At 40.4% G+C, this 144,179-nt stretch overlaps 4 protein-coding genes across 7 annotated transcripts; 2 read left to right on the forward strand and 2 right to left on the reverse strand.

Moving 5' to 3' along the window:
• Positions 1-17,748: 17,748 nt before the first annotated feature.
• LOC118774330 (G protein-activated inward rectifier potassium channel 4-like) lies at positions 17,749-27,916 on the reverse strand. The gene is made up of 4 exons (XM_036523628.1): positions 27,862-27,916; positions 22,902-22,984; positions 21,498-22,371; positions 17,749-18,098 (listed from the first exon to the last, which is right to left on the reverse strand). The coding sequence occupies exons 2-4, from the start codon at positions 22,965-22,967 to the stop codon at positions 17,749-17,751; spliced, it is 1,290 nt and encodes a 429-aa protein (XP_036379521.1). The 5' UTR covers positions 22,968-22,984; positions 27,862-27,916.
• A 9,791-nt stretch (positions 27,917-37,707) lies between these two features.
• On the forward strand, positions 37,708-39,732 carry kcnj1b (potassium inwardly rectifying channel subfamily J member 1b). Its single transcript, XM_036523411.1, has 2 exons — positions 37,708-37,730; positions 38,592-39,732. Exon 2 carries the CDS (start codon positions 38,599-38,601, stop codon positions 39,730-39,732), a length of 1,134 nt encoding a protein of 377 aa, XP_036379304.1. The 5' UTR covers positions 37,708-37,730; positions 38,592-38,598.
• A 3,751-nt stretch (positions 39,733-43,483) lies between these two features.
• On the reverse strand, positions 43,484-73,309 carry LOC118774230 (Friend leukemia integration 1 transcription factor-like). 3 transcript variants are annotated; one of them, XM_036523407.1, is made up of 10 exons: positions 72,760-73,309; positions 70,606-70,686; positions 59,950-60,167; positions 59,360-59,511; positions 57,274-57,477; positions 53,184-53,252; positions 46,511-46,570; positions 46,171-46,230; positions 46,028-46,075; positions 43,484-45,796 (listed from the first exon to the last, which is right to left on the reverse strand). In XM_036523407.1, the coding sequence occupies exons 2-10, from the start codon at positions 70,642-70,644 to the stop codon at positions 45,267-45,269; spliced, it is 1,380 nt and encodes a 459-aa protein (XP_036379300.1). In that variant the 5' UTR covers positions 70,645-70,686; positions 72,760-73,309; the 3' UTR covers positions 43,484-45,266. The 3 variants fall into 3 exon arrangements, with proteins under 3 accessions (XP_036379300.1, XP_036379301.1, XP_036379302.1); XM_036523408.1 differs by lacking the exons at positions 70,606-70,686; positions 72,760-73,309 and adding exons at positions 64,182-64,415; positions 64,970-65,203; XM_036523409.1 differs by lacking the exons at positions 70,606-70,686; positions 72,760-73,309 and adding an exon at positions 64,182-64,472.
• A 20,956-nt stretch (positions 73,310-94,265) lies between these two features.
• LOC118774768 (protein C-ets-1-like) lies at positions 94,266-120,234 on the forward strand. 2 transcript variants are annotated; one of them, XM_036524248.1, is made up of 8 exons: positions 94,266-94,728; positions 108,280-108,399; positions 109,124-109,324; positions 109,574-109,651; positions 109,889-110,134; positions 111,815-112,075; positions 116,509-116,627; positions 116,960-120,234. In XM_036524248.1, the coding sequence occupies exons 1-8, from the start codon at positions 94,668-94,670 to the stop codon at positions 117,173-117,175; spliced, it is 1,302 nt and encodes a 433-aa protein (XP_036380141.1). In that variant the 5' UTR covers positions 94,266-94,667; the 3' UTR covers positions 117,176-120,234. The 2 variants fall into 2 exon arrangements, with proteins under 2 accessions (XP_036380141.1, XP_036380142.1); XM_036524249.1 differs by having other exon boundaries at positions 109,577-109,651.
• Positions 120,235-144,179: the final 23,945 nt, after the last annotated feature.

Genomic DNA, 144,179 nt, shown 5'->3' on the forward strand with positions numbered 1-144,179 from the left:
GTACCTCTGTCGGTTGACATTGAAGGCTTTAAGTGTTTGTGTGTTTGACTAAATCTCTGCAACACTGATGTGATTGGTTTGCTTCTTTTCACTTGTTTTCTACACGCTTCTCTGGATCATGGTGCTTTTACCTCATGGCATGTATAATTTAGATTAATGCATTGCTGATTTGATTAGAGCCGTGTGTGCCAAAGTGGCTAGAGAATTTGTTGGTGTATTATGCATCACAAAACGACACTGTCTGTCACATTTAGCGTCATTCTAGACATATATGCGTGTACACCGTGAATATACACTACCTTGTATTCATTTAAACGTGTAAATTATTATGAAACCGGTTGTTTCATAATTCTGAAATATCTCAGTAACTTTGATATGTTTCTGTACTGAGTTGCATTTTTTTTTGCATTGTTATGCTCTTGCATGGCTGCACCCCAAATGAGGCCTGTCGCTACAGTAGATAATAGTGCACAAACCAGAAAAATACAATTTTTGTAACCAAGCTGTTACAACAAGTGCTGATAAAACTCTTGATCTTCCCCTTGGCTGTCAGCATTATTTGGACAGAGTTTAAATCCAAAATCAGCTTTTTATGTGTTGATTTCCCATAGGTATCCCCTCCTCGTCCTTTGAGACCTGGCCTCAAAGCCTTGCTATTTAAGCACTAAATGAAACATGATAAAACTGCAGAGAGTAGAAAAAGGTGGTTCGTGCAACGAGTATTGGAGATCGTCACTGTCCTGGGACATGGAGTAACCAGCACAATGGGTGACAGGGGAAACCTAGCTTCTTAAATTCCATTTCTTAAGTCTGTTTAGGCTGGCGTTTTTACTGAGCTGAGTTATCGATATGTGCCATGTGCTAGATGAATAAATATTCAATGAAACGCCAAGTGGGCGTCCTTGAGAGAAGATCACTTGGCACTGTACGTTTTGACACCTGTGTGGGCAGCTGTGCTATCGTGTGTAATTTACAGTGGATGTCCACCGATTTGATAATTTATGTGATTACCAACATGCGTATTGTCTGTTAAAACTTAGTTCATTATTTCTTGCCTTAAATATATGAGTTTATTTCAAAGGATCATTTATTTGACCTGGACAACTAAACACATGACTTTGTTCAAAGTTTATTTTTCCAATCACTTTTTAGTGTCTGTGTGTATAGAATGCTTACATTTGTAGCCAGTGCAGCTTGCTTCCATTCCGGGGTTCTTGTAAATAAGTTGAATTATACACTAGATAATGGTCTTTCCCACATTTAACTGTCAATATCCCAATTTAACTGTCATTTACAGGTGTAGTTGGGTGGGATTTATGTCTCTGAATAAGTCTGAAGTTTGTTTGTTAATGAGAAATGAAACAATTCAAATGTGGAAAGAAGAGTTACGGTTTGGGTTCAACAAAAAATGTTAATCTTCACTTCCATATACTGTGTTTGATATACCGATGTGATTTTCAACATTTCAACATTTTTTTCAGGGAGTATATTGGTATTTGTGCCTTTACAGTTCACCCTGTGTACTTACAATTTGTGTAACAAAATAAATTGAAACTGAACTGTGCTTGAACTGAAAAGTGCTTACAAGCATATACACAGAGAGAACATAACTGTTACATAAATGTGCAGTTGTCAAATATTTTATTATATTTTTGTTGTATGGCAGTATCAGAAATGTAAGAGTTAATTACCTGAAATAAAATGGTCAGAGGACATTCTACTTCTGTTCTACCTCTGACAACTGAATAATAGATTCATTCCTAGTTTTGAGTTGCAGTAACAGCCAGGCCTGGGACAAGGGGTACTGATACAAATATCAAATATTTGACAGCTGGACGCAAACCTCAAATATTGAATTCAGATGTGTTGCCTTTTGCTATTTTCCAAGGACACAGTCAGAAGGAATTTAATGTGGGCTTTTGTGTGAGGTCCCTGGGGTGTTTAGGGACATGGGAGCAGCTGGAAGCAGGCCTCCCTCAGCTCCTGTCCTAAATTACAAGCGAACACGGGACACGCAGTGACCCTGGAGACGGTGTGACGTGTGAGAGCCAGAGTGCAGCCCCTGTCGTCACTGGACCTCCCTGCTGGGTAACCATACTCTTGGGATAAGATAATGTTCTTGTGATGCTCTTCTAATATCTAAGGTGACCGTGTGTACAAGGGAAAGGCCTCTGAGAAACATATTACAATTGATAATTAGTCATTTGTTTTCAGATGAGTTACAGTGTAGAACAGAATCATTTCGCCTTCAGTCTGCATTGTGCGGTCTCAATTTTCAGTTTCCGCTCTGTCGACCCCAAAAGGAATTCCAGTTCATTAGACCCTGGAAGTACAGCTCAGTGGACGATCCATAATTTCTGCAGTTTCCGGTCATTTATTCTGCACATTTGACTGACGCACTGTTGGTTCTTAAGTTGGGAGAGTTTCTCAAATGGAATAGACGTGTGTAAATGGGGTGGTGTGGCCTCTGTGGGAGGTGATGTCCCTAGGTGTGGTCGCAAGACCTGGGATGACTTCCCCCTGTAGGAGGAGAACAGGTGTGGCTTTGGCCAGTGCAGCCTCTTCGTTCAGCTGCCACTGCCACTGCCACTGCCTCTGCCAGGTCTCTACCTGAATTACTGCAGGCACCATTGCTTGCATCTGCCTTCCAAGTCAAGCACTGTTGGTGCTTAAACCACAACTCTTCTGGCTCTCTTGTTCTTCCACTGTCAGGCTTCATTTGCCCTTTAGATTAATGATCTGTTGCTGCTGACAAGGCTGAAAGCCCAATGATATGGAAATAAAAAATGAATCCTCAATAAGGCCTGATACAGTTTCAGTTTCTCATTGGGAATAACTGTTCCTTTTGTTCTCTGTTACTCCCTTCTGGAATGGTTTATAGCTGAGATGAGAGATAAATTTAAGCGGAGGTCATATTTAATAGATACCTATGCTTTGCTAGTATAATCCATATTTCCTGTCATTGACATCCTTGTTCCTGTCAATCACAGACTTTATAGCCCCATCTTTGTTCTTTCCCACAAGATCCTAGAGGGGATCTTAAATCTCTGACCTTCCTACACCCCTCCCTCCCAGTCCCCCATGGATGTAAACACTGTTTGGAGTTCAAATCAGAAATCAACTTTTGATTCATCACTTTCCCCAAGGTTGCGCCTACCTTTTGCTTTGAAGCCCGCCCTCAAAGCCTTGATATTTAACAGCTAAATGAATAGCTCTCAGAATCGGTGATGAAACTGTAGGTGGCTAAAAAGCCTCTTCTGCACGGTCTTGCAGTGTAGAAGTCTCAGCTGAAAAAGAAAAGATGAACAATGTGCAAACAGTGGATCAGACAATGTTCGCTAGATAATTATTGCCTTTCCAGCTCTAACCAAGTTACTGCCAAAGAGGAACTGATGTGAACTGCTGATAAAAGAATTTAATTTCACATTTGGGTGCTATTATAGCCGTTGTAGCCCTGCCCCCGCCCCATGTTCCTTTCCCTTCTTTATATTCTAGTCTGTTCTCTGCATACAAATCTCAGTTACAGACTGTGGTAGACTGAGCGCTAGGGCCGTGTTGGACTTGCTTTCGCATCAGCTTATTTGCGTGTATATTATGGACAAGCTTCTGAAATGTCGTTTTGTTGTCCTGTCTTAAGCTGAATTAAAATAGTTACCCAGTGGAGGTACAGCAGCTTCAAACAGAGCAAAGCAGAACACCATCACAGATAATCATTTGTCATTTGAAATAGCTTGTGCAGTGAAGTACATCCTATAATTTTTTTTTTTTGTATTTATCATTTTATGAAGACAGTCAAATTAAACCAGGCTGATTATGGGTGCTCATCATTTCAACAGACTTCATTGCACACTGGTATTTGCAAAAAGTGGTATGAGAGAATTTTTGTAGTAGTTAATGTCACTACAAGTATTACATCTAACAGAAATACAGGGTCAGCTGTTTGTTTATTGATCAAATGGTAATGCAGTTCTTAAAAAAACAAAAAAACAAATAAACAGTAGTTTATGACACTTAAACTGCTCTCATTCCACTTCATATTACTGCTTATTTATTCTTTGTGTCCATGCAATGATCCACATATACACACACATCTACCACATTATTATGTTTTTGGCCTGAGCTGTACTGTAAAATGCAGCCTAGTCAGAAATAAATATAAAGGCATATGGCCAAGCAGGGAAAGATGGATGAGCATTTGTGTAAACAATGAAGTCTAGAATTCAAAAGAATGGCTGTAAATCATGGAGTGCTGGGCTTTTGCATCTAATCCAGAGGGCAGGAGCTTGACTATTCAGAGGTGATTACTGTACCCCAGAAACTCTTCATCACTAATGATGGGTAGCAGGCCATGTGAAGTTGACTAAACGGAACAAGTGATATCCAGTGAGGTCAAGTCAGTCCATTCACTTTGCTCCGACAGATGTATGCAAAGCCTAACCCTCTGTGTGTAGGGTTGGCAGAGTTCAAAGATGTTAACAGACCTGACCAAGACAGGCTCCGTTAGGACTATTGCGTGCTATGGGCACTGTGTGCCATGCCTACACAACTGTGACACACGTCTTTCAATTCAATGCCTTGTATAAGGTACTTGTCAGAGAGTGAGGTGACATTTTTACTTGAATTGTAACTAGATCATGAATAAATCCATTATTTTTTGAAATAATGAAATAATAGAATAGTAATGTGGAATATTTCCCTTGGCACATACTGTTAGTGAATTAGGAGGGTTGTAAAGCTGGACGTCTGATAAAGCAAATGGCAGATTAAAGGCTTCTGTCCAGGGAGCTGAAAAAAGTGGAAATGACATGGCACTGAGGTCACCACATGGTTGCCCTGGAGACCCACTCAGCTGGTTAAGCGTCTCTGACGAAGATGGTTCAGCGGAACAGAATCCAAGTACAGAGCAGTGATATCGATTCATGACAGGAAATGTGTTTTTGTAAAGTAAAATGGCAGCAGTGCGTCAATACGTGACTAAAGAATAAAGATTGTCTATCGCTCGCCGAGATTTCCTTGAGACTTCCTCACTGTACACATAGCTTCCTGCCAAAATGGAAAGTAGGTTTGTTGCATGCTGGGAAATAATGTTTACTTTAAAACATGTTACTGAATGTCACTGAATACCTCTCTTAGTATCTCTAATATGGTTTGTATTTTATTTTTGTAAGGTTCTGTGTGTCACAGCAACATTATAGCATGCAAGCAGGTTAGATAAACACAAATCCAACATCCAATATACTTAAATGATGAAAGTTTCACAGTTTATACATTTTTATACAAGTTTATACAGTTTATACAAGATTTCAAACAAATCAAACACAAATATTGTTGTAATTCAGGGAATAACATTGCTAAAAAGGGTACTTTTCCAGTCTGTGAGAAAATGACCCTTTCTTATCTTTCATGCACACATGAGCAATGCAGCGTGTTCATACATCACCATTTATAATGAATTAATGTTTTTCATCGTGACGTTATGCCACAATGATTTGAAATCAAAACAGGCTAGGGTGCATTTGAAACATTTCTCATTACGTAACTGAGAGATGTATAGAACTGTCATCATTTTTAGGAGAATTATTAAAGATGACAGACATTATTTAAGTTTCCTGCTGTCAGACTCTGTTTTCCTATAGGAGACACTAACATGCAACATGTTCATTCAACCATCCCTAATGCTACCAATGTCTCAGGAGATGCAGACTTCCAAATAATGTAAATGTAGAGATGGAACTGTATACAGATTCAAGTGAATCTCTTTTAATCCATCTCTTTCATTTAGAAATTGTAATTTCATTTGTGAAAAAAATGATCATTTTTTAGTGACAAGAATACAAGGGAACAAGGGTAAAATATTGACATAAATGTTAAAAGTTGCATTAAAACGACTGAGGTGTACTGTACAGTATACACTGATGAGCCAAAACATTACCTTCCTAATATGCTATTGGTCCTCCGTGTGCTGCCAAAACAGCGCCGACCCGCTGAGGCATGGACTCCACAACATCCCTGAAGGTGTCCTGTGGTATCTGGCACCAAACATTGGCAGCAGATCCTTCAAGTCCTGTAAGTTGTGAGGTGCAGCCACCATGGATTGGACTTGTCGGTCCAGCACATCCCACAGATGCTCAATCGGATTGAGATCCAGAGAATTTGGAGGCCAGGGCAACACCTTGAACACTTCGTCATGTTCCTCAAACCATTCCTGAACAATGTGTGCAGTGTGGCAGGGCGCATTATCCTGCTGAAAGAGGCCACTGCCATCAGGGAATACCATTGACATGAAGGGGTGTATCTGGTCTACAACAATGTTTAGGTAGGAGGCACGTGTCAAATTGACGTCCACATGAATGGCCGGACCCAGGATTTCCCAGCAGAACATTGCCCAGAGCATCACACTCCCTCCACCGGCTTGTCGTCTTCCCACAGTGCATCCTGGTGCCATCAGTTCTTCAGGTAAACAGCGCACATGTGCACAGCCATCCACGTGATCGAAAAGAAAATGGGACTCATCGGACCAGGCAACCTTCTTCCACTGCTCCAAGGTCCAGTTCCGACGCTCACGTGCCCATTGTAGGCGCTTTCAACGGTGGACGGGGTCATCATGGGCACTCTGGCTGGTCTGCGGCTATGCATCCCCATATGCAGCAGGGTCCGATGCAGTGTGTGTTGTGACACATTCCTCCCGTGACCATCATTAAAATTTTCTACTTGTGCCACAGTAGACCTTCTCTCAGTTTGGACCAGACGGGATAGCCTCCGTTACCCTTGCGCATCGATGAGCCTTGGGCGCCCAACACCCTGTCGCCAGTTTGTGGTTTGTCCCTCCTCAGATCACTGTCGGTAGGTACTCACCACTGCTGACCGGGAGCACCCCACAAGCCTTGCCGTTTCAGAAATGCTGTGACCCAGTTGTCTGGCCATAACGATTTGGCCCTTGTCAAAGTTGCTCAGGTCTTTACTCTTGCCCATTTCTCCTGCATCCAACACGTTGACTACGACAACTGATTAATCGCTTAACATCTAATCTACCCAGACCTTGACATGTGCCCTTGTTTGAAGATGATCAACGTTATTTGGTTCACCTGTGAGTGGTCATAATGTTTTGACTCATCAGTGTATATTGCAACTCTTGGCTCATGTCCTGAAGTATAATGCATAATGTATTGAGAACTTGAACTATTGCTGCAAATGTTTAATAATGTATTAGAATTCATCAAGTTTTTTTTAGTTTTGGATTAAGTCTTGCATATCACATATGTATGAACATTGATGTTTTTCAGAAAATTTAAACGAATATGCATATTTTGAGTATTTTAATATTGTAATCACAGTCATTATTCAGAGTGAGCACTGAAAGCAACGCATGGGGTGTTTTTGAAAGAATGTATTCCTGGCACAGAAACTATTGTTAAAGTGAATGTATTCATAGAGCAAGGTACTCATTACCATAACTAATACCGTCATTGACTCTTAATGCACTTCTTGTACAGCTTACTGCAGAGCCCATCACGTAATCCTTGCACTGCACAATTAGAGATGCACACTCTTATTTTGAATTAATCTTTGAATTATTGAAGCACTACTTTAGCTTCTTCCAGGTAATTCGGGATGCCATTTGAAACTGATGTAGTGATTACAGTTCTGTAGATATTGACTCTCCTTGTGTGTGGACTTGTTCATCCATTATACCCTACTGGCGTGTTACCTGTCCCTGACTGAAGTCCTCATGGTTTCAGCCAACCAGATTGAGTGGTGATTTATAAAATGGGAGGAGTCCACAGGTAATGCTAGCAAAAGAGACATTAAAAATTATACTGAGACAAATCATCATTGTGAACTCAACATAGAGCTCCTGTAAGCACATCAATCACTTCACACAGTGAGGGGATGTTTAGAACTTTCATATGTGTGCTTGTTTGGGATGCAGAAAAATGACTCAACATGGAGAAGTGTGGTTTACTCATCCAGCAGGGAGAGCATATTGTTTTTAAACCAGGTTTTGCCCTGTAGGAGGATGTGGGTTGAACAGAACTCTGGATTCCTGTGTAGTGAAGTGTTTTTAGCTCAAAGCCTACTGATGTGAGCTCCTTTCAAGGGCAAACACAACATGTATTTGGGTACCCCAGATTAGAAACAAGAGGTTAACTGCTAAATGTCCACATAGAGCCAGAGGCCTCTACAGATGTTCACCACAAATGTGAAACATTTATGGGATAACTTCCAACTGCTCACTTGAGTGGAGCAGACCCGAGGACACATTGGAAAAAATGAAAACTTTTTCATATCTGGGTAGCAGAATGATGTGGTAATTTGGGGAACTGGGCATATAACCAATGAATTGCAGGTTTGAGTCTTTGGTGTAACACTGCTGTCATCCTGTCTGCCAGCAAAAAACATTTTAAAGTAACATTTTCCAGTTGATGTATGATTGGGCTGGTACATGTAGACAAATTTGTGAAATATCCTTGTTTTCAATTTCAATTCACCTATATTGAATAAAAGCTGACATACTGAAAAACATAAGATATTGAAGTGATGCTTTCCAAATGAACTGCTTTTTTAGATAGTTATTTTATTATGCTGCTCAAGTACAAAAATGTGCTTACAATTTCCCTCCAACAGGAAATAACAATGCCTTAATTTCATGGTAGTTGAGTTTGTTAGCTTGGGGGACTCAAGTAATCTCTGATTATTGACCCAGTGCTGTAGCCTAGGAGAAGATACTTGATGTTATGTGGCATTCAAGTACTTGCAGCTATGCAACTATGCTACACATTTTTTGCTGTCAGGAAAAAGAATCTTGGAAAACACTATTGGTTTCTGATTCAAGTCAGTACATTGCTGGCGTAGCAAGTTTGAAATCCTTGAAACAATGCCCCAAAGTGATTACAACAACAACAAATAACACCATACTTTACATCCATAGCAACTGTATGCTCATGTACTGTAATAGCACAGAGTGGATCAATGTGTGGACACTGGGATCACTGGGAAATATTTTCAGATCCCAATTATTACATCACAATATATTGTATGTTCTACATTCTTTTTCTGTTGATCTGAATAATCAAAGTGGGTAAGTTTGAGAAAGCAGTTTTTATTTCATGCAAATTGCACTTTCCTTATCTCAAAATGACACTCCATACTCCATACTCCAGAACTGTTCAGATATTTCTGGTACATATATGCCAGAGAGAAGGAAATCTGATAACATTTCTGACAGTGCAGGGTTCCATTTACGCAATAAGCAGCGCACCCAGGGATCTCAGATCAACCTCTCCATTAAAATTTCATATTAGTGCAAGTAAAGCACAGGGCTGGCCAGGGGGAAATCTGAAAGGTAGAGTTTTAAAAGCCCTGCTTTCTGGCTGCCTGATCAATTATCATCCCCCAATGCCCACACCAGTAATGCTCCTGTGTATGTGGGGGTGTGTGTGCGTGCGTGTAGCGCTGTGAGATTCTGGAGAATGTTCAATGTTCTGCAGCAGGCCAGAGACTCGGATTAGGGGAAAAGCTTTATTGTGCTTTAACAGGCCGTTAATGAATTCCTCCCACCTCTCCACTTCCGAAGTTGCACATTCGTTCTGAGACAGGATGTTCAGCTCTCGTAACATGTTAGTTAATGGCAAATGTGATTTCCTTCATTTGAGGACCTGCATAATTTAAAGGAGGGGGATATTTCACTGTCGCGACTCTTTCCAGCACAATAAGATGTCCAAGTACCATTCATGTGCTTTAACTAGGTAAAAATATTCATCAGCCTGAAGTTTTTTCTCCTCCCCTTTTATGTTTATTTTATTTTTGTACTGATCGGTTCAACGCAGATGTCTTTTGCCTTAAGTTGAAATTGTAGCTTTAGACGTTTTGAGAGCCCTCGACAAGTTTTAAGTAAAAAACTTTCCCTCATAGCACATATCTGGAGACCCCTGCATACTCCAGCCCTTCAGGCATAAAGGCCAAGAGAGAGCTCATTTTCCAAGACATAGAGATGGAATATATGTATTCGGGCTGCTGGAAGATCTCTTTACCGTGGTGTACACGTCTCTGAACCCCAGAGCCCTACAGCTTTCAAATGCTGGGGGAAAGATATATATAATTCTAATCATTCCTGAAAAAATGAATGTCTTCCAAGAAATTGTCTACATTTCTCCTTGAACTAGATGTTCAATTACTAGCTATTCTATAGTTTTAAATGACAACGCTTTGACTGATTGACTGACTGCCTGTGCCTTCATTAGCACTGTTTGATTTATGCATGCTTCATTTCAATCTGATGAGAGCAGTTTCAGTTTATGTGGCTGATGCATCAGTATTTCTATCAAAAACCCTTTAAATTGATTAAAAACGACACATAATTCTAAGCAAATGATGTGCTTGCACTCATATTAATTTGGATTTCCTGTTAGCTTGGCTTTATTTGCCATGAGAAAAGCAGATCTTTTCTACTTTTTTAATTTACCCTGACAGGAATTTTTAATTTTGTGGGTCTCATAGTCTTAAAAAATAGTCAGTATAACTACAGTAATGTTTATATAATGATTTGGTTGATATTGTATCTGTTATCATTTTCCATTGCTGTATCACTACAGTATGTTATATTGTATATGATAAAATGTGATTGACTGATTGATTGAAATAATGCTTGATTGATTAAATTATTGATTGTCACAATTAAGCAAAACAAAGGGATACTGAGATATTAGCTATACATGGCTGATTATTAAAGGAACTTTCTTTATTATGTGGTAGATACTACAAGTCAGCCATGACCTGAAATTGTAAATGTAATGCTATTATTGCATTGTTCCTCTTATTGCAGAAATGTTTTGGAAATGTTATTAAAGTAAGGTCATGGGTCAGCCAGAGAACCAATATGATCTCAATGATCTAAAACTAAAATGGCCCAATATTGGGTTCCTAAACTAAAGTGCCCCTGCTTTATGGAGCTAGCTAACATAAATTGAAGCACTGAGTAAATAGTATGGGTCATGGTACGTCCCTCTGTCCATTTAGCTGCAGGGAAAATCAGATGTTTAATGGTACCAAATGACCAGCAGGATTCCTCTTAAAAGCCTCCTGCAGTCACTACTGGACATGCACCACGCTGAGACAGCATGCTGTAATCACAACTAAGACACTCAGATACCTGGTGACCCTAATGGCCGCAGTGTTTGCAATACGATGCGCTTTCCCTCCGTATGTTGTCACTTCTACTATATTATGTAAACAAGTAGCATGAGTCAAATCTCCTCCAGACACTTTCAGATTGAAATAAATGATGAAGTACCATCAATATAATAACGTGTGACTCTAAATAAGAGCTAACACGCATTGACAATAAACCTACAATACACACACAAGGCAGGCCCGGCATAACTCATTCCCTCCCTGATTGTCAGAAAGTGGAGGAGCTGCAGCACCATGGACAACGTCCATTCTACCTGAGCTGCAGTACCATGGAGAGGTTCAAAGCTGGCTCTTCAGAGCAGGCATCACACCTGCAGGTGGTCGCTCATCAGGGATGTATAATGGGCTCTCCCCGAACACGTAACCTTAGGATGTGAATTACAGTTAAGAGACTTTTCTTCTGTCTGTTTAGATGTTGAAATGAATATGAAATGAATTTGATTAGTGTTTGGTTGTTGTCTTCTGTGGAGCTACCTGGTGGTGAGGATTTTTTTTAGTTAACCTGTAGTGAAAATGGAGGGCTTCCATTGGGCTCCTTAGTCCTCAGCACTCAGCATCTATCCAAAACCAATGTTTCACTTATGTAATCAACAGCCTAAGAATGCATGTTTTAACATTTTATGGTGTGGACATACATGCCTTGTTTATACATGTCTTTCAATTTGTATTTTAAGATTCTGAAGTGACATACTTTTGACACTCAACCTTGATGCATGTAATCAAAGAAAATAAACATTTTCTATTACAGCCATTATTCGGTTTTAATATTTAAATTGGTCAAGTTTCTGTAGAAAAAGAGATTTGCAATTCTTATCAGAGCAATGGATGTCTTTACTTATCCAGGGAGACACACACAGCTTACAATTAACATGTAATCCATTTCATACAGTTGAATTGAATTAAATATGATCTGCAACCAATACAGGCCCAGCAGTGCAGTAAATGAAATCCATAAACATACTGCTAAAATTTATTTCTTGTGAAAGAAGAGCAAAATCTTGAAAATATCTATCCATTCTGGGCTACTGGCAAGTAGAGACCATCTAAAGAATAACATTTACAATATTAATATTGCCCTGACTGTACAGAGCTTTGCAGGTGAGAAACAAAGTGTCAAAGAGTTGAGCGTATCTGAAATATTGTCTTTAAAGAAAATGGAGCCTCTTGACTCCCAGACTATCATAAAATATGAAACGGAAATATTAAAAATGAATGATCTTTTATTCTTCATGTTCTGAAAGCTGAGTTGTAAAATGAAAACACATTAGGTGTACACTCAGTACAAATGTAATGTAATTCCTGCAAGTCCTTTCCATTCTATCTCATCTCGTGTAACCTCTCACATTTAAAGTTTTTCATTAGTCTGACTTTCTTATTCCACAAAGTGAAAACCAATGAGGAATTCTTAGAGACCATTTTAAAATGGAACCAATATCCCTAGGTGCGCTTCTCCCTTCATAAGCTCCGCCAGCATCCATATATTTTAATGTTGCCTGGGGTTATGGCAATCCACAAAATCCAGGCAGTCATGCTTTTCTAAAATATAGAAATGGCGACTGAAGTGAACCTAGCTTCTCAAACACTCATCTAATCATTCTTGGATATTCACATTTAGATTACATTTTAAACAGGGAGACAATTTCTGAATAATGATCGCAATCTCCCCTTAATGGTTTCACTGCACTGAAAATACAGTACAAAAAATGCATTACAAATTGAACTGCAGGTGTACAAATGCTTGTAATTAGCTACTCCTGAAAACATCCCCTGCTCCGGTCACTTGCTTTCCTCATTATCACCAGTCAGATTGCATATGGATTGGAATGTCTGTGCTTGCAGCCACCTTGCAAATGCAGCAAAGAACCTTTTCAACAGTGTACACAGTTGAGCCCACTTTTAACTAGAGACCTCTCTGGTACTAGTCACATGGAAACTCATTGGCATTTTGGGCCACTGTCACAGTGAAGATCATTTACAAAGGAAAAGAGGATAATCCAATTTTACAATGTATTTCAAAAGTATCCATCCAAATAACCAACAAACCTCAAATGTTTTGATGTTATGAAGGATACTTTAGAATTGTTAACTCAATTGTTAATTGTTAACTGTAAAGCACAACACACACACACATACACAATTACATTATTGTCATTTAGCAGATGTTCTATCCAGAGTGACTCACATAGGTTACAATTCTATCCCTTTATACAGCTGGATATGTACTGAGGCAATTCTGGGTTGAGCACTTGCCAAAGGGTACAGCAGCAATGCCCCAGCAGGAAATAGAGCCAGCAACCTTTTGGTTATGAACCCTGCTCCTTACCACTATGCTATACTACATTCCAAAAAAGCAAATCTCATGTGTTCTTGATTGGCAACTATTTTGTCCATTGGCAGCAATGCTGTCATAAGATATAATACACAAATAAAACCAATGGACAAGACAAGACACTTCTCCTGAAAACGTGACATTGTTACATCACGTTACACTTTGAAGCATCTTAATTGAGCATCCTAATATTATACCATACCCTCAAGTCTGTTGCACTTCTAACAGAAAAATGCCCATCAGGAAAAAAAAACCTCCTCTACAGTACACTGACCGTGCGCAACCGTAAACAAGCATGCAGTACAATGGAATTCAAGTGGCACTCGAACAAATGAAAGATAATTTGTCTTGCACATACTGACGGTCTTTTACAGTACAAATTTGCTGTTTCACTTTCTGATATTTTTCTAAGTTAATTGAGGAAAATAAAACCATAGATTCCTTTTTAATACCATACCTCGATGAAGTTATAATCACCCTACAGCATATGTGAACTTCCCTGCAGTTGAAATTATCTCATCTTTTTAAAAGTAAAATCAAAACAATCAAGAGAAAAAACACTGACCTCCTTTGCTTGTATCTCTGTGCTTTTACAAGGATGTTATCACTCCAAAAGCAACTCAATAACTTGAAGCTTTCTTTTCTAAAGCCAAATGAACTTGAGAAACATTATTATATATTGTATTAATTTCGTTGTCTAAATCATCAACCTGTTTTTGATCCGATACAAACCAAACTCATGGAGGATGCCCTCTGTGTGATATGCTAGCCCATATTAAGCACCAATGATTCATCTTTACCTTCAGCCTACATCGCTAGATTCCTAAAATTAGTTGTAGTGAAGGCCCTCCTGAAGAAACCAAGTCTAGATCCTTCATTCTAATATCAAATGGCCCTTTCTTATAAAATATTCTGGAGAAAAATATTGTACAATTGCTTATGGCTTTCTGAAATTGAAATTATATCTTTGCCAAGTCAGGATTTCAACAAAAGTGGTGTTTAGTCATGGATCAGACTCTCATTAAGGTTGTTAATGATATACTTTTGTCTTCTAACTGCATTTTGATTTATACTTGTGCTTCTTGACCTAAGTGCTGCTTTTGACATAATAGATCACTAAATCCTTTTGAAGAGACTTGAAAGCACTCTTTGTCTAATGACCATCTTGGTTTAGGCCATGAATATCTGGTAGGTTTTAATATGTTTAATTTAGGGAGGTTTCTTTACCCAGAGTTCAATACAGCTTCCTGCAAGGTTTCATCATAGGGTCTTCACTATCCTAGTTATACATGCTGCAGTATAGAGATGTTATCTATAAACACTAAATTAAGTTTCATTGCTAGGCAGACAATACACAACTCTAGTCAGTTAAATCTGGCAAAGATCTACATATCCCAATACTGGAATCATGCCTTCAAGATATTAAACTTTGGATGACATCTAATTTCCTGCTCCAGAACACAGATAAAACAGATAGCACCAGTACCTAAAAACCTTTGAAGTGCTATGACAAACTTTTTTAGCTCAAACTAGGTGGTTACTTAATACTTATCATAGATCTTGGGGTTACAATTTTTTATATCTCTTTTTATATTTATATCTCTTTTGAAATTCATAGTTAATCATACTATAATTAATTATACTATAATAATTATAGTATCCCCAGACTGAAATTTTCACCTCATCACCAAAATGAGACCTTTCCTTCCTTAAAAGGTGCAGAAGAGTGTTTTACAAAAGAATGTAAAATCTCTGTGGTTTGCACAAAATGCTGCTTCTAGGATCCTGCTCAGAACACCCCACCCCCAACACCTATATTGCACCAGGACCGCTTCCTTGGCTAACAAATGCCTGGTTGATTTCAAACTGCCTAACCTATAAGTGGGCATGTACCTCCTTATCTATTAACTCCCCTGTCCTTAATTATATAATCCCCTTCAACCCCCTTGTATTGTTTCATTCACGACAGGCTGGCGATTTGGCTGTTCCAAAAAGAATTTTAAAAATATGGTGGCTTTTTCCAACAGAGACCCTCTACTATGAAAAAGCCTTCCAAACTAGGTCTGGAAATCTGACACTCAATCGCTTATCTCTTTAAACTTAAATGAAAGCCTATTCATTGTGTTGTATTGTGAATGTGGGTGCTCAGATGAAGGGTAGCTCATGACTACAGAATATTCTAGTGCTAAGAGCCTTGCTGTGGCCTCACTGTGAGTGGGCCTGTCTCACTTCATCTTTTAATCAAGTGGCACTGTCAAATCGCCTTCATGGCCATGTCTTCCTTGCTTTGCACTTGCCTCTTCACCATTGCATATTTGTGGTCTACTGCCTTTCTTTTCTGACTACTACTTCTCTCTTTTCCCCCTTCTCTCCCCCTTTCCTTTTCAGTCTCATGCCATCCAAACAGCAAGTATATCTTCAGCCTAGCCGCCAGCGGTGAAGAGGTTACCACGAACAGCATTCACCCCTCATCACAGTAACACCCTACATCACTGGATTGAAAGCCTGGGCCATGGTTGAATAAAAAGGCCTTCAGATCTCTCCCCTGGACAATTTTGGATAGTTAGACCCTGTAGCCTGCCTCATACCACAGAAGGATTTATCTGACAAGCCGGTGGGTGTTTTCATGCCTCTCTATCATGCTTTTTTTCACATGGTTTTTACAGTGTTTTCTCAGAATGTTTGATGACTGCATTGTGAAATTATTTTACAATTTTATAGTTTTTTCCTAGGTGGCACAGGATTTTATATGGTTGCCCTCTGAAAAACACACTTTTGTGCTTTGTCATAGTAACAATTTCAAAGATGCACTATAACTATTACATTTTGATTGATTGATTTTTAATTAGTAAATAGATTGGCCTTTTAGACAAAGAAAACAGAGAGGAGAATTAACCCCACAGTTCTAGACTGTTATTGTAATGTGACTATAGAAGGAGGTACTTTCTGTGTATTGAAATTCTATATAATACAGTATATTTAAACATTGCAATTATATATATCGAAGGGTAATTGTTAACTTTTAAAAACATATTTACATAGGCTCTGCCATCTAATGAATCAATGTTTTCCAGAGCAACATTTGCAGAAAGCTTCCATTGGTGTGTGCATGCCAAAAATACCCTGAACTGTATATGACAGAATATCAAACCTTCCTTGACAATGGAAACATTTAAAAACAAATCAGTAAAATAAATTCTCTCACAGTTTTAGATAAAGGATATGCTTGACAGTAAACTCAGAAATGACAGTGTCACAAACACTGGGTTGGACATACAATCACAAAATAGGAACTGCAGCTGAGACCCAAGGGAAAACTCGATTATCATGACACGCAGCACCTGGGAGTGAAATGACACCATAACTGCAATGATACAACCACATCAGTATAAGATACACTTTGTGGTGAGAAAAGAAAAGCTTTGACACATGAAAAGTGACAACAAATGTACAAACCTATTTTCTCCAGCAGAGCCGACCCCCCCCCACCTCCATTCAGTAAAAGATGCATCAGCCCCCAGCGCTTGACAGGAGGCATTTTTACAAGCCATTTTCTGCAGCATACAGCTTGCGGTCTGCTGTGAATGCGATGGTGATTTAATTTAAAATAAAATATATCATGACCACATGATTCCCATAACTACCACGTATCTAGTTGAGGTAATCCATGTGAACTCCAAGACGGAATTCAAGTCACACTGGTTTCCTGGTCTCACGAAGGATACACACTGCTATGTGCCTTGAGACCATCGCTTGGGACGGGGTGTTCCTCGCTCATGGTAATCCAGTGTGTGGTACAGGTGTAAACTTAAATTTGGTTTGGGGATAATCCTGTGTAGTATGGGAGCACAGCTACTATGTTACAAATCCTTGAACAAAAAGACCCCTGCACTGGCACACAGGTAGAGAGAGCGCCACTGATGTTATTGGTGACTCTTCAAACCAATTTGATTTAAGTAAACGAGGCTGATGAAGATCCCTGCAACAGTTCAAATGTCTTCTGTTTAGCAGCCTTGCTTCTTCATACACAGTGTTGACAGAATCCATTGGACTCTGGATGGCAAAACAAGCATTCCGGCGGTCTGTTCTGCACCACCCAAACTCAGATTAAGAATGAAACTGTGGCCATACTGCGTGAGGCGTTTTTATCTTTTCCAAGCAATGTGATGGAACTGCTAAACCTGCCAAGCACGCACCAGAGCGTGGCCTGGACTATAGTCTGTGGGGTGTCACGGTTGAGCTGGGAGACTGGCAGCTGAACCATTGGTTCCTCCTTTTTCCCCTCCCTCCTCCCTGTGGACCTCCTCCTGCGGCTGGGGATCAGGGGTGGAAAGCAGGTCCTGGAGGTGGGCTTTGGGGGTCTGGGTGTGGAAGGAGAGCTGGGGGAATAGGAGCTCATCTCGAACCATGGAGGCCAGCTCTTTTGCACTGCAAGAGGGAGTGCTTGTCTCATAGATGTCATGGAAGTTGTTGTAATCCACCTCATAGAAGCCATTCTCCAAGGAGAGCACAGGGGTAAAGCGGTATCCCCACAACACTTCCGTGTCCAAGTAAGAACTCCGAGCCTGGCAGGTCATGCCTTTGCGAGGACGGGGACAAAAAAAGAGAGAGCAGGACACATTGAAACTCTGTTAAAACTGGGAAATGCAAAAATTGGCTCAAATGAATCAAGGTGACAAACATTTGAAAATGAAACAGGAAGTTAGCATGCAAATCTGTTAAGTAATGCCTAAAACATTAAGAATTTAGCAAACTGTACACTGAAGTCTGCATTGTCAAAGTCAGATTCAGTGTTCAGGGCAATTTTAAGGTGTTTATGGCAATCCCTAACAAAATGCCACACTTGGTGTCATACCTACAATATCTAATCTTGAGCTGCCCATTGTGAATCAATGCAATAGTGTGTGTTAGGGGGGATATCTCCGATGTACATGCTGACCAACAGCTCAGGGATACTTTATAATCCTTTGTCTGTTTGCAAGGGCCTGTTATGTCACCAAAAAAAGCTGACACTATGACATCTGAACAAAATATAAATTGATAAAAGACATGGCTATAGGGAATAAAAATGGAGCACTGTAACATTAAGACACACGTTACATTATGTTAAAAGAATGCTTTTTTTGATGTATGCAAAGTCTTATTGACACTTTTATCAATATGGTTTTCCCATGTGTTCTATCCATTTTTAACGACACCTTGAAAAAATGTATTTTATTCCTTTCTTATTAATGATGGGATTATTTTAAAGAAACATTATTGCAAATGTCTACTTGAGGAACACCTGGGCATGCTCAGGTTTGTTCTGTTCAAATCGCCCTTCAGATTAAGCCAAGAGGCTGTTTCAGCAGAAAAAAAAAAAAAAAAAACTTGAACAAAGCCATTTTCACTAATTAATTTTCATGGTCAAGGAAATATCCAAAGAGAAATGGCATGTCCCCTGAAGTCACACTTCTATGAAAGACCAGCTGAGCAAGGATCTCAAGGTGAATTCAAGGTACAATCAATGATATTAAAAACAGCTGCAGAGAACAGTGTTTCCAGTTGTCGGCATGCACATCTCAGCTATCCAAACCAAATTAGCTTTGATGGAATTATGCAGCACAAATTTTTCTTTCTCCTGTGTTTCCAGTATTTTTACTTAATAAATATAATTTTTTTTGGAAGCTGACATCTTTTGGAAGAGGGTAGCTGGCCTCATTGTTGATACAAACATGAACATCTGAGACAACATGAAACATTTCAGGATAACACATGGGAAAAACCCACTCAATCCATATCAGGAAAAAAAAGCTGTCACAGTCACATTCTTCACTTTAATATTAATAAATATAATTGCTTTCTCCACCTCTGCCAGTTGTTTCAGAAGTCTACATAAAAATATACCATGTTATAAACATAAAAAACAATGCATTCATTCTGTGTAAGTGTGTGAGTGTGTGTTCACAAGGGTTTCTATCTCTGGAAATGATATATTAATACTCTTTTTTATATAAATTATGAACAAGAAAGCAACCAATGATATTTATATAATGCTGCACACTTTAGATTGCAGAATAGGCATCTTAGTTATCTATAACCCTCAGTTCCTTATATACCTAACACTGACAAGATGCAATGCTATGCACTGTTAGAGCATGTTTTCTGATGATGCAGGGTGAGTTTTTAGCTCCAGGAGATGACAAGTCAGGTTTTTGTTAATGGGATTCTGATGTTTATGCAGTGAAATGCATGCTGTGGGACACTGAATTCATCTTTCAGCAAGATTTTCCCTGCAGTAATGTATTCCCTGGGAAAGAGAAGCAACGTATGGAAAAATATGAGGGAATACTAGTACAGATGTGACTGCCTGAGTCCTTCAGGATAATTTCTGGGGTAGAGGCCAACACAATTTTAAAAAACAGTAAGTTATATTGAATTTTAAACATTATAAACGGGTTCATTTACTTAGGTGATAGGTTGTGGAAAGTAAAATCCCTTCCTCAATTCAGCTCAGTAACATTTTGACTCCAATGATATATTAAATACCTAGCTTGTTCTTTATTCACACCAATAATCAATACCAGTTGCAAGATGTATTTATATACTTTCACTCTGAAGTAAGGTCATTATTTTATAGATATTTAATATGCAGAAGCTGAAATGAATGATTCCTGTCCTGCACAAGACTGTGCAGGGATTCACAGAAAATGTATTGCAGAAATGTATAGCGTCAGAAACATCCAGAGGCATGAACAAATGTGACAATTCAAAGTAAAGGTCTTAAATATAGATGTCTTTTGAAAGATGTAACCAATAACGTGCAGCCTATTGAAGAGATGTTTCATGCACTGTATTTGAATTAGAACAACCACTGCCACCTGCCCTTGAACAACGACTGATAAATAGCTTAAACTGCACATTGTGGCTGATTATGCTAATGTATCCCTTACTGGGTATCAGAAGCGTGGAATGAAAAAGCAATTAGCAGCTAGGGTTAAGCCAATAAAAATGATCCTGTTCCCTGGGTGCCTCTGTGATAAATAAACAGATTCCAAGATCAATATTTTCCACAAGCCAGCTCTCAAGGAACCTTGGAATCTCATGCAAGTGATCATTTTTTGGATCTGTCAGGCATGCTGGTGGGAACATGGAGGCGTTTCCTGCTTGTTTTTATCATCTTGCTCTTTTTCAGTGACTGAAGATGAGGCATGCAGTCCCCCATGTCTTTTCCTCACTCACAGGCTGTTTCAGGTTTGATGTGTAAATAGAAAATAATAAACCAAAGGCCACGCCGCCGAATTTGCATGTTAATATTTTGCACTAAATAAAAAGCGAATCTGTCGTTCAGGAGTTACAGAAGCTGTTAGCATTAACCCCTCACATGCCTTCTGGTCTTCATCCACAGAAACAACATTGGAAACACATAACTGAACTGCTTTAAATGTATTTTGAGTTAAATGCAGAAACAGTTCTAGGTAGAGTGCTGCTTTGCAGATGTCTCAAAACTAGGAAAAAATAACTGTTGACTTTTAATAGGGCATAAATGAGCTGATTTTGACTTGTATGAGGTGTGAAGTCTTGGCCCACAGGACAGTTTATTGTACTTCACAGTGCTGGCAGCTGCCCGAAGGGTCATTTACTCCATTTCAGAATAGTCACCAGTGGGACCTTAAAATGAACACTGAAATGCCAGTGATGCAACCCCACAGAAAATATAGTCTGGTGTCCAGCTGCATGGATTTGGAAACAATAATAAATAAGAACAAAAGCACTAGTGTAAGCTTGGGGTTGAGTACATATGGACATTGTACTTCCACAGGCATGATGGACATTGTGCATCCACAGTCAAGATAAAACAGCAATGGACAGTGATAGCGTGTGCAGATACATCAAAGTGCAGTGAAAGACTCAGAGTCTGAATATAGGCAAGGTTCCAAAGCACCAGGCTGATATCTTGTGAAATGAAATTGTTCATACTATTGAAAATAAAACTAACCTGTGGCCTCCACCATGCCTTCCAGGATGACCACGATCTCAAACTCCTCCTTCTCCATCTGGGCCTGGCTCCACTCCCAGAAGGGGCTCTTCTCATTGATCTCGTGGGAGATGATGAGCGGGGACACCAGGAAGAGGCGGTCGTCCCCCGTGTCGAAGCCGATGTTGATGTCGGTCTGGTTGAGCGGGATGAACTCGCCCTCCTTGGTCTGCTGGGAGCGGATGAGCTTGGCTCGGATGGAGGCCTCCACGATGTGCGAGTTGCGTAGGTCGCCGACGCGGAACATGAGGCACAGCTTGTCATCGCGCACCGAGATGACGGCCTTGTGGGAGAACATGAGGGTCTCCGCTCGCTTCTTGGGCTGCGAGATCTTGACGAACATGCAGCCCACCATGATGGCGTTGACAATGGAGCCCAGGATGGCCTGCACCAGCAGCAGTATGATGCCCTCCGGGCAGTCGTTGGTAATGACCCGGTACCCATAACCAATGGTAGTCTCTGTCTCAATGGAGAAGAGGAAGGCAGACACAAAACTATTGAGGTTCTCCACACAGGGTGTCCAGTCCTGCTCATCTCCATGGACCAGGTCGCCCCGGAGATAAGCTATGATCCACCAGAGAAGGCCAAAGAACAGCCAGGTAATAACGTAGACCAGGGTAAAGATGAGCAGACTTAAACGCCACTTGAGGTCTACCAGTGTGGTGAAGAGGTCACTGAAATAACGGTAGGTTTCCTGAACGTTGCCGTGGTGGACGTTGCACTTGCCGTCCTTCTGGACATAACGCTGTCTGGGCTTCTTCACTGTCTCTGGAATCAGGCGAGTGCGATCAGTGGTGATTTGGGCCTCTCTGATGTGCTTTGGGAGCTTCTTCATCTAGAAGGATGTAAATATAGCTTGGTGAAAAAATCTTAAGGTCCCCTATTCATGTCTCAACACAATTCTAATTAACCACAAATGAAAGTGCCCAGACATATTGTGTAGAAGCAGCTGTCGTATATTACTCAAAGAAACAAGAAATAAAGAAAACTGAAAGAAATTGCTTGTCTGCATGACAGCATAGCTATGTCTGCAGAAAAAGACAGCATATTAAAGGAAAAAAAAACAGCTATTCTTTTCAATAAATGCTTGCAGAAAATTCAAGGTTGATCACTGTATTTTCTATCTGAATGTTCACTTTTCATTTTCGAGCACATGTTTGTTACGACCCCATTTTTGATTTTCAATATTTACAGTGGAGATCGATTCCAGGGCTTGAAGAAAACCCAGTTCATGGTTTCACCATTTACATGACAACATTAATGAGATTTTGTGTGCATAGATGGCATTCTTGACATACAAACAGATAATTCAAAGGCTCTCCTAAACTATACCTATCCCCTTTCAAAGAAAAAAAAAATGCCAACCTCTCTGGGAATTACTCCTATCTCCATGTCGTGGTCCATGTGGGCTCGAGAATCCCCTGCCATCATCAGCTGGAACTGCAGACCTGGGGGATGGATTCAAGGAAAAGAAGGAGGGAGAGAAAGAGAGCAGAAGGAGAGGGCAGAGGGGAATAATCAGGGGACTGATTTAGAAAATCTGTTCACTTCATGCATGAATGTATTATGAAATAGAATGTGTAATCTAGTACACACAAGCATAACTCGATTCTAGTTAACATAGAAATCTAGATAACAAGAAATACAATGTATTGTACTTTTTCAGGACAACCAGTTAGTATGCAATCAATACTTTTAGCATTGCTTTAGAAACTGCACCTTTGATTTCATGTGTTTACATCCATACATTAAGCCATTTCCTTCCAACTGTGCTGCACCAACAGTACACTAATCTATGGGAGAGAGTCAAGATTCGTACAGGCCACTGTACAGCTGGCTCGTTTGCCGTTCTAACGACTGTCCCCTGCTCTCCCTGACACCTGCGCTCACCTTTTAAATTTCCCCAGGGAAACAAAGCAAGGTCAGTGATGATTCAGCCCTGTTGCAAACTAGAGTATAACCACTCCTATGCAAATCTATCCTGAAATAATTCAGCGGTATGATCACATGAATATCTCTCTTGGAAAATGACAGCAAGCCGCAAGTCTAATAATGCCTTTAAAACATGAATTCCCAATGAATACTACTCCCACCAGCAGTAGAATCATAATGTGTTCCTTTAGCTGTGATCAGATCAAATTGCAGCTACCATTTAGACGTCTTTGTTGCCATAGTATGAGTACATCAGCACTATTCAATAACATGTTTAGCATGGCAGCTGCGATCTTCAGGTGTGTTACTATTATTGTTATTAGTAGTATCCTCATCAACTTGCATAGTTCATGCATTTACATTTACATACTACCCATTTTTTGAGATGAGTATTTTACAATGGCAGTTCCCAACCCAGGAATCAATCCTGAAAACCACACTACACCTCAGTCTAGTAATAATGCTTTGAGAAAAACCTCATGATTTCATGAATAAAACATAGACCCATTGTGAGATGAGTATGTGTTCCTTTACCTACAACACATTAATGCTGTGCCATGCAAGTACCATTTTGATGTGTCTATTTGTTGTTTGCCTCTGCTCTTTTCAGATATATATATATATATATATATATATATATATATATATATATATATATATATATAGATATATATATATATATATATATATATATATATATATATGTATACAGATTTATGTGGTATTTAAATTCAGACAATTGCATTGAGTTAAACTATGCCTCAATGTAATTCAAATGAGGCTCTTGGTCTAAAAAAAATCCCCACAGAGCTTACTAAAAACTTGCTGACTAAAGGGTTTAAGTTGAGAGTGTTTGATGTTAGTTATTAATAGAACACACATTTTACATTGACCACAAATGCATTTAAGGAAATAAAGCACATTTGTCTGCAAAGCTCTTCAATATTGTTTCATTATTAATCATTATTGTACAAAATGCATACATCAATGTCACATAAATCAAAGTCCATTTTACAAATTTTGGAACAGGATAATTTTCAGAAAGATAGCAAAAGGTTAGAATGAGAGGAAAAAAAGCTATGCACACAGGAAGCGTAACACACATTCCTGGCCTTGTTGCTAGAAAATGCAGTAAGCATTTATCTCGCTGCTCTGAGCCAGACAAGGTGTTTTAGTAGTGTTGCATTGAGACACTGATAGCGCTACCAATTTGCTAAGCGCTCGCCTGTCACATTTAAAGCAAGGACATCAACAGCTCACAATCAATATGGTTTCCTACTTAAGCAGGGAACCATATTCCTTTTTCTCAGATGGAAAAGCTTTACAATACAACTATAATGACTTTAAAGAGACAACATAGTTCGCATGCAGCATATCTGTGAACTCTTTCTATCACCACAGTACTCTGCAGATACATAGGGGTCATGATGAGATCTTTAGCTGCCTCAATGTTTGAATCTGTATTTTTAGATCCTGCGACAGCCTCTCTTTTCCTTCTAGAAGGTGCTAAGTTTGAGTCTTGCCAAAAGCATAACTATTGCAAGATGCTATATTGGTATTAAAGTAACACTGTCAGTAGGTCTTCCATCCATATTGCCTTTCAAATCAGTAAAATCAGAAAGAACTATCTACAGCTCAGTTGTATGATATAATCACATTCTTACATCATTTGGCTATTATTGAAAAGTAAAATGTAACAAAATATATAATCATGACATGTAAAATTTATCATACATCAAATGCATCAAAAATACATCAAAACATAATATTCAGTTTAATACTAGAGTGTTGCTGTATTTTGACGTGTGAGCTTGCAGTTTTCAATCAAATATAATGTAATACAGAACATCTGCCATAACAAAACACACAAAACAGAGTCTGAAGCAAAGTCAGCTAGATAACTTGCAGTGTAGCGGTGCCATATATTTCCTCCAGTGTGCCGGCTCTCTGGTGTGGTTGTCCATTCTGCAGTCGGATGGCCGGACACTGCCATTGCTCTTCTCCTCCTACAAGAACAGCTGCCTGTCCCCGAGGTGCTGATCCAGCATGCACTGCAGTACTACGGTTCAGTATTATCTACACCCAAGCTGTGACACTGTCAGGTCATATGGGGCAAACTGCACAAAATTTCCAAAGTGGCCATCAAGACTTGTTAATGGCTCAAGGCTTAATTGCTCCAGCCAGCCTCATCCACACGCTGCTACTCTCAACTCTCAGACTCTCAGAAATTGCTCTCTCCCTGCCACTCTGCTTTTACCAGTCGTGTCCTGTCACCACTAAAGGCAATTAGACTAACGAAATGACAATACCCACGCAACATGGCCGATGCTGAAAACATTGTGCTTGGGTTCCAGTCATTTCTGTGCCATGCGCTGTTTTGTGTGTGTATGTCTGTGTGTGTGTGTGTGTGTGTGTGTATGTCTGTGTGTGTGTGTGTGTGTGTGTGTGTGCGTTTATGTCTGTGTGTGTGTGTGTGTGTGCGCAAGGGTGTACATGGGTCTTTGAAAGCAGCTTTTGCAAATCCCCGAAGGCTGCTGAGGGAGGTTGGAGTGAGGATTGAAGGCCGAGTGACACTCGTTTAATTCAGCTGAATATGTCTGCACGAGAGCACAGGGTTACGGGGAAATGCCTCTACCGCACTCACGGGCGGCGTGTCAGATCCTAATTTCCTAATTTTGATTGATCATTTTGAGTTGAATACATAGCTGGATTTAGAGCCCAAGTCCCATGGCTCCATGCTTGAAGGGGTAACAAAGGGCGCTGTGCGCAGGACGAGTTAATGGGCAAACCGTTCTGATTAGAAACATAATTGTTTACCCGACAAAGTTTACAGAGCCATTGGTGCTGCTGTTGAGCTCCCATGAGGAGCCCAGCAAAATGTGAGTTTCATACCAAAGTGAATGTGGTACAGCAGGAGACCATTAAGTCCACTGTGTTTTCCCTCTTAAAGGTCAGCTCACCTTGGTGTGGCCTGTTCCATCAATTAGGATGAAGCCTCTGAATGCTCACTTATACCCCTTGAGGCAGAAACCTCCAATCACCCTGGGTAGGGAACGCCTACTCCAGTCAGCGAACGCTTCAATAAATGTATACAGCAAGACATGGCAACTGCAATGCACCTAAATGGACCACCATTGTGGCTTTGCAATGAAGTCATCTGTGAAGCTGCCATTCCCTGATTTTTTTTGCTTTTACAGGCATATTTAGACCCTTTCTACAAATGTTTAAGGCTCATGGCATCACATTTGAGGACACTGTGTCTGATGAAAGCAGTAGTGAATGACATTTTTCATTCAGATGGAATGTTAAAGTGAAGAATCATTAATCAAGGAAAAATCACAGCTTAATGAGAAGAACACTTCCCTGGTAATAAACACACATTTATTTTGCAAGCTTGGATGGGTCCCTGACATTGTGACACTACAAAACAAAAAAGGATTGTTTCTATATGCCATCCCCAGAAACCATGCTCCTCCTACATAAATATCTGCAAAAGATTTTCCCTCAGTTGTTATTCATATAGCTGTTTTTTTTTCAATTTCCAAACAATGATTCTCAGCCCAGATCTAAAACATCATAACTCTGTTTAGAAGCATGCAAATACCACAAAAAATTATTTTATTTAAAAATAACTCAATTGCATTACAGAGAGAAACAATCTCACTCTGTGGACAGAACCTATTGTTATTAAATTTGTACTAAATAAATAAATGTAAATGTAAATGTAAAGTAAAATCCTGAAGATGCCTGCCATTGAATATACACAGCCAAGTAGATTTTCATCTGAATCAACTACCAGAGCACAGGAATCATCAGGGGAAATTTGTTGTCACTGTTAGTTTTCTCTAATATGCGGTGATGGAGCTGACATTGCTAGAGTAACTGTTTCCATGTATGAGTGGGATATCTCACTGTTCTGTCTGTCCCAATATCCACGTTGCAGCCTCCGCTTGAAAACTCCTGCATTGCACAAAACAATGTGCACAGACATCTTGTCAGGTTTTACAATGCTTTCCTTACAAACAAATTTTAACCTGGTTACTGAGGCCACTTGAGGAAGGCAAGTGACATGCGAATGTGAGGAGAAATATATCCTAACAATGGCATCACTGGTGATAAATGACTGCATGTGATCTCTTATGGGACAGGGGTTTCTGCACGGGGAACAGATGTCTCACAGTTGTCTTTGTACATGATCCCCCCTCACTACTTTCACCCTGGGATGAACCAATCAGACATACATGTTAATATAATATAAATGATTAATGGTTCATAATGAACACAAGTGACTACTAATCACTAACAGGACAAAAGCTGAAGCACAGAAAACAGAGCAGTTCCACTTTATGCTTTTCCCCTCTGCTGCGGTCTCTCTGAGGTGTGACGGGCTTACCTTCGGTTCCCAGCAAAAGTAGCTTCCAGGCGCCCACCGTGGCATCTCCCGGCTGCTCCCCCTGTGTCTGAGCTCCTTCTCTGGCTCCAAGCAGCGGCCGTTCCACCAATCCTGTGCTGCTCCTCTGCACCCCTGTGCCTGTGTGTGTGTCTGTGTGCGAGTATCAACTCTCTCCCCCTCTCTTGCTCTCTCTCTCGCTCTCTCTCTCTCCCTCTCTCTCCCTCTCTCTCTCTCTCTCTCTCTCTGTACCTCTCCCTCACTCCCACATGGAGGTCTTGTCTCTCAGTGTTTGTGTGTGCGTGTGTGCGTTTCTGCCACATGGCCTGCCTCACTCTGCAGAAAGCGAGGGGGGGGGGGGGTGGAGAGAGAGAGAGAGAGAGAGAGAGAGAGAGAGAGAGAGAGAGAGAGAGAGAGAGAGAGAGAGAGAGAGAGGTGAGTGCAGGGGAGAGGAAAGTCGTGTCTGAGAGGAAGAGAGATACTGAGGAAGCAGTTTTAATCAGCTGCACTAAAACCGCAGCCGGAGAAAAGAACCTTGGGGATGGTGGTGGTGGTGGAGGGGGAGTATAGGGGGAGGCCCAGATGCAGCGGGGGCAAAAAGGATCAGAGGGATGAAATATCGGAGCAAGGTCATTTGTGCAATCAGATTCATCCATCAGAGTCGTCCACCTCCCGAGAGCTCCATTAGGAAGCGAGAACCTGTACTGTGCATATCTTCTCTCCATTTCAACATGAGCACAATTGTTTTGCATAGAGCATTACCATGATTTATGGCCCCCCAGCCTCTTTGTTACAGATCTGATTGCCCCCTGTGCTGTGAGACAGGAGCTTGTGTCAGCTGGCTGGTGGGGTAACTAATTGAAAGTAAAAAAAAAAAAATCCTCCACTGGTACTGCTAAAGAGGTGACCGTAAAGACCCGGGAGGTGGGAGGATGAGGGTATCATAAAATGTCTCTGTTGTAGCGATTCCCTCACCTCCTGGCTGTAATTACGTGCCTGTCACGGCTATTGATCGGATGGCTCGTTAGAGTAAATCCGGCTCAGCCGCGCCACTTTCACACTTTGCGTGGATTAAAAAGCAGGGGGCTGTTAATTATAGTTGAGGCAGTCCTGTTTGCTTAAACAAACCATCACTACAAAATGTGACTGCCTGGGTGTTCAGTGAGCCATGTGCAGTACTTTGCGAACACCAGACCAGGAAATCATAAATGCTCTCTTCCTATTCCATCAGTACCTTTTTTACTCAACAAATTAAATTACCCACTGAGGACGGACTCTGTGCTAAAAGTTTATTCATATGTCATTGGTCCCATTATGTACTGAATTATTTCGCTTTTCAGTTGCGCTTATTGCGGCGGTCTCAAAGTGAGTTAAGGTAATGGCACTGGGATATGGGAAAATATTGTCAGATGGAAAGGAAAAGCCCAGAGTGTGCATGTATGGACTGAATAAAAGGGAATAAATATTCTGAATAATTCATCACGATATGAGTGGTATTGGGTGAGCACACACAGGAACACAGCGCGAGTTGAAGGCAGCCAGCAAACAGAGTGGAATGACTGGTCAGCCACTCCACACCAACCACCCTGTTATCCACCACTTAAAATAAGTCACTGCATTTTAAACTCACCAGCAAATTATAGCAAAACAGATCTAATTCACAGACAGGAAAATATTTACTTAACTGTGTGAATGAGCTACAAACAGAACAGCATGACTGAAATTCAGCTAGCACAAAGAAAATCCTCCCCTTGCTTTCCTTCCCCTCTTAAGAAGTGTCCTTTGCTTAATTGCTGTTTTATCTTCCTAGATTCTACTGAATTGGTTAAAATGAATCCATGTTTATATCAACAGGAGGACTTGTATTTAAAAAAACGTTGTGATTTCATTGTGACATCCTCAGGTCATTGCAGTCGATTTGCCTTTCAGAGTCAAAAGTGGAGTTTGGGGTGGGCTGACAGGTGACAGGGATATTATTGCTTGCAGTGCTTACTTTAGAGGAGTCAGCACTTTATGATAAGCTTAGTGTGCGGCCAGCTTGCTGCAGTGGGTTACCTACAGTTAGCGCTGCAGCCTTAGAGCAGCCATACTATGACCCTAGATGAATAATGTATACCATCCAGCCAATATCAGAAATGAACAATAACACACAGAAAAAAAATAACAATACATACTGAAAAACTGAAAGCTCGCTAGACGAACCCAGGGACGTAAAACACCAATACACCATGCTAAGATTGTTCTTATACCTATTTCAGCGTTACAATAAAACATCTGACTAACGTATGTCCCCTTAGTCTTTCGCTCTCAGTTCGCCTACAGCCCTTTGAGCCTCTGGCTTCATTAGTCCTGATTGATCCTCCTGTCAAAGCCCATGACACCTCAATGAAGTGAACTGTAAGGAGCCCCTGAGGACGAGGACACTAGAAACATGAAAATCAGAGCCTGCCAAGGACTCAAACAGGAGTAAACTGCTGAGAAAGAAATAGAATGCACAAATCATTAGAGTTTTACAATATGCTTCAAAGCCAGCAGCTGTGTGTGAGATTTTGTATATAAGGAACTTTAGATGGGTTGGTCATGAATAAAAAAGAATATATATGTATATGCACGCTTGTGAAAAATTATGAATTAATTATTTAGATATATGAAGTACCAATACTTCATATATCTGCTTAGAACACTAAGAAACATGAAAGAAGGAGTGCCTATTAGCAACTGGAAAATATTTAAATTATAAATCATTTCAAAGTGTAGACTCTTATTTGCACTCCTTACTCATGTATTATTCACATACCAATTCACCATTTATTTAGTACATACTGGATTTAGATCAGTGCACTTATTCATTGTTTTTCTTTATATATATGTATATATATATAAATGTGCATATATATATATATATATATATATATATATATATATATATATATATATATATATGTGTGTGTGTGCAAGGAGTAGATAAAATACTGAAAACACCAAACAATTTATGAATAACTGTTAACTAATAAGGAGTCGAACTGCCTTTTGCTTTCAGAACAACTTAAACCCTTCTTGGAATGCTGTTATACAAGTTTGAATGGTTTCCAGTAGGATATTGGACCACTCTTCTAGAAGGCAACCCTCTAGTTCTTTGAGAAATGAAGGACATAGAAATCTACACTGTACTTTGCATTCCAGAACTTCCCATACAGGTTCAGTGATGTTTAAGTATGGTGATTGCAGAAGCCCTGGAGGGAGTTTGACTACACCCTGCTGTTAATAAACCCACTCCTGAATATTTTTAGCAGTGTGTACAGGGGTATTATTGTCTTTGAAGATTGAAAAATCTTGAGGAAATAGTGTTTGCACCATAGGGTGCACCTAGTTGCCTGAAATTTCTGTGTTTCCCTAATTCTACTGTGCAGAGTAATAATTGGACCCAATGATTCCATGGGAGGATTTCCCATAGCATACCAAATCCATTACCATTTTTAACAGTTAAGGACAGGAAATGTGGGTTGAAATCTTACAAACAACTAGCCTTTGGGTTTTAGCAACTATCATGTCTATCTCTGTCAGTCAGCTTTGAGCTGCAAGTAGTGTTTCAGTGACTGATACCTACAATTCTGGCAACAACCTTTTCAGAAATCTGTTAGATCTCTCATGTTGCTGTAGAAACTCAACTAGTAGAGTGTTGAAATGTCTTGAATATCAGAAATATATTGTCAATCAATGAAACACAATTACTTCAAGATTCATGTCTTTTTTCATTAGATGTTTTGATTATTTTATCTCCTACCCCAGTATACAGTAAGACATGCACGGTCCCTGCTCTATAATTTGACAATCTTCTATGACTACCTGTTTCATGGAAACTAAATTAGTGCCCATGTTGAACTGTCCTACCAGCATGAAATCAGTTGGATGTCTGCCAGGAGACACCAAAATATCTACAGACATCCCACTGTTGGTAAAACCATCTCTTGTTCCTCTTCCTTGCTTTTAAAAGTGAACGAGGTCCAATTAGTGCTGTAACAACATAGACCGTCTTTACCTCAGTGTGGTCTTAGAGCTTTTCTACAAGTTGCCATGGGGCATACTTATATATACACTCAGCTAGCCAACTGATAAAATAAAGGTAGTGACATACAAAATTGGCTCAAACACATAAAGAATAAAAAAGAACGAAAAGACTTCTTGTCTCTTTAATTTGATACATATGGTATCAATAGACCATTCATGTGGTGTGGATAGCTACCAAACAACTAACCTTTGAATAGTATAGTGGAAAGTCATTAGCAAAGCCTTTTTGGCATGGAACCTTCTCAATGACTGAGTGATGACCTAGTCAATGTAAAAGACTTGTCATGTTCATGTCACAGAGGATTGTAGAGAGGAACACGTATAGAGAAAACAGAGGGGAGTTAAGATGTGAAATTAACAGTAAATTAAGGGTGAAATCGAGAGCAAAAGGAACAGGCAGGGGGAAAACTTTACTTGGCAGGGAAAAGTGGTGAGCAAAAGTGACAGCAGGGCTTTCCATCTTCATCTTAAATGATCCACAGTCTAAACATATGAAAAGAAGACAGGAAATAGCGCATCATGTCCATACATCTCAGATACCATACCTAACAATTTGGACTTATTGTACATGAAGGAATACATTCATCATTCCTAAATCCATTTCAACTCATTCAATTCAAAATGTTTTTTTCTTCCTAAGTTTTATTTTTCATACATCATCATAAACCTTAGTTTTTTCTCTGCTAGTCACATTGCCTCATACATTTTCTTTTCGTTTAAGTATTTTAGGTTTGAAATGGTCACCATTTGACTACAATTATAATGATATGCACTGATTAAATGAAACTGGTATGCATCTCATCTACATTTGGAAGGAGTAAACAAGTGGGAGAATAATGAAATTGCTTAAAATGAACTCTGTCAATCTGTTCAGTTCTTTCCCCTGTAGACATACACGAGTTGCATTTCCAAGTAATAGCAGAGTTTTGCTTTCAAACATCTGAAAAGTGAAAAGCGCACATCAGTTTTGACACGATGCGATGTTCTGTAATATCCCCCGCCAACATGCAGATCCCGCTGTTCTGCGAGAGTCCCCGAGATCGAGAGAAGCTGGTCGAGGCGGTTCCATAAACATATCTGATAAACATATGCCCTGTGAGGATTTCTTTAAACCTTTACCGTGACATCACATAGCAAAGTACTCTAGGTCAACCCAGGGCGTGATATAGGACTTACAGATCTTGAATGGCAAGACCACCCTGAGGGATCCCCCCAAGAAAAAATGGAAACAGGTTGCCTGGTTCTTCATACTTGCCACACTGCAGCCATAACCCTCACTAGTTAAGCGTAGCTGCAGACAGACACCCATGTCAAGCTCACAGCCAAAACACGTCTAAGCATGCATTTATGCATGCATCTAAAATACTGATGTATGTTTCAGTCGTTACTAACATAACGATTAACTAAATGGCGCTTAAAAGCAACAGGCAGAACTCTGAACAGCAAGTGGTTCCCCTTGAGCAAGTGTTGGCTTGTTCACGGGAGCTCTCCGGTGCTGAAGCACTCCGTGATATTTCCTCAGGCTTCAAAATAACTAAGTGCATCGGAATTACCAGTGAGTTTACTGACGCTTGTCAGCACACCCACAATACGCAGAAACATTAATTAAAACAAGGTTTGCCGACTGTCGGAGACTCGGAGTTCAACGCTGTGTTGTGAGTGATAACACAATCCCTTTAACAATGAGTTTCTGGCGCTGTGTCGGAAGTTGTTGGCTAGTTTCTGCGATGACAAAAGAGCTGAAAGGAATTTAAAACGGGCTTTCCCCTGCTCAGAATTAAGAGCCGTTTCCGAGGCATGATAACCTTAGAGCACCTTTTACACTTTTACACACGGCTATATTTAATTTGCTGACACTAACCTACTCCCACCCACAGCAGATGTGGTAAACCTCCTGTGATATGCCCTTTAGTCGTGTGCCCTCCATAAACCACTGTGTGCATAGACATATACACGCTTTCTGACCATCTCAACCCTCAGTTTTCGACATGGCCTTCGGGCGCTGGCTTAAGCGTTGCTTGCAGCTTCTCCGACTATTTCCTTTTCGGTTGTTGAAATCTAAAATCTGGAATGTGACTTAGTTTATAACCTGGATCAGGAAGTAAGCACATTTGAAGCACACGTGATATTCAATCAGTGAATGTTTCAGTAATTGTAATAGCTTTGCATGTGCACAGGGCAGTGAGAATAGTGTCAACACTGCAGTGTCTTTAGTAGTTTATATCTAGATTCATCTTAGACGTTGTCTTCTTATTATGTCGAAAACATATTCAGTGGGTTCAAACGTAGAAATGTTTTACAAAGAGAGATCGCAGAAACTTGTTGTCCAAGATTGTACCTTGGAAATGACACGGGATTGCAAAGACAGTAATAACATGTATGGTAGCTCGACATAATGGTAGCCTACTACTGTACAAACACTACGTCAGTTAACTCAAATACATATTTGATATCTCAAATTACATGTCATTTTACCATATGTATGCCACAAACCAGACAGACAATGTAGTTCATACAGTTTCATTGATAACCTAATTATTTTTCAGGAGTATAAAGCATTGTTTTCTAACCCCCTTTCACTGAGTTCACAGACAAAACGAATAAAACGTTTCGTAAAATATCAAAGACAACAAATCGGTATCAGTAGGACAAAAGCGTGTGAATGGGGGAAGGTGTTAATGTAGCTTACTTGCGCAACACATGTAGCGTCTTATTATGTAAATTGATGACATCTTTTCAAGATTGTGGTGAAACATGAATAAGAAAACGTCTCCGCCTTTTCGCGGTCACGCCCAATTGAAAACTACCTGTCAGGGGTCAACGTTTACAATAGTCATACAACAAAACAATCAAATCAAGTTCATTAGAGTTTACTTTTGGATCGCAGAGAACTGTAGTCCCGCGTAAACGTGTAGTTTTTCTTTTTTTCTCAGAGTTCGTTCTTGAATGTCAAGCCTTCGCTGTTATCCTACCTGAACATTTCGTAAATGTAATTCAGATGGAAATGAGGTTTCCAATCCCTCAAACAGACAAAAAAAAAAAAAAATCGCCATCGTTGTAGTCATTATCATCGTAAACATGGTTTTATGTGCACGGCGACAACGAACTATATACGTTAGCTATCTACCGATGTGATTGCAAAGGGTAGACTTTTATAGTTTACCCACCACTTTTATCACTGTGGGGTGTGGTGACAAGACGCAAGGCTCATAACCTAAAGGTTAGATTCTCCTCAGGGACATTGCTGCTGTACCCTTGGGCAACAGGCAAGATGGAAGATGTAATGTAAAGTAATCCAAAAGAGATTCAGTAAACATGCAGTTGTATAAATGTTAAACATGTTAAATTGTAACTTATGCAAGTCACTGGGACAAGAGTGTCTACGAAGCAACTAAATGTAAATGTATTACTACGCCACAGTTAGCAAGAACCGTGTATATTTGTTTGGCTGAAGGCTGAAGGTACCCGATCACTGTGTAATTGTGCTGAGTGTAACGTATATGATAGAGTTAAGGTATAAATTTAACAATCAGACTAAAGCAACAGGTGCCCATGTTTCTCCATAAACAGAGTAGACTTACAAACGCACATGACCTTTCTAACAAAGTATCAACAGTGAACTGCCCTGTGTTTTTCATCTTAACCTATTATTTAGAACTAGGCCACAGATAGAGGATTGAAGCAGACCTGGATGTGGGAGTTCATGGGGGTAAACACCAAGATACTCTATGCCTGTAGGGTGGAGGTTGGCACCCAAACTGGTTTCAGTGAACCCGGGACATCTATAAAAGCAGCAGGTACAGTGGAACATGCCAGAACATTTCCTACAGCTCAAAGGACACACTTGAGAGCATACCCTCTGACACAAGCTAGAGGACAAGGTAAGATTTACATTTGAAAAGTGTTCCTCTTTTTTACAGGATCATTACTACTCAGACATTAAAAAACAACCTATCCTAAAATACGTCTACAGTTAAAAATGGTAATAAATGGTAATATGCATGTTTTAGTACCTTTGCACATCACAAAATTATTACCATTTCATACTTGACTTCACTGAAAGAGATACACAGAATGCTCAGTTCTTAAACAACAACCAAACTGTTAAATTTTATAGTGATTTTTGTCATGAAAAAAGTCTTGTTTTGTCTTTAAAAAATAGGATAGGATACTTTGTCACACAGAGTGTGATGGTTTTACACAATAATTACAAAAAACAAGTAATACTATATCTAGTTCAAGCTGAAACGTAGTGTTCACCACTTACCTTTCATTTAAAAAACCGAAAGTGCATGAGTTTAAAGTACGCAGAGGAAGTGGAACTACCTGTGGTTTTATGTGCTAAATGTTGTGTTTGTGTGAGTTTGTAACATGTTTAACATGGTGCATATTTTCTTACAAAATAATTATTACAAAAGGGCATAGACTCACTTAAGAATGCTAAATTTACTAAAGTATGAATTATCTATACCTCATCAGATGCATGACATTTTCACAAATTGAGTTATTGAGATATTTCTGTTGTCTCTCTGCCTGACTACTACTAGAGTCTGTTTCATTGCTGAGCCATGTCAGTCTGCAGAGCATATATTTGCATCACCAGTTATACAGTCAGTTATACATACTGTGAGGCAAGTGTCCTCCTATCTCTCACTCCCAGACCCGGCAGCTTGGGGTAGAAATAAGGAGAAGCGGTATCATCGTCTAGTTGTGTTATAGGTAGTAGGTTGGACTTCTGGATGGGGTTCAACCAAGTTATTGTTGTATGGCTGTAACATCGATGAGCAAGGAAGGTACAACATTATAGCAGTTCAGTGTTTTCCTCCCACTTTTCCTGCTCTGCTGACCCTAATGTTTCCTGCTACTGATTTCATTCACAGCCTCCCTGATTAGCATACGACTAATGGCATCTGTTCTCCCTGAGGTGGGGCTGTTGAATTATATATAGAGCAGTTTGCACAAGGTTAACAAAGTTAACTTCTCCCTCTTTAAGTTAGAGATGAACCATTTGCACATGCACTGGGAAAACAATGTGAAATGACACAGTATTATATTCATCATAAACACTATACCTTTTATAATATAATACCTTTTATAACCATAATAATGGTTACTAGGGTTCCTTTCTTGTGTTTCCCACACATTATTCTGGTGTGCATGTTTGGTGGGCTAAAGCTGGGGGAGGGGTCGGGTAGGAGCACAAACAAAAAGGGAAATGTGATTGAAGGATTTCTTTGTGCGTCGTAGCGAAATGTCTCAGTGTTCTCTGTGAAAAAAAAAAAACAGCAGGGTGCTGAATTGGTCACGTTGTCCTCTCACACGCTCAATGGGTGCACCACTGGCTGCTCTGTATTGTGCGTTTCCTGGCATACAGAGTAGCTAGAGATTCCAGCATTTTCCATTCCTGTTGCTAATCTCCCTGGTAGTGATATATATCCACCACATGGGCTGAACTGGGATGGCTGAGTCAGAGTGTACCATTGGCAGCATTTAGTGTAGATTCTCTGCGTGGGGGTGGGGTACACAGTTGCCTGGGGTGGGGGTGGGGGGGCTTGGGGGGTGGTGTTTGGTGAGTTTTTGGTTGGGGGCTGATATATCTGGGCCAGGACAGTGACACATTTTGAACAAGGCCTGTCGTTCTATAAGGGGGCAGTGTACACTGCGACATGTGCCTAGGATTAGAACATTGCACTGGGGATTAAAACTTGCAACACATGCAAAGCAACTTGCGGGGAGAGAGGCGTAAGAGAAAACAAAACAAAAAAAAACACCATTCCAGTTTGGCCAGGGGATTCAAACAGCAGGTATGTGAAGTGGTTTATACTCACTGATTATTCATGGCTGACAGATACACGGATCCATTTGTGATTGGATTAAAACCATCCGTTTTTACAAGCAAGAAATTTTCCATGGAAAATGTCTATGAGTTAACCTTTCTCCACCAGGTCAGAAAGAGTGCTGCCTTTTAATTCCATAAAGAGTTTTGCCTCATTAGTTTTACTAGAGGAGCAGTGACCTGTGTTAAACAGTTACTGGTATGTTTTCATTATCATTTAAGTTAATAGTCGTAAAGCTGAAGGACATTTCTTTGAGGATGTTTCGCCTCACTGCATATGTTTAAATGTCAGGGACATTTCATTTGTTTATTCAAAATGTTCACACCTAAATATGTGAAGCTATTTTGGAAACTGGACTCTTCTGTTTGAGGTAAAAAAAGTTTGTTTTCATGCATAGTGGCTTTGGTAGAGTGATGTAATCATGATGAAGTAATTTTTGGAGTATCTGAAAAAAAAAAACAATTTATGCTTGAAATGATCAGTTTGATTCAATTTTTTTAAAATTAGAAATATATCAAAGATAAAAGGAGTTTAATTAAACATTTTCACTTTGTGACCAGAGCTGTCTTACAAAATCAGCTCAAAGCTCGCTAGTGCCTTTCACTGCTATGAGAAGAGGAAAATATTAGCAAGCTGGCAATTTTGCCTGGAATACTGAAGCAACCCACTCAAACCATGAACTTCTGTTTTGCTGGCTTAATATGGATTATATATGACTTTGTGAAACTTGACCTACTTTCCCTACAAATTTATACTTGCCGAGCCTTGCTAGAGCACTGTTAATCGCTAAACAGCCTGACCATGTCTTTCATTCTCGTTACTCCACAGCTAGAGGATGTTCAGGTTCATCCAGAAGCGAATCCACGACCACCTGGCAGAGCGCAGGATCCGGCGGAGTCGGCTGGTAGCCAAGGATGGACGCTGCAACATTGAGTTCGGCAACATTGAGTACCACAACCATTTCGCTTTCCTCAAGGACTTCTGGACGACCTTTGTGGAAATCCGCTGGCGCTTCATGATTTTGCTTTTCATTGCCTCCTTCACGGGGAGCTGGTTCATCTTCGGACTGCTGTGGTACTGGATTGCAAAGAGCAATGGAGACCTGATGGGGGCAAACCTCCCAAAGGGGCACATCCCCTGTGTCGCTAATATCAATGGGCTCACCACTGCATTTCTCTACTCCCTGGAGACCCAGACCACCATAGGGTACGGAGGGCGTGCTGTCACTGGACACTGTGCGGGCGCCGTCGCCCTCATCATCATCCAGTCCCTGATTGGAGCCATCATTAACTGCTTCATGTGCGGGGTCATCCTGGCTAAGATCTCTCTGCCCAAGAAGAGGGCCAAGACCATCACCTTCAGTGAGACAGCCGTCATCTGCCAGAAGAAGGGAAGTCTGTGTCTGCAGATCAGGGTGGCCAACATGCGCAAGACCCTTCTGATCGGGAGCCAGATCTACGGCAAGCTGCTGAGGACCACCATCACCCCCGAGGGAGAGACCATCATCATGGACCAGGTCAACATCGACTTTGTGGTGGACGCCGGCAAAAACAACCTCTTTTTCATCTGCCCCCTCACACTTTGCCACATCATCGACAAGACCAGCCCTTTCTTCGAGATGGCTGCGGACACCCTCCACCAGCAGGAGTTTGAGCTGGTGGTCTTCCTGGATGGCACAGCCGAGTCCACCAGCTCCGCCTGTCAGGTGCGGACCTCCTTCATCCCCCAGGAGATCCAGTGGGGATACAGCTTTCTTCCAATCATCTCTCGCACTAAAGGGGGCAAGTACCGCATTGACTTCTCCAACTTCTCAAAGACCGTGCCAGTGGCTACGCCTCACTGCGCCCTCTGCTTCCACAATGAGGGCCATCATCATCAACACCACCCCCACAATGAGAAGAGAGGCATCGACAACGAGGGCTTTGAGGTGATTGACATTGACGATTCGGCAGATGTCACCATGATGTGAGCCACAGTGAGCTTTAAGCGAGAATGAAGTTACTCAAACAGTGCTTATGATCAGTAATTCAAAACAACTGAGATTGACCTGAGGAGCTCCCGGTCTTGTATAGGTCCTCCAGAGGAATTGAGCGAAGACAAGATTTCAGGCACTGAATAGCACGTGTATTTGAGTCTGTAGGCCACTATGTGGTAGGTTACTGGTAGTGAAAAATGAACAGAACTGGTACCTCTAACTGCATGTATTCCATCAAAATAAATAAGCAGTTTGTGTTGCCTAGCTTGAAATAGATAAGGTGCACAGATGACAACATTGCTTTTCCATGAGAGACATAATGAACTAGCTGGTTTTTCACGCCATAAGGTTAACGATGCTATGGAATGTGTTCGTTATTTTAAAAGGACCATTTTTGGAGTATAGTTGACAAAGACAGATGAAAGATACTTTCAAGTCCTCTGAAAGCACTATCAAAATGACAGGGGCGCGCAGCCTATGGTCATAGGCTGGAAAAAATACCAAAAATGTTTTTGAGCCTGAGAGAATATGAGGACCTTTCAACTTTCAACTTTACAACTTTAACACATATATATATATATATATATATATATATATATATGCCTCTGACTTGAAGGACAGATGGAAATATGGCCCAAGTTGCTGGTCCCTACACCTCAAAGTGACTCTAAGAGTAAAGAGTAAAAAAGAGTAATATGACACCGGTAAAATTAAGCAGACAGAGAGTTTGTTTGCAAATTCATGAATTGAGAGGGGAGGCATGAAGGGTAACTTTGAGTGGATTATGATTTAAGTCCTTTTTAATGAAATATTTAAGAGCTCATGGAGTATCAAAATGGTTGACTCGCAAGTGCTTTAAAAGTACTGTTTTTCCTGTACTGTACTGTGTTTTCTTTGAAGTAATAATGCAATAAGTGGATTAAGTTTAATTTTGTGAGCATGGCAGTCTCCAGCAATAACTACATGTTATGGGTCTGTGTTCATATGAGACTTAGTTTTATATGTCATCTCAGGGGAATACACATTCGTCACAATAAAATTGTTTGGACAAAACATGATGTCACACTTTACATCCATGACACATTTGTCTTTGGAAGTCTGGATTATGGTTTCTAGTATTATGTCTTCATGTTCAGGCAGTGATAGATGATGTTACAATCTCTCATAGACACATGAGGATTTTAAAGTATTTGGGTTTAGGATTTGGGTTTTTGTATATCTTAACTACTGTAACCATTATCTGTTATCTACATAAGTGAGACATGGATGCATAATCGCATAATTTGTGATTGTAGACCAATCATAGGAATTCCTTTTGGTAAATCTAGAATCAGGCAGGTCATACATGACACATAGCCTCAAACCTTGTGATCAGTGTTTCCAGGCTGAGATTAATTAGATCATAAACTCTGTACAAAATACATATGCAGGGAATAAGTAACATAGGTAGCAGGATACTCTAAATTATGAATCAAAAGTGTCATTCAACTCAAAAGACAATGACACATTTCATATAAAACAAAAACACAAAAAAACATCTGAAACTGGCTAAATTTGCACAGTGATTTTGATGGCAATTGTTTCATTATATACATTATAGTTTGTAAATATTTAGGATTTTTATGTTAAATGCTGTTTTCTTGAGAATGTACATTATTGGCTATCTGATATTTCATTTTAGTTGAGTGTACATTAAACAGAGGTAAAGGTAAAGTGAGATATAAGGAATTGTATTAGCAAGTCCATGCAAATATCTAGGTTGAGAAGCCTAACAATTCAGCCTCAGATAGATCTGAATGTAAGGGATTTCAGTAGTTCGACCAAAGCAAAACAGAAAGGAAACTCAACATGTTTTCTTTAAGTGAAGTTTGCATCGAATGAATTAACCTCTTAATGAATTAATGTGATGAGATGGCATAATTAAAGTCAGTTACAAAGGAAAGTCTGCACATGTGTTTGCTTCTGCCAGTTGAACAGTGTAAAATGACTGCAGTTGATTGCAATTTGATTTCAAGCCAAACTAAGTAGACAACATCCTCCAAAAACCACTGGAGGGCAATGTTGACATGCTGATTCTCAAGTACAAAAGTCATCTCCCCTTCTCCCATGAACATCATTGGTGAACATTGTGTTGTTTTTTCTCTTTACCATCACATGCATAAAACGATAATCCTGGATTAACTTTCTGTATCTCAACACATCACTAAAATGTGAAACAGTTTCTTGGGCTCCTCTTATAAAGAAATATCAAAGAGCCCCAAGGAATGGATTATCCTTAGGGGTTAGATGTGGCCACTGGCTGCTATATAGAATGCAGATGCTATTAACAATAACACTTGGAGTAATCTCCAAACAGAGAGGGGTTAGAGTGTAAATCCAGCGATTATGACTCCTGCTTTGGTAAATTATAAAAAGCCACACCCTGTCCCGTGCTGTTTCAAAAATCCATGAGATTCCAAAAGCAGGCCTTAAGATACAAAGGCTATGACAGTATGACACTATGATATTATCCTCCCCAAAGACCACCAGGGATGATAATGCTGTGTAGAATATCACTTTTCCGAGAGCATCCTACCATATTAATATAATTGCCTTTATGGTCTTCATCAATATGTAGACAGCACACTGGTGCTCAGTTTATGTCAAAACAGAAAATGGGAGATTTGTCACACTCAGCTTGCAGATCTGAACCCAAAGCATTATTATAATTACCAATCCACAAATCACCCAAGAACTTCATCAAAGCTGCTGCTGAAATCTCTCACTGAACCACCATTCCACTTTCCACACATCTTGTGATTAGTATTTGAGACAAGGCTCAAAACTTTCATCTGGAAATCTGTTTCCACTCAGCCACCAAACAGGTCCCCCTGGGGGTGGAGGGTGGGGGGTTGGGGCGCATTCAATCTAACCACTGCAGTGCTTTGTTCTTCACTCTGGATTATAATTTCAAACAAATAATATATTCTTCTCTTCCCGTACAATCTGTTTTGCTACTTTCATTGACTGCTGAGCTCATGATGACGCAAAATAGTAGAATGAACACTTGAATAGTATTAGTAGAATAATACTTGTTTAGGTATCTTACGCAAAGAAAGTTCAGGACACGAACACCATAGTGAGTTGATTGAATGCTCCCCAGTGTTTCTGGAAACCACACTCTGAAATTCAGACTTAACTTAGCTGTTGCCAAGGAGGTAGGAGTGGGAGTTATATAATATATGAACCAGTAAACCAAGGACAATTTTAGTCTCCAAAGTCAACTTCCTGGTTTAAAGATTATTGCACATACAGTAGCATGTAAAAGCTTAAGTATGGCATGGTAATCATGAAAACAGTCCTGATATTATGTCCTCTTATAATAATAGTAGTAGTAATAATAATAATAATGATAATAATAATAATATATAAATCACATAAATCAATTAACTACTGTTCATTTTTACAAATCTTATAGGAGGCAAGTACACACTGTTAAACTAAATAAAATTCAATAGCCAAATCTAAGGCAATCTAAGGCAAGTTTTGTACCTAAAGCATTGCATTAACAAAACTCAGAAGAAATATTCTGAGAAAAATCTCAGAAGAAATAGCATGTTTATTATACAGTTATCCCTTTAGCAAAGGAAATATTTAACATGTTGCAGGAACAATAATAACAAACAGATTAACTGCAAAAATATATATATATATATGCGTTATATTCAAAAGTACATTGCATATACAGAGTAACCCAATGGTGGTATGAAGTGAAAGTGGGGTGTATGATTTATTATTACAGCTATCATGCTACATAATATTTCTTTTATTTGAAATTTGTAAAGCAACCAGACATAAACAAGTAAGGATGGGTTTAGAAAACCTGTTTAATTTGATTATTTGATATGTATGTATTATACATCAAATTGAAGACAAATATTGGGTAAGGTCGCCTGCCTATGGGTATCAGAGGTCATAATCTCATAATCGAGAATCCCCTTGATTATGAGAATTGTCTTGACAATAAAGACAAGGCATTTTTGTCCTGGAAAAAGAAGCAATGTGTATAAGACAGTGGGGATTATATAATTGGTTATCATTACAAGGCACTGAGAAGTAAAGTAAAAACTGTTTTCAGTATAAAACAATCAGTAAAATCAATTGCCCAAATGTACAGATACAGATACAATAAAACAATGTACACATTACACATTGGAAACAGATCTGTTCCTCCTTTTTGATAGTTACAAAAATTGCAATTGTGACCGAGGTCAACTCGTATTAATTCTCTGGATCTTTCAATACTGCGTCACGTATGAAAATAAATCTGCATAATTTATACAGTAAGTTTCTTTAATGCCTAGTTGACCACTGTTGAAAGAAACAAACAAGAAAATAGGTCTGACGAACGCGCAGCATTCGTGAATCTGAGGGCTTCTATATTTTTCCCTTATTAATCTTATCTATTCATCTTGGTTTTATTTAGTAACACCTTTACAATAGTTCTTGGCCTAACTGCTGAAGCAGCATATGCCCGGTGGGAATGTAAGAGCTCAAGACTATTCTGCAATTCACCAAAGCATGAGGAAAAATTACATGTATTCACATGGAGTGGAATGTGAGTGTAGATTAAACATGGAAACCTGCTGTTAGCATCAGCAGACTTCCACACAGAAAGAAGAGGAATCATCGCAGGGCAGACAAAGACAAAGGGCTGACAGAGGGAGAGAGAGGGAAAGAGAGAGAGAGAAAGAGAGAGAGAGAGAGCTAGCTGAGTGAGTTTCAATGGTTTCATCAAACACGATGACACAGAATTCCCAGTAGAAGCTCCAGAATAACAGCTGTTTTATGGAAGGTGTGTCACAAGGCTACAGGGCAGTCACATTGATTCTGGTCTGGTCCAGCAGAACAGCTGGATGTGGAGCAGTGTACAGCTTCTATCCAGCAAATACCATTCAAAGATCCTACAAAAAGACAGCTCCAGTTAACTGGTTTCCACACATCCAAAACTAGAAGACATAATAAGTGTGAACAATGTCCAGAGCTGAGCTGCAACATAGCTCCACGATACACTCCAGGATTCAGAAATACCAAACAATACAAAGTCTGGCAGAACACAACGAGACCAAAAAAATAAAAAATAAAAAAAAATAAAGGCAAGTATTTTGTGGAAGAATCATTTGAGACCCAGGGGGCTGGGCCTATGTCTGGTCCAGCAGCAGACAGCCTCTTATTTTCCACAATGCCCGGTTTGGCCTGTACACTGGTGTCCTCCAGGCCATTGTGAGTGGCCCAGGAGTGCAGCTTTAAATGGTACAAATCACATAAACCACAGAGGGAAAAACAGACGCATGAGTAGTATTCCATTAATATGTGGATGCTGAAGTCCAGTATGTTTCCCTTTACGAAAGAATCCTTGATTTCACTCCACCTTTCCGGGTTGGGGCTTCCAGGAAAGAGCTCCTCCACCCACTCTATTTGGTTTCTTCAGAAGTGCCGGATGGCTGGAGTGTGTGGAGAAATGGGGGGTGGGGGGGTGGGAGACAGGATTAATAGTAACTCCCAAGATGGGATGGCACATGCGTGTTGGGATGGCGGGGAACGCTGGGGTTGGGGTAAATGCCCCCTGTTGTTGAGTTCCAATAAGGTGGCGCTGGCCCAAAAAAATTGGAGGAGCTGACTGGCATGGAGGGGGGGTGTGAGGAGACAAAGTTGACCTTCTGCTGGTGGGCGTGGTAGGAAGGCACGTAGGCCAGGTCTGAGGGGTACTTGTACACAGAGGAGTCGGTGGGGTGGGGCTGCAGCGCCTGGGCGATGCCGTGGAAGTCAAACTTGTAGGCGTAGCGCTTGCCGTGCACCTTGGTCATGATGTTCTTGTCGTAGTAGTAGCGCAGGGCACGGCTCAGCTTGTCGTAGTTCATGTTGGGCTTGCTCTTGCGCTCCCCCCAGCGCCTTGCCACCTCGTCCGGGTCTGTCATCTTGAACTCGCCGTTGGTGCCCTCCCAGGTGATGCAGCCGGCGTTGGCGCTGTCTGACAGCAGCTCCAGCAGGAACTGCCACAGCTGGATCTGACCAGAGCCTGGGGGACAAGGAACAGGCACAATGCACGCATGTGCATGTACACACGCACACACACACACACACACACACAGATACATAAACATACACACGTGCATATTAAATTATTACATATCATGAAAATCTATATACCTGTTCTTTACACAGTCCCTTATCTAGATCTGCAGCGGACCTCTAGCAATCACTAAGCAGAAATGAGATAGGTTTGTAATTCGCCATTCAACTCTCTCACCTGGATTGGCCAAACGGCTGCTTGTTGGACCCAAGACCTGGTAAGGATCTAATTGGAGGGAGAGGGAGAGAGACAGTGGATTTGTGTACCGAGTTCCACATGTCTTCATGAGTACTACAGAGGGAGCTGGTTCATTGCTTTACCTGGCTGGGGCCTCTGCTGCTCCGTGGTTTTGGAAACATTCTGCGGGACTGCCGGAGAGCCTGGGAGGGAGAGGTTCGGAAAACTGAGACAGTCGCAGACCACCACAAGTACACTCTCACAGCACCGCCTAACGTTTCCAAAGAAAACATGGCTGAAGCTGGCCGCACCACTAAGTGCTTAATGGAGCTTAAGGTATGTGGAGCTCCAGGGTGGGAGGCTTTTAACCGTTTGAACACCGCTATGTGCATTTAGTGGAATTTGGTGCCTGAAAAATGGACTGTTCAACTCTGGCCCAGTGTTTCTGCCCACCATGGAGCGATTCAGCTGTCTCTCGCTCACCTTTTCCACCGGTCATGTTGTTCGACCACCCTGTCCGACGAACTGCTTCATAAGAGAGATCTGAGAGGGAGACAGATTTGGCAACAGACACATTTAGCAGTAGAATAACTTACACGACTAGTTAAGAAGTTACACACCCTTCCTAAAATGGAAAATTGGACTGTGTGCCAGTTAAAGGCACAGTAACAAAGAAAGGAAGCCTGGCAAGCTAAAATGCTGACTACAGTCTGGGCACTGTTCACGTTCAGGTATGTGAACATGCAATTAAGTAAATATGTGCCTCTTGATTTTGTTTATATGAATAATACAATGCCTTAAACTGAAAAGGAACAGCAGCAACATTAAAAATAAAGTCTCAGTATGCTGCCTGAGGAAGAATGTTCAGATTGGATCCCATTACATGCTTGCTCTCAATCAGTTACATGTTTGCTTTATTCCCTGTGTTTATGAGTATTTACACTTTAGTTTTTATACTGTGATTGATTGTGAGGACTGTACGGTGAAGAATAGAAATACCAGTGCCACCTAGCTGTTGATAAGGCAATTACAACCACAGTTAAATATGAAGTCAACTTGAGACAACTACTTTGAGAAGTTCAGCAGTAGCATGCCAACCGGACTTGCAAACAGGAGGTTCAAATCATGGGTAGAGCACTGCTGTTGAACTTCTGAATAAATAATGTGCATCAGTAAACACTGATACGTCTGAGTAAAAAAAAATATGTAAACATGAATTTATAGTATGCAAAATGTAGGCTATGTATGTTGTTCTAAATAAGGATACCACCCTAAAGGCCACAGTCTGGAAACATCACAGGATTCCACCTTTTGCTAGTAACCCACTGTACCCTCTGCAAATGAATAAACGGACAGATGTCTTCACCATTGAGATACCAAAAGATCTATAGCAAAAGCTGCGCTGCTGACACAAGACACAATGCCACTATGACCACCTAAACCTGAGTTTCCCATCCAAACCTGCGGTCTAAAGGATTGCTATGGTGATAATCATGCTTCCCTACACATGGCCAATGTTTTCCCTCCTGTGCCTGGGCCCCACATGGTGAACAGGACTCTGCTCTGCACATCTGTTCCTTGCAGATGTTTACAACTCTCTCCACGGGACGTCCCCGCGGCTGACAGGGGCACGCCACACATGACTCCCTGCAGTCCGCCCCGCAACAATAGGAACGAGAATGGAGCAGGCTGGACAGCTAAGGTCTGTCTCAATGTGACAAAGCAGAGTTTTGGAACTAGATATATGCTGTCTAGCAAGCCGCACGGCCTAAGGTTCTGGACTCAGTAAAACACAACACACACAGAAAGGCTGAGCTAAAGCAGGAATTAGCACGAATTAGCAGTGAGGACCGTAAGCTTTATGGCCAGCTGCAGAGTAGACAGACAGGTAGCTCTCATGTAAACCTGACCCCAGACTAATGGCCAATAGGTGCATGCACCCATGTGAGGCTGTGTGATTTATGAAATTTAAAGGTCAGTGCAGATAAAGCAAATCAAGTAGGCTTGGCACTGAAAAGAATATTCAGCAGTGGTATCGATGCACTCCTGATCTGAGCGCAGTACAATGCTGCCCCCCTCTGGCACACAGCGATATGACATGATGGAAAAGTTCAATATTAAACATATCAAAGTGTGTTTTTTAATGAGGATTTTAATTTGGGCAATAGCTGAAATGAACTGCCATTACGCACTGCTCTCTCTATATATAAAGCACATAGCTTGAATTAATATTTTACTAGAAATGTCAAAGCAAAGAGCTATTTCAAATTGAAAGTGTTAACTGGTTCCAACTAGCTGAAGCACTGCCACTGAGTAAAGGAAAACACATTATCTTTATTCCTTTAATAAGCCATGCACAAGATCCAAGCAAAACAATATGAGAGAAAAGAAAACAGCACATCTACGCCAAGAATTCCACGGTTTCACTGTGCCTTTGTGGCTGTAACTGATAACAGGCTAACCTAACTGTATCAAAACAATTCACATTTGATTACTTTCATTATTAATATTTATTTATTTGGCAGATCCACTTACCCAGGGCAATGTAAAAAGCATTAGGAAATACAGAGCAGAATACAAATAAGAAATGTCAAAGTGCGACACAAGACATTGCATGCTACCTAAAGTCAACATGGAGCCATCTTGTTCAAGTAAACCAGAAATCCCTATGTGTAACAACACCGTATATAATAACCTGCTGTCTGCTATCATCACAACTAAAAAAGTGAAACTGGAAAAATGACATTCATGAATAGCTCAGGAGGAATGTACTCATTCCTTTGCTTATTTGTGAACTGAGACTTTTCTATTTGCTCTCTTCTTTCCATTTGAAAATGGACCTTTTTAAGTCGTTCTCCATTTCGCTCATTTTAATCTGTCTGTTCTTCATTCCTGTGCTGTCTGAGTCAGACCAGTAGAAAGGAGCCGCCTACCCCTGTCTCTGCGTTGTTTGGGGGAGAGGGTGGAGGGCTGTCCCAGGAGGGAGGAGAGAGGAGTAAGGAGCGGGCGGTCGGAGCACGGCAGAACCTGTCAGCTCCAATCTGGGGTGGGCTGGGGGGACGGCCGTGGAGCAGTGGCTGGCCCAGGTCCTGGGAGAGTTGCGTTTCCTGCCTGCCTTTGCCTGCAGACAGCCCCTCTTTGTTTAACCAGCCCTTTCCCCCTCTTTTTTCCTCCTTAAAAAAACACAGGCGCTGCCTCCTTCCAGGAGAAGGTAAGGGTCACAAACCAAGGGGTAGGGTGAGGGGTGGGGGGCTGGTAGGGCTTCACTTTTAAGGGGGAGGGTAAAAAATCCCCACCAGAAGAAATACAACTTTGGAACACAAAGGGAAAACTACGAGCGATCACGTTCTTGGCTGAAAGAGCAGACAGTTTGTTCCGGATTTGCAAATGGTGATACGCACATGACGAGGGCACATAAGCAGACATATCAGACAAAAAGCTCACCACTAAAGGGAGTATTACTGTTCTTAATTTGATAAGTGTATCCACAAACAGCAGGGATGGATGAGTTAAAGAAAGAGCTGTGTGTCACATCTTAAAACCACTATGAAATAAGACGGGCCGTTAGGAGAGCCAAAAGGGGGGGCTGTCAGGTCAGGGTAAGAAGAGGCCAAAGCAACACAGACACTTTCTGGAACATAGAAGACTCTTTAGCTTTACTCCTCAAGCTGCTACTCGAGCTGTACTCGCCAGATTTCACTGAAGGTCAGTGATGCTGGTTGATGATGCTGGTCGATGAAGTGGCGACAGTGTAGCATAGTGGTTAAGGAGCAGGGCTTGTAACCGAAAGGTTACCCTTGGGCAAGGTGCTTAACCCACAATTGCCTCAGTAAATATCCAGCTGTATAAATAGATAACATTGTAAAATACTGTAAATCATGTAAGTTGCTCTGGATAAGAGCGTCTGCTAAATGACAATAACGTCTGCTAAATGACAATGTAATGTAATGATGCTAACTATCGAGAGAGTCAAATGAATACCTCCAAAGGACAGGAAATGTGGCATGAAGCAATGTGCACATTTGGTCTGAGGGTGCAAGAAGACTGATGTGGAGATCATTTTTGTTTAAGACTCTGTTCCAGCAACCTGATAGTGTTGTTAAATGAAAACAGGTCCTCAGTGATCTAACCTGTACTGAATACATAACACATGCTTGACAGGGGTAAGTCCATTGCATATCATATCTTAACATGAGAGGCCAAGCATGATGCAAAGACCAAGAAATCATTCACAAAATGGTGATACAGCTAACTAAAGTTTAAATCAAGGCCTGGGTCTCAGAACTGTATTTCCATAACAATGTTCAGACCAGGGCTTCCCTGATCCATACCTCCAGGCACTCCATTTGCCAGTCACAAAAATAATATTGTACAGGGGACACCCAACCTGGGTTCTGTGGTTCTGGGCCTCATCTCCAACAATGAGACTGCCTACCTGGACGAGGTGGAGAAGCTGATAACCTGGTGCTAGGCAAACTGTCTCTATCTGAACGTCAGCAAAACCAAGGAGCTGGTTGTGGACTTCAGAAGGTGGCAGCAGCAGCAGACTCACACCTCACTCATGATTGGTGGGACCCAAGTGGAGAGAGTGAGTAGCTTCAGGTAACTTGGAGTACATATCACTGAGGACCTGACCTGGACTAATCACATCCAAGTTCAGGTAAAAAAGGCCAGATAACATAATGTACTACCTAAGACTCCTGAGGAAATTCAGGGTCCCCCCAGTGATTCTGAAAACTTCCTATACCAGGGCTATAGAAAGTATACTGACTCAGTGCATCTCAGTGTGGTACGCAAACTGTTGTGTCCAGGACTGCAAAGCCCTACAGAGAGTAGTGCGCTTAGCTGAGTGCATTTCCAGGACTGCCCTCCCCTCTCTGCAGGACATCCACACCAGGCGATGCAGTACCAGAGCTATCAAAATTATTAAGGACTCCACCCATCCCAGTAACTGCTTGTTCAGCTTGCTGAAATCCGGCAAGTGCTTCCGCAATCTGATGGCCAAAACTAAGAGGCTCAGGGGGAGCTTCTTCCCCCAGGCCATCAGACTCCTCAGTACGGACATGCCCGCCACACTAAACTTTAACACAAACTCTGGACTTCAATGATGTGGTTGTTACTTTCCTGCACTTGGCACTACCTGCATTTGGTACTTTCTAGTTTTTATTCTCATTGCACATATTTTTTCCTTTTATCTATTTTAATCTAATTTATTTTTATCTCTTCTATTTTGCACAGTCTAAGTTGGACCAGTTTAACATTTCACTACAAGTTGTATACTGTTTATAACTGTGTATGTGACAAATAAAGTTCTTGAAATTGAAACTGAAATGGACCTTAACAAAATATTGAAATGACCAAATTAAAGTTCATTAAATTTTGCTGTTTGTGAATGGAAGGAAACTGAATGTTGAATTACTATACACTATGTAGGGAGGGTCTCATAGCCGAATTCTGCTTTACTGAAAACTACTAACAGTGTCGCTATACTTTCACTTCAGTATCATATTAATTCTGTGGAGACTGCTTGAAGAAAACCACAACTTCTTGTGTATTATCTTTTTTTAATCCAATAAGATCAGCCTGCTGCATGGTATATGTTGTTCATCAACACCACTACCACTGATGTTACAGACAGTGCACACAAACAGACCCCACGCCTTAATTAAAACCACAGATTTAAACCGCTGGGTTCGAGAAAGTCGCTGCTGGTTTTAGTGTTTTCAGGTTGTGGGTAAGCTTCCAGCCTGAAATCCCTTTTTAATGATGCAAGCTGTGTTTTTATTAATGAGATCTAGGAGAGGCTGGTTTCAATTAGACAACGTGGCTGAGATATTGAGTTGGACTGCACTCTGAGGACAGACTTGATTCTTTCCTGTGCAAAGGACTGGATATGATGATGATGATTATGATGATGGTGATGATGATGGTAGTGTTTGTGGAACCTGTCTCATAGCTAAGCCTGAGAGTGAGTGAGAAGAAAGCAAAGGTGAGATTAGTTCTGTGGCTAATCACTTTTGTAATCTTGTTCAGTGCTGGCCGTCAGGCAAACTGAGTTAATGCAGCGGGGTTCCAGGGTGCCAGGGCCCTGTGTTGGGATAATAGAAGACTCTTTTTGGCTCTTATCGAGGCAGACTTTCCTTTGGTCCCACCTCGGCAGAGTTGCTCCCACACCCCAGCCTATCATTATTTATGCAGCCCTGCTCCAGATGTGTCAAAGACAAAACACACATGACACATGTGAGTTCCTTGCTCTCTTCTACCCTTGCACATACATACAGAAATAGACAGCCATACAAACACACACAAAAAACGCACACACACACACACACACACACACTCACGAACGCACACACACACAAGCACACACTCCTGTGGGGTCCATCAGAATCATGGCAGGCTGCTTTACGTGTCTCTCTCGCTGTACTCTTATTGGCATTCTGTTACCTCGCCATGTACACCAAATTTATACATGCGCCCTTGTCCTCAAGTGTCATTTTCCACATGTCACTCCAGCTGAACCCTCTGCCAGCATTCATCCTATAAGACAGGGTTTGTCTCTGCACCTGTGTCCCAACAAATTTCACCCCCCTTTCCTCTCTCCTTCAACAACCGAGAGAGAGAGACTTCATCTGCCTTTAGTCTTCTTAATGCCTCAGCTTTGTGGAGAGGCCACAGAGTACTATTGCATTGGTAAGTCGTGCAATGAAACTGGAGTGGTTGCCTCATTCACTCTTACATTGCCTAAATTCATATCTGTGGCTGGCAGCTTCCTAAGGCCTCAAATGATGTGCTTGATTTTGCTAATCTAGAGGCAAGCTTTCATATGTCATCATGTTCCGGTACTGTGTGGGTGTCTGAAATAATGCCTTTTGCAATGAAACGCCCTGTATTGTGTAGCTCTCCTTTTTCATCATTTTGCAGATTTCTATGAAGTTTGTGCTCATTTTCTAATGAAAGTGAAAAAAAAAGTAAATTTTAAATTCACACTTCAGTGTCACTCAGAATTTCGCTGTGTGATTAGACTGAATAAACTCCTGGTGTAGTCATAGAAATTGCCCAAAAGACCACACAACAGACAGATGTCAGAAGAGAATGTGACTATTTAGCAGTCAGGGGCAACATCATTACTGCAAAGATGAAGGGGCTGTCTTACCTTCCTTCACAGCAAGACGAGGAGATTGTTCTGTGTGAGACTGAGTGCTGTATGATAATGATGAACTACCTGCAAAAAAAAAAACAAAAAAAAATATTACGGGTTAGGATCTTGGAAAAACACTGTATTTGTCAAGATATTCAGACAAGTCTGTACAGATTTCCATCTCTTCGACATTGAATGCTGACTGATAAATAAAATTGCTTTTTATATTTATATACATTTCACATATTTGGGATTCTGCTTATTACATTTCATAACAAATACCCATATCAGCCGATTTTTGACTTCAGTGAACTATTCCTCACACTAAAATCACACATATACATACACTTAATATCTTCAAGTTTCTTTAAAACAGCTTAATTTTAATTAAATCATTATTATTTAATTGATACTTATTGGATATGCAGCATTGAACAATGTATAATCTATAATCTATAATTGGAACTGGAATAAGTTCAAAACAAATGAATGAATCTAGTAGGTGGTTTTAAAAGGAATCAATTCAATATAAGGATTAATTAAAACTATCTTCAAATGTTGGAAATCCTAACTTTGATTTTGGTTACAGATGTTGCAATGCAAATGACTGAATTACAAAATGTCTTATTCACAATCCAAATCACCTATGCTATTATTAATCTCAGGGGGTTTCAGGCCTGGGAACAATGTAAAGCTGCTTTGTGACAACTTGTGTTGTAAAAAGCGCTATACAAATAAAAATGAATTGGATTGAATTGAATTATTAATGCACATCACACCAAATAACCCCTTAAGATAGCATGACAAAAATCTTGTTTTTCACACAGCAAATCAGTGTTCATGTGATACTTTAGTGTTCCTTTAAATCTGAAAATTGTCTGTATTGTCTCACTGTCCCAAACTTTTACAATTACAGTGTCGGATTCACACTGATTTTTCTGTGCACAGTCTGACGAGATACACAGTCTCAGGGAATTTAGTGTTACTGAAGATCAAGAGATTAAATAAAGCAGTTGCATCATTCACAGCAATACTTTCTGTGTTCTTCAGCTGCTTTGGGTAGAAATGTGGCCTATTCTAACATTCAAGGTAAGAGCGTGAAAAGTACCCTGCAGATAATCAAGAGAAACGGGGACCAATTCAGAGACTGCAAGATTAAAAACAATTGCAATTTTCTGATTGGTACGCTTGGCTTTTCTGGAATGGGGGAGGGCATGAAACAACATAGGACTCGATGTTATTTAAAGAAAGCAGAACGCCTTTAGCTAATTTGGATGGAGCAGGCTGGTGCCTGCCCTGTGGACTGGTTGTTTGTGTAGGGGGGGGAGGAGGCGCTGTACTCATATTTTTAAAACCCCCCAGAGTTCTGGTCCTCTCCTAGACCTGTAGCAGTCAAACAGGGAAGCCATTGTGTGAGGCGTGGTCCCTCCCTGGCCTTCAAACGCAGCTCCCTGCATGGACTAATTCCACGTTTGCGATGCAAGTGTGTAGACGGGCTGGTCATGCTTCCCAAGAGAGGGGTTAACCCTTCCACAACCGCATTCCAACCACAACGGCTGCCGCGGGCTTGGAGGCACAAGGTCTCCTGCACCGCTGGAAAAGACCACGACTCAACCGCATTTCAAATGCCAAATGCTGAACAGGAAGGTCTGGGAAACACCGGTGCACTGGAGCTTTTGTGAAAAAGACGTTTGGCTGTGGTGGTTGTTTTTGGACTCAGCTCAGTATCCTCCAAGCCCTGATGGATTGAGGGCTGTGGGCTAACGGGAGAAGCCGTGGACCAGCTTTGTCCCCTGACCCCTGGTCTCAGTCCTGTTGTCCCACACTCTTATGGTCCTCCCAAGCTTCCTGTCTATGTCCCATACCCGGCCTCTCTAGAGGGCCGTCCTGGCAGTGTCCAGGGGCAGTCGGCTATTCCACTGTCCCTCCACTCCAGCGTCAAACTGCCAATGCAAACGACTAAAGCAGGGAATTCCATTAGACTGAGTGAGACTGAGAGAGGTCCAGACCCCCCTCCTTCGGCTCATTCAGCACAGATGTTTATGGTCTGCGTAAACCATTGAGGGGCCGAGAATGCCTTCACACAGGGAAAACTGCACTGGGACAGTTATCACCCTCACTGCCCTCCCTCCACCCACCTCCCCAGAAATATACCCAGAAACACTGGTAATAGATAAATACAATGGAAAAATTAGTACCTTAAATGCCACTCATTCAGTGCTATTTTGAAAAATCTTTTAGACCCTGAAATCCCTCACTGTTCACTGTGTTACAACAACATGCTCCATCCTTCCAACAGGTTCACATCCAGCACATGTGGTAACTAAATAATATCTATGTGTGTGATACAGTGAGCGGTCCACACTTCCCCTCAGTAGGCTAATTTTAACAAATGCTCAAATTGAACTCAAACTGAAAGCATATTGGGAGGATGAAGGTGAGCACTCACAAAAATCTGGATAAATGATCAACATTTCAGTGAAAACAATACATGGGCAATCACCCTATTACTGACAACAACTAAATATGTAAAAAGAAGGCAGTGGATGTACATTTGAATGAAGTGAGCCGTGTCTAAACTGCATGCACTGCATTCAGGCAACATCCACTGGCAGACAGTGCAAGGCTTAAAACTGATCCACACTTCCAAGGTCTACTTTCCACTGCCTGGGGCATATGCTCTGCTATTCCACATCTCCAGGTAACCAGAGGTTTTCGCAACATTTCTGTCACCGTATCGAGAATTGTATCAGGCATCCTTCCATTTCTCTGGACCCCCTGCCCAATGGCTACAGGCCCTCCACAGGGCATGGGGCAAATATGTTTTGCAGAGCATTTCTAACAGACTGACATTACTCTATTTGGCACAAAAGGAACATAGACCCCTCGCATGGGACAGACTCCAAAGTGATTTAGAGTGTAGCACGGAGGATTCCCAAATATCTTTTCTTTTTCCAAAACACACATCAGCTAAATCAAAAGCATCGTATGCTTGAACGCTTCACTTCACTGCGTGTAAGCCAGGCTAAGCTCTGCAGCTACCAGTACTAATGAAAAATCGGCTCCCAAAACGAAACAGAGCAGTCAGAAACACAAACCTTCCCATGCAATGCACAACGGACCCATTATGCTCATAGCAGCCGTTTACGACGCTGGCCTTGAACAGCGTTCCCCTTCCACTGCAGGGAGGCCTATCATAATTTTAGGTACACAATCAAAAGGGTTGCCTCCACCTCTGCTGGGACTCCACCCTCTGACAGCCTTTGTCACAATGCTTGGAAATCAAAGACAAAACTATCATTTGCGCTGATGCCTTTCAGATCACATGCAGGCTCTGAGGCATAAGCAACATGAAATAACCATTAAGGAACGCTTCTCGCTTTACCTCATTGTGAGCTGGCCAGTTTCAGCAACCCAGGGGGATGGCTGATACCACAGAAAATCCAATGCAATACCCAGACCACAAAACGGATTTATTCATTTTCAAGTCCAGTGGATTCCAGCCAGTTAACCAGATGACCTGCTATTGGTTTGAATGTTGCATACACAGACTCTAAGGACATTAATACAAGCAGAACTGCTGCTCCCAGTGCTGTCTTGCTACAGACCATTAACTTATGTCTATTGTATATTACGGATAACACCTTAATTTAGAGAACAAAAGGGTGGGACTTAGAGAAGTTGGCTATTTTAAAACTCCTGTCTCTACGGTTTTTGCCTTCTTAAAGGCTATGAGTGAAGCAGTTCTGAAGAGAGTGGGGTTTGATCACTAAGACAGAACAAGCAATAATCTGATTTCCCCTCACATGGCAGTGTGGGACTAACATGATGTCACACTCCACCCTCCCCTTAACATATGATGTGAACACCACATGATGGGTACGTCTTTGGAATTATCTTTTTCTCAAGGTCCAAACACCACTACCAACAACAACAACCGACTGAAAACAAATGGTGCTCTGCACCACCTGGGTCAATTTCTGTAGCTCCTAGAAATGTGATTTTATTATTCCAATGTTACACATGGCGGCTTCACTGAGGATGTGTGAACAGCCTTGAAAGTGGCTCCATGTCAAACACAGGTAAGGAAGAAGCGAGAACTTACTTTCCCTGAGGTAACTGAGATGTGAGAGCAGAACCTCTGCATTGTACAACGAGGTGAGTCTCATGAAGTCCTCCTTGCTCATCTTGCAGAGCTCCTTGCCATCCGTGTTCTGGAAGGCGGACGTGTCCACCTCTAGCAGCCCATACTCCTTGATGGCCCATTCCAGCCACTGCCGCACATGATCCTGGGACCACAGAGAAGGATCTGCAAAGCATGATCTGTGGTCAGTCTATCTGTCTGTGCCAATGTCAGACATGTGTTACATACCTTTTGCAAATGGTCATTTTAATCTCACTCACATTGTTGCAATTTAGATTGCAATTAAAATTTTAAATCATTCTTTTGTTCATTCATTTCACTCCACTTCTTCATTTTGCCATTGAGATCTGCTACCAGCATGTTCCAAACTGCAGTCAGTGAGTTTAATCTGAAAATCAACTGGCTTTTCTCCCATACTATATGTTATAAAAAAAGGTGGATTTTCAAGATTAAGTAATTTAACTGAAGGATTAGGTCAAATAGCAACACAAAAGGATGTTCATTAATAATCCTACAGGATAAATAATAGCTGTCAGAGCTTGTGCACATGAAACACATGCACATGACAAGGCTGAAGATAAACATAAGTGGACAATCATTGGCCAAAAAGACTTATGGGAGTTTTACTTCCCTAGCTGAATTGAGCTTTTGACAGTACTGATGTTCTTTGTGAAGGCCCTGTTGTGATTATAGTCACATTTACACATACCCCATTATTAGTCAAAATGATCAGGAGTTCTGAATATGACCTGTCAATTTAAGCAACTGGACAAAATATTTCATATAAGGCAGCATTACAAGTGTAATAATTCTGTATAAGAGAGGTGGGATATCCCATTAATATTCCTATTAATAGAAAGAAAATATTAGCTATATAATCATATTTGGCATTCATAACTAAATGAATTAATTTAGTATGTGCATGCAGCACATGTGCATTATGATGTTACTGAAAAGGCAGCAACAAATGGGCCTGATAATTTGTCATGCTAAAAATTCAAGCCTCATGTTAAACTCTCCACTTCTGCTGCTCCAAATGAGGAGTAATATCAACAGAACTTGAAACTGTCTGAATGAAATTTGAATCAGAGTCTTCCATATCTGCTCATAGAGCTGATCCCCTAGTGAGTGAGACTACATGTACTCACAGTGTAGTTTATATCCTAAATACCAATATTTTTTATGAAGTGGAGTGCAACCATACTTACACATAAACAGCTTGTTTGGGAAAGTTGTTCAGAATTCACATATTCAGCATTCTGAACAACTGAACATGGTCAATCAATCTGGAGCGAACATGGCAATGATGTACATTTTGTGTGTATGGTGTATTTCAAGGGGTATTAAAATATGTTCCTTATTCTCTGATTTGCAGATTTCAACATATTATACTTTTTCCTAAGTATGGGTTTGCAATTAGCCGCCATGTGCTTACTGTATGAGTCAATAAGCCTTTCTGAATTTCCTCAATGCCCATTTACCAAAAGCAAGTCTTCATTATAGCCTTCTGGCTCAGCAGATGCAAGAATAATGTATGGAACACACATGTATTCAATTATAGTGTAAATTGTGCCCATTTGGAATACAGGATGGATTGTATAATGGAGGACACACTGAGAAAAAAAATCCAACTGAGAGACCAAATGAATAAATGATTGCCTCCGAGCACAAAGCAGAGAAAAATAAACCATCACCTGTGGGATGTGTTTCTGGAATGCTTACAAATGACTCATGTAATACTTACAGCCTGAACAGAAACAATGTTTGCAAAAATTATTTGTAAAATATATGCTGTTGCTCTGTATCATGTTGGCAGCATTAAAATTGTATGTATTTTCATTTATTGGTGCACTTGTAATTCCTTTGTTAACTCACCATTATGCTACAGTATTCACAAACTATGAATAGATTGGGAGATCACTGTGAGCGTATATTGTATACAAACATACACATGAGAATTCTATACTGGAAATGTGTTAATTGAGTAAAAACATCAGGTTGCACAGAAAGGGCAGGCTGAGAATGGTAGGATGTGGCACCCTCTCACCTGCAGGCACTATAACTCTCCTTTCATTGGTGGTCATGTTTGGGGGTGGTCCATTTTTCTCATCCATGTAGCTCCCGTAGCTCATCTGAGATGCCTCCGTCCCACTCACCAGCTTATTGCATTTTCCCTGACTGCAGTCCACTGGGGAGCCCCTGTCACACAAACAGCAGAGTGTCAGTGATAGAATGGGGACAAGCTAGGGGACAGTCAGCACTGGGTCTTACTTTCCAGACAGCATCAGGTGAATCAGGTTTTGACTGGAATTGGAATGAGAGGGCTATTCCAACATTCCATCCAGCCTAAAGGAAGCTGATACCACCTGCTTCTCTCAGGCTAAGGAAAACGAATGGCATTTTCTAATGTTGGTATTTGCCATGTGAATGAAAGTTCACAATAAAAAAGCAGAGGAATGTACTTTTCCACGGCCCTGAGCTCAAATGAGAGTTACAAAGCATTACCCATGGCTGAAAGGAAAGTGTGCTGAGGTAAACAGCAGGCGAAAAGGACAGCAGAAACGGGAGTGATGCATGAATAAAAGAGACGGAGGACTGGCAGCAAAAAGCGAAGACATAAGCCAGTTCTAACTCCACCTTGATCCCCCTCCGTTGATATGGTTGTACTCTCGCTTGACGTTGACCCGAACGGGCTGACTGAGCCAGTCCTGCTGGGGAGGTAAGGGGTTGATTTTGTGAGGTTGCCCAAAGTCCTGTGATCCCGACGGCGTCATGTCTGTCTTGGGCAGAGGCGCTGCTGCAGCGTACGGTGGCTCAAACAGAGACTGGTCCTCACTCACCACAGACAGTGCCTCCTAGGGGCCAAAGGAAGACAAGTTTCGACATGACCCACAATGAATCTCAAAGCTTCACAGGAAAAAAAAAATGTCATTACCCATACATCTTTATGCAACTGCCAATAAACATTTGTAACATTTTCTGTAACACAGACTTTTGTCCAGTCTATTCAATGGTAAACACAGAATGATACCTCAGATATTCATTTTTCATAAGAAAAAATGCCACTTGAGTAATGCGGACCACAACAGACTGCCAAAGCAACAGTTTTGCAGTCAGATTCAAAGTTGTATACATATTAATATTAGCAACACTGAAATTGAACAATACAGACTTTCGTATGCATAACTTTCTCATGACTATTGAACCTACATGCTGAAAATATTACCTGACAGTGGGAGACTAGCAGAATAGTATAATTTCCATCAGGCACAAAAGACAGACTGTTTCTTTAAGGAGCCTTTGAGAGCAATTACGCTTAACAGATTGCCTGCATCAAGAACTGTCCTTAAATTTGTGCATGTCAGTGAGGTTCTCTCTGCTCAGATAGTTGCCTGTGCTCAGCAGAAAGGGGAGTTAGCTCTAACCCTACGTCCGACGGGGTTCAGAGGGAACAATGTAACTTTATTAAAGAAAACAAACGGAGGGTCTACACCAGCTTCCTCTGGAAACTTCTTTGTTGAGTCAGTGTATCCTTCCTGTCAGCTTATCTCCAAACATCAACATATGAACATTTCTTTTGCCACCTGCCCTTAATCCTGTCCTCATCCTGTCAATGTAAAATGCCATCAACCTAAATCAGAGCAAATGTGTAAATGCAAATCTCTGAAGAATTGGGTCCCTAATTCTGATGTTCACAAACAAAGCATTCTTAAAGTACCAGCCTTTTGTGGATAAGTGTGGCTTGTCAATTCAACATCTTAGGATGTTCTTTAACTGCAGTACTAAAGAGACATCCTAGTTGCAGTCATCATCCCAGTAAGATACTGTGGACATTCATGCTAGCTGTTAATTGACTTTGTTCAACACAGAGACAAGCTAAGAATAACTATATAAAAGTACTAGTGGATTCAACAAATTCAGCTTCAACTTCAACGTCTCAATCTAAGAAAAGATTAGCTTCCTCTTATAATCACAGTTTTATGAAAGGGAAACCTTTCAGTAAAGTGAAAATTTACTTGCTACAAGCATGATTTACATTCATGTCACAGCATAATGCAAAGTATGTCTCAGGCATAATTCTGTTTTATTTTAACAGCTCACATGTTTGAGGTTATGAAGTGGAGCTAAGTTTATGGAGAATGCCGGATATTTTCTCAGTTCTACACAGATCTGAATTTCAAACAACTTCTTTAATAACATACTGCTGATGATTATATTTTGTTCAGCTAAATTTTTGTTCAGCCCTTATCCTGTGGATGAAAGCTGAAAAGATACTAGATGTCACTGATAACAAAATATGGGCATACATTTCACTTATTAGTGTAATGTGGGTAATTTGGTTGTCTCTGTAATGACCAAACATTTCTCTGAGGAGACTTACCACTGATTCTGAATTCAATGAACTGTATTGCAAAACAGCAACTGACTGACTGACATTCCCAAGCAGGACTACAATTGACAGTAAACTGTTTAAAACACTTGCCACACACAAGACTTTAGCAACAAACCCATTCTGCCATTGTCAGAGACCTGCAGAGATAAATCTAATGCATAATCGATTTCAGGAACATTTGCCAAGGCATGGTCACCCTTGCACACTATCTGTCCATGCCATGCCAACTGGTTGGCACCTGATAAGTGCTGAACAGTAAATGAATGTGTCAATGTCATTAGATAAGTGTGGCTTAGCCACTGCAACTGTTGCACGTTAGGCTTTTGGACACATATCAGCCCCAACCACATACCATAATTCATGATTGGCAGGCAGACTGTGTGCTGAAGATTGCACTCATTTTTAAAAATAGGGTAGTCTAAATCCACATGTACTCACACACAGGTCATGCAACAGAAAGGCAGTTCACTTCGACAGTACCACAAATCGCTGATGAACAGACAGAATGACAACAGTATGACAACAAACACACTGGAGTCTAACTATCCTCTTGCCCCCCCCCCCCCCCCCTTTACAGTTTTTCTACACCATTTGATGGGCAGGAAAAAAAAGTCAATCAGCTCAATCAGCTCCTGTCTTCCTACATTTATCAGCATATTGTTTTGTAAAGTGCATTAATTGGAAACTATGAATTTCATACCAAAGCCTATATTCAATGTAAGCATAATTCCCTTTGTCCTTAAATTTTAGCAAGTGCTATGTTCTAATCTTGCATTTCAGCCTTTTGTTTGAGGCGGGAGAGGAAGCCTGTCAGGAAACCAGATTGTATAGAGCAGGAAGTCTATCACGGCTTGATTAAACACTCCATCTGATGAGCTGGTTGGGGCACACTTACAAGTCAATCAACAATACAGGACTTTTACAGTTATTTGTATAAAATTTGCAATATGTGCTATGGATGTCTCATTTTTTGTTGTAAAGGTACTAACATTGCACTTACTTTTCACACATATAAATCCAGTATATGTCTTCATAAATTAAGAGGTGCAGACTGTGCTTCATAGTGCCATGTTGAGCTGTAATATAACGTTTTGCTGATATAAACTTATCTAGATGAAAATTACTAATCAAACGACTTTGGTGGACATGATTATGATAATATGAACAATACTAGGGCTTCATGTTTTAGCATTTACTTCATTTTTTTTCAGATGGATGTTCTTCAGGTTTGCTTGTTGGTTACTGCAATCTGCACTGTGAACTTTCCTGAGGGAAATTACTTTATTTTCTCAGACAAATCTACAACAGTATTCTTATAATACCCCAAATCAAAATAATCCAAACACCGATAGTAGTTTAGTATTATATATAATATAATAGTATTTTAGCAACTAAAAACGATTAACCTTGTTTTTGTGTTACGGGATCTGCATTCTGCAAGTTCCAAGCAAATGAATTTGTACAAGCATGTAATTTCGAATTTTCGCACAGTTTATGTGTAAATAATTAATCACCCATTCCTAAATGCAATACTTTCATTAAATGAGGCGGAGCTCGAAAGCAACCAGTTATAGTGCCATCATGACTCATACATGCAAGTGTTCAAACGTTTAACCACATGCTATTTTTTTCCATTGAAATGAATTACTAACGGGAGCTGAAGGGATCTAACTGCCCTACCATTGTCGATAGCGATGAATTATGATGAAATATAGGCACTTATGGTTTTAACATTTACGTCTGAATTGTACACTTCAAGTGACAGTTGAGTCAGGACTGACTCTCCTGATTTAGAAGCAGCGTCGTTAACAAACTATGCATTCGCCTGTGTTTGATATCACATGCGGGTAATAAAATGGGGGAAACACATACAGTATGTTTTCGCTAAAAAGAAACTACATAAAAGACAAGGACTATTCTACTTCGTTTAAAGAAAGTCGTATGAAATTATTCTCTTAGGTGTGGAAATAACCTGCGTTTTAAACCCAGTATGATGATGGTAGGGGCGCTGTGCCACAGCTATTGCAAAGCTACTCTGTCACTTCCAAGAAAAGAAAAGAAAAAAAAACAACTGTGATTACGATAGCAAAAAAAGTGTTTAACCAAATACTACCACAACGGTAGCTGACCAAGAAAAAAAGACATTGCTTTTACAAATAATAAAACCTACATTTCTGTATATTTATCACTACTCCCAGATGTGCGTCTGCCCTGCGCTCTTTCCAACTTCGAAAAAAACATCGTGTTTAAATATTTCGTAACCTAGAGCAGCGCCTATTGACTTTCAACAAAGTTGAGATGCAAAGGAAAAGGAAACTTGGAGGAACAAAGAAGGAAATCTGGCTGCTATGTTTCGAGCAACAGAAACAGCCACTCAACCAGCATCGCGCCCATGCGTAAACAGGCAATTCAATCCTGTCGAAAAGAGTCGCAATTCGAGAGAGCGAACAGGATTAATCCCGTTTACCACACTTACCTTAACGGTTTCGTCCATTCTGGGCAATTTTCAATGTATTCCAATAATATTCCAAACATGACACGCTGCAGATTTAATTCCAGCTCCCGATATGTTGCTGAGAGAAAGGCAGTTAACCGGACGATTTTTTTCTCCCAAAATTTGGGAAGTGAAGTCACTGCGCTTGAGAGGCGAGCTATGTGTGTCACTGCTAGCCCTGCCTTCATTACAACATAGAAGAGCAGGATACTTGTCCTGAGGAGATAAGCAAACGAAAACAATGGAAGTTTTTCTTCTCTATATTTTTTACTCGGAAATGTTTACTGAATCCTTCTTAAGAGCTCGCAAACGATGCAGCCGTGTGTTTTTACAATGGAATGCCAGACAGGCTGTCAGGAAAGGTTGGTCTTAATATTTTTCCATCCCTCTGGAGACTATAAGAAATGTATCTTTGAAACTGATAAAAAGCATTCCTGGACTAAATTAAGAACAGCCACTTAATGTCACCGTAGAAATTGTTTCTAAAGCGTTGTACTTCAGATTGCAGACGTACAGTTTAAATAATTTTATAATACAAATACTGTAAACGAAAACAATAAAGGCTTAAATTCAAAGGGAGATCAATACGGCCATTGTCCATTAGCCGTTAAAATGGTAATTTTCTCGTGGATCTCTCTTGGATCTGTTGCATTCTGACAAGGAGGTAAAATAGAAATAGCTAAAAACATCCGAAAACAGCTGCAGCTCATTAAAATACCAATAAACTGGGCGTAAATCAAACTGAAGAAAATGAAAGCTTAATGTACTACCTGCGACAAGGAATTCAACAATACAGCCTTCGCGATAGTTTTCCAGACCCCAGTAAGTAAACCCCATTAATAAGAATCCAGGCAGGCTGCGCCTCTGCCACTCGATTCCTGAAGTCTGCTCCACATGTGTGCCTTTTCCTATCCAACACTGCAGTTAGTGATGGATTGCGTATCTCTTTAAATGAACGGACGGCATATCTGTTGAGTCTAATAATGAAACCCTTGTTACAAACTGCCCCATTTTCCCCACCAACATTGGACAACTTTTAGATAGACTTTTAGAAACTACAGTCTGGAACATACAGACATCTACAGAACCTGTCTGCAGAGTTGGTTTAAGACATCCATTTAGGTGGTGCAACATGGCACTATTTCAGAACAATGCAGGGCAGTATGAATGTTATGTAGACACCAGACTAGAAGGAGTTGAGTAGTAATATTTGTAGCTGGAAAATCTGAAGGGTCTGTTTATGCCCTGTATTTTGTCAATACAGAGCATAAACAGCAGCCGGGGGTACCATTCAGCCATCCAATTTAAACTGTCCTCCTGAAATTATACTCATCAATTCAGCCACAAATCCGGCACGTATACCAGACGTGGAGCCAGTTGAACGTGACCAGACCAGCAGGGCTCTCCCGCTGGGAGCTGGAGAAACTCAGTGAAACAGAGTCTGCACCACCGTGACTGACAAGAGGTTGGCTGCTCTTGATTTTGATGTCTGTGTGGGGGGAGGCCCCCTTGAGAGTGCCACATCTGGATCCTGCTAGGGTCAAGGCCTGCCCCAGGCTGGGGCCAATTTGGTGAAGTCTAATTAAGGGGGACACTTTATTCCTCAGTACTGGCCCCTCTTCCGCTCCGTTAACGTTGCATTTTTTTGGTCAGAATCATTTGTCGCTTGTTACTTGTTTGAGTGAAACGGTAATGGGTGCATCTGAAAATGTGAAAAGAGGCATAGATGCACTCTTTGTAAATGAATGATGGACACTTGTACATTCTGATGAAAGGATTTGGGGTTTGATTCTCTAACTGGAACAGAAAAAAAGAAGCTGGGTCAGGCAGTTCATTGAAAGCTTGAACAGTTTTCAGTGTTCAGTGATGGAATATTTTGTGTATTTGGTCACTGACTTCAGTATTGTTCAGCTGAGATACTTTACCTTTGGTCTGCACAAAATGATGTCAGAAAATGAAAGTTTGTAAGTTCGGAAGAGTATTATGGTGGATGTACAACCCTTAGGCTCTGGGACAGTTACCCAATATTTAATTTTAATTCATGCAAATGACTTTCTAAATTGGTAGCACTGAGTTTTACCAGGTGTAATACCATAGTGGTCATTGGGAGAAAGTATGGTTTGGGCACTTTCAGCCCTCAGCCACTGATCCTGGATCAGAATCACAATTTTTCTACTAAATCTCCTCAAAGTAAGTTTTCACACTATTACCTTGAGTTGAGTGATGATGAAATATGCTATTCAATACATTTTGCTTTGCAGATGTTTGTACATATATGGGAACATCACGATATCTACTATTGTGGGTGGAAATATGACTGTCCACATTCACAGACTGAGTAGATTTTGGTTAGAATTTGGTTAACACGTTTTTATGGTTCCAAAATGTTTAAGTTGAGTTAGCTTCTTTCCATTTAATTCGTGGAACAGTACAGCATTAGCTAATGTCAAAAATGAGAAAACTACTTTCTGAATAACACAAGATTGGCTGAAAATGTCTTTATGAGAGATCATCACAGTTCCCATTTTGCTCTTTCAATCATAATTGGATTTTTTTTTTTTTTGGTTCAGGAGAGCATTTACATTGCTTCTAGTGTTGTTGTTGGGGATACCAGGGGAACTGGTGAAGGTAGAGTGCGCCTGATTCTTAAATTATTCTGGTACAGTTTTGTTTGACTTTTCATGGTGAATGTTAAAAGAGAGGGAAATCAGCTGGATCAGTGCTCTGTAGGACATCAACAACACATCATTCTACATATGTGCAGAAACTTCTCTGACTTCAATATGTTGATCATTCATGATTAATTAGCATATTAGCACATTGATTTTAGTCATAGCTAGTTGGAGATTTTAACCATATGCTGCTTATCATTAAAAGACAAAGTTATGGGAGAACACATGTCACACCACCTCTGCATTATCTAAACATCATCATGCTCCAGTGTGACTGTTTCCTCACTGCTTGTTCCTCTTCAGCAGGAATACCAGGTCAAAAACATGTTTATTTAAATGAAGATAGTTTTCCTTTTGCATTCAAAATGAGAAGATAAAATTCCTACAATGCATTAAATCAGGAAAAACAGGAAAGTGTTGCGCTTGCTATGCAGCTCTAGCAAACAAATTCAGGAGCATGTAAACAAATAGAAATTGGTTTATACAGGAGACCACAGAACATCTGGATAGGGGATAAAACTAAATATTAAGATTTTGTTTCCCTACAACCAGTTGGAGTAAGGGGGAGGCCCCTCACCATTAGAAAAGACATGAGTGTGGATGGGTGCCATAAGGGGCAGGCTAGATTTAATATGGTTGTTCATGGCCATCTTTGCTCAAGAAACACACACACACATATATATATATATATATATACAAGTAATAATAGTGGTAGCTGCTGGGACAATGACTGCTGCTACAACTTAAATTAATAAGAAAATATACAGAAGCTGCTTCATAACCAACTATGCAATATAATTGTAATATTTATTCTCCAAATGTAACCATGTGGATAAATATGTTATTCAGAAAAGTAACACACTTGTAACAAAAGAATTCATTACATTTAACCTAAACCACAAACAGTTTCAACTGATATGAATCAGCACTTAAAGTTCTACCGTTCAGGTTGCTGGTAAGCCCCTTCCCTCTTGAGTAAAGGGAGAGCCAGTAAAAAAGAAGAAGAAGAAAAAACAACAAAGTTAAAATACCAACGGCAAAACATGCAGACTGCAGCACACAAGCCTGAACTGTCTGGCCCCATGCTTAAGGCCATAATTAATTTGAGATTTATTTTTATTGGAGGGCCTGAGTCTCGCTTGACCTTAACCAAACAAAACTACAGCTAGACAGTGGATTCGCTTGAATGAGGCACTGCATATCTTTAAATTCTGTCCTAAGGCATGCTTCGTTCATAAATATTTCTGATGGGCCATGACCGATATTTTGCCCCATATATGGCACATTTAAGCAAAACCACCATAATGACATGACTTAAGTTTAAGTTAACTTAAAAATAAGTTTCTCTTTAATCTTTCTTAAGATAATTTAAAGTAATAGTAGCAAAATTAGGTGCTAATTTTATGTCATTTGTAATGGGGAAATGTGTGGTGATTGCAGTCGGTGCAAAACATAGATTGTTTATGTACCCCTTTGCCCATCGGTTGAAAAGCAGGAGGACCACCATTAATTGAGGTATCCTCAAAAATTGCCTATGGAACATTTGTACGTATTCTTTCTTTTGACATCATCATGTGTCCCATTTGTCAGATTCTCAATCTGTTGTTTTTGAACAAACTGTCTCAACTCAATTTTTTTTTTTTCTTTTTCAATTTGGAAGACAATCGTGATTGCCTTGAAGCTTCAGCTCTCCATTCAGTGGCTTTCCAGATTTTCTCCCCCGGAGAGAAACCTAAAAAGCTCGCTCTCCCCTCTGGCATCCACCAGCAGTCAAAGCTACTGGAAACAAACCGGGAATTGTTCTCAGGATTCAGGCACACACCCATGTTGAAAACCTTTCTTCGCGCAAGGCAAAACAAACATTATGACTGCAAGAATAAAATCCTCAGTGTCCAGGGCAATAGGTCTTGCTAACATGTCTTGTTTTAGAGAGCCTTCAATATGTGCAAATAATTAATGGTACAACCAGGTACAATGATTCACTTACACAATGCCACGAAGTCCCACTCTTCTTAGTCCTCTAGGGTGCTGATTGCTTAGCTTCTCACTATACATTAACATTTTTGATGTAGTCCTTTATGTAATAAATCATGGAAAATTATATATCATACCTCAAAATATGAAAATGTCAGAGCATAGGCTTTTGCTTGCTTCAGATATATAAAATCAGTAATTACATTTATCGTTTATCATACCATTTTATTCATATAGGTTCATGTTTAGTGTAATAACACCCAAAACCAAAAGTTCATATGTTATAGCTTTGAAATGCTGCATCACCTTGCACCCAAATGAATCTAAATAAATAATATATGTGTGTTTTAAAATGTTTTAATCTGTAGGTTTATTCATACACATGCACATATTACTTATTCATACATTGTTTTATGAATAAGAAGTGGAAAATGTCTGGCCCTGCCCCTATTTTTTCTTTTTTTTCTTTTGGTAAGTAGTTGAAGAACTCTGACGTAGACTGTGGAATGCAAAATTTCTCTGCTGCTGTATCTTCTTTTTTAAAGACTCCAAAGAACGCTCTTCATTGGCAAAAAGAGTTTCCATTTTCCTGCCATGTGGAATGGCATATAGACACTTAGCTGAACTGCACACATTATTTTCCTCAAAACGTTGGATAGCAGTTAGAGCCTAATTAATGACAAATACGGGATTCATTCATTCAAATTCTAAATGATATTTCTTCACTTAGTATGGACACTCCACTAAATTTATTGTTATATTACCTACTGCAAGTCCACTCCAAACGATTGTTAAAATTAGATTGCTTCATTCTTAGAATATTTAAATAGCCTTGTTATTTTATCTGAGTGTCTTGATCACTATATACAATTGATTCTTGCATAATTCTCATAAACGGAGTGTATCAATTAATTAATAAATCAGACTTAATTGAGTAACGTAAAAAAACTGAATATTTGCAATAATGAACTATTTGTTTAGACCTGTTGATTTTCTTTCTGGAGTATTAAAATTGTAAGTAAAAATGTACAATCTCAAAGCATTTTCAAGGTCTAAAAGTTACCAGATGAATTCTCGTTCCATATGGTCTGATGTACAGAGTTTTTCACTGCGTGTATACCAGATGTCTGCTATTTGGTTTGTTTACATTCTTTGAGGCTGTGGTGGAGGGAACGAGAAAAAATAGGCCTACAATGTGATGTCAGATATAGTAACGTGTTAAGTAATCGGGATGGCTTACGGCACAAGGCAAAGGGAATCGCCTCATTTTTACCTGCAACGAGGTAATAACTTAATACGAAAGCTGCACAAAGAGCCAACTGTCTGCAGCAAAGTTAAAATCCTAGCATACTGGGTTAGTTTATCCCTTATCCCCTTGATTAACGAATTTTAACGTTTATACAACATTTACCATCCATTTCAGCTGAAAAATCGTTTTAGAGGAAAATAAAAATGAACACTTGAGTACTGTCTTTATTCCCTGGCTGACTTGAGGCTCCCAGATATCCCGTTTCGCGCACACAATGCCTTTTTTATTTTATTTGGAAATAACTATAAACCAGAGAGGAAAATAATAATATGAAAAATTTGTGGCAAACAGGCAACTTTGTTTCTAAAGGATATATTTCAGTCCCATTTGTTAAATTCTATTTTAATATAATTTACTAGCACATGGTAGTCCCAGATGCTTTCCCCAATATTAACTGGACATGCAACATGCAATGTCCGTTCAATTCAGTCATTCAGTTACGTTGTCTTACCTTTACGTAATGTGAGGTGTCTGGGACCGTTTGAAACATTTTCAATGAGCAGAAAAGCGTCTTGGCCTCGCCCTGCAAGCCCTGTAAAAAGCACAGGTGTGTACATATATAGTGAAAATGAAAATACTACTTTCATTATTCTTCTGTGGTGTGAATCATTGGTTTACAACAGCATACTTTATGAGTAGGTCAGAACTAGCAGCGCGCTTCATTTGCATATTTGGCATAGTGTTTACAGGTTGCACTCTAAAAATGCCCTAAAAAGGCAACAAATACTAGAAAATGATTTCAAACAAATACAGCTGTGTAAAAATTGGTTATTGGTTAATTTGGTTATTATATTGGGCAGCCCATAAATATCCTTCTGTATCAATACAGATCGATTCTACTGTACATACATTCTGTATTGTGATCTCAATGACCTGTCAAAGACAGTCTACCATTATTTTCAGTCTAAAGACAACAGTAGTCATTACAGGTAACTTTTGTCCTGCTTTTACGAGGATAACAAAATGAATTTGGATATTTATGCCACCCACAAACGGTTTAACTGATTTCACATAGAACGAAATAACACTATTATTATCATGATTATTATTATTATTATTACCACTACTACAACCAATAATAATAGCAACAGCATGTATGTTATTCGTTTAAAGTTCGTACTCAAGACAAAATTCTAATTCTTGCTTCACCCTTCACCCACCATTTCGTCTAAAGTACTTGCAACACGTTGAAACACTTTTCTTTTTAATTATCGCATCAAATCACTTGCGAAAGGGAACCTCAAGAAAAGTGGTATTTGAGCAAAACAGCCCAGCTGAGACAAGCAGACCTTTAAAAACTCGGAACAAATCTCTTGACGGCCGGGTATGTTTCCTTGTTGTCTATTTCAGAACAATACTGTGGAAATTATTATTATTATTATTATTATTATTATTATTAGTAGTAGTAGTAGTAGTAGTGGTAGTAGTAGAAGTATTGTGACAAGACGTCCTAAATTAGTTAATCAATGTTAATAATTCCAATGTACTTTGGAATATTCTTTTGAACATTTCATGATATGCATTCTTTCAGGGAAAAATCAGAACATTTATCCAGCATCTGCAAAATGTTATAGTTTATCACTCTAATACATATTCAGTTATTTTCAAAATTGTTTTGTCAAAAAGTAATCTTATAAAAACAACACTTTCAAAACAATTTCAAAACACTTTCAAAACAACAACCTAAATTTAAGAATAAATGGTTATTAGAAAACGATGCAGGGGTTCAGTCGGTGATAGCATTAGTCTACCACGAGGACAAGTTGAGATGAGAAGCAGGGAAATTGATTTTCAGAAACGTGACACCTTTTGGGGTCCTACATGTACCACTGGTTTTATTTCTCTTTACCTGGTCAAGGTCCAGTAGAAATTGGAGAGCTAGGGGCATTGTTATTTATATCAGAGAACCACTAATGTCGCCTTGCTTTTGTAGGCCCCTAGGTTGTAAGGTGAATGTTGGGTTCGCCTCATAAAGTTTCCCAAATGCATCCAATCCTAAACGGTAAAGGGGCATGCAATTCCGCATCTGCACCCAATTACCCGGCTCGGAGAGCAAAAAGGCTGATAAATAACTGCCTCCACTTTCCTCTAGGACAGGCTGTATGTTTAAGAGTCTCTAACAACTGTTGCATTTTTATCATCATACCCGAGACTTTATCCCTCACAAATGAAAACAGCTAAACCACTTGACTTTTTATTTATTTTCTTTCATTTTTTTTTCCACAGTTCGATCTTCGTCACATTCAAAAAGACGTAACACTCTGCTTCGCAGTCAACCCTCACAATTTCATCTAATAAAATCATGAGACTTGGAGCCTGCGAGAACTCTCGCAATTAAACTTTCTAAAATAAATCGAAAACATTGCCGGCACGTGCGGATATTGCAGGCGAATGTCTATTTCCATGCAGTCGAAAGTTGGGATCGAAGCCTAAGGAGTGACGCATTAAATTATGCCGACAGAGTCATGACAGTAGATGGGAAACAGAAAGAAACGTGATACGACTAAACATTAGAACTGTAGGAATATTAATGAATGAACTGAATCTGCTCTCACAACGTAGTCGCAGTTGCAGTTGAAAAAAAAAGTTCGTTTCACCCACTCACCTTTCGATATTTCGATGGCAGTTGGTCAAGCAATTATTCGGATGATCGTCCAGTCAGTGGTTAGTCCTTTTTAGTCGAGTAAGTGTTTACATTATAAGTTATTTCTATAAGGCGAAAAAATGCATGGGGTGCAGGATGTATGAATGGGCATGCTAGTGTGATGCTGGAACCATCAAACGGCAGCCAATGAAAAAAAGAGGGTCAGGCTTCCCCTCGCATCCCACAGAAGGAGGAGGTTCGAGCTGTAAGTCAACTCAACCGTGAAATAAGGGAAATATGGGAACTGTATCGTAAAACCAAAAAAAGCGCGCGGTCGTGTTCTACATCGGGAATCAACTGACCTCCCCAAGCCCCAAAGAATCTTAACACCGGGGAACAAAAACGACAAAGGCGAATTAAATGGCCGTTGCAAAGTGGTCTAATAACAAACGTACTAATGCGTGTCAAAGCACCTGCTGTTTAACTGTGTAACTTTTTATGCGATAACACATGGAACGTACCGTGTGTGTCCTTCTGTACAGTGCAACCCACGTAGATCTACTTTTGGAATTCTGAAGTATTTCTCCATCGAAGACATGTAAGACTTCGATTATTAAACCCATAAACAGTATAAAAGAAATTACAATGAGCGGTGCACCTCATATCCCGAAAGAAATAAGAGGACAATCCTTCCTTAACCATTACACTTCCTGACATAAATGTAAGTGACAGATGAATGTGTTTTACAGCGGTACGCACTTATTCGTCAATTTCATAAAAAAGAGCCCCTCTCATGTGGATCCCAAGCAGATGTTTTTCAAATTACAATTCCAATATCCCTTTTAAACCGACTGCTTTCGTGCCTATGGTGACAGTTAGGTAGCAAGCTGACGGGGGCCGTGGTCTCAGAAGCTTCTCAGAGACAGAGAAAAAAACCTCCTCGTTAAATGGAGCGATTGCTTTGTTTCTGCGTATCTGCAATGCAGTCCAATTTAGTTGCAGGAAACTCGCTACCAGGATCCGCGCTTCATGGCGTCGTGACAGAGACACGCGTCTCCACTACGCCCGCTTTCCTGTTTTATTGACCCTACTGAGTTCACTGACTCCATTTCCTATACAGTTCTTGCATCCCACGCCATGCAAACAGCCTCCATAAAGGGGGGAGTTACCCGAGCAGCCTATGCCAAACATTTCTGCTCCATCATTTGAGGCGGTTTAGCTCTGTGAAATCATTTTGGCAAATATAACCTACCCAGAAGGAAAACAAAAATGTAAATGTATTTCGTTATGCCTGTGCTTCAGAAATACAGTTGTATGTTTTGAGGTGCTCCAAAAATATTAGAAAAGAAAGATATTAGATAGATATTAGAAAATGGTTTTCTGCAAAAAGCACATTCATATAGAACCATAAAAGGGTAACATTACATTATTGTCATGTAGCAGACGCTCTCATCCATAGGTTACAAATTTTACACGCTATCAGTTCATACACCTGGATATTTACAGAGGCAATTCTGAGTTAAGTACCTTGCCCAAGGGTACAGCAGCACTACCTCAGTGAGGAAATTAAACCAGTAACCTTTCAGCTACAAGCCCTGCTCCACACCAGTATGCTACACTGACAACTCTCAGATTACTATATTGTTCAGTAAAGAAATGTGCACCATTGACCACAAACATTCATGACATGACTGCAACAAATGTTCATTTAGTTGTCTTTTGGCAGAAGTATGATGATCTTTTGGATTTTAGATATTTTAGATATTTCATTGACTGTATAAATATATTTAGAATTAAGTGTGTTTTGATCTGGGAAAACTGTGGAGTTCTGTAATATATACAGTACAATTTACAGATCTTGAAGGGTGGCCTTTGAAGCTTTGTTTCAGGGATAATCACAGACAGCAAATTTTGGTTTGTGCTTTATTATACTTTTGACTAAGAAATTTATAATGATGATCCCTTCCACCAGACATTTTTTTTCTTAATATATATAATGCTGTCCAATCCTGCTGTTGTTTTGTTATGTTGCTAGAGTTTGAAACTTCATCAATAACAGAGCTCATGCCAAGCAATTTCATCTAAACCAGTTAACAGTTTAATCACAATAGTTTCATTTTCTGATTGTTAGACCAGCCATTGTTTAATAAGCTTCACTTGCCTGACTGAAGACAGCGTATCTGTGGACTACTGTGTTGGCCAGCTTCTCCACAACACTTTACCAGATATTTTCCTTAACTACACATTTTGGTAAACCTAAAAAGTTCCCTCCCTGAGACATTTATCAACAGTACTTGTTGGAAAGGTGAAAATTCTGCAGCAATTTCTGTTTTTTTTTTTTTTTTTTTACTTTTTCAGAAATGTATTCAGAAATGTGAACAGGTTCACTTTTAGTCTTTGCCGAGGAAGTATTCATAAACAGTATCTTTAAATGATATTTTTTTCATCAGAACAAGGCCTTTATCATGAATTTGTAAAAATGCATGTTGTATGGTACTTACAATAAACAATCCTTTGATCATTGCCATTGCTTTGCATCAGACAAAACTAAAACATTGTCTGTTTTACTCATGATACCTTTCCATTTTGACATTCTAATATTACTGTAATTCTAAAAAAGTTATGAAAAGGTTTTGTGTCCACTTGAACGGGGTAAATCATTTCTGCTTTGACTGTTGGAATGAAAAACATGGAATCATGCTATTGTAAGCACTCAAAATAGAAAATGTTAAATTATTTTAAAATTTGAAAATTATCCATTGACAAATTTGTCTGCTGAATTTTGTCTCATCAAGTGACTGATAATGGTGTATATGGCAGCTAAGCAGCCAAAGGAATGAGAGAGAGGGATGTAAGATGTATCCATTTCCTCAGGTATGATTAATGCGGTATCTTGTTATGGTTGCTAATCATGCCATGAATGCACCGCGTTGTAGATGGGAAAAAGAAGCAAATAAAGCTATGGACCTGTATGTGTTTTTCTTGAAACACTTTAATAGTTTAGGATTCTAAATAGCTTAGTTACCTGTTTCAATTGATAGCTATAGAAATTACAGTCAGGGTTGTCCATATTTTGCTAGCAGTGTCAAGCAAGTTTTAAATGTGTGGTGTTGTCATTGGTACCTACTGACCTGGGAAGTTGAAATCGACATTGCATCAGGCAAGTGCTTTGTTGTACATGTCTATATACAGTATATACAGGGACTAAGGCTAACCCTTGGCCAATTGGGTAAGTGTGGACACCCTGTTCCACTCTAGAGCCTGTGATTACATCAGTGGTTTCCTTAAAGTTTATTGTGTTACCACTATGGGATCATTCATTCTGTTCCCTAACCACTAACCAAGCTTGGAGGGTTTTGTGTTGTTGATATAATTTCAATAATATTGTTTAGATAACATATTAATAAACATAATAAACTTTTAATTTGAAATGCAATTAATCAATAACTCTCCGAGTATTCATTTGTTAAGAGCTTTTTTCTTTTTGAAGGAAATTTGCAAGTAATTGGGGCAGAATTAGGGTGAGCTAGCAAGCTATACAGATAATGACTTAATTGGTCTGAATTCTCTGTATTACAACACGTATAGAGAAATAGTAGGGTTACATATGTGCACTCAAGAGCTAGATTAATTTTAGGCAGATAGCTTGCTAGTTAAGCTACCTGCCATAGCTTGTTGTAATACACTCTGCTTGTTGCTACATTGGCCAGCCTGTAAGCCTTAAACTCCATATATTGTACATAGAAGGAGTTTGAGGTCTTGAGACACCACTTTCACAGGGGTGACTCCTACGATCACATGAAAACCCATCAGTTCATATGCCCTACTCTAATGTTCTGTTATTTATCTGTTGTAGTGTTGTATCTGAAAATAGTTGTATTATGTAAAATGGTTGGGACGATTGAATGCAAAGTTATTTTCACTTGGTTTAAGTGTAAATGCCATATGTTTTTCAGTCAAAATGTTGAAACCATGGTCATAGGACATGATGATGTGCCATAACACCTAGAAGTGAAACAAAGCCAAATTCAATATGTTTGTTGCCTGGCAAGGTCATTTGTGTATTTTCTACTAGGTTAGTTTATCACCAATATACGTTTTTCAATTACAAATCCAAAAACAAAACCAAGTCATCTGGTAATGAGAAGTGAAATGTCACGAATGGCTGAAATGTCAATAACCAAGAACCTTAACTAGCTTAACTTCGACAATGACATACATATTTGGCTTGATTAAGCCTACATGTCCACTTATATAAAATTTAGAGAATGAATCAAAGCTTTTATCTGTGGCTATGAACTTTTAGTCCCAAAAATCATTGTACCTTTTTTGATGATACTAGTGGCATTCTAACTGACACTGATCCAGAGAAGCCACTTCAGTCCTTGATCAAATAGACATATGCAGAGACAAAATAAAATACAGTTAAATCCTGGTAATGCAACAGATGACAACAACACATTCAATAGTATTAAGTATTAGTATTACTAGTAATAGTATTCATGACACAAGAAAAAAAACAAACACAAAAAACATGACAATTAAAATGGGTTAGGTTACTTTGAGGCATATTTTTGAAATGGTACTTTGTAAAAACTGAATTTTAAAAAGAAAAGCCACTCATATTACAGACTTTGTTCCACCCTGTCCACAGTCTGAAGTGTTAGTACAAAATGTTTCACATACTCTCTGGAGATTACATAAAAATCTTGAGAATGTTGTATTTAGAAATTCAGGGTAATGCAGACATCTGTGATTACATCGACAGAAGTAATGAAGCCACTTTTTCTGAAGTATAATCGGTTATTTATTTAGCCGATATAATTGCAAAGATAGGTGGCAGAGATTGAGAGGGCTCATTTTCAGAAGCCTTTTTGAGGACAGAAAGTGGGCATGAGCGTGAGGGAAGTCACGATTGAATGGGGACTCACAGCAACATGGCAGGCAAATAAGATGAAAAACTCACCATGAGTCTGTGAGAGAACTAACTCACTTGTTTCTAACTTTAACTGGCACAGAAACTGCTGACAATAGCATCTCTAGCATCTCAGCAACCTATCAGGAGGTGTTTGAACTAGGTGGTGTCCTATTAGTGAAATCACTGGGGAAGAACATGCTGTTTTTGAATAATAATGTGCCAGTGGTCACCAACAAAGAACTGAAGGCTGTGCACATTGCCATATACCAACCCTAGTTAAAATAGATTCATATAATTGCCACATACCATGGTGTCATTACTGTATATGGTATTCATCTTAATTGAAAATAATGACAGGCTGCAGAACAGTTGGGCAGATAGAATTTGTGTCGATGAGGTTTCACAGTTGAATCTCTGCACAGGCTTTGTTGGTTTTGAGGAGAATGTGGCTGCCATTGAAGCAGGCCTTGCTGGTCGTATGTGGGGTAGGGATTTATACATGTGCACATACTGAACATACTGGACCAGGATTTTAACTTTCCTGTGTGTATATGTGCAAGTGTGTGTGTGTTTTTGTGTGTGTTTGTGGATAAATGTGTGTGGTCTTGCCAGAAAGTGTCATCACTGCCGCCTCCTTTAGACTCCAGGGCCAGAGATGAAGGCCAGAGATTGCGAAAAGTGTCCAACAATCACGTACACACACATGGACATGCACACATCAAGAGACTGAAAATGTGGCAAATGGAAATGCTATGAGACCTTTATTGCTATAAAAAATACATGACATTGAGTGAAAGAGGTAAAACAGCATAAGCTCATAAATCTACTTATCCATTCATCATTCTGAGGCATTGTAAAATTCCCAGAAGAAAAGCACATAATACAATAAATATGCTTCGGCCTTCAGATTCTGCCTGTTCTTTTGTTCAATAAAGTGGTGTTGCCCCCTGGAAGTCACTGCAACTCTTTGGTTTCTCATGCCATGCATTCCCAGACATTTACTTTGAGGCCCATGTCCCCCAGACACATCTGACAGCCTGAGCCTGATGTGGGCTGCTCCGCAGACTGCAGAATTCATTAATCTGTGCCTTCAGACGGTCAAATCTGGATCTTATAAAGCAACTGACTATTGATCCCACCTTCTCATGGGCGCCATTATGCTGTCTGGTCACTAGAGGGCTCTCTACTATAAGATAGCAATGGCCACAAAGGGCAGTCTCTTCTGTATTTGACAACAAATTCAGTTTGCGGATGCATACTTTAGCTTCCTAGAGAGATTAGTAACAGATTTTTTTAAAATACTAACCTTGCTGACAAGTCTGAAAAGCTGACCTAATGTGTACAAGTCAGAGCTTTAAAGCCTGCCTTCCCATTGTCTTATTGACATTATGCAAGAGGCCTTGGTAAAAAAGTGAAGTGTTTGTCTTAGCCAAAGAAATGTTTACATTTAATCACAGCCATTTTACGGAGCTGTGCATATGTTCTTGTGCATATGATCTTCAGGAAGTGTTTTTTTTTTTTTTGGGGGGGGGGGGGGGGGGGGGGCGCTTTTCTTGTGTGAACCCCACCTCCCCCCACTACCCCAAAGCACCCATTCCCTTGGGTGAATGCAAACATGTGAAACGGGAAACAGACTGGTGCGTTACAGATTATAATGGCAGCTAGACGAGAGGACTGTGACGTTGTTCTTCAAAACACTGGAATGAAAGAAAAACAGGCCAAGAAAACAAGATGCATCCATCCAAAATAAAAGGGGGGAAAAAACCCTGAACCACACACAGGCCTCAAAACGAGGGGATGGAGAGCGTCGGTCCGGGCTGTTTTTGTGTTGAGACTGTGAGGGTAGTGCCCCAAATGCCGGGGCGAAACCACAGCATTCTTCCTGCTCTGAAAGCGGCACAGCCTCACTGTGGACGCACATATGTGATCTGGCAGACAGCCCCCAGTCAGCCGTTCTGCTGGTGTCTTAACCCTTTCAGCTGCAAAGAAACCAAAGTAAAACACAGGCTGAGACACAACTCTGAGGATAAAATAAGCTTCAGACTGAGATGCAGACAGTTGTGTACGGTGCTGTAGGTCTTATCCACGATGTTGCAGAGTAGTTGAGAAATAAATACATACAGAATAAATATTAAGAAACGGGCACAGTCATTGTACAGTACAAAAGAATAAAACAAATATCAACATGTTTGCTGAAACTAGGGAATTTTCATTGAAATGCAGTTGCGATACAACTGAAATGTTTTGACATGGTATATATGCTTAGCTGCAACTGAAAAGATTAAAACTCTTTTTTTCAGATGTATGTGCTGTAAGCCTCATTTTCATTGATAGAGGGCACAGTTGAGCCAGGAAACCAACTAGCAACACCCTGTGAAATATGCATGCAGTTAATATCCGCCCTATCTATCATAACTTAAATTAAAAGCAGGACTTAAAGAGAACAAATGACATTACTTTTAACAAATATGGCTAACAGCTGACATAAAAGGATGCTTATAAAAGCACAGCAAGTTTTAATAACACAAATTAAGAAATGTCTGTGGTCTGTTGTTTACCTAATTTCTGCTGGTCTACATAATATTTTGTGGTGACCTGATTGATTTGCCACAACATTCAAATGTATATAAAACATTGTTGGAAAAATCCATACCTATGTAGGTGGTCAACAACCTGAAGCTGAATGTGTCACGGAACATATATGTGTTACTTGTCTGCACGTCATCCATGATTCCACCATCATAGCATAATCTACAGATTTATTGGGTGACTTACACTGATTACACTTCACATCTTACTTTGTTCCCTTTTTTAGCATTAAGAGTAGAATATCCCATTCTTCAGTGAACATTCAGAGTAGTTGTGCACAGTCTTCTCTAAATGTGGAGAGGCTGTAGGCTGGGAGAGAGGCTCCACACAGCTAACAAAATGGGCTAACACCCCTCTGATGAGGGCTTTCTCATTAAGGTCTTAATAAGTAACAAATGAGGAGAGGGGAAAAGCAGGGGTGCTGAAGATAAAGAAAGCTGTCTGCTTCCTCACAGGAATCGTCACACAGGAAAGTCCTAACATCCTTGCAATGTCAGAGAGAAGCTGAAAATATACAAGAGGCTGAGCGATAGGCAGCCGTGTGGGGGGCACGACAGGGGCGCGTGGGCAGGAGGTAGGTGGGGGGGAGGGGGGAGGGGTGGGGCGAGGAAAGGGGACAAAGGCTTTGAGACGATAGCGGTTTGGCGGTGAGAAATGGGGGGGCGGACAGCCACTGTTTACACAGATACGTGATCTCTCCCCTTTAGCAGTGCTACACTCTCAAGAACTGCAGAGCAGCACTGAGGTCCAGCAATTCATTACAGAGATGGCTCTGTAAACATTTCCCTCTGCAGGGCTTGCAGGGGACGAGGGAGCCATTTGGGGTTTCTGGGCTTCTGCTGTTCTCAGGGTCAAAGCAAGCAGGTTTTCTCTCTAGGGAGACAGGGTTCAGAGAGAAGTTTGGGAAAACCCTGCAACCCTGGCTTTAGCGGGGATGAACCAGAGTTTCCTCTTGGCACCCTGCGGTGCCGTCCCAGTAACCTTGTCCCAATAACCAAGGCCTGTTTTGAATGAATGAGAGGAAGGACTGCATCTATGCTTAGCTGCCCAGGTCAAAACTGAAGGCAGTACTCCTGGGCCAGGATATTAACCAGACACAGGTGAGGATCAATCTGTTGCAAACGGGGCGATCCCTCACTCAGCTGTTGAAAAGGAATACATTCCCCCTGGGACTGCAAGGGATAGACTGCTGAACGGAGCTGACAGATTCACATGCTGGCGTACCTCCAGTCCATGGAGCCCCACCATTCTACACAGTCGTGGAGCTGAAGCCCAATATCAGTATCCGCATCATCACAGATGTCAACAGAATTTAGACTGTGCTACTGTCGATGACTGATGCAGGACCCTACAGCAGAACCCAGTCAAAGAATGTGGAGCTGCGCCTGCCTTCCTTAGCCACAGTGAATCGCCTCTGACACTATTCCTCTCCTACCCCTTTTGCTAGTTCTTCTCATTACATTACATTACATGTATTTAGCAGACTTTCTTATCCAGAGCAACATCCAGCACAATAGAACAAAATTGTATCCATTCACGTTAAATGAGCCACTTGTCTGTCCAACTATTGAAACTTGGTCATGCGGCACTTCTAATATTGTTGTCTCTTTGTATGGCGTTTTGCTTCTGTTATACTCGGCCTCACTTGTACGTCGCTTTAGATGAAAGCATCTGCCAAATGAATACATGGAAATGTAACTGTAAATGCAACAGTGTCAGACCAGGCTAACAACACTCCCAGACCAGTGAGTGTGAGCATAACACCATTCGAGCTCTACCACAAGTCAACTTATGCAATCTGACTAGGCAATGGAAGCCAAGCTCATATCATTAATGGGAGTCCACTGTAAGAACTGAGCACGGCCCAGACTCCCCTCCTCATTAGGAGACACACATCTTTCTTTTGGTTGCTAACTACGAGGAATAGAGAGTGCTTGGGATTAACACAGGGTGGAGTGTGGGGGTGCGTAGGACAGGGGTTTATGTTGGCTCAAGATCTGCTGTTTATCAAGGTCATACTGGGACACACACCAAACTGGGATTTTGCCTGTTACTTCTTTCTTTTTCCTGAGTTTCTTTTTTTAGTTACCTCCCGTCCCTGCCCCCGATTCACTCCACTTAACTTTTTGTATTACAGTTTTAACAAGTTGTATTCCCTTTGTGAACCGATCGGTGAATTATTTTGAATTTTTGTTGGTTTTCAGATCACCTGTATTAAAAAATAAAAATGAAATCATTTAACACCACAAAGAAAAATAATGAAAACATAGCCATCAATGTGTGGATTCCTGTGTGCAAAGAAATATCATCCACTTATAAATTTTAGTGATCAGAGCATGGTTTTATCAATGCTCTGCTAAACATTTCAACCTCAGCCTGTTACCAAAGGTGTGTTTTTGCTGCAAGAGAATGTATGCGCAAATATTCAAGTGAGCGAAGCCCTCCAAATATTTCAAATGATTCCGTTGTTTCATATATCATACGTGCCATTCCTGTAGCTTTCCACATTTTCTCTTTGGATTTACAAAAACAATTGAGTTAATTAGTTTATGCTCCATGGCTACATGGCGTTGGGTATTGGTGATGCCTTATTTTAAGAGGGCACTTCAGTCTGTTTGGTTGCCTAGACAAAACAAGTTAATGGAATGACCAATCTGGCTTGCTGCAATCAGTTGCAATCAGACAAATGCTCTTCAGAGTGAGTGGGGCTAAAATTGGGGCTTCGCCAGAAACAGTACACAGTAAGACACCATGTGATCCTTTGGAATTTTCCAGAAAGAGCTGCATTCAAACAGATTACTGTCCCTTTCCGTCATGACACACATTTGACATGAAACATCTGGACCCATTGCATGCTCTGAAACTTTCAAAATCTTGGAGTGGCTGTCCGATTTAACAGGCCTGATTCAAGATGTCTGGGCGGCTTACTGAGGGGATTGGTATCTTGATTAAAGATGACATCAATTTTTAAAGTCTTATGGAGCAACAATGTCTGAACTCTCTGGGCGGAGGAAAGGCTCAGCCATTAGCTTGTGGTGTTGATGCATGCTACACAATGGAGGAAGAGATGTCCTCGCTGTCAGGGAGCAGTCTCTGTGCTTGAGCTCTGTCACTTGGAAAAAAACAGTTTTATATAACATTGTACAATGTTCAATACCTTGCAGAATGCTTTCAAGTTAATTGATTTTGTAGAAACAATGTGGTTGGATTATAACACAGGTTCAATAAAAAACTAATTTTGCTTTGTTTTTGTGTAACCCTCTTCCTTCCTTATACTTGCCTTATGTTTTTAATGTTTTTTTTCATAAAAATTGACTGATCTGAGTTATACAATAAAAATAAAATAAGGACAGAGGTTCTAAAGTACTGGTGAAGGAGGAAAAAAGCTTTCCTTTTCCTTGGTCTAAATCTAGACTGGTGGTAAGATACTGTCATTAAATATTTTACCCCTGTGTTATTCATTAAAGCCGGCCTTTAATCTAAAAATAGCCTAGCAGGAAATAAAACAAAACATTGGCTCAGGGGTGAGGCCACCACCTCTCAAAGCACCTCTGCTTGGAAATGGAGGCCCCAAAATAAGAATTTTCCTCATAAAGACCTCCTTCTTTACAGTCGGTGTACGCTGTAGCAACATCTGTGGTGCAGTTTCTGTGGGGAAAAGAGCCGGGCAACTTATCAAAGAAAATTCAGATCTCCTACACTGAAGAGTGGGAGGAGACCTCCCCTTCCCCCTGCGCAGACAAAGACACAAGCGTAGCAATCGGAGCCATGCAAACGTGAAGATGTGATATTATCACAGATATCTTTTCTAATCACCTGAGGGAGTGATTTTATAAGAACAAAAAAGTTTAAATGAGGATAACAGGACTTTCAGTGCAGCTAGGCACATCAGTTTCGATGGAGTTTCCAACATGTCCAAGATTAAAGAGAGAGACTGATGGATGAACTTGGTAACTAATGAAATGATGAGTATCCTATGCCAATGGCAAATTACTAAAAGGTGCAATTACTTGGATCCTTGTCTGAGAGGTCATGGGAGTCCTTACCAAAGTTTAGGGAGAATTCAAATTTATCTTTAGTGTGTTTTTCCTCTCTCTGTACAAATCCTGTGACAGAGGTGAGACATTTACTTGCAGAACAAAAGAAAACAATGGCAATGTTTTCCCAGATTTGTAATCTCCTGAGTCTGTTGGTTGAATGTAACATTAGATTAGATGGAAACAATGCGTGGGACAAAATGTGACAGGGAAACATGATGAAAAATCAGTCATTGTGAAGGGTCTGCTAAATATCATGTGAACAAGACAAAGCACAAAGATAAAAATAAACCTTTTCTGTAGAATTGCAAGGGACATTAGCAGCCAAACCACATATTTGATATAGTGATAATGTGTGTATTCTCATGACTGAATTCACTCAGCATTTATGGGCAGCCTCAAAAAAAATCTTAAAAAGGGGCAGCTACCAATACAACATGCACAGTCCATCATCCTCACAGTTTGAATCCATTTCATATAGTTGTAAAATTTACCAGACTGAAAACCTCTTAGATCACTGTGGGTTGTACAGAGATTTGCTTATGTTCATTTGACAGCCTTGAATTCTCTTTGATTATGTTTGGTAGCAAAGAGACAAGGATGGAGTTTGGAAAAGGAGCTGTGTAAAGAAAGATAGAACACATTGAATGCATTTTGTACAGTTCTTAATAGCATGGATGCAATAAGAAGGGACATGATCAGGAAGCCAGAACGGAGAAGTGAACAGCATGGTGTAAGGGATGGCAGTCACTGCATTTGAAGCGGTTTTGCACCAAATTCATGCTTTGAACTAACAAGACTCTTGTTATAGCAATACAATGGCATCAAAAAACTGTGGATCACATTTATCTCTTAACTTAATTTGGATTTGGCAAAAGGGAACAACCAGTTCTTCACATGGTAAGAAGTGATCCCCTCTGTTCTGTCCCTGACATGCTGCCTGCATGCACCAAGAATGCCACTAAGAAGGGTACATACAAACATGGGCTCTGTGTGACACTTCAGGGCTAACACAGACTTTAAAATCCTTTCAGATGTACACAGATGGTTATTAAGTTGCCACTTGGTCGATAGATTGACATTATGCTGATACCGGCACAATAGGGATTAGTAAATGTGCAATATGCAATATTCTGGAAGCATCAAAGGTCTTCTGATTTCTAGAGCTGTTTATGCAGTTACCATAGCAGCATCTGTTTGTAAAAGAACTTCTTCCTCAATGGAGAAAGATAGTCAATGAAGGTGTTGACCACTGACTGACTCCCATTCTTTCATTTTTTTTAATGCTACCACTTTATGTATTGTACTATGCACGCACACTTAAGGACAAGATGGATGGCACACAGTCACTGTGGACATCAGTTCCTCTCTTTCCTGACATTTTTTACACGGTCATGTTTATTCTGCTGATGTGTTCTGGGTAGATATGATGTCACAGCTTCATGGACCATTATTTGTTCCTTTTTTATTCATAATGCTGTTGGTATTAATATTGTTGGGTTTGGGGTATGTGTAATTAATATAAATGATCAACTACATGGGTTAATGGCTAGATTTAAATTTATGTCTGTGATTTCTGGAGGAAGCTCACACTATGTTCAAACTGCCAGCATGTCTGATTAAGACAATGAAGAGCTGCAAAACCTGAGGACCTTTAAGTTCACAAATATCAGAAAATATCATTTAAAAACCAACATGAAAAGCATTGCTATGCTGATTTGCTACATTCAGGGTAATAGCACTATGGTGGGTTATTGTATCCAGATGAAATGATCCACACCTGTGCCCGCTCTGCCTCTGTAAACGGGCTTTGATTGATGGGTTCCTGCTCCCACCTGAAAGAGTGTCTGCGCTGTCCCTCTGCCGATCCCAAAATCCGCCATGAGTTACTATGGGGATCCAGTTTCTGTAGCCAGACACACTCCCTCTCCTGCGGTCACCTCGACCTGACGGTAAGACCTGTTGTAAATCACATGCCTCTATTTAGCATCTGTGTGTGGGGGCACTCACACAAAAAGTCATGAATTCAGCAGCACCGTGACTGCTATGAAGGAGTCACAATAGTTGTCTCTCTCCCTCTTTGTGTGTGTGCATGCGTGTGTGTGTGTGTGTGTGCGTGTGTGTGTGCGTGTGCGTGTGTGTGTTTGTGTGAGCATATATCTCTTAATTAGGGTATTTTAGTGGTTGCCATGTTATTATGAATGATGTCATGTATTCCTGATTTGAATGAATGCACGTTCAGACATATACTGCTTTGTGTACTTAAATTGTAAGTAGAAAAAAATTCAATGCAATATGATTTTATTTATCTACATCAGGGCAATTAACAAGGCAATGTTACATGCAAGTCCTCAGCACATAAACAGAGTCATTACCATACACAGATATTGCATTAAACACTCTCCACATATAATACAACTCATACTGTGACAACATGATTGGAAAAGTCTAGGTTTTTTAAAGTGCAAATGCAGAGACAGCATTTAGTTGTGATAGGAACAGACTAAAGTGAAAAGCAACTGAGAGCAATGATTATGTCCAGCTGGGGATTGGTGGACCATTAACATAATGTAACATTAACATATACGAAAGACCTTATTAAAGAATATAGCTTTCCTTCTATTTGTGTTGCTCTTGGGAAAGTGCAACGATCAACCAAATGGGAGGAGTTTGAAAACACTGTTGAGGATATAGGTTTTGTCATCCAATATTAAGTTGGGTTCTTGATAATTTACTGTTCAAACAAGAAGGTCTGTCTTCTCTGTGGTTAACCAAATGATTTTGGAGCAGAAATTGACAGTTTTGAGAAATCGCTTTTTGTCAAGGAAATTTACAAATTTGAACCAGCAAGTGAGGGAGTATGTCATGACAGATTCAATGATGTGCCTTAAAAGGCTGTTAAGACTTTTTTGTTGACATCGAATAAACTCAGGAAATATTGACATTGCTGACATGTCTTGATTATTGTATCTGTGTTCTCCGAAAAAAAGATCTATTGTCAAAGATCATGCCAGGTATATGATTGTCAAACCAGCCACAATCCCACAATCCCTGATTAATCCCTGCTGTGAGAGAAGGCACTGACTGCTGAGCTGTGGAAATCAGATAACGCTCTCCTTATTAACAACTTTCGCTTGTGCTAACAGGTCGTGCAACTGATGATCCATTGATGAAGCCAGCCTCACTTTAATGAGAGACCCCATCAGACAGTCAGCCAATCGCTCAGACGCTGAGCTCCGTGCCTAATGAGGGCTGGAGACAGCTGGCAGCAGGGTAACCAGTCACCCCGCAGGGGTCCTATTAGGAACATCATTGAAATGGAGCTGGCTGGCACAGTCACCAGTACACTGTCACATAAATGTTCCTATTTTCATTCAAACTAAGCACAGGCCTTATCCCTTCAATCGGTTTCACTCTGAAACCTATTTCCTCGATAAACTCACTTCTTGCAACTTTTTCAGGCCTAACTGGATTAGGAAATCTATGTCTATGAGATCTGTGAGGCACTTTGCATATAAAAATGAATAGGATATCAAGTTAGATGCAAATTATTTTGCCATTCTCACCTTCCACCCACAAGTGAGGAAATAAATGCTCTAGCTTTTTGGTATGAGTATGACCTATTACGTTAACATTTCTCACATGCAATTTTAGTCTGTTTTATTGCAGTTTCTGACTGGCCGCTGAGCTGTGTTTGGATTGCTGCACCTCTTGTGTTAAGTGTACAGCCACTATGCTTTTATTACATATTTTAATGTGCTTTCTTTGTTTTTGGTGTTTTACACTAATGTCTTTTAGTGAAAAGCAAAGCTACTGCGATTTTGATGTTCAGATCATAAAACAATATGCTGTGGCTTACAATGAAACAAATGTTAATGAAGCATTCAAAAGATTACATGAGATGGCTGCAATGCATGCCTAAAGGAACACGTCAGATGTTAAATGTGTCTGAATGTCAGAGAACAATTGGCTGCTTTGTCAAAAGCGGACATGTAATTGAACTGAACTGAGTAAAATGAAAGCATCTACTGAATCTGGGAAATCCATCTAATTTATGACACTAGCCAGGAAGACTTAAACTACTAAGCAGCTCTGCTCCAGTAAATAATTTTTGGGCCAGATCTGGTGTGCGTGCAAACAGTCACAAAGAGACAGTCAGCGTTATTAACCATTTCCTGCTGCCTCATCACTCCTCAGTCTATCACCTCTCTATAATACATGCTCCACTTTATTCTGTACAATAATTTCTCTTTAAAATGAATTCTGATTTTTTTTTTCTTTTCTAGACGCCACTTTCTTAGTTGTCACTGCAACTTGAATGTTCTAAACAGTGCAGGGGTGCATTCACAATAGCTTAGGCCTGCCCACAAACTCTCCCATCAACAGAAGTCCATCTCTGAAAACTGGATTCAGCAAACCACTGTGTTGTTTCTATTTTTTCCCAGTGACATTCACAGAGACTTTCAGTACATCAGATTTGATTAATAAATACCTCTGAGATCTACAGGATAAAGAAACTGAAGAATCATGATGATAGACTAAGCAGACATTTGATCTTGGGGAGGACAAAAGAGAAGAGTTTTTAAAATGTTTATCAGAACAGTGTGGGATGGCAGTCACATTGGTTTGATCCAGAGCTGCACCCTTAATGCACAATCTCTCTCATTTGCTGTTGGTGCCATACTGTACATCATGTGCAGCACTGGGAGTTGAACCAACATGAGAACAAGTCTGCAGCACAGTTAGAAACACTGTTCAAGTATGGAGTAATGTGTGCCAGTTCAGATGCCTTGTATTTTCAGTGGGATATCACTGTTCAGGATTTGGATCATATGGTCTGTTGACTGCCATCTGTCCCTCACAACAGGGTCAACCACCCTGGCCCCTCTGCCTTCAAGAGGTGGAGATGCATGAGGTCCTGGCCACTAATGATTTCTCCAACTCAAGCCAGAGACTTAAGAGTGTGACAAGGCTGTCAGTGGGACACACTGAATGTGCTGTGGACATTTCTATGTTTGCCTGTTGATGTAAAAAATAAAAACAGTAAAGCTGTAAAACAAAAAGAAAGCAAATGACACATTGAAGTGGCCCTGTGAGAAAACAGCTTGGAATGCCATAAACCACACAAATGTGGACACTCACACATTAAAGGGGGCACGGTGCTTGTGATGGGCTTATTTTAAAGTGGGACTTTCATGTAAACTTGAGCCGTCTCTGGCCTGTCTCAGGGGTGCAGGTCACAATGATCCCTGAATGCCGGCTTTCATGTTTCCCACCCGAGCAGAGCTTGACGTTTGACTTTTCAGCATATTTTACTTTTTCCGACTATTTTTAACTGGAACATTCCTCGCTTAGCGCCGCCCCTGTTTGACTCTGTCCCCCTTTATTAAAGGGATATTTACACTGGGGAGAGGGACACATGCCACTGCGGAGGGGGCACTCTCCAGGCACCAGCCTTTCACCCCTCTACTCCCAAGCTGCATGCCAGGGCAAGGTCTCTCCAGTCTCTTTCCGAAGCCTCTGTGTCCCAGGGGCCTTGGCCTGCTGTGTATTCTGGGGTGATTTTGGCATATTGGCTGCTGGAGCACTTTAAACAGTCCTTCCAAGAGCATAAAAGAGCAAATAATATGTGCAAAATTAATTTGCTATTCTACATTTTTTATCACAGCTGACATTAGTCATGTAAACCTGCATACACCATGAAGAATGGAGTTTGTTGATACTTGTCCGATAATCTTTAAAATATTTGTAGATTCAATGTTTGCCCGTGAATGAAATGTCTACACTTTCTCACATAATTATAATATGTGAAAAAGCAGAAAATAAATACGATAATATCACTAGGATGCAACATACACACTGGATAGGAAACAACATTTAATAAAAAAATTCTTTTAAACAAGGTATCCAATCATAAATGCAATTACCACCATATCGTCTTGTTATTTCTACTTTTTTTATTTTTTCAGGATTGGTATAATTACATGTTGAAACATTCAATCACATACTACTCACCCTTGTTCCTTTCATTAAATTCCTATCTCTGCCCTATGTACTTTGTATGTGTCTATTTGATGCAGAAAGATAGACAAAGACAAGCATACATACCAAGTCCACATGAAATACCCTCAAGGGTAAAACTAATTTATCCCATGCTGTTAGCACTTGAAAGCTTAAGGTTTTAAAAGGTACTTTCCATTTATGAAACTGAGCAATTAAATACATTAAATACAGAACACTCATTCATTCTAACCTCTGAATGGGTCTTTGTTTTGCAGCCATATAGTCAGTGGAAACATGCCTGGTGATTTATTTGTCAAAAAATAAAACAAATGGATTCAATTCCAGAGCAGGTGAATTCTGAGTAAAACTAGATCTGTGTTAGCTGTCAAACAGACATTTTAAAGAAAATATTCAAGTTTAAATGTATGAAACACTTAGTAACATATTTTGCAATGTAATTTTAAAATCAGCCAGTGGGATGAATGTACCAGTCTTAAACTAACTTGTAGATTGGTCTATGACCATGGGACAAAGTACTGAAATGCCTTTTCCCCAAGCTCAGTTCTAACTCTTAGAATATTAAAAAGTACGGAGGATTACAAGTGGATTTTGTGAATACAATGACTTGACGTTTGTAGAATTCACAGATGGGAGATCCAATAACCACTTTCTAAATAAAAAAATGCACCAGTTGTCAGGTTTACGAGTTGTTAAGGACCAACCAAGCTTCTGATATAGTAGACAGTGATGAGTAAGGGGTTTGCAGTTGGTTATGAATGTCAGAGCTCCATGATAAAGAGTCTTCAACAGATAGAGGGATGAGGTTGATGCAAACATAGATTATTTCAGTATTTGAGTATTGGATGGAAGGTACCATTTTTTCTTGCATTGGATAAAAAACCTCATTTTTTGTCAGCCCCAAAATTTTAATTTTTATTTCTTAACATGTTTATTTATATGCAATTTAAAATACAAATCAGTGTCTGACCACACTTCAAGATATATTTATAATCAGGCACATACACACAAAGAATTCACGCAGTACGTACTATCCACACATGTGTACACATTCACATGACCTATAATCTCACCAACATGTGTACACACACACAAATACACACACACACACACACAAATACACACACACACACACACACACACACACACACACACACACACACACACACACACACACACACACACAAATATTCCACAAACTGTACAAGAGCACACACACATATGCAGCTGTGGTCTGGCTTGTAAAGAAGGATCCCATTGGGCCCTGTTTCATGTGATGTGATTGTGGTTTGCTTTGCAGCTGGATGAAGGGGGGGCGTCGGGTCACAGGGCTATTGTGGGGGGTTTTGCTGGTGACGAGGAGCACGTCCTCGCAAGCACAGGCAGTTTTTTACGTCTGAAAGTAAACAGACCGTCCACTCGGGGCTGGAGGTTATGGGAAAGGAGGAAACAGCGATGCTAATCAGCCCGCTGCACACTTCCTCCAACAATAAAAAAATGTAGGGAGAAAAACGGGAGTTCCACCTCTTTCTGATTGCATGGGCGCTGTCAGACAGGCCTCCTAAAGATAGAAGAGGACCTGTTTTAGAGAGAACAGGAACCTGTCTGCCCATGTAGGTGAGGAGCTTCCCTTGGGCCGGGCCCTTCTCCCAGGAGGCTTGGTATTGTATGAGCCTGTGTGTCCACGTGCAGGCAGTTCAGCATGATTCCACCGGTGTCATAACAGAGAGGCAGAATGCAGGCCTTGACACAGTGCTGGCCACCTGTTGAGCTGCAGGACCAATGCTGGCCCTGTGTTGTATGCCCTGCATTTTTAGCACAAAGGAACCAGATTTGTAGTCAGAGTGAAGGGTGGAGCTGTGTTGAGGTCTAGTGTCTGTTTAATTTGGGTTTTAAGGAAAATGAGGTGAGTCTCAGCCCTGTTTTGATGAAAATAACAACAACCAAGCAACATCAGGGAGGGTTAATTGAATGAGCTCCACCATGGAGTGAGAGGAGCACAGGGTTTCATTAATGGAAGAATGGTCCTTTTTGCGAGGTTAATTGGTTGGAAAAAAACAGGCCTTTGTTTGTCATGCTTCCCCTCCTCTGTTCCCTCTGCAGGGGTTCTGTGATCTTGGCAGGACCTTGTCCAGCCCACTGTTTCCGCAGACGGCTGGAACATTGAGCTGGGCCAGGTCAGCACGGGCCACAAGAGACACATTGTATAGAGCCAAGGAAGGCTGAGTGAGAAAGGAGCCAGTCAGTTGCCTCCCTAAAACCACCTACTCTGAATGAGATGACCCACTGAAACATCCTTCTGTGTGTCTGTCTGTGCCCTGGGTATTGCCTGTATGGAGATTCTGAAATGTTAAGGCCAACGTACAAGTGAGCGTCACTGCATCTGACCTGAATTAAGCGGTAGATTTACAGATGGAGGCACTGCTTATCGAATGAGACCTTGCTGTTTATTGTTATATGGTGTAATGGAACTCAGAACAGAGCTTTTAGGGCAGGTTTCACAGACAAAGAACTTTTTAGTTTAGGACTAGGCTTAATCCATGTCTATGAAACCAGCCCTTAAAATTATCATAAATGAATGGAGGATGTCTTTGCATATTTTTTTCAGTTGATTAATGCAAAAAAAGTAATGCAGACGATGCCAGCAATATCACTCAGTTTGGATGACTTCATAAATAAAAAGGGTGAAAATACTTAAATTTTTCTGTACAAGCCTAAATTAATATATAATTGTACATGGAACCAAGAGACGTTTCTTGTCTATTGATGTAACCCCCCTGAATCTTAAAATTGGAAATAATGGAAACCATAACTCTGCTTTGCTCTGAGCAGCATTTTACACTTACCTGCAATAGGAGTAACATTTACTGATATACTCCTAAAACATATTTGTTGGTTTTATGATGATGGGAGGTTATTGTTTTTCAATAACTTTTTTTAAATTCCTCCAAAAATCATTTTAAGTCAAGATGCAGAGATCACTAATACATTGAGGCAGACAAAGAGAGACAGAGAGAAAGAAAGAGAGGAAGAAGGGAAGAAATATCGGCTGAAGTTAGATTTCAAACCTCCCCCTCCTCAGTACCATGTGTGAGAAACCAAAATACATCTCATAGAAATACGATCCAAGTTAGCTAATGGCAATGAGTAAAAACCCCTCTTCAAAATCAATAGATAACAATACATAATTAATGGAATATTCTCTCAGTTCAAATTCCTATTAGATGACATGCACTAAAATGCATGATGTATAATATTGACAGTTATAACTGGATTCATAACATACAAGTTGTGCCAATCTGTGTGGCCTGGGTTGCAGTCTGTGAATGACATTTGTGTATATTTGACACATATATCTTTACAAATCACTACACAACAAAAATACTTTCGTTATCAAAAACAACACAGGGCTTATAAAATGTAATTTATCTAAACAATTGATGGTTCTAAGTCAAATGTAATAAATGTAATAAATCACATTGATGCATGTTGAACACTTCAGTACTTTTCTTCAACATATGGATTATATAGTCGATTTTCTATTGGTGTTTCTTTTCTGTTGGTATTGGTCTTTGGTATTAAAACCAAAACTGATGTGGTTACTGGCAATAAAGCCAACAACTGTCCACCCACCTTTATACCCTCCCAAATTGTTATCTGTGGCTTGAGAACCAGAATCTGTGGCTTGGTTACCACGTTTACGTGCATTTGTGCCAAAGCAAGATTATCTTTTCATGTATTAGCGCATCTTAGTCCTTCCTTAAACTCTTCTGCATAAATACTGGACTTGAATGAAGTATGACACATTTTCAAAGTAAATGAGCAAATTTCCCCCGAGCTTTAAGGTTAGATGGCAACATATTTCCGTTTGCGTAACTTTTACTAGGTATGAAACGACACGATGTTCACTTGAGCTGTGCTGTACTGTCGTGTCTCGCTGAGGTATGTGATTAGTACTACGTAAGAGTGAGATAGCAGTCACGAACGAAACAGCGTGGTAAGGCCCTTGGTTCTCTACTGTAACACCGCCCCTTGAGGATGTCATAAGGATCAGCCTTCTCGAAGCCGAAATGGGTTTAGGAGCACAGACAAAGGCAAGGAGGCTGGTATGACTGAGTGAACAAGAAGGCAGGAGAAACGGTGTTTAGAAGAGGTTTTACGTACGAAACGGCATTCAATCAAGTAATAGAGAGAAGCAAGAACAGACAGAGGTGGAAGAACAGAAGAAGAGACTAAAACATCACTTAGCTACAGTGCTAAGTCGAAAAAGTATTTCTGGAGAGCAAGAGGATAAAAAAGACATACAGTATATTGTTTTCGGAGTATTATAAAACATCCTTGTCTGCACTTTTTGACTGAAGATCATGACCGCAGCTGTTGATATGAAACCAACGTTAACTATAATAAAGTCAGAAAAGATGGATGGTGAGTACCTATATGTATTTACTAACTTTGAATGAATAATGTAAAAACTAGTTGGGGGAATACGGTATACACCGCTAATGCATTTGTTTTTATTGTAATTAAATTCCCAAAGCAGACGACTGGTTTATGTTACTTAAACTTCAGCTAAACTGCTGCAAAGCAAACGATTGCAATTAGCGAGAGTGATGTTTTCATTGTGTGTGCTGATAGTGAGTTTCATTGACTAAAACGGTATGAGTCTGGGATTTCATTTCGTTTTCACCTGTCAAATTTTAGGCGGACGACGACTTCTGTCATTACATCGAAAACAAGAAATGTAGACAGTTACACAAAACAGGATTATCTGAATTGTCCATGTTGTTCCTGAGTGAAAGGCACTGCGCTTACGTTGACTGGCAGACCGCTTTCTTGGGGAGTTGTCAGTTGAATTTTACTGACAACTCCCTAACACGAATGAGCTATTCCTGCTTGTGACGTTAGTCAACATTTCATTATTGTCAGAGATTAAGAATCTGCAGACACAATTTAATGTCGTTATAGGAAAATATCACGTAAAAAGATATAGGTATATCTGATGAAAGATGCAACTTAAATGTGAGGTACCCACGCAGGTGTATCCTGTTGTTTGCCCATAAGTCTCGCCCATGCATTTCAGCCTTGTCGTCCAGGGTAGACTTTCCTGAATGAATTTGCCTTTGCTATTGTGACCAGTTATGAAATTGTAGGTTGTAGCATCAGGAATCTTATATCAAGCAATTAAACTAGTCTCATTTATTTGTGTCACTCTGTTAAAAGTGGGAGACAACTTTGTGTTTTAAGTGATGTAACTTGCAACAGAGGTTAATGAAGGTTTAAATCTGTACCACATGTTTCAGTGGTGTAGATGAAGTGAAGTTGAAGAAATGCCTTTACCTCTATCACTATTTGTCCTCTTATGTGTGGCAACCTGATGGACATCTTGACTACATTAGCCTATCTCCATATGTATACTCTGCATACCCCAACCTTCATATGCACATCAGCCTACCTGCATATGCATACATAAATGTCTACTCAATCTGTGTGGCTTTATACATTATGCATCATAAAATTATGGCAGTGACTTTTCTATTCACCATTAGAGGCTACAGTTTGGCTGTGTGGGGTGATATTTGTAGTGGAGACTGTAGAGTCTTTTAGCAGACATTGCACTATGCTGAACGTTTCTCACTATCAGAATAGCAAAGGGTGCAACGGTAACACATGGGCTCAGCGGCCTTCTACTGCAGTGTCATCAGTATTTACCTCAGTGTTCACACGGTGATGTTCTGCCGCTGTCTTGCGAAAGAAGTGTTAACTGACAAAGCTTTTTCAGAGCTGACAGAGTCTGTTTCCTCCGGGTTGACTGCCTGCAGTATGTGTAAGTGCTCCCTATTGGTGGGGAGACAAAGTGTGTTGGGATATGTGGAAATGTTTGCTGTGGCTTCCTTCCTATGGTCCTTTCAAGTGTAACCCTATTCCCTCAAGGTCAGACAGGCAGGAAGAGTTCATTATGGTGTTTTTCTCCTGTTTATCTATTTAGTTTTATAAGGGATGGGTAGCTACAACTATCCTCAACCCATTTTTTGTAGAGATTAGCTGTGACTTGAAAGAGGTCTTGCTCTCTTAGGTGTGACTTGCTATACACAAATATGCTGTAACCTAGTCAAGCTGAAAATAGAGTGTGATCACACTAAGGTAAACTGAAATGTGATGTGTGCCAGCTTGACACCTGCAGAAAGTGCATGCACATGCAAACATGCTCTCAATGCGGTTGACAAAACTATTAACTATCTTGCAAAATCATCTCTCGACATGGGCTGTCTTACTCTTCAGTGGTTCTGCTGTAGTGCCAGAGAGCAGCTTCACATTAAAATAGGCCTATGCTCCTAGTCATTACAGAACTCAGTACATTTTTTTCTTTTTAGGACATGGACTTTTTGGTGGTTTTCTCTGAAAAAAAAAAAAAATCTCAAGGCTGAAGGCCACATGATTTGCATTTTTGATCATCTTGCAGGGTGTCACATTGTGATGTAAGTTGTGACAGAGGATATCATGTACCCAGTTACTGTGGAATGTTAACATAAAGGGGATAATGGGCATAGTTCCGGCACTGGGCCTCATAGGAGCTTTTAAAACATGCCTGTGCTGCTGTGTGAACCAACATGCTAGCTTGGCTTATTGCCACAGTACATGCACAAGCATGTATACAGACGTATGCAGACACACACACACACACACACACACACACACACACACACACACACACACACACATTCACACACTTTAACTGGAACCTATTTATAGTGTTAACAGTGTTGCTGCTTTGTGAGTGCCCCAAAGCTGCCCAGAGAAGCAAAGTGGTTTAAAAATATTTCTTAGCTGACAACTATATATTTTAAGCATTTCCAAAAATGAGAAATACATGCTGTGTTATTGGGTGCACGAGTGATGGCCATGAATTTTATTGCCATCAAAAGATGAAAATCTGCAGAAGAAGTGGCTGTCATCCACTACCAGAGGTGAGAGATGGGCCCCTAAGCAACATGTGCCCCTGCAGTGAATGTTTCCATTCAAGTAAGTGACCTAGCTAGTCACACATTTATTCTGTTATTATGCATGAGAAAATGTATTCTTCCAGAACTGGATACTTGTGTTGTACTGGAACGTGGATAATCATAGCTGCTTTTCAACTATACCTGGTGTAGTGACCATTTTTAAAACACATTTGGTTTAGGCCTGTATCCTTTTAAATAACATTAGTAGCTTCAGGATCCAAATACAGAGCAAAGTAAAAGATACAAAGTACAAGAATACTAATGCTTACGACAATGCTGTTATAATTAATCAGAGTAGATCATCAGTTCTCTGGAAACTGGCACCATGTTTTAAGTGCATTGTTTAGTCTACTGAGTAATTTCTATGAAATTTTGACTTTGTTAGTCCAAAGGGAGTTTCAATGATAATTGAAAGTGAGGATAAACTAAACCACAGACTTAACTGAACGGTCACCTCCAAAACATCAACTTCTACTATATTTTGTTCTTCTCATGCCAATCAGTGATGTGTCCATCCTGAATGGCACTGAAATAATCATTCATTCAGACAAACTGGCAGTCTGTCAAGCTTTCATGAGTCGGCTTGACATGAGGGAGCCCTAATAAAGATGGTCAGTAACTGTTTGCAAGGTAGGTATGTGGACAACAATTAAGCACTGGCTATTCAAGTAAATGACTGACAGGTCATAGCAATAGGTCCTTTAGTAAACCTAGGTCATAACAATTCCATGGTGAGGACTTATTCCCTCTTTATTGAAAGGGAGGTGCATTCTGTTTGTTGTGCTGGTGAAGCCTTTTCTGGCAGGCAGGGTTGACCAGTTTTGAGGAATCTGTGCTAGACAGGAGTGCTGAAGTTGAGTGCTGCTCCTTGTCTGATTGAGACACTGAGCCTGTCTTAACCTGAAAATGGCTGTCTGTATTGATCGCTTCCTCTTGTAATGTATCCAGTGGCACACACTAACGTAGCTGGGAGAGTGCAAACTCTGTAGACCGGTGCTAGCGGCACCAGAGCAAAGCATAAAAAAACCGTTATATAAGGGCTCACAGGATGGGTGCTTGTTTTTTCACTTTGGTTCTCCACAAATTCAAGTCTGCCTCCATTTGATCTGATCTCACTGCCTACCAATCTGGAAACATTAAAGTCATTAATGCTGGTACTAAACTGGTTTCACCTATGTGAATCCCTTGCAATTGAGCAATTGCAATTGGGTAGTTTATAAAAGTTTACTTGTAAGGAAATTTGGATCCGATTTAGATTAAGACTAGCTGAGGTGGGGTGGAGGGTGTATTGCTTTGGAGAGAGCAGTATAAGAAGATTGCACCAGCTCATGTTTGATGTGTAAATTCAGAGTTCATTGTACCTGTGGTATGTAAATATTACTGTTCTCATATCCTAAAACATCACACAGGTACATTAGATGTTTAAGTACACGAGCAAGCCACTTAGGCCGGCTAAGGTCTTCCTTCTGGTCTTGAACACTCTGTGGGACTATGGGACTGCTTGAGCACAATGTTACTGAGATCACAAGAATGAACAGGCAGTATACGTGGTGGTTTCGTTTGTCACAGAGTGGACTGTGATGTAAGCCTGTGTCATAAGTGGGCCGCTTGGCCACAGCCCCTCTCTCTGGCCTGGAGCTCGGTCCACCTCAGTGAGTGATTTCCGCAATCAGAATGTCTCTCCTATGACTGCTGGGCTTTATTGTGCCTTTTAAAGCTTAGTCATAAAAACGACTCCATTATTGAGAGGTACGTCACAGCACTAAATGGTAAACATGTGTGAGTGAGTCTGGAATGGAGACACTGACAGCACAATAGCTTTGTTTTGGACGGCCTCACACGCAAGCCTGCGCAGAGCGAGGACAGAGTTTGTGTGCAGGATATTCTGAATTGTTTCCATTTGGTTGTTCCCAGCATCGCTAAATGTACAAATTCAATGCATCTGTCGTAAAAAGCTCCATAACGACACTGTTACCTGAATCTGTCTGTCAGTGAATCTTATCTGTCTGGATAGGAAAACATTCACTTCAAAGAGTCAATGGAAAGGTGGAGTAAGACCCCCCCCCCTCCCATTTTCGCCTAAAGGCTCCTCTCATGCCATTCCGGGCCTTGATGCGGCTGGAGTTGTGCTGTTTCATCCAGAAGCCCAGCATGGCTAATTACTGAGTCACAGCTGCAGCGTGCTCTGCGCCAGTGAGTAACTCCCCACTGACGCCACCGGCGCTCCTCCTCTCACGGTTGCTCCATAATCCAGCTGATCTCACGCTGCACCTTCCGACACCTAGCTCCAACTTTTTTTCTCCACTGTACGTGTGCCAGTCTCCCAGATTCCACTCTCTCAGTCCCTATCTGTGGCTATTCCTGCTTGTCTCTTTTGAGGCAGCTGGGGATACAGTAATTTTTATTCTGTGCTGTGTGTTGTATAGTTGATTTCCACAGCGTTCCATGTCTTGGATCTGTTTTTAAAATCACGCTCAGGTAATTTGGTGGAGTTCCACTCACCATCAAGGCTCCATAATTTAAATTAACCTTGACTTGTGCCTATGTTGTACCACCTCAGTGTGTTTTCCTTATATTTGTATGTGTATTTTTTCCAGTCTTTGAAGTGGGTTTTTAATAAGACTCTTATTTCCTCCCAAACAGTAGCCATAGCTCTTAAGGTTTTTTTCTTTTTATAAAAAGGCACCACTAGCAGTACAGCTCATGCCTGTGAGTTCATGGATACACTCATAATGACTTTATGCTTTGTGTTATGTACCTTTGGGGACTGCTCTGCTCTAGAGTTGAGTTGATGGTGCTTTGTTGAGCCTAGTTTGGTGACACACTATCAGATGGAAGGCATATGTGTCTAGAAGTGAAGGGGTGGTTGGACTGGGGCTTTTATTTCCCCTCCCCTTGCCCATACCAGCATATTTTTAACCAGATGGATTTGCAGTTCAGAGGAGGGCTTTTCTAACTGCAGTTACTGTAGACACCTGGAGGAGATCCAATGGGCTACAGTAATGAGCACTTGAATTTGACATCACTCAAGTCCACTGTGGGGGCTGGTGTGTAACACTGTCACCACAGTTTCTCATAAAACAAATTTAATAGCTGTTTGAGATGTAATATTTATGTGACCTTGTGTACAAGTTTGGACACTGACACAGGGTAGTTTAGTCTAAGGGAGAAGAATTGATTGTCATGTCACAGATCCTCAAGGGGGACTAGAATACACAGAAGAAACAATTTTGAAGTAAATCCGACAATGTATAGAATGTCTCTCAAAGCACACGACATTAAGTCAACCGCGTGAATTCTTAACCAAATGTACTCAGCTTGACGATATGTCTTTAATTTCCTAGAATTTCTTGGAGGAAAAGGGGTTAGTGGTACACCTCTCCAGCTCCTGACATGCGGTGGGGGGAGGGTGTGGCCACTGGCAGTGGATTCGCGCTAGATCTCGTAAACCCCCATCACGAACCAAGTGACACTAGCATGAGTCAGATCATGATCGTCCAGTGCCCGCTCTGTGCCGTTATTTTCCATTCATAAAACCTCCCATTGAATGACTGCAGTGGCTTTCTGATCCTCCTCGACTCTCCACTGCCTCGAAGTCATTCACCTTTTAGTTTTTCCACTGGCCTCGTTTGGCTAAAGCGGGTTTTTTTTTTTAAGGGTGGCCTGTATAATTATGTCGTGCAGCCATATTTCAGTCACTTTGTTCCCATGAAAAGAAAACAAAAAGCAGTGTGCCTTAAATTAGTGACAATAAATTACTCCTGGAATGCATGGCATTCAGCTTGAAAACAGTGTGCTCCGAGGGGAATCAATTTATCAAGCATGCATCTGGCTGCAATTTTTCTCTTCCTCTATTTTCAAATGAGCCGGAGCAATCAATTCATTTAATTATGTACAGGATCATAACGTTTAAAGTGTTGCATTAAAAAGAAAAAAGAAAAAAAAAAGTATAATGATTGCACCAGAAGCTCTGGGTTTTGTCCAGGACAGCCATCGTGGTATTTCACTTAACTGTCGGGAAGCTATATTATGGTATAGTTTGGGGTATACTTGGGAAGAGTTTCTTCTATAACATTTTTGAAGGCGACATGGAGGGTGGGGCGATCATAAACAGAGTTTTTTGTCTGTCTATCATGTGTTTGCCTTACTGTCTAAACAGTCCGTGCACTTTTTAAACTGAAATGATGGGTGTATTTCTAAGCTGCACTGAATCTCTGAGGACTGTTTACAGCAGCTGCATGGCCTGGTAAGTCAGCGGTTTGACGTACTCCGTCCACTGTGGACCACCTGTTAAGAATTACTGTAGGAAATCCAGCTAGTAAGCAGTACTGGTCTGCTTTGGTCCTGATCAGTAGCAACTTCACGTCATGGGTCTTGTTCTTGCTTGTGATGACATGTACATAATGCAAATTCCGAGGTTTTTTTTTTCAAGGAGTCGGGATGGATGTGGCTGTTGTAGCAGGCTAGACAATAATTATTTTCAGATTGTTCTGAAAATGTTAAACTTTTGTCAAGTTGTTTGACAAGTTGTTCTCCTAAATTGTCTGTCTAGACAACAGAAAAAAATGCATGAAAAACTTTAAAACCTTTTTCTCCAACCTTTGACAGTAACACACTGACATTTTGGCCTCGCCTCGCCTGTCTCACCTGCCAAGTTCTCTCCGTTTGACTTCGCTGATGCCGCATTTCACACCTTCATTTCAGTTAGCCAGCTCACTTTTACAAAAAATGTCACAGTCAAACTTCCCCTGCTTTGAAACCAGGTGCAAAATGGTGGCTACACATTTTCACTTTGCTACTGCAACGCTGGCATTCTATACGCACAAGTGACTGCGTAGCAGCCATGTTCACTGTACCATGCAATGAGCACACAATAATCGTCGCGTTTCACAACAAGAACGGCTGAGCCAGAGGCTTTCTAGCCTGCCCCACTGTTATCATCTGCCAAGATGTTTCTGTCTGGAAAAGTCTGCACTTGGCTCACAGCTCTCCCTGTTTTGATTTTATGTGCAGTGTCTGATTGGTTAGTGTCCTTTTAGCCGCACATACCTCCGGGCATGGGTGAGGAAAGGAATAAAAGGTGTGTTTCATCATCCTTTAATGGGTAAGTGAGGGTGAAAGCTTGAACTGAGTGTACTAATATATGATGTTGTAGGCCAAACAGAAACAGGGTGGTCCTGTCCAAGTCCCTGTACTACTTCCTGCAACTTACAAACCTCAGGAAATGCTGGGAAAGAAAAGGAACTCGGGGCTGATCAAATGAGATCATCCTCTCAGTCTTGGCTCCAACGGGTCAAAGATGAATACCAATTAGCTAGCTGTCAGAATTTCTTATTATGTTAGCCATCTTCGCTAGGTAGCTCTATGCTAGGTAGCTCTATAGGCCTATCTAGCTAGCTTAATGAGACTGTTACCTTGCATTGTACCCTGGAACTAGAAATCAAGTTGATTTAGTCATCATTAATCTTTTTTATATGAACAATAACAATGTTACTGGACAGCTAACTGTCAGCTGCTGTGCAACTCATGCAAAATATTTCCTAGTTAGCAAGCTCAGGTATTATGTCTTTATGTGTATCAGCAATGCATGCTGTCTTGAAGAAGGGATATTAATGCCAGCTAATTTTTAAAGTAAGGTTTCATTTATAAAGCTTCAGGTTTGGATCTGAGATTTTAGGCAGCCTTAAATCTGAGAGATGCATAGCGTGACATTCTTGACATTGGGAGGGAAGCTGCACTTCTTTCACTGTGATGACTACAAGTTTCAGTTTAGAAGCACAGCCTCTATGTATGTCTCCACATTTCTGTTTCAGTCATAGGATAGGTTTTCCTTGTATTGACAGGCTTGTAAGTGCTGGTAGCCGAGAGTATTCTCTCTCAGTATCAAACCATTGTATTTAAATCCAGCACTCATCACAGCATCCGTTTTGAGACTTCTCTAGCAGTAAGTTCTCAAAAAAGAATATGAAATACAATTTGTGTGCCAAAATAAGTGTAAAAATATATGCTGATTATTACAAAATATGTTGTTTTGTTTTTGTCAGTCATGTGTTACATTTAATGCATTTCGTACAACCTGTAGTGTCACAGACAGAAGCATAGAATTTATTGTGGGTGGGGAAGGTCTAACGTACAGTACTACGCGTCTCAGCTGTAACTTACACTGCAGTTTTCCAGGTTGGTGTAGGAAATCAGATGTTGGATGTGTTTCAAGTTGTTATGGGGAAGGATCAGAGCAGAAGAAACCTTTTGAAGATGAAAACCCCCATGCTCCCCACATAGAGGTTTGTCCCAGAGGAGCTCACGGTGCGCTTGAACTGAAGCTGAAGGACCTGTGCCAGAGGCTCAGAACAGTGGTGCAGTGTGGACAGGGAGCCTGGTGGAGGCCTAAGAATAGAACAGACGGGAAGGGATAACCCTGGCTGGAGAGGAGTACTCCTCTGGAGCTTTCTGTCATCCTGGAGGAGGCAGGGCCGACCTTAGCGGGCTTGGCACCGCTCCGTTGGGGTCGCAGCGAGCGGGGGCCGTTTTCTATTCCTGTCCGTTCAGACGGAAATGGCAGCAGAACAGGCTTCTCTCTCACCGAGAAAAGGATTTCCCTTCACAGCCGGTCAGGCGGAATGGACTGGGTTTTACTGTTCGTGTGCTCCCCATATGAGAAGGACAAGGATCACCTTAAGAGGGTGGTGCTGTTAGCAGCACCTTTAGGGTCTTTGTCACTGTTGGTTGGGTTGAATGAATTGGACTGTTAGCGCATTCTCTCTCTCTCTCTCTCTGATAGGAACCCTGTAGTGAAAATCCAGATAATTCAAGACAGATTTCTCAGAGGGACTGACCTGGCCCGTTCTCTGGCTTTGGAATGCTCTTGGTTCCATGCTTTCAGTAGTGCACGCAAAAGCATGCCCACACTCGGTTTTAGAAGCAGTGTCTGATTGCAAGCATCATTATTCACACTGAGAGTCAGAGGTAGTTCTAGGCCCTAGCTTTATGAGTATTAATAGAGCAGTGAATTGAACAACATAAGAAACCAACAAAACACAAATCAGCATTGGCATTTTTCTGTTTTAAATTACGTCCCTCCCTCTCTCTCTGTCTGTCTGTCTCTCTCTCTTTCACACACACCCTTGCATCTACAGCTAAATATAGCTGTGTTCTGAATGCTTTTTTTCTTGTTTGAATTCAGAGTGGTCCAGATCCCAGAGTGGAATTGCATAATTTTGGTGTGAGGTTATGAATGAACTCAGTTAAAACTGAGAGAAATAAGGTATTGTTCCTGCTCTGAGGTCAGCAGTTGTGGAGGCCTCTGAAGTCTCCCATTCATCTCTGTCTTGTGGTCGGCTCGCATTTCCACTTTGTGAGTCATTCCAGTCCTCCTCGAACCCAGTCTCAGCTACGCAGCTGGGTCATGGAATCCCAATTTCATGCCCGCCCCAGCGCTCAGGGGAGACGCTGCTAATTGGGTTCACGTGTTTCCCCTGCTGATTCTGGGTGTCCTGCATTCAAACCAGGCAGTCTAACACTAAATATATATATGTTAACTGAAGCTCAGACAATGGTCTACAGGACACTTTCTATGTGATAAGCACCCTGCCATGTTCAGTCAGAGTATGGGTCAACAGGGTGCTGGTGTACAACCATGACCTGTTAAGAACAGATTATGTGTATTAAACCTCTCCAATCCCACCCATTGTTAGTTTACATTTAGTGCAATATTAGTAAGCATTCAGGCTTTTCACATTCAGGTAATTCATTTTCAAAGCGTGCTGATTGTAGGTTCATTAGACTGTTTGGAAGGGGGGGGGTATGGCATACTGGACTGGGGAGAACATTCTGTCCGAAATGCAGCCCATAATCATTAACTAATGAGCCAGTCCATTAACCAGAGACTGTAAATGCTGAGCGGCTGGTGGAGGGACATTTAGTCCAAAGAACCAAGAAAAAGAGCTTTCCTGAGGCTCCTGCCCCATCCCTGTCTCCTGGGGTTGTGGGAGTAATCAGAGAAGCGGAAACAAGTGATCTCTGATCTCTAGCTCTCCCGATACTTCGGTTCTGGAGTACAGAGATATGTGCTCACCCCTTACTGCGACCATAACTGGGTTTTATCCACTAATGGGCTTTTCGTTTCTTGTACACTTTTTCCGGAAATTTGCTCCACAGTTGTTTTTTTTCCCTCTATATTAATACCCTCTCTGAGTGTTGAAGCTTTAGCTCTCCCATCTCCTGCGAATGAGTCATGCAGTCAGTGTGTGTGAAGACAGATATGCATATGATAATAAAACATGCTGTTTGAATGCGTTTTCAAAACAGCAATTGTTCCGTTTTCAAAACCAGGCATTTTTCAAAACCGTGTTCATATCTCTGTTCAAAGTTTTACATTTGGAGTGATGCATAATGTATTAATTTTTTGGACAAGAAACAGTTTAAACCTTAATGGCCTACACAGACTAGTGTCTGTCACATCATTTATAGCTCTGCTATTAACAAACCGCATTCAAAGATTGGAAGTCACATGCACAGCAAAACATTCAGTGTTGAATGACCTCTTACAGAGTACATTTGCATGTAGCTGGGCTTGTGTAAACTGAACATTGAATATTTTGATGTGCAGGTAAAATGGATGAGGCTTCAGTTGAGTAAAAGAAAAATACAGCATAGAGTTGAGGGGCCTGTCTTTGGAACATACTTTTAGTTCAGGCCTGTTACAGTTATTTGGGTGATAAAGGGCATTTAAACCTGTACCTCGGCACAGACCTCTGCCCCTTGAATCCACATAGATAAAAAGGTGCTTTTTGAGCAAGTTTGTTGCTTTTTTTGGAAGAGGCTGTGAAAAGAGGTGCAAAAGCGGTTGGAAAGTACAGACCAACTTTACTTGATCCAAGGAAGTGCTCCGCCTTACCTGTGACTTCACTGTGGTTTCACCATGGCTTCAAACTTAACTACAGAGGTTAGTATGGCAATGAATAGCCCCTTGCCTGCCTGATTGTGTGTCCCTCTGAGTGTGGCTGTCAGTCCCTGTGACAGGCTTTTGTGTGGTTACCTGAACAACCATGTTTCAAAAGCAGGGTTGTCAACTTTTTTTTTTTAATTTCTGAAAACAGTTGGTTCTTGTCGGTTGTGATACCAATGGCTGAGGGCTGAGGAGTGATGAGCAATGTTATCATAATGTGAACAGCCTCATTTCTAAACTACCACAGTATAGAGCTGTGAAGGAGACCTTATGTATCTGTTTGATTTGTCTACTCTTCTGGAGACCTTTCTGTATGATTTTTGTATAAGTCTGTGGAAGTGCCCTTTTGTGTACTTAATCAAACTCTTTATTGAACCTGCAAGCTAAAGTTCAGTACTTTCTAGTGTCAAGATCTGCTCTGTTCAAAAAAGTAGAAAATGAGTAGTGGAGTAGAAATCCGGTCTTCTCTCAGTATATTTGAATTTTTTTTAAGAAGAGAGAAACTGCTAATGGCTTGATTTGAGTATCTCATGTCAAAATGAAGCCTCTTGTATTGTTGACATGCTTGGCAAAAAGCCAAGAGAAGTAATTCTCTAATGCGCGATTACGGTATCTAAACGAAAAAGGGCACATCGAAGAATAATCCAATCATGCAGCTGAACATTACCGCCTGTCTACTTAGGAGCCCAGCGTAAAGTAACATGCTTATTTATCACGTGAACCATTTCAGTCTTCAAGCTCCGCTTTTACTGCCGGATGGAGGTTCCATCAGGAAGAACGTCAGTGGGAAGGAAAAACAGCTGTTGTGCATTCCCAGTGGGGCATTTTTGTGAGCAATGAAAACATGCATGAACTTCAGGACACATTGTGACATTTCCACACGGACAGAACATTTGGGTGTCTGAGAGACGCAATAATAATAATAATGAAAAACAAAAAAAATTGTCTCTCTTAAGGGTTGCTGTTGCTGATTAGCTCACGTCCTGATGATCAACTAACATCTCTTGGGCTTTATTTGTCTTGGTGTAGCTCCTGTTACACAAAACCTTTAATAGCCCTCTCTAGCGCTGTTAACCGTTAATAGGTGAAAGCCTATCCCACTTAAGTCCTGCTCCTTGCTGTGACATAGAATGCCATCAATGGAGAGAGCTTGGGCCATGCAATGAGGAGCCACACTTTTATTGATCTCTTGATTCCCCTCTGTCCCCAGCCCCTCTCTGTTTCTGTCTTTCTCCCTCACACACACATACACACACACGCACACATGCCCACGCACGCACAGAACCAGGGGATTTTTCCTCAGGCACTCAGTTTTCCCAGTGCCCTCAATCTCAGAGTTAGGCTGGTGAATCTAATTAAGTGTGTGCAAGTCATCAGGCACTATTTAAGCCATCAAAGAGTGCTCTGTCTCCCACGGTGTGTGCCCAGTGGCTGCGATGGGAGAACAGTGGGTAATGTGTCAAGCAGCCCTCGCTTGGCAGTTCTTAGCCTGACATCCGTGGCTTGCCCTATGACCTCTGACACTGGCGCTTTGACCCTGTGCGTTTCTGGCTACAGTATCCCCTCTGTCTGCATGAAAATGGGAGTAGGGCTGGTAGAAGCAATGCACATCATTAGTAAGTGCCAGACCCTTCCAATTGTTTGTGAATGGAGGAAGTTGTAATGGTCTCGCTCCACACACGGTGCGTTTTGGGGCCAAATCTGGCTGCTGGTGCAGGGTTAAGGTTCAGGGGTCAAACAGTCATGATTCAAACAGAGCAGTCAGTAACTAGTTGCAGGATACGTGGTCAAGCTATGCAAAAAGCAGGCCTAAAGAAAGCAACTCCGATAGAGACCGGTACTCCAACACTGAAGGAGGGAAAACTTAGAAATGCAATGTTGACCATGGGAATTTATCTGTGGGGGGTCTGACCACGGGATCTGTCGTCTACATGTGATTACTTAGGGAACGTATGCCCTAGGATGTCATTGCAGAACTGTGAGCCCTATGTTAACTGTCTGAGCTGTTTTCTTTGTCTTGATTGACAGATCTGGAATGTGGTGACGTTCCGTTGCTCACCCCTGGGAGTAAAGAGATGATGTCTCAGGCTTTAAAAGCCACCTTCAGTGGCTTCACAAAGGAGCAGCAGCGACTTGGGATACCCAAAGGTAAATAACTAAGTCTGTTCTTTACCAAGTATTGCACCAGCTGATTAAGAAAATAATAACAGCATCCTATGGGAATGTTGTCTGTATGAATGGAAACCAAAGGACAAACACTTACCTGAGTCAATTCACTTACAAATGTGCTGAGATTTTGAAGCTGTATGGATCTGTGTGTGGATTCAGAAGTGTGTGATAGACCTGGAGAGTACCTGAAGGCTCACCTGTTAACCATTTAACGCCATCAGACTTTTGCATGCAAGTCAAGTCAGAGGTCTTAGAATCCTTTGACAGATGTGTGGGAGACACGGGGCATCGCTAGACAGTGATTCAGCCATTGAGGGAAACCAGAAAAATGCTCCTATCATTCTTGGCTGTTTGTGAAATGTTTCGGTGTTGGGGAGTTTCAGTTCCCCTGCGAAAAGCTTTACAAGAGGAAAAATGAAATGTCTGTTCACTGTCTACTGTGGTTCACACCTTATTGCTAAAACACTATGAATGGAAAATGAATCTTATGCAGCCATTTTACTGAGTAGGTGATATTTATTTTATACAACTCTGAAGGATACAGTCAATGCTGGCTTGTCCGAAGCATTATATGCTCTGTTTATAATTATAACTGAGTCATATTTCAAAAACATTGTACACTCTATTTCACTTCTGTCTTGCAGTATGCAAGTCATTTGCAAAATTTTTAAATGTGAAATGTACGATGTAAAAACCATTACAGATCCCAGACAGTGGACGGAGAACCACGTAGCAGAGTGGCTGATGTGGACAGTGAACGAGTTCAGCCTGAAGAATGTGGACTTCCACAAGTTCTGCATGAATGGTGCCAGTCTCTGTGCGCTGGGAAAGGATCGTTTTTTGGACCTGGCACCTGACTTTGTGGGAGACATTCTTTGGGAACATTTAGAGATGCTTCAGAAAGGTAGAGTAAGGCTGTGACATTACTGGGGTGCCATAGGCATATACCAGCAGCCAGCAGTGCTTGTATATCCTGCCTCACAGAACAGCCAGGTCCCCATCACAGTTAGTGATCCAAGCCAACACATTCCACAATAAGCTCAAGCTACTGTTTTTTTGGGTTATAGTGGAAAAAAAAAACACATGGTTTTGTCTTTTATATGAGATATGGCAAGATTGTTGATTTTCTAACTATAACTTGTCCTTCTTGAAGAAGATTCAAAGCATTTCCCTGTCAACGGTCTGACCTCAACCTTCCAGGAATCTCGCTATACCTCAGATTACTTTGTCAGTAAGTACAGCTCCACCCTTCACCCCAAATGTGTTATTGCAATGGGCACTTACCTGAAAAGCCTACGTAGGTCTACTTTTGACCTCCTTGTGGGAATTGTTCTCTTATTAATTATTAAGTTCTCTTATTAATTATTAAGTTAATCAGATGAGTGTTGAGCCTTTTTGAACCCAGTATGATGGGCAATACTAAAGGTCAGCCTTTTCTCTCTTTCTGTCTCCCGTTTACACTCTCCAGGTTATGGGATTGAGAATGCCCAGTGTGTCCCCCCATCTGAATACTCTGAGCCAGGCTTCATCACAGAGTCCTACCAGACACTGCACCCAATAAGCTCTGAGGACCTGTTATCACTGAAGTATGAGAGTGTATACCCCAATGTCATTCTGCGGGACACGCCTCTCAACCCCCCACAAGGAGACTACTTCTCCATCAAGCAAGAAGTCATCTCCCCAGACAACATGAGTGTGGGCCGCATCAGCAGAGGTAAGACTCCTCAGTAGCACTAACCCTTCCTTGCGCAACGGGGGCAACCTCAGCATTAGCTGTTTTTCTGAAACTGATATAACTTCAGTGTGGCTACCTCAATCTGTAATACCACCCTGTACATGGCATCATAAAATCAGACATCCAGTGAATGCAGTTTCAGTATGAAGAGGAGAACAGATACTGAATCACTTTTCCATTCAGCTTGGCAAACTTGCCAAAGCTGAGCCAGCATTTCTCAAGTTTTATGAACGTCCTTTTTTCCATGACAGAAATAGTCTAAACACATAGGGATGCTAAGTGTAACGCTGTTGACGTGGGGCCTGCTGAGTGCATTGACCTTTGAATGGCAAATGTAAGCTTGTCATTTGTTCATTACTTCCACAACATATTTTCGGTTACTGCTTAACAAACAATGTGCAAGCAATAAAGTAACATGTTAAAATTAAATAAAAATTTGTTAACAACTAATCACAACCTGGGGTGGCTTCTGTGGCAGGCTACATGCATCATACATTAAATGTCTTGTGGCCGTTCTTGACTTTGTTTTTTTTCTCTCACTGTCCCAAATCGGACAAAAAAAGAGACCATTTGGCTGTAGTTCTTGTAGGAATGCCTCAGTTTCTCAACTCGGCTGAGTTTTTTGTGTCAGAGAGAAAACCCTGAGGAGGTCACATAACTTTCAGACTTGTCTACCGCATGGTTTTATGTAAAATAGCATGAGCGAGGTAACCTTTAAGAGAGCGTTTTTCTCACTTGCATAGCGTGTTACTTTGTGGTTCTGCAAAAACGCAACGGGTTCCAAGAAAAAAAAAAGAAACACATCTCTACTTGTTTCTGTCTCTGTACATTTCTCAACTGTTGAAAAATTTAGTACTCTCCTTGACAATCTAAAAGATTGACTCCACAGAGCCAGGGTGATTATTTCATTAATCCCCATCTGAAGAAACCATTAGAATTTCAGTAAAATTCTAAAAGAGGTGATTATTACATTATTAGGGTGTTCATTCTGAAGGCAACTCACAGAGGATAAGTCTTGTCTTTGGATGAAGGGTCTGTTGGTGTTTGTGGCAGCTTCACACTGCCTGCATGTGGATGCAATTCAAAACGCACTACTTTATCAGTGATTGTTTTTAAAAAATTCCGTTCACAAGCAAGCAATTATCGAGAATCTGTGAAAAGCTTTTTTCTTGATTGCACAAAATGCAGTGAGTGTGAGATGGTAGAGCACTGCACCATTTGTATATCTTTATCTTGGCTCAGAGAGATGTTGAGGCTTTTTGCTTCAGCTGTATCAACCGCATGCATGGTGTAAGCTTCTTTTCCAGTCTACCCTTTACAAAGCTATTATTTGAATAAACATACATCACAATGGCATGGTGTGAAAAAGCAGTCTAGACTAGTAGACTGTAGTACAATCAACAGATTGACTTTTTTGTGTGAAAGACCAAATTATAAGATGTCATCCAAGCATTCTGTGTTTCTTTAACCTATCTTCTTGAATCTCAACAGAAAGGAAACAGTTGAGAGATAAAAAAGAGACAGAGCATAAAACAAATGTGAACAAACATGCGATTTGACCATATGAACATACTGTGCACTGCATAGTGCTTGGAAAATGGAGGAGTGATATTATTGGATCCTCAGCCCATGGATTCCCCCCCTTCTGCCTCTCTCCAGGGAAGCTGGGGGGCCAGGATTCCTTCGAGAGCACAGAGAGCTTTGAGAGTTGTGACCGGCTCACGCACTCGTGGAGCAGCCAGTCCTCCTACAGCAGCCTTCAGCGAGTGCCATCCTATGAGAGCTTTGACTCCGAGGAATACCCCAGCGCCTTGAATGGGCACAAGCCCAAGGGCACCTTCAAAGACTACGTGAGGGAGCGGGCGGACCTCAACAAAGACAAGCCCGTCATTCCTGCTGCTGCACTTGCTGGTTACACAGGTACCCTCCTCACATTAATTTCAGACTCTGCGACCACAGTTGCTATCTCGGGTTAATCGTCCCTGACTTTGTCATGTACAGAATCTACCTAGTGATGCTTTGCACTCTCTGTGATATTTTTACTTCAGATATTACATCACCAGTTCACAAGAACATGTTCCCCTCATACAGCTTTATATACTACAGAGTGTCAGTGTAGCATAGTGGTAAGGAGCAGTGTGCGTAACCAGATGGTTTCCGGGTTTTATTTCCTGCTGGGGCACTGCTGCTGTAGCCCTGGACAAGGTACTTAACACAGAATTGCTTCAGTAAATATCCAGCTGTATAAATGGATAGCATATAAAGAATGTAAATTATGTAGGTTTCTCTGGATAAGAGCATCTGATAAATGACAATAATGTAACGTAAGTGTTAACTTAGAAGGCATCTCTCTTTGCAGTAAATTGTCCTTGTACTGTATTCAAGGCTTCCTGGGTGATGTCTGTACAAATACTGTGCTTGATTTGTGTGCATTTAAGGAACATTGTCTGACGTGTTGACGTAAAGATATAATTTTGTTCATTTTCTTGGCCAAGCCCTCATAGTGTGTTCTCAATGGCTCAGGCCATGTAAATGATTCACAGATGACCAATGGTGACTTAAGGAACAAAGCATGATGTAATGAGATACTGCCTTCGGATGTGGACAGACTATGAAAGCTACACCAGTACTGTGCCTTACTTCAGTTTCAGTGTGATGTACAGAAAATCCCATGTTCCTCGGTGTTCTTCTGTATAGGATTGGGTATCTGTCAGTGTTTTCAGACAGGAAAACTAAATAGATGACTGAGTTGAGGCATATACAGAAAAGGAATGTAGTTCTGTTTCTCCCTGTTGCTGTGCCTAAACCATATGAGTATGTATCTGCATTTTATCGTCTGCCCCACATCTTGACCTAGTTTTTGTTGTCTCAGCAACTCTAGAGCATCATGATACCTGTTTGTACCATTACACTCTGTGGTGAATTTATCGGTTCATCTCTCAACCTTCTCTCAACCTATATATGAAAAAGTCTTTAAAACACGTTCCAGATTTTAAAGGAGCAGTAGCCTCCTGCTATCTGTTTTAAACATGTATGGTGCATGTCATAAATGCAAGGCTTAATTTTGGAAAGGTATCTATAGGTTTGATTTTGAAAAGGTATTAATCCATAGGTGTCTATAGATAAGAATGTTGTCTCTGAAGTAATTTTTGTTAACCTTGACATGAATGAGTGACTCCACTTGCTGAACACATGGGCAGTAATAATGGAGTTACTGTAGCCATCACAGTGCTACAGTAATGTGTAGGCCCGATCCTGCTTGTCTATTGACTACCTATTAACAGCTGAAGTGAAATTTCAATGTAGACATTTCTATATTACACATTATATCAGGAGCAGTTCATATACTTATAGGGGTCTGGAACTCACAATGGACACAGGATTAAGACTGTAAAGAGGGAAAATCACTGAGTGAAAGATTTGTGGCACAATGGCTGAGTAATCTGTTATTCATTTATTGACTAATGTGTTGATCACAGCGATGCTTGCACGGATGCATGGAGACTGCTTGTAGTGGAACCTTTGTGTTACTCAAAGATATAAACAGATATGGAGTCAGAAGTCAGAGAACACAGGATGAGCGAGGCATGGTGGTGGAGGGTCAGGAAGAGACACCAGTCAGGGGTGAAAGGGATTTATTGAGAATCACAAGGAAACACTGTTACTAGCTCCTCAGTTACTCATTTTAATCAATGCAAGACAGGAGGCTCTGAGGCAGGATCACCTCAGTAAGAGAAGGGAAGAGGTGAAAGGCCAGCACGATTGTGATTAATAAAAATATAAGCGAGAGGTACAGTTTCTCCAGAATAATTTCCTTTTATCTTCTGTAACATCTCGCATGGAGATTTGATTTTATTCCGTTAATTTTTTTCTCATTTATTCTCACTGCATGCCAGAAAATAAACCCAGGAGTGAAATCTTTTAAGCATTTTCCTGTGTATTGCCTTTGTAATGTGTATGCTTATACTAGTATTGTAGTTTATCACTCCTCTTCTGGTTTTGTAGGGACTTTCATTTGAATGAACCATCATGTTTGTCTTTATGAGTGAATTCTAAGTATTTATCAATTCATATTTTCTGGTTTCCTTGGATACTAATTGAGTTAAAGCGATATCCAATTTGATTTTGCAATTTGAGAGGCTCTTAATATGCTTTTACAGAGACTTGCTGTAATGACTGGGCTGCACTATGATTCAACATAAAGGCCGTAATTATAAATTAGGACCCAGTTAATTGTGTTTGCGTGGCATATCGCATGATCCTTAATGTGCATTTGAATTACATACATACTGTATCGTAAACATTTAAAATCTAAAAATAATTGGGAAATACAGCATCGTTGTCAGTGTCTAGCTGGCAGTGTACATGGCGTAGTAATGTACTGCTAGCAAAAGCAGCTATCCTGCATTAGCTGTGCATTTTAGAGCATTTAGCAATTTAGGTTGTTTGATATTTAAATGAGAAGTACCATAAACAAACTATGATCCTTAGTGTAGTTTCTGGTTTGCAAAGATGAGTGTAAACTGAGTCAAAACAACACAACGTAGACTTTCACCAAGTAAGGAACCCTTGAGGAAAACACTAGATACACTATATATATATGTGTGTGTGTGTGTATGTATGTATATATGAGGATCAAGATCTATATCTTCATCCAAAAACAGTTTATGAAAACACAGCTCTCTTTTCCTGTCCCTGCACCACAAACAGATGCGATTGACATCTCTTTTGTGGAGATGAAAGGTGAAAAAAGAGGCGAGAAAAACGATGCCTTGGCTTTGAGGTTTTCTTGTTTTTCACTGCTCTGCGAAGAACTGCACCCCCCCCCCCCCCCTCCATGCAGCACACTTTCAAAACGCTGCCTCAGCCCAGACATGAGTAACGGCTTTTAGAGCCATCTGCTCATCAGCAAAAACAAGCAGGTTTCCTTCATTTCGACAGCACTGTCGTAGTCTCTACTCTGCTGTCTATCTGATATAAATGAAGTTAATATTTCTGGGGATGCTCTTTGGGGATGGAAACATTTGAGGCATTCTTGCATAAGACTTGTTTGGGGATCAGGTGACTGCTAGCTAGCTTGTACCTTGTCTGGCCAGCTATTGAAACTTGGCCATGCAGCACTTCTAATATTGTGACTCTGTTTATGGCTTTCGCTTGTGTTATACTCTGCCTCACTTGTAAGTCGCTTTGGATAAAAGTGTGTGCCAAGTGAATAAATGTAAAAATAATGCTGCAGCTAAGTGGATTGAATCATACTGACTTAATAGAGAGTACACTGATCTTATCATAAAAAATGGTATGTCTACAGGAGTGGTTAAAAAGACACATTCTGAGGTATAGAACAGACCATTCTGAAAGCTTCTGTTTTCAGAAGAACATATTTTTATCTGAGGCATTGCATAGATTGCATGTGCAAAATCCCTGTGGTTTCCTCACTGATGAAACCACAAGATAAAAGGTAAACATACCTGATCGAGCTCAGTGCAAAGCAAACAATGATGAAGGAGAAAAACAAACAATACCAGCAAAATGTACAGTATAATGTTTCATAAACAGCTCTTGTTGCATGCCTCTGCTCAGAGTGTGAGTTTGTCTTCAACAAAAGCACTCGGTCATGTAAGTGAAAGGTGTCACAACTTGTGTTTGCACATCAGCAGAACCAGGTTTATTGCCTATGCGGCACTGTAAGTGAACATGAAATGTATTTCAGCCAGAGGTGGACACTCCGGCTTCACAAAGTAAAAGTCCTACCATGTATTTGTTCTAGCCATTCACTAAACAAGGTGATTTCACTAATTAGCTCTCCTACCTGGCTGAAGAGTCGTGCTAATTAAATTCAGCTGGTGTAGTGCATGGGTGGAACAAATACGTGGCAGGATTTTTACTTTAGCAAGCCGGGGTGTCCACCTCTGATTTCAACCCCTAGAAAATAAAGGTCCCTACTTTTTGCACTATTATCAGTGCAGGTAGAATGACATTGGGGTACCTGTAGAGGGAGGCTGACTGCTGTGAAGTGGTGAGAGAGGGGAGTGGATATAACTGGAGGTAGGTCTGGCCCCTCATACGTAAGAAACACAGAAAAAAAGGCATAACACAGAAAAACACAGAAAACTGAAGGCCCTGCACCCAGGGGGAGTGGTGTTGTCCATCCCCAACATAAAGTCAAAAGAACGCAGTGAAAGGCAACTGCAGAGGGCAACAAACAAAGAAGAAAGAAGGTGTTGAACAGCATCAGGATCAGCTTAGTTATTAGGTTTTTAGTAACTTAAAGATGTGGTGGTGTTGGTTCTGTGTTCTGGCCTGGCGGTTGAGTTGAGAATCTATAGTGTATCTATTTCCTTTCCATGCAACAGGCAGCGGGCCCATCCAGCTGTGGCAGTTTCTCCTGGAACTCCTGACAGATAAATCCTGCCAAGCCTTTATCAGTTGGACGGGAGACGGCTGGGAGTTCAAGCTCTCTGACCCTGATGAGGTGAGAGGCCGTGGTGCTGTGTGATACCCTGTCTGGAGTGTCTAGACTGGAAAAAAGCTGACATCAGATGGACATTTTCAGCAGGTCACCAGCTCATGCCATCCTTCACCACAGTGGCTTCTGCTTTTGGGTGACAGTGCATCACTGTGAAACCTTTCTTGGCAGAAGGTGTTTGCTGCTAATAAAGGCTCAGAAATTGCATTGGTCAGTGTTGCTCCAGTGACTGCTCATTGGCCATTAATGTGAAGAAATACAACGTAAATAGTCAGTGAGAGAGGCAGCATTCTATGGAGTGTGACCATGTGGTTTGATTGTTGGTTTGGTGTCCGCAGGTAGCCCGCAGGTGGGGGAAGAGGAAAAACAAGCCCAAGATGAACTACGAGAAGCTGAGCAGAGGCCTGCGCTACTACTATGACAAGAACATCATCCACAAGACGTCTGGCAAGCGCTACGTGTACCGCTTTGTCTGTGACTTGAAAAGCCTGCTGGGCTACACCCCCGAGGAGCTGCACGCTATGCTGGATGTGAAGCCCGATACAGACGAGTGATTGTGCGCACGCCTGCGGGCAAGGCCCTGGAGGATGTTTTTGTGGCTGGTGCGGCGGGACCAAAGGAGGTCTTTTTAAAGTGTAGCTTCAGTTTGTCTTACTATTTGTCCCAGAGCGATTGCACCAAAAGAACGTGCATCAGCATTTGCTCAAATGCCATCCAGGGCCAAATGTATGACGCATATGTGACACATATTCGAAACATATAGACAAGAAACAAATACATTCAGATTGCAGCTCATCGTAAATGGAGAACTGTTGGACAGAAAAGACAAACTTTTTTTTTTCAAGTAGCACATGAAAACTAACATAGCAGCAGGCTAGGGAAATAGTGAGGAGTTCCTGGATCGATGGTTGGATATATGGAAGAAAGTTGACAGAAAGTTCCTGCTATAAAAAACTGGGGTTCTCAGTTTGGACCAAAAAAGTACCTGTTTTTTTTTTGTATTTTTATTTTGTGCCAGTATTATTGTCTTAAATGTATAAAAGAATGAATTCTGTGTTCCATCAGGAGTGGAAAATTATATGGCTCCGAAAGTAGAGGTAATGGGAAATGTTGTCTTGCTCAAAGCTGCCATGTCCACAACCAAAACAACATGCAAAGAAGCACACTGTATTAAAAATAAAAAAAAAATGTAATAATGATTTGCAAATGTAAGGCAAAGGGTGTCTAGGTACCTCTTAGGGCTACTTGGAAGAGCTTATAGTGCTCACAGTGTAGAACATAAATAGAAAACCTCAAATACAAATTGTTCTTTCAGTAGCAATCCTGACATTATATATATGCTTCTGCATGTTCTTCCAAGTAATCAATGTTGTTACCCAGAGGCCCTGCACCTCACATTGATAAATTATCATTATTATTTTTGTTTACGATGGAGTACTTTTCACTTAGGTAATTTATCCTTTTTGGAAGCAGTTTTTACACTGAAAAATGAAGAAAGCCATTAGAATCAGAATTTAAACCTTTATCTCCTTGTGGCTGTTGTGTTATTGATAGAGTCACTTGGAGGAGAATCTGAGTAAAAATGAATGCTTCTCAGACCGCATTGGAGATAATGAGCTGGTGTACTCATTTTCATAAACGTTATAAAGACCTTAAAATACTCATATTGAGACTTGTTGATTCTCAAAACTGAAAGTGACAGTTGCTTTTAAACTGTTGCTGTCACCTTTAACCACATTTGCTTCACTGCAAGTAAATGAATACAGGGACCCATTGGCAGTTACACATACTGTCAGCTTTCAGACAACTGCAGTTTGTATTAAGAACTTTGAGCATAGGGAGATATATGTTTGTGCCTTAAAACAACTTGCCAGCAACTTTTATTGCTACACAAAATACTCATATTTAAGGGTATGTCAGTTAAGGTGACATCAAAGATTATATTTTGTGCGCCACAACATTGGTAATTCTTGTACATACCTAAGACAAACTTCTGTTGATGTTGCAGGATGCTATGAGCAGAGGATGAAGATGTTTTTAACATGAAATATAATTTAATTGAGCCATATACTGGAGATTTTGTTACAATATAAAGCTTTTAAAATGTTGGTTGAATGTACTGTATTATAGTTTATTTGTAGCAGCAAAAAAACCTTGGAAAAGATGTAACCTTGTGTGCTTACACTGTGTTTAAATGCAGAACTCCATTATGAAGGAGACCAGCCATTGCAAAGTAAATGCTTTATTGGACAAAGAGATAGGGTAAATAGCTGAAAAAGATTATGGGGGATGGGGTGGGGGTACTAGGGCTTTCTTTAAGGTTATGACAAAAGAATTGGTGATAAAACCAAAGCATGGGATTTGTATTTCATTGATAGATTATGGAGGGAGATGGCTCTTTGTAAAGATTCAAAGTGCATCAGCTGTTACAAAGAGGTATTTGCCTTGAGTGAAGCAGCAATGGTGAAGGTCATGTTTGTCTTGAAGGAAAGTATGTTAACAAAATGTTTCATTTCAGTTTTTGTTCTTGGCTAGGATCTTTGAGAACCACAAAGAAAGGTAGGCTAGGAATGAGAGGAAATTTTTTTTGCCACCAAAATGCTTTTCTAAAAATATTTCAACCTTGAATGCTATATAGCCTTCAGGTTTTGTGAAAAATATGTTTAAATATCATAGCAGTCAATGCTATGAAATAGTTGTCAGGTAGGGAGAATAATTGTTTGTGGCCTTTGCCAGTTTTGTTGAACACCTGCATGGAATGATCCATTTTTTAAGAAAGTGGCAGTTTTCCAAACCCAGATCCTGCATGAAAAGACAAAATCCTATTTCATTTTTATAATATACAAATGTTTTTGTTTACATGGCTGAATGTTACCCATTTGATTATCACAGTTACTGTTGTTTGTTTATGCAGATTGTATTTCATATGTTTTATTAACAGACCTCAGTCATACAAACTCAGTACTAAAATAATAACCAAAGGCCTGTGGAGTATGAAGACAGGGACCAGAATTCTTTTGCCTTAAAAGATGTTATTATTCATTTGGGTTGATTATACTTCTTATATAGTGCTGAGATTTTTCCAGTAACATTCCGTGTGGACACTGAATTTTTGGAAGGATAGCATTCCTTCCAGACTGACACTTAGGTTGGTCTGTAGGCTAAGAGCAATGGGTTTGGTTCTGACATCCTCTCCACCCACAGAAGCAATTGATACATGACAAATGGTCCACGCTGTACTTTATCATAAACCTGAGACCATCCATCAAGCAGACACAGTCAACAATTCAGGTCGACATTTACTCACTCCTTTTTCAGGATTGTTGTTATTCCAAAGAATCTTTATACAAGCACATTTACCTGTATATAAGATATGCTTGTATGAATAGAAGCTTTCTGTTGAAGTAAGTTATACTGCAAGAGATAAGAAAATGTTTGACTCCGAATTATGGTATATACTCTATGACCTGCCGTGGCAAACATTTCATGTAGTGCTTTATGCTGTTGAATTTGGACCTTGAGCAATAGTGATGCATGGACCATGGACCTTACTTTACATACCACACAAATGCCTACCACAGAGTATTCAACAAGGAACACTTTTTTTGTAATGTCCTTGTTGTTGTTTTTTTTTTTTTTTTTTTTTTTTGTATTTTTATACTGTCTGTGTTTTTGTTATTGAGATCATTTTATGTATTTGTTTCACAGCTGTTGAATATTTTTCAAATAATTTATGTTTTGTAAACCTTGAAATATAAAATGCAGGCAGCAGTGTTTTTAAGAAATTTGCCAGGTTGTTGTTGTAAAAAAAAAAAAAAAGAAAATGTGTTCTCAATTACTTTGATGAAGAAACATTAAATAGATAATTAAAATAGATTTTAAATATCAGGTTGCAAAAAAATGTCAGTGATCTTTTCTATACAAATATCAATATAGTCTTGTCTGCAAAATGAATACATTAATTAAGAAAATGGCTGATGCTGGCCCATCATTGATTTCTGTTGTAAAGTTTTATAAACTCACTTTTATTATTATTTTACTTCAAAGTATGTTATGAAATAAATATATGTGAATGGAAAAGTGACCTGGAGTTCCCTGCTGATTTCATCTCATTGTTTAAGATTTGCACAGCCACACTATAATGAATCAAACTTCAGCACAAGCAAATATCAAAGACACATCATTGTCTCACAAAAGAATGAGTAGTGTACATGACACACACACACACACACACACACACACACACACACACACACACACACACACACACACACACACACACACACACACACACACACACACTCCTCTCCTCTCCTCTCTCCTGAGACAGCGACATATTGTTTTTGGGCCCTACATTAAACACTTCACACATGTAGTGTAAAACACCATGGAACTTAAAATAAAGTACACATCCTTCAATATAACAATGCTTTATTGTCAATAGTTCAGCTGCATGGCCTTAGTTTTCATGTTTTGTTGAGGACAGAAAACAATCACACGGGCTCTACATAACATTGTTTAGAAAAATGCAATCCAATAACATGTCAGCGGCAGGGGGGGGGGGGGGGGCAGTATAGCATAGTGGTTAAAGAGCAGGACCCGTAACTGGAAGGTTGCTGGTTTGATCCCCGCTGGGACACTGCTACTGTACCCTTGGGCAAGGTACCTAACCCACAATTGCCTCAGTAAGATATACAGCTGTATAAATGGATAACATTGTAAAGAATGGTAACCTATGTAAGTCGCTTTGGATAAAAATGTCTGCCAAGTGAGTAAATGTAAATGTATGTCAGTGCTGCAGTATGCTATTTGACAAGTATCCTACCTCCCTATATTTCATTGTTTCCTGAGATTTCCTAAAAGACTGAGATTCCTGAGAAATCTTTTGATTTTGGCTCAGCAATGATGTGCTCAACTGCCCTGGTTGAACATGAATAGCTCTTCATCAGCAACAAAATACCATATGCCATCTTTTTTAGCATCTTTCTTGCTATGAACTGAACATTTGCGACACACCAAAACATTTTGCTGCTTTTCCTGTAGGGGAAGGCTTAAGAGAAACAAGATGCAAAAATATATCAAAAAGCATACAGCGTTTAGTACATTCTTAGACAGAGAAGCATTCGTGAATATGGACACATGGACAATAATGTTATCACTTATCTTTGTTGTAATCTTTCAGAAACTCTGTGTTTAATGAAATTAGCAGTAATCATATTGTATGGCTCAGATCAGGTAAGCAGGGTAAGTGCTGAGATTCTAATGCATGATGAAAAAGTAATTCACCTCCAAATACAAGACAGAACATGCGACATGATTTGGGCTCCTTCACACTAATTCAAAAAGGATTCATTCTGTGTGCATAGAATTGCTTTAGCATAGATGCATGCAATGCACTGATGAATTGCCTTGGGATGTAATGCTACACTGTGTTCCAGGAGAACTGTGGTGTGCTCAACGAAAATACATTTCTTAGGCTGTATGCCATTGAGGGAAGAAAAACCAACCAACCTGTACACCTCCCTCCCTTTCTTTATCAGGGCCGTCTCCCCTCCCCATGTGTGTAGATCTGTTTTCACTTAGCACAGGGATTAACAGCATCTCCAGGGAGCTAATGCTCATTGTCTGGTGAAAGGAGATTGAGCTGTACAATGTAGTTCTTCCCTGCACACTCCTCTTACTGCAGGTATTCTGTCCAACATCATTGAACCCCCAAGCCCCCTCCCCCCCAACCCCCCCCCCCCCCCCCCCCCCCCCAGCTGTCCATGTAAGCCCGCCATTATACAAAAGACAAATAAAAAATACAGACACAAGTGTAGACGGGGATTTCACACAAGGTATTTTTACCTCGTGAAAAGTTTCCATTGTGTTTGATGAAAGAGAAGAAAGAGGCGTCACACCTGCCGGTGGTATGCACATGTCAGAAGGGCTCTTCCCTCGCAGAGGCACTATCTGGGACACTCGGCTCTGTCTTCTGCCTTTGTCACTTACATCACAGACTGCTCGTCTATGGCAGGGAACCTCACTATCAGATTTCATCCCAAATATTTATTTAACTGGCTTCTCTGTGCCCATTTGTCTCACGTTGGATAGCTCTAATGTAATGTAGGGAGGAAGAAAGATCAGAAAAAAACAGTGGATAGCATGGCTGGGGAATTATTGAGGACATGAATCATATATTCAGAATTACACAACGCACGAAAGCCAAATGTCATGTATGCCTTCCACCCCTACTAAAGATTTATATGAAATACATTAATATGAAAAAAAATACAAAGAAGGCTTTTATTTAATTATGTTTTTATCTGATCACAGTAGAACATGCCACTCTGAATCTTCATTTGGAATCACATGAACAAGTACAAAATAGTTAGTCCTAGCAATGGTGAAACATTATTTTACTGTACTAATTACCGTATTTGTATATTGTAATGGTTGTAATCCTACTGAACACTGTCAGATGCAGTCCTAGTTGTTTATAGAATAGGATGTGGTCAGAACAGGTTGCATATTATATGTGAATCCCTATTAAATAAACAGTATATATTTCTCATCAAGTCATGCTTTTCTTTGCAGTCAGATTTGGTTTTGGCTGCATCTGCAAACAAACTGACAGAAGTAAATGTGCACTCATCAATATTACATCCAAGTGCAAATTCTCAAGGTTCCTACAAATGTTTAAAAATGGGGCAAAGGAATATTTTTATCGTTACCCGTGCAAAACATTCAGCCCTAATTAGTTTTCTCGAGACCTCTCAGGCATAAGTGCATTTATATTTGCAAAAGTGCTTTGAGTTTAGATTTACAAGAGGTGCGTTAATGACTGAAGAATAATTGTGAATATATATTTTTGCATATAGTATTTCAGGGTGAAAAGTGCTATGAAGACAAAGTCAATGGGAGTACAAGTCTATTTTGACTGAAAGAAAATTGAAAACACAAAACGCGTGAACCCCGCCAATACTGTCAACTCAGCACATGGCTGAGCAGCAATTCTGTGTGTACTTACAATAAAAAAAAATCCACTAGGTCATATACTGCATTGATCTTTCCTCATACATTTCAGATCACAGAGTAGATTTGGGGTTGACTGTGGAAGTGTCTGCGTGCCTGTGGGCCTGTGTTTGTACAAGTGGATGCTGCCGCGTGTGGGCGACTGTGCGAGCAGCTGGGCTGGAGCAGGCTTTGGTCACTGTCCAGCTGCAGTATTCTTTGGTTGCACTTCTCCTCTGCTTCAGGCTTGTTGGGACTCGGCCATGTTCCCAGGACATCTGCTCCTCGCATCCAGTTTCTGCTCTCCAAACCAATCAGGAGGTGCGAAGTAACCTCAGACCAGCCTGTGCTGGCTCACGATTGGAGGCAGGGGCCAGGGCCCATAACGTGATGGCTGAAGCATGAGAATTTTGCGAAATCCTGGCTTTCTCAGCCTCTGCTGTCTCTTCTGTACCATCTGCCTGCAATCAAAGCGGCTGGCCCCTCTTTCCTCCTTCGCTCATTTTGTGCTTCACTCATGAACTCTGACGGATTTTGGAAATCCAGATTTCCAAGATTAAAATTCTATTGTATTTAAATAAGATTTAAATTCTGTATTTAAATTCACTTAATCTGTTGATGTTTACTGTTTAAATCTGAAGATACGTGTGTAAAAAAGATTCATTTAAGGTGTGACTTAAATTTGAGAAAAAAAGTCTGAAAGAAAATTTGCAAAAAAAGTCATCTTGAGTGTGTGTGTGTGTGTATTGTGCTTCACATGCCATGCCCTGTACCAACTCATCTCATTTTCTGGGGTATGCATGATTATAATTATCATGAACATGAACAAAGTAATCTTCACTCCAAAATGTACGTTCCATTAGAAAGAAAAATCAGGATCTGTTTAAAATCATCAGTAGTAATGTTGTAAAATACAGTTGTAATTGTATTTTACAACTCACAATATACCAGAAAACAATTTCTCAAACCACATGAGCACCACACCCTTAGATATAGAGTATTAGATGGTGAAGAGGGAGAAAGAGGGTGTATGGAAATATGATAATGTATAATATACACCAAAACATTGCTGCTAAGAAACTTTATGAGCTGTACGATGGCAAAACAAGCTGAAACGAAAAGTAAACATGAAAAGATTTAAGGGTTTTAACCTTATTCTGTTTGGGGGTGGTATCGTTCATGGAGGAAGTGTCTACATGAGAAGAATAGGCTATGCAGCCAAGATGGAGAGAATATGCATGACTTGTGCATTTACACAGTCAGATTAAAGGAGTGCTATGCTCAGCACTCTGTCCCCGCCCCACCCCCCCCCCGGCCTCCATTCTGAGAAAACAAATCTTGGGTCAGTCCTCCCGGCCAAAATCCCTTGGCTTTCTCTCCTCTCCAAAAGCAAACTTTTCCTTCTCTTGCTCTTAATTTGTAAATCTTTACAATTTCACACCACTTATCACCATGTTTTACCTTCATGTGGGGTCCTTATTACATTTTTCTTTGCACAACATACACCAGGCTGTTAATGAACACAAACCCTGCTTCCAAGAACAGGTATTTTCTATACCCTTCTTTCTATAAATACACTCTCCCAAGGAATCACAAGAGGTACATTTATGGAAAAGAGAGTATATTTATGGAATGTACCTGATATTGCAGGCAAAAATAACAAAAAAGTATTTAGAACCATTCTTTTTACTTACACTCATTGCTGGTAATGCCAGTTAATTCTCTTGTTCTGAGTCCCTGTAGGAGTAAGTCACATCTTCCTAAAAATCAGTGCAATTCTTAGTGATGGCTACATGTTTGTATTGTGATGCTGACTCTAGAGCAGCCAGAACTGGACAGAGATTCTGTGAACAACTGCAGCTCTATGAACATTTTAAATGACCCATGCTACATGTCATCAACACTGGATATAAACTGTACAGGGGAAAAATAAACACATATGTCTGTGCTGATATAACACATAATTTACCAACATATTTGCCATAAACTGTCCTAGTCTTTAGCATATGAAATCCTAAGTTTGTGTAGCAAGATTTATCAATAGCAATAATGAGTTTATTCTGTGGATAACTATATTATTTCACTCTGGTTTAACATAGATTAACTTCAACATACAATACCATGCATAATGTCGCAAATTATTCAGTAAACCAATGGTCAATGTACAATAATGATCTTACTGTGCATTTGTACAGTACTCTGTGCACTACTATTTCCATTTCCTTCGTCTACTGGCTGTCTCTTCCTATCATTCAAAGACTTATGGTTTGCCAGTGCTTGATCCCTCACTAAAAGCCTTTACTTTTGCAGACTCACTTGGCAGGGGTAGCTGAGGCTACAATAACCCACATAACCTCTTTAAAACAGGGAGTCAACCTGTGAATGACGAGATGACTTTGGGATGATCCTGAGCTATCCGCCATCTTTCGTTTTTGGAAAACAGGCGGCTGTATCCAGTGAGGTCCAGTGAAGTTCAATGCCTTGCCTTTTGGAATGTTTTAGACATTAGAAGCATGTTATATTGTAATATTCATATTTATGTAGTTTAAAGCACTAAATTCTGATCCTGTAGAGTGTTTAAAACTCAATATCTTGTTGCTCCTTTTGTTCTTTTGTCAGTAGCTGGCTACAAAATTGTGCATCTGAAATTTAACTGTAACATGACTATTATATGAAAACATGATATCCAGTTCATAAAAGTGATTCTGCATGTGAAACTCTGGTCTAGTAATTAATGCATATATCAAGGGAAAAAATTACAGGCAGGCAATGGCATATACTCAGAAATGTCTTAAAGAGAAAGGGAAAAAATGCAAACAAGGCCTTGTGTATACACATGTGTGGTATTGAAACAGACCTAACTTAAAGCTGTCATTACAGATAATGACAAGAGAGACTGAACATTGCAGCACCTTAACTGGTACACTTCCTATCTGCTGACTTTTTGCCCTATGTAACTGCTGCCCTATCTGGCCTTCTCCCACAGCTCTGTTCAGATTTACTACTTGGTAGCACTGACTGCCCATCTTGGATAATCCCAGTGCTGCCTGGTCCATAAATCTACCCTCTCCACCCACCATGAGAGCCACAGGGTGGCCAGTAGAGCCCTGACACAGCCTGGAGTCCTCAACAAGCCCCTTGGCTTTGGAGGTATGATCTGGAACACTGGCATACACACACACACACACACACACACACATACATACACGCACACACACACGTTTGTGACAGTGAAAGCAAGCTCCCCCATCACTTTCCTTTTCCAGGTAACTGACATTTGCTCATCTGAGATCATTACAGATTACACTGAAATGGCCAAAATTACTAAACAATCCTACTAGCTTTATGCACAACTGTAAAGTAGGTTGTACAAATTATTACAGGAAGAAGACAAGACAGCAAAATTTATGGTTATTGCTGTGCAAAGAGTACACTGTAACCAAGTAAAGTAGATTGCTGCAGCAATCATTCAGTTGCTAGGCCCCAAGTCCAGTACCATCATAATGAAATCAGGGGAGAATCAAACAACAAAGCATGTGTGTATTCAGACTCTATTTTTAATGCATAGCCACATGTGTTTTGGCAATGGTGAGACATTCTGAATTAGTGAATGAAGGTAATGGAGATCTACAGGTATGCTGTAGCTTTTAAAACCACTGCACAGCATAAAATGAGAAAAGATTGGCTCGCTAATTTAAAGACCAGGGTCCCAAGCTAAGGGACTTCTTACTGTGGACCCAGCAGTGTGATATCACCTTCTGCAGCGGATGTCCACACACTCACGCACAATTCTAAGCTCTGCCATATGAGCAGTAAGGATTGCTTGACACTAAGCTTTAGATGTGACAGGAAAGCTCCTCTTGTTGCTAGCATTGCAATAAAAATAAACCTGTTCCGATCTCATTGCCCTCTGTTGGCAGGGTTGGACTTAAAAACTCCTGTGAACAACATTGAGGTTTTTTTTTTTATTATGTCGAACTGAAAAATCTCATCATAGAGTTTTGTAGGATTGTGATGAAGACAACAGTTTTATACCAATCAACAAGTGCTTACCGTATGCCACAAACTTAGCAACTGCAAACAAGCAATGTGCTGCTAGTGTGTTGCCACGGCAACACAGTTTTTGTTTTTCATTCAGGCAAAACAAGTTAGATGAGAAATAGTAGGTCATGGGGGGCATGAGAAGTCATTTCCATTTTCAGGCACTGTAGGCATTTGGTTTTATTATGACTAGCAAAACGCTCATTACAACCAGTAGCACGGTGGCAAGCTTGTAATAAATATAATGTCCAAAATGGTTATGCACAAAGGTGTATGGTATCTAGACTGCTATGGGAGAACTTTTTATGAGTTGGAAATATGGTGTAATAATGTTTAATAGAAGGTTTGACTTGTACGTGATTAGAAGAGTAAAGTTCAAAATTGCATTCATTAATTCACCTCTTGTAATTCTATCAACTCTCTATTCAGCAATGAAAAAAATCTGCAATGCAGTGTGTGCAGTATGTGGGAATATCCGCTCTCTGATTGTATCTTTTGCAATCTTTAAACTTTTAAACTTTACAAACATTTTGTGATCACACAGCATGGAGATGTGATGATAGTCAAAGGAGAGATCCACCCAAAAGTCATGGTTTGAATGTGGTTTCTTGCCAGTGTGGGTGTCCATTTGATGCTTTTGTAGTAGTTCCATGCACCGTATCTTTCTGAAATTTTAAAGCACTAACACTTTAATTGCTACTTTAACTATTTTTAAGCCTAAAATGCATTTCTCTGTGCTTTTCCCTCATCTTTGTAAACTTATTTTGGTATCACCACTTCGACATACAGGGCTCATCTCATTGTGGCAGGCTCTGCAATCACTCAGGGGCCCTTAGGCAAGGTGAATTTAATCCTTCCATGCACTTGCACACGGTCAGAGACTTTTTCACACTACAAGCCATACCATGCGCTATAGTGGAGTAGGCAGTCATTGGAGGATAGGTGTTATTCTGCTGACATCATCCGGGGAACTCATAGCCATCTGACAAGTCACAGGGTGCTTGACAGCGGTGAGACAAACACACACTGGCCAAAATACCTACCGCTATCCATGGTGGAATGACGCTAATTTGTTCCACCAATGTGGCATCCCAGTGTTTGACAACAAATGACACAGCTGGGTTCAAACCCAGGCAGTGTGGCTCAGCTTCCTCTCCAAAGCTTATGCCTTTCCGACTGAGCCTCGAAATGCAAAGTCTTCTGTGTATTTTTAAAATGTCACTGTATGACTGTCTTTTGTGTCGCTTGTATTTTGTGTTTATCTTTGGAAGAGTGATTTACTTTGATTCAGTGTTCACTTTGTCTGCTATCAGGTCTGAAAACTAAGCTTATATTGAAAATGAGACAGCTCATATAGCCATTTGCTCCGCCCCACAAGCTTACACGCACACACAGTGTTCCCTTCCAAGTGTTGCAATGAGTCGAAGTAGTCAGTAGTTATGGGAAAGTACAAGTTTATGTAGCCTGTGTGAGTGTGTCTGACACAACACCAATGACCTCATTCTCCCATGATAACACAGTCAACATCTTTAGTCTTTCTGGAGCCATAGACTGTGTGGCATAACATTACACAAGAAAATTTTCCCGGCTTAATCTGAATGTGCTCCGGTGGCTGGGCTGTGAAAGGGCAATTCCCACCCCATCTGGGGAGCGCTGTAGGTAATAAGACCACCCTCCTGGAAGTGAGCCAAACATCTGCACAGACAGACCAGTCTGCAGATATCCTCACCTCATTCCTTCTACAGTTGCAGCTACTGAAGCATTACTAACAGCACAGCATCAAGATACAGTGCTGTTTTCATGTGAAAGTGAAACTTGTCATTTTTGCCACTTTACTTTAAGGAGACATAAGAGAAGGAACGGACCAGAGAAAACACACTAGTCTCATTTTAGAAAAAACACAAGTAAGACATGGTTTCAGACTGATGAAAAATAAAAAATTGCATTATACATACACATGATCCTTTTTTGAAATAACAGTCATAATAGTTTACCATACTTGCTATGTGGGGTCTGCAACAAAATAAAGAGTTAGGTGTTTTTTAGGTGTATTAAGTTGTGTGATTTTCTCTTTTCATTGGCTGGCTTAGTGCCAGACAATAATGTTGTAAATGTTTTTTTTATAAATTATGAATATCCACAAATGAAAGGTTTGGCCTATTGGAAAATTACACCAAAGACAACAAGGTTACTCTGATCCGTGAAAGTAAGTTACTACACAAGTCATACTGTGTACTTTCATATAATTGCCTATTTTAGTCATATCTCAACCCAAGTCATGTATATTCATCAAAAACTTTGTGAGAGATAGTTAAGGTCATGGAATGACACTGGTACTAGGACAGTAGCTGAACTCCCCCAGTGTCCAGCTGCATGGCCCACACTTTAATAGCTTTCACACTTATCCCAAAAATTTCCCTGGCATATGTCTCACTCCAGTTTAACCAAAGCCAAGGATAACAAAGATAAAAATTGCATTTGCAGGGCTTGGGCTACTGTATGTAGACAATGGAAATAAGAGAATGAGGCTGAGAAAACAACAGATTGCTTATCACTCCATGCTTAGCAAACAAATAGGGAAAAAAAAACTTGCCACACCAATAGGGAAAGTCTGAAGTTGGTTCACATTTCCCAAATTGGGTTCTAAAATAAGAAAATTACTGCATGCAAAAGAATCTTCACAATAATCCAAAAAATGAGGGAGGATATATGGATATAAGAACTTAAATATTTTTTCAAACACAGCAGGGTAATGGAGAAGGGTAACATCCATAAAGCTAAAGGATCCTGGGAAAAGGCCCAGAAGAAGCCAGTAAAGGCGCAAGATGTGGTTCACTGTGGGTCCACTGTGCCTCTGTAACACTACGCTGCCTGGCTTTTGTTTTCAAGCTGTTTCCTTTCCGCAGCACTCTGACCATCTCTATCTCAAGTCAGGGCCCATAGCCATCCCCTTGAAACCACCCCACAGTGCCTGGAATCACATAGTCTCTGAGGTGGTTTTGTAATCGCAAGAGCCCGATCACATGAAAGAGCGCAGAACAGAAACAAAGTAGTACAAAACCAATGAAAGCAAATCGATGCCTGTATGTTTATTGTCTTGAGTGTGGAAGTACAGCGTGGCCTTTTGTGGATAGAAATGTTTATCTCACTGAGCACTAACCGCTTCAGAAAGAGTTCACATCCAATTACCGGGTAATAATTCCTCTTCATAATGAGTCCCCGATGACCCCAGGCCTTGTGTGGCATTATTGTTTTCTCTCCTGTGTGAGGTAAAACAAGCTCGCTACACCAGAAGCATCTTAACTACTCCCAGACTTTTCCCACATTAGGGGTGGTGTGGGACTCTGTCCACCACAATCTCATGGCCAACTGGTGGGAAAAGAACAGACCCCCACTTCTCACATTGTCCAACTCACTCTGCACATCCCAGATGTGAGACTAAGAAACAGCAAGCCAGGGAAAGTGCAATGCGGAAAACACAGGGCTGATCTTTGCCATAGAGAGCCCTTTCGCAGATCAGAAAACTGGTGTGTGCATGCGCAGCTTTGACCCAGATGGCAGAGAATAGCCTGCTCATTTGCTTCAGTTGCTCTATTAGACTGTGGGGAGTTCCTGCCCTATCCATCGTAAAGCTGTAAGTGTGACAGAGAGGAAGAAGCTAATTCTTTTTTACATGGAAGAGAAGGCAGGCGTGGCCAAAGCAGTAGCACGGTGATTATGGAGAGAAATGATCAAAGTCTGAAGGACTTGCATGGAATATGATGTTAGAAAGGAATGGCCTAACTAAATTTTGTGGGCTATGAAGCAATATGAGAAAGTAAAATAATAAATATGCTGGGAAAGTGATAGGAAGTAGTCTAGAGTGACCTCCACGTTTTGGCAACAGAAGAATGAAGAGCTCTGAACCTCTGAAGAGACCCAGGCATCAACAGCATGGTATGATATGAAACAACAGGAAGAGATCTGGTAATTAAAAATTAGTTTAGAAAGGGTGTGAACCATCACCTTCACCAAACGATTTCTCAGTAAGTGGCTTATACTACTATGTTTATGTCTAATGTTTAGGTCCATGTTGCAATGCAGTGGTATGCATACATGACCCACAAAGTATAAGAAAATCCAATTTGAAAAGGAGGAGTGGTGCACTTACACCAAAGCAAAAAATATGTAATGGTTTGCATTTAGATTGCAACATTCCTTCCTTGACGTCTCTCAATATTTTGGTCACTTTTTTCATAGGCGTGAAACCCACAAATATAATACAACATAGTGTCCGTGATGACATGTCAAAGGCTATGAGTTGAGTAGATGGGTTACTGTGACCGTACAACATGACAGCCCCAAAAAGTAGGGGATTTTTCTTTTAGGTCAATGACCTTGCGGTCGTCAGCAAGCGAGCCCCAAACTGTAAACACACTGGACACTCCGGGTTGTCCACAGGGAGCAGCCTCAGCTAGGGTTCACAGATCTGTTGCTAAGATATTTCTGTTCATATTTAAATTTAGCTGTGACTGCACTTTCACAATCCTCGCAGCAAACCGGAGCATAGAGAGACAACAAAGAGAGGGCAGCCTTTACTGAAGTGACAGCGTGCCTCAGTTTCCTTCTTTAATGTCTTTAGAGCACTTTCTTGAAAATAAAACATATGCAGAAGAAAAAAAAATGTTTCTCACTTTCTTCCTGTTTGATATTTTTATCACTTTCTTGAAAATAAGAAAGTAGATGTTACTTTGTTAAGGTGCTCTGCATTTAAGCTCTCACACCTAAGAAATTCAATGTCATTTTAGTGTGGAGATGTTAATCAATAACTAAATCAAATGAAAGTGTGGGGTCAAGATTTGAATTAACTGCAATGCACTTTGTCCCTACCAGTGAACTGCAAACTTGATATTAAATATTTCTCTTTAATTGTGGTGTCTGACAAGTTAATGTCATATAAGTATTATAACAATAGCATAATTGTGAAAATTAGCACTTGGTTATGTTTGTCCCTATAAGGTAAGACATGCATTATTCTTTGATGATTTCTGATCAGTTTCAGTTTTACTTGTAAAGACTTTGATTATTGAGTTTCATCAGGGGCTTGCACTGTTTTTACAAATATATGTTATTTCCTTGTCTACCAGTTATACAAAAATGAGGCCACTTGTAATCATGTCTTCATGTGACAGATATGATAGATATGAACAGTGGAACAGTGGAGCTCTTCTCACCACAACTGCAGACCTATAATAACACCAGGTGTGGATCGGACAGTGGCACTTTATAAGAGAGAGCCTAACTCTCTCAGTTTGAACAGGGGTTCAAATCTTCTGGCGTAATTGGCACTCTCAAAATCTACAATATTTAATAACGTGTAGACTGTAATTGCCAAGACAACACATAGAACTCATATTAAAAAAAACAAAAAAAAAAAAACAACAGAAGGTGTACTACTAACACAAATATGATTAATATTCCTAAAGTTGTAACCAGAAAAAGTGAAAGTCTGTTTCCTTTTTTCTTATGAGCACACTTCTGAAATTACTCAGTCGCACAACAGCCATACCAGTAACCGACATTTGTGTTGGAGAGAAATTGGCCTTTGCACAAACATTTTGCAAAAATCAACCAGCTGAGATGGTGGAATGAAAAAATAAGTGTGAACAAGGGGGCCTAAATATAACTAACAGCATTTTATAAATTGCATTGTTCTGTGGGGTTCAGGAAGACATTCATTTGAAACATCTGTGTCTATGTATCCATATGGGTATTTTTAGAAATGGACATGTTTTTAATTTACTAGCGGATGTATAAAAAAATGATTTATGAATCCTTGTTTTGCCCTCCACCCTACAGGCAAATGAATCAGGTGTCCGGCACATGGCACTGACAGCAATTCAGACGCATAGCGAGTTGGCACAAGTCAGATTGGAAACATATTCTTTCAACATGGGTAATGGGCGAGTCTTATCTGTGAAACGGGGCGATCTTGCCCCTGTAGTTCAAAGTGAAGATCAGAGTGCGGATCAGACGGGGCAGACACTCCAGCAGAGTTTGTGCAGCCAGGCCGCTGACTTTCAGCATACATGGCTTTGATGTGAGGCTGGTGCATTTTAGCCATGGCCCATCAACAAGACACTATTTTCATCTGCAGCCACATGGGACAGGATCCAGATGGGCACCTGAGTTTCTCCTCTTCCTAGGCAGTGATTCCTGCATGTGGCCTTAACCCCTTCATGGCCAGGGCAACTATGTGTGGAGGTCGAGGGAAGCCATAAGGGAAAGGGGTGAAAAAAGTGCATCCTTCTTCAAAGGAAGAGATTTATCAAAATTGCATGATTGGGAAGCGCCAATGGATTTCAAAGCACTTTTGTCTACTACCAAAAATTAGATTAGATTCAATATCTACAATGCAATGCAAGTGAGGTATTGATCTGATATTAGGTTATCATTGTTAATGAATATTGTCATTTCTACCAAATTAGGTAGATGCACATGCTGAATGGCACGTTTAGTTTTTACACATCATCATCAACATTTTACTCATGTGCTGTGCTGATATTCATACTGAGTGCAATTTGAGGAAGGGGGAATTATTAAATTAAGTGCTAATTCAAAGTGCATTGGAAGTGGGGCCAACCCAACAGGAAACCTAGACAAAGTATTTAACTTCCTTTGACTTCTTGACCCCAAGCCTATCTGATGGATTTCCTTTCTCAATAGGATTCAACTAATGCTTTTCATGTCAAAATGAAAATACAGAAAAGGCAGACCCCTATCAGTCTTCATAAAACATAAAAAGAGCAATATCTGGCCAGCACTCCCCAAGATTTAGCCATACAGTCAGAGAGGATTCATGCCTTTTGTTCTGACAAGTTTATCCCTTTTGTGAATAAAGTATGATGTGTTCCTTTCACGTGTTATGTACATACTTGACAAAGTACATTCCAGACAAAAAAAAAATCTGCTTATGAATATGCGATGTCTGAGTTGAGTTTTCCCATTTGATCAGATAATGTTTTTCCTGTCCAGACCTAAAATAGACACAGACTTACAATTGCTCCAGACCCCAGCTATAAAATATGATACAACTGCCAAAAATAACTTCCATCACAAGACAATAATGCTAACAGTTACCTGCTGTGCTGTCATCACTGTAATACAAACTGGAAATTCTCTGTAAAAACTATTAGTCTCTGAAGCGCTGCTCTCGTTTTTAAAAAGGACCTTGGTGGTGAAATAAAGCATGGGGATTCATTTTGGCGTTGCTTTGGTGTGTGGGTGTGGAGAGGCACTGCAGTATTTGTCAAAGCACAGAAAACCACAAGCTCATGCTTTTCACTATCGCAAAGTGACATAATGTGCATTAGGCTCTAGCACAACCAACAGACTATACTGTGACTCCAGCTCATTACTATGCATGTAGGTTGCAGCTTGGTGTGAAAGAAAGTGAACACTGCACAGCTAGCCAGAGGTTATTGTTCAAAACTAGAGAGGAAAGAAGTAGCTATACAGATATGTGTAGATAATTACTTTAATGTCCCGATAAATACTGGAGGGATCATGTGCACTAGTGAACACTACAAACCCTCTCAAGAGGGTAGCCAAACAGTCATACTTTTGAAGATGAAGTTGCATCTTTAAATTAAACAGAAAAGTAGTACAAACTTATTATTTTGTGAATTCACTGCCTGTAACAACATGGAGAAATCATCCCACAGGTAAGAGATACGTACTGAACACATATAGGACTTCAGAAAAAATTAAACAAGAACTCACTACTGACAGCAGCAACTACACTGAAAGAACAAAAGGGACTCCAAAGCTAGCTTTGGGTTTAATGCATTGTCAGGACTGATACTGACGTTGAGGCACACTTATCAGAAACCCCCTTAGTCACAGGTGACTCATGCTGTCTTTACTTCTGTCAGACAATACAGGTCACTGTCACTGTCCCAAAGCTCAAAGCGTCACTGTCATGTCAGATCAGAATGACCTTGCTGCAGCTGAGTTCATTGGAATATTAGGTTGTGGCTGTGATTTCTGAGGAACTTCTGCTGCGGTCAATGACATAAGACCTGGCAGACCTTGGATAACAGTACCCGCCTGCTCTTACAATATTTCCATGTAATCCATAAGGATTGCATTTTCTTATTTTCTTCTGACTTGCCTTGCTCTCGGTTTCATCTATTGCACAGGGGGCCATGTGCATGTGCAATGCAGTGGGTCCTGCTAATCACCGGCCAGCATGGCAAGCTTGCTTTACTGATGAATATTAGTTCAGTTTTAACACAGTGTTTATTATTTTGCTTTAAAATGACTACTCTCAGCTTGATGCCAGTTTTGGGCCATTGTTCTTATTCACATAGTGACTATATCTATAAACAACATATACAACGGGTCTTACACACGCGCACACACACACGCACACACACACACACACACACACACACACAAATATTTGCTTCAAATAGTAAATGAAACACCACGTCCTTTGATGACTTGACCAAAGTAAACTAGAGAGTTTGAGAAACAGTAAAAATATTACCTATTCATGTTTTGCTAATGCATCTGGTTTACATAGCCACACATGAATGCAATATGCCAAAAATGTTTCTGTAGGATTTTGTCCCACAATGTACATTAAACTTAAAAATAACCAGACTTTCCCCTCATGCCTCTGGCATATTAAGGCATTTTGGAATTGTTTGGCTCTGTTGCTTAGCTACCATCAGTGTGATAAGGGCCAACATAAACAAAGCTGACAGGAGCCAGAGCACCAACTCAAGCTCTTAGCCAAGGGGACAGTCGAGTGTGCAGGCTTCGGCCTTCTCGCGCACTGGAAGCAGGTTAGGAAACATCTGGGAGGATGAGAGAAACAGATGTTCCTGTCTGATAAATGTTGTGAAGATTACCAGTGGTTAAAGTTTACTCCCACTCAATTTTTAAATCAAGGTGGGTCCTAACCTTGGCCCAAACTTTTAAAGGACTGGGCCATATGCAGAACTGAAACCTAACACATTTTCTACCAGTGCAACAAGCACCAGAGCATGGCCAAACATTTTTTTCTGTGACTGGTTTCTATTGTGTGTGTCTCATTTTGATCCATTGTCACTGAGGGTCTCCAGAGAGCCCCTTTTCAAAATATTTTTTTTTGCCTATCCAGTCTGGTTGCAATGTCATTTCCTTTCATGCTTCAATAGTTGAAGGTTACAATAGCTTGTCTGCGGAACCTATTTGCCTAGTATGAAGAATACCTGTATTGAATTTGTATAAACTTTGTGTTTCATGCTTTAAATGTATCATAGAAACAGTGAGTGACTTTTGTTCATACACAATGCCTCCCCCATGTAAACAAAAAGTTCCTGTTTTCTGAAAGGGCTAACATTGCGTCATTAGTAACCAAATCCTCTGGACTGTACGGCTGCACTGGATATATATAGTTTGACAACTGTTATTGGGGTGGTTGGCAGAGACTGCAATGGATGAATGATGTATTATGAAGTAGTAATGCAATTTTCTGTGGCACCACTCATTGTGTACTGCTATAGATAGCATAATATTGCATACTGTAAAGGTAAAATTGCTTCTTGTATCTCTGAATGAATGAATGCCCTATTCCACCTAATAAATATACCGCAAACAAAAGATATGATAAAAGGATAGACATCATATTCAGCACCCAAAAGTACGCTGGAAAAGTTATACATCTTGGTTCATGTGAAATATCTGGACAGAAATGAAATATGTCAGGAGCATAAAGCATAAAATCATTGAAAAACTCTAATTTAATAAAATAGACTCATTTTCATTATGGCATGCCCCAAAAGCTGAAAGCTGAGGAAAGGCATGTGAATGACAGATAACAATGTTTTGTAATAGCCTTAACCAGCATTTTATTATAAATCATGATTGTTCCCGCTGCTATGAATTCTGAACATATTTCTCAGTACCTAGCAGTATTTCCAGTGAAATAGGTAAATATCATTTTCTATAATCAGAGGAAACAGAGTTGTGTTGAAAGAGGCTGTATTTCAGATCCAAACACCTGCATTTCAACAAGAAGTAGCAATTGACAGACCATGTTTCCAATCTTTGGCTCCTTCGGAGAGATACCCGGGCAATATGGGACAAACCCAATTTCAGCCTGTGAATGGGGGTAAAATGTCACGGCGTCTATTGAAATGTGTCATATAGTGTCCAGCGGGAAGACATCTCGGTGGAGCAGCACAGGCATGACTCACTGGCTTGCATTGTGCTCCCATCCACCCACTCACTTACCCAGGCCTGGATACGCAGGAGAGTCGCCTAAACTACCCCAGAGGCCACCATTAAGCCAGGCATCGCTTCACAAACAGGAAGAGGAGGACAACGGAGAAAAGAAAATCATGGTGGGAAACTGTGATGGTGGGAAGTGAACCGAACAAAGGGGAGACGTGGCTAAAAAGAGAGGAAACAAACAAACATAAATAGACCCCCAACATGGTGGAGGTGTGGCTAGAGTGTGGATGTTGAAATGTTGAAAGGGGGTGGTGAGAGGAAGAATGCCAAGTGAGTGACTGAGTGAATCAGTGTGAGTGTGTGTGTGTGTGTGTGTGGACCTAGCGAGTGAGTGAGAGATTGAATGAGTGGGCCTAGTGAATGAGTGAGAGGGCCAAATGAGTGACTGATTAAGTGTGTAACTAAGTGGGCTAAGTGCATGAGTAGATAAGGAACTCCATTTACTCCATTCTGTAGGGCCTGAGCCATGCATCCAAATACTTCTGTCACCACACAGAAGAAAGCCTTGCCCAAAATACATTCATGCTTGAAAGACTTTCAAATTTCTGTTATTGTTTCTAGACATTTCTGAGAACATCTTGACTGTGAAAAGAGAAAGCTTTCTGACAAAGTTTCCCTTAAGAAGATTAGGAAGTACTGTTCTCCTCTCTCCTACTTTCCTATGGCTTCCATCAGGGAGGCTAATTTTGATGCCTTTTCTAGACAGTAAAGTACCACTGGATCAAATGCAGAAAAAAACATGTCTTTGGGTGAATCTGCCCCTCTGTTTCTTTCAATGAGACAATCTGCTCATTGGGTATTATTGATCTATGTTCTAGCTGAGAGGTTCTACACTCTGCAGCCTCTCTGTGAGGGATGCATGACCACATGGAGCGTGAAGGCTCTGAGGGAAGCCTCCAACATGGAGCATTAAGGGCCAAATCAGAGATCCTCGTCTAGTAGCTGTTAACATCCAGGGTCATGATCTTTGACCTTTTAAAGACCCCCTTGAGTTTTTGGCTGTAACTAGATCTTCAGACTAACACTGCGATTGAGCAAGGGTTATAGTGTGCAGTGGGAGGCGACTGCTCTCTGGCTTTGCACCTGGAGATTGGGATGGGGGCAGGTCAGAATAGCCGTGTCCCCCGGAAACATGTGTCTTGGATCTGGACACCATGAAGGACCAGCAGGAGGCATCCTGAAGGTATGGCCGTAGACCGTGACAGGGACGATCTGGGGATATCGGGTTTAAACATGGACATATTGTCTTCCTTATCAAAACAGGTGAGTCTCAGATGGGGAGGTGACCCGTGGTGGCAGCGCTGACTGATCCACATACACTGTGGCTTATTTATGTGTCTCTGTGGCAGCAGGGGTTAGGGTACACACTGCCTCCATTGATGGCTTTGTTCTGAGGCTCTGAAAAAAAACTGTGGCCCAGAAATGACCCATATTTACTGGGGGCACAACCAATTGTCTAAATTAAAGTCAGAACTTTAAATGTGCAGTTAATATAGCTCTAAAGACTAGATGATGATGTCACAAAATTTAGCCCATGGAGTTCAAATGGAGAGCAAATGGGCTGAATCAAGTGCAACAGAGAGTAAAACATACTGAAAATAGTATCTTTTCATTGGACATAATAAAACATATAAAAGAGACAGCAGTTCGTAATACTGAATAAAGACACTGTGTTTGAAATTATGGCTAATTCATTTACCACACTCCACACTCCTATAATAGGCTCTGTCTGGCATTGTAAACATACAGAGCCATATTGTTTCAGAGCATTTATAATGACAGCATGGTAATTTTGTATTTAAGCAGTTAAATTTCTACCCAGACTACTGAATAGAAATAATATGTATATAAAAGACTTCACCGTTCCTTCCAAACATTTCAAATGTCAGTTCATGGTCATTTGACTTAATGACATTACACACATCCCAACTATAGTGCATAGACTAAACTAAATTAACAATGTCGTGGTGGAAAGAGTGCTGATTTGTTGGTAAAATGTCATCACCTGACGTGTATGTCTATTAGTTTCTATGCACAGCATTCTGAGAAAAAAAAACATGTACTGACAAAAATAACTTGTTGAGTCACACATACAACTGAAAGGATAAGGATGATATTCATCTTCTGGGTTGCTACATACTTTTGTATGCTCTTTCCCCATTACAACCATTTTCGGAATCACCAGCTGTGCATTAGTTTCATCTCACCAAGACAACCTCTGCATTTGTGTAGGAGCGATTAAGTGAGATCAACAAAATCTCCTCTCCAATACACGTGCATACAGTCGACTGCTATTTTTCATACTGTTTTCCACAGTATACACCAATGAAGTGGGTACTCATTGGGGCCAAGGTACTATTTCGCTGATGTCATCTGAGCAACTTGCAGGGAGTGATGAGAAACCCTGAGCAGGGGTGTGACAAGTTGAACCCTGACCGACCAACCCCTATGCCTAGCGGAAAAAAGATAGCTCATTCTGCTACTGCAGGCTCATTTTGGCAGAGCCAAAGCTAAGCCACTAAGGACCACTCTTGGTTGTTATATGCAAGTAAAAAACTTGAAAATGAACTTTAAAATGAACAACACCAGTTATATTGCGATAAAAGTGTACACAATGTTGCTGTGTACTTTCCTCATAAACATAATGATAAAGTTCTAGCCCACATCTTAATCCACATCTGAAGAAAAAAAGCATGGAAGGAAATAAGAATACCCTTTTAATTCTTAGAGATGATGCTCAGCTACAGCTACTGTACCCCTTCAGTGAAAGCTACACTATGCTAATACTATACCTAGAGTCATCACTAACATGAGTAATATCCATTACATTACATTCATTTTGCAGATACTCTTATCCAGAGCGACTTCCAGCACAAGAGAACAGAAGTGTATCCATTCAAGCTGAATGAGCAACAGTGTCAGACCAGGCTAATATGCTGCCAGATCAGTGAGGATGAGCACAACACCATTCAAGCACTACCACAAGTTAACTTGTGCTAACCTGACTAGACAGCATAGAAACTAAGGGAGTCAAATACTCACACTACCACACATCACAGTCACTAGATCACAGTCTCCATTACCCATTGCAATACTACACACAATATAAAGAGCAAGCGGCACAAGTAGTATGTGTTAGGGGATGGAGATTGAGGTGGAACCACGATGCAGCCTGAAGAGGTGGGTCCTCAGTCTGCATTGGGAGATGGCCAGTGTCCTAACCTCTGTGGAAAGTTCATCCCACCACTGGGGGACCAGCGCAAGACAGGCATAACGTCTGAGAGGAACAACCAAATCGGGCACGGACAATCAGTTGCCTCAATAACATTGGAGGTAGAGAAGTAGCTAACAGGAAACCTTAAGATAATGGTGAACTCAAATTAACCTTCAGAGTAGGGTGGGGCCCTGGAGCATGTTCGGTGCTGTCATTAATGAAGCACTTTTTGATAAACTAAGGTTCCTAAGCAATACGTGTGGGTGGAGGAGCCGATAACCATGCTGGCAGCAAATGCCGTAGCGAAAAGCTTTCCCTCTTATCTAACTTTCCTGCACTCTGCAAGCTCAGCAGTCTTCCCCCAGAGAAACTCACAACAGTCTGAATCAAGCAGAGCAAAATCAGTCACCCCCACAAATGGTGGGAGGGAAATGTGAAAGGTCAAAGTTGGTGGCTCACAGTTAGAAAAAAGCTAAAGAGGGGGCCAGAGCAGCAGATGTAGGCTTAGGCAAGGTCTGTGCCAGCCTCAGATCTCACAACATAAAAGGGTATAAATAAATAAACACACTATCTGTCCCATGTCTACTATACTCCCTGACCACACAGACTCACTCCCTCTGTCTCAGACTGTTCAGTGATTGAGAACGAAAAAATAATATGCTCTTGCTAGGATAAAGTACCTCCCTGCTGTAGGGGACCAAAACAACAGACACCTGTTACAAAACTGTAGTGTTTGCCAAATGAAAATGGTTTTTGGGCAACTGTGCATTTAATCACCTCTATCAAAACTGGCCTTGAACACAAATGTATTTACATAAAAACATCTAACTATCCCCATTCAGGTATATACTGAATATAAAAGAAAAAAAAACAGCAGCTTTAATCGACGGCAACCACACAGCTCATCCAGCAGTGTCAGTTGTGCTTTAAAGTGCATCTCGTGTTTGACCACCTGTAAGGCCACTATACATACTGCATGTGTGTGTGTGTGTGTGTGTGTGTGTGTGTGTACCAGAAAGGGGAATTAGAATTAGCTGTTCCAGAAGACTTGCACCTGAAAATGAATGTCTTGGAGTACTGGAGAACCACTTAGAGAGAAAACTTGGAGTACTGTCAACAGTCTTTTTTATTTCACGGTGTCAACAACTATTTCAGCTTAAAATCTGCCAGGAAAAAATGGTTCAGTCAAAAATTTAGACTGGCAGATACAGAGCAAATGGGTTGGCCACTGCATCACATTCAAATATGCCTATATGTGAAAGGTATCCTTCACATTGAAAAAAAGGGTTTTTAAAGAAAACGTTTTAAATGAAAAACACTGCAAATCTACAACTGGGGTCCTATTTTTTAGTATTCATCTTCCAAAACAGTTTGTCAGTGTTTTCATAGTCTTACTATGTTTGAATTAATACAGCCAATACTGGGAATTCAGTGAGCCAGTCTGTCATGTTTAATGGATGCAATTACTGGAGCTGCATGTATGCCATCTGCCAAGGTGCAGGTTTGTGGGGCATATATCATACCTATATAGCACTGAGAGTTATACCCGTTTTGGAGTTTCCCTCAGGAATGACCAAAATGACTCTGCAGTCTGAGTCATTAGAAACATTCACTTCTGTCTTGTCTAACCTTTTAAACAGAATTTGCATTTGAATTTGAAGTGAAAGGCGAGAGCTGGTTGTTAATCCTGCTTTATTTAATAAGTAGCCATTCTGATTAGTGCAGATGTTGATGTTGTTTAGGACCATTTTCCAAATATTTACCAATTTTAGCTGGGTAACCAAAAAAGACAGTGCAGTGTGTCACAGCTACTTAATCTGAAATCTAGATCCCGGCTGGCTCTACATAGTGGTGATTTAATATACAGCTCAAAATGGTTCAAAGAACTGTTACTACGTTACAGTGAATCAGATGAAAGTCACTGCATCCACTGAAGGTAGAGTCTTGCTGTTGATTTTGATTAGAGCATAAAGCTGCTATGTAGTGTATTTTAGGAGCTATCTAATTAGCTCATTTTATTTTCAATCAGTTAGTTAGCTCCTCAGTTGGCTTGTGTCCTATCTAGCGATATAAGATTTGAAAATGACTCTGACAATGTCAGCTAGCCAACATGGACATAGACCCAGTTCGTTAAGCAGCTACCTTGCTACCTTGCCCACAACTGTCAATTGATTTTGCTTGCTAACTGTCACATATTATCTTATTTAACCAGTTAGCTACCTTGTTAGTTAAGTACTTAAAACATGTAAAATGAGCTGACCTCTGATCTGCCTTGCTAGTTAACAAGTTAGTATTACTTGTAGTATTACTTTCTGTTTTATCTTCAGCCAGATAGCATGTAACTTTTAACACTGTACTGTACTCTGAATGTGTTAATTAATAAAGATAAATCAGGAAACTTGGCAAAGTCAATTAAAATGGCACATTTTATTTTGTATATTTTCCCTTTTACACTCCACATCTAGCTAGCTAGCTATCTAGCTAATTTGGTTAAAATCAGCTAATTCTTAACCAGCTAATAAGCTAAAAACACACACTGACAGACTGACACACGCAAACACGCATGCGCGCGCGCGCACACACACACACACACACACACAAGCATGCAGGTCTCCACTGCCAGAAAGCTGTGTTTAAGGAGGTCGCTGACATTACCTTGAGTAATGTGTAGTAGCTGTTTAGAACACAGGTTCATGAACCCTCTGTTTGTCATCCCTGTCCCAGTTTAGTTTGTTACTTAAACCCAAAAGACAATGAAAACAGTGGAATGATTACAGAATACAAGAACAATCTGCTAAATCAACGGCACTTTTGTCCCACTGTACAGATAGAAACCAATTCAAAAATTAACTGTGGGTGGTGTGCATTTCTCTTTTGATGATGTATAACAATCAAGAGTTAAACTTGTAGAAAACCAAATACATGTATAATAAATATGTTGAGATGATTCTGTCCAAAGCATGGCCTTATTCTTTGCAATTTCTCATCTATCGAAAAGGCGAAAAAGAGGGTGAGTCTACTTAATGCAGTTTTACAGTTTGCATCTT

Source organism: Megalops cyprinoides, chromosome 3 (genome assembly GCF_013368585.1).
Source record: "Megalops cyprinoides isolate fMegCyp1 chromosome 3, fMegCyp1.pri, whole genome shotgun sequence".
Taxonomy (NCBI): domain Eukaryota; kingdom Metazoa; phylum Chordata; class Actinopteri; order Elopiformes; family Megalopidae; genus Megalops; species Megalops cyprinoides.

Coding starts and splice junctions, on each gene's coding strand:
- LOC118774230 (XM_036523407.1), bottom strand. CDS start 70,644: ATGTTTCAAACGGTCCCAGACACCTCACATTACGTAAAG. Junction 60,168..70,605: donor ACACCTCACATTACGTAAAG/GTAAGACAACGT, acceptor TTTGGCCCCTAG/GAGGCACTGTCTGTGGTGAG. Junction 46,231..46,510: donor CAACATGACCGGTGGAAAAG/GTGAGCGAGAGA, acceptor TCTCCCTCCCAG/GCTCTCCGGCAGTCCCGCAG.
- LOC118774330 (XM_036523628.1), bottom strand. CDS start 22,967: ATGATGGCAGGGGATTCTCGAGCCCACATGGACCACGACATGGAGATA. Junction 22,372..22,901: donor TAGGAGTAATTCCCAGAGAG/GTTGGCATTTTT, acceptor ACATCCTTCTAG/ATGAAGAAGCTCCCAAAGCA. Junction 18,099..21,497: donor AGGCATGGTGGAGGCCACAG/GTTAGTTTTATT, acceptor GTCCTCGCAAAG/GCATGACCTGCCAGGCTCGG.
- kcnj1b (XM_036523411.1), top strand. CDS start 38,599: ATGTTCAGGTTCATCCAGAAGCGAATCCACGACCACCTGGCAGAGCGC.
- LOC118774768 (XM_036524248.1), top strand. CDS start 94,668: ATGACCGCAGCTGTTGATATGAAACCAACGTTAACTATAATAAAGTCA. Junction 108,400..109,123: donor GCGACTTGGGATACCCAAAG/GTAAATAACTAA, acceptor AAACCATTACAG/ATCCCAGACAGTGGACGGAG. Junction 110,135..111,814: donor TGTGGGCCGCATCAGCAGAG/GTAAGACTCCTC, acceptor GCCTCTCTCCAG/GGAAGCTGGGGGGCCAGGAT.